This window comes from Pecten maximus, chromosome 13 (genome assembly GCF_902652985.1).
Source record: "Pecten maximus chromosome 13, xPecMax1.1, whole genome shotgun sequence".
NCBI classification, from domain to species: Eukaryota; Metazoa; Mollusca; class Bivalvia; order Pectinida; family Pectinidae; genus Pecten; species Pecten maximus.
Genome location: NC_047027.1, coordinates 15,919,462 through 16,063,640, shown reverse-complemented (window position 1 = coordinate 16,063,640; position 144,179 = coordinate 15,919,462). Strand labels below are relative to the sequence as shown.

At 35.9% G+C, this 144,179-nt stretch overlaps 5 protein-coding genes and 2 long non-coding RNA genes across 8 annotated transcripts in view; 4 read left to right on the top strand and 3 right to left on the bottom strand.

Annotated features, from left to right (window-relative positions):
* The window catches only part of LOC117341119, a 13,290-nt gene extending 10,967 nt beyond the window's left edge, over nucleotides 1-2,323 (top strand). For both annotated transcript variants that reach the window (XR_004535552.1, XR_004535553.1), the window contains exon 2: nucleotides 1-2,323. This exon is cut by the window's left edge and continues 273 nt beyond it. This is a non-coding gene — a long non-coding RNA (uncharacterized LOC117341119).
* Nucleotides 2,324-16,293: 13,970 nt separating this feature from the next.
* On the top strand, nucleotides 16,294-23,288 carry LOC117341118 (collectin-12-like). The gene is made up of 4 exons (XM_033902958.1): nucleotides 16,294-16,456; nucleotides 17,227-17,493; nucleotides 17,723-17,905; nucleotides 22,754-23,288. Exons 1-4 carry the CDS (start codon nucleotides 16,417-16,419, stop codon nucleotides 22,978-22,980), a joined length of 717 nt encoding a protein of 238 aa, XP_033758849.1. The 5' UTR covers nucleotides 16,294-16,416; the 3' UTR covers nucleotides 22,981-23,288.
* Nucleotides 23,289-38,324: 15,036 nt separating this feature from the next.
* LOC117340492 lies at nucleotides 38,325-38,762 on the bottom strand. The gene has a single exon (XM_033902251.1). It carries the CDS (start codon nucleotides 38,760-38,762, stop codon nucleotides 38,325-38,327), a length of 438 nt encoding a protein of 145 aa, XP_033758142.1.
* A 3,679-nt stretch (nucleotides 38,763-42,441) lies between these two features.
* On the bottom strand, nucleotides 42,442-44,906 carry LOC117341117. Its single transcript, XR_004535551.1, has 3 exons — nucleotides 44,826-44,906; nucleotides 43,607-43,656; nucleotides 42,442-42,679 (listed from the first exon to the last, which is right to left on the bottom strand). It is a non-coding gene; the product is annotated as an uncharacterized LOC117341117 (long non-coding RNA).
* A 7,225-nt stretch (nucleotides 44,907-52,131) lies between these two features.
* On the top strand, nucleotides 52,132-89,869 carry LOC117340489 (basement membrane-specific heparan sulfate proteoglycan core protein-like). The gene is made up of 8 exons (XM_033902249.1): nucleotides 52,132-52,322; nucleotides 74,071-74,284; nucleotides 75,671-75,970; nucleotides 76,787-77,092; nucleotides 80,302-80,331; nucleotides 83,661-83,803; nucleotides 88,045-88,483; nucleotides 89,105-89,869. The coding sequence occupies exons 2-8, from the start codon at nucleotides 74,200-74,202 to the stop codon at nucleotides 89,479-89,481; spliced, it is 1,680 nt and encodes a 559-aa protein (XP_033758140.1). The 5' UTR covers nucleotides 52,132-52,322; nucleotides 74,071-74,199; the 3' UTR covers nucleotides 89,482-89,869.
* Nucleotides 70,784-71,254, bottom strand: LOC117340491 (processed variable antigen-like). Its single transcript, XM_033902250.1, has one exon. The coding sequence runs from the start codon at nucleotides 71,252-71,254 to the stop codon at nucleotides 70,784-70,786; it is 471 nt and encodes a 156-aa protein (XP_033758141.1).
* Nucleotides 89,870-95,407: 5,538 nt separating the features above from the next.
* LOC117340488 (hemicentin-1-like) lies at nucleotides 95,408-138,355 on the top strand. The gene is made up of 32 exons (XM_033902248.1): nucleotides 95,408-95,529; nucleotides 95,790-95,863; nucleotides 96,121-96,420; nucleotides 97,070-97,369; nucleotides 97,584-97,880; nucleotides 98,366-98,506; nucleotides 98,908-99,207; nucleotides 99,394-99,693; nucleotides 101,043-101,342; nucleotides 102,149-102,448; nucleotides 102,766-103,065; nucleotides 106,662-106,961; nucleotides 108,143-108,442; nucleotides 109,504-109,806; nucleotides 110,674-110,976; nucleotides 111,478-111,777; nucleotides 112,121-112,420; nucleotides 112,997-113,296; nucleotides 113,619-113,918; nucleotides 114,427-114,726; nucleotides 117,228-117,524; nucleotides 118,596-118,895; nucleotides 119,587-119,886; nucleotides 120,699-120,998; nucleotides 122,577-122,876; nucleotides 127,182-127,481; nucleotides 128,228-128,482; nucleotides 129,139-129,417; nucleotides 130,556-130,684; nucleotides 131,480-131,675; nucleotides 133,521-133,589; nucleotides 134,041-138,355. Exons 1-32 carry the CDS (start codon nucleotides 95,408-95,410, stop codon nucleotides 134,354-134,356), a joined length of 8,481 nt encoding a protein of 2,826 aa, XP_033758139.1. The 3' UTR covers nucleotides 134,357-138,355.
* Nucleotides 138,356-144,179: the final 5,824 nt, after the last annotated feature.

The following is a 144,179-nucleotide window of genomic DNA, read 5'->3' as shown; positions in this document are numbered from 1 at the left end:
CAATCCAGATCGTCCCCGACCACCTAGATACAATGCAAATTCATATCCACAAAACGAAACGTTCTTATGAGAATATACAACATCTCTACAAAACCAAACTTCATTGTTTATGATGTTGCTGTGTATGTGGTAGTATGAGTTAGAACAGAAGAGGAGCGTATATCTGATGATTTACATTTGTGTTCTGTGTGTAACAAAGTGGATGTCGATAACTGATGAAAAAACCACCGTCATTTTGGAATTCTGAATTCTGAGGAACATTTTGATAGATGTCGTGACGTTGCTGTGTGGACGAATACATCGCTCCCTCATTGCTTGGATGTCTGAATAAAAACTTTTTGAGAGAGAGAGAGAGAGAGAGAGAGAGAGAGAGAGAGAGAGAGAGAGAGAGCTATATATTTATATAAGTAATTAGTACAGTTTAGAATTATTTTCGAGTCCGATAACTCAAGTTATTGAACGAGTTCGAACGATTCCATATGCCAATGATTCGTGTGTAAGATTTCATTTATCACATAATTCATACATATAATTAGTAAAATCTTCACACTTATTTCCCCACCTGACGAAAAACATTCACTGCCGGGGCAATCGGTGATGTCTTTTATTGATGACGTCACACTAGTGTTATTACACATCACCTCTGAAATCCAAGGGTTGGCTTCTCGATTGGTTATCTCGCCTTACGTGAACACAGCCACTTGAATTTCATAGATGATTAAACATATGTGCCATGCTTTATCTATGGCATGAGCGTATTACACGGCGGAGGGACCGAACTACAGTAAATCACTTAAATTTTACGAATACTTTATTTCGCGAACTTTCCTCTTCCCACGGGAAATTGACTCTCATCGCCTGTTATCGCGAAAATGAATTGCACGCGAAATGTAAGTGATTAACCGTATATTACAAATCATCATACGTTTATGCCAATCTCGAACATACCAAAGTCAGTTTTCCCTTGTTGACCTGTAAATGAATTTAAGGATATAATTGTTATGTTATTTTTGCGAAAAAATCTTTTATGTAGCGATTGTCATGATGGATGTTTTAAATATTCAAAGTTGGATGAATGTGAATGTGAAATTCAGTATCAGCCACCGACAGGGAGGAATTGATCCTCCTCGTCTTAAAGCATTATTGGTAATACTGGATGGGATTTATGTGTTTTCGCACAGAGGTCTGACCATATATCCGAGACTGATGTAATCTTAAATGGGCCTGTACCCTGGAGTGGACCGTGGAGTGGACCGTGGAGTAGTATATCGTCACCCTCGTGTAAGTGTTGGGCTGACCAGAACCAGGCTTTCCTGTCGATACTGGCCAGTCAAACTCTTACGTGAGAGATGAGTTATTCCTGCCCATGGTACAGACCCGTATTTGACTATACTTCTCACATATTTAAAGTAGGTTACTGCTGTGATTTCATTCCTCGCGCAATCACCAATGCCCTATGAAATGTGTGTTGAAATCGATGACGTTATCAAAATGAGACATTGTAAGGGTACATCAAATGATGACGCTATTGTGAGTAGCGAACCAGCTCTCTTTCCCCACCCTTGTGAGATTGGTTATCTTTTCCATAGCAACCGCGGGATTACCCTGACAAGTATGTGAGAATATTATTTCTCACACGGGGGTAAAGACAGCTGGCAGGCGCTATATGACGCTGCTCACAAAAACGTAACGTCATCATTTTACGTTGAGTAGCCATGTCGTAAATGATGACGTCATTAATTTTGACGCACATTCCAGGAAGTATTGCAGATGGCGCGATGAAAAACTTTCATAAAAGGTTTTATTTGCTTGCAAGTATCCGAGAAAAACAGGGGTCTGTTCCGCGAACAAGGATATCTGAACCCTCGTGTGAGAGTTTGGCTGGCCCGCACAAGGTTTGACTGGCCAAACTCTTACACTCGGGTTGATATATCTCTTTTCACGGAACAGACCCATGTTAGATTCTATTATTCCACTCTTTAACCTGCATCTGCCAAATATTCCATCATGCGAACAATGTTGATGTAATTGCTGATATTTGTGTTGTGCAATTTTCCTGATACCACCAACTATTTAGAATGTATGTTATGTAAATATCATATATGTTGTTCACCTGAGGGCTGATAATGGATATGATAGGATCATATGATCGTATTATCATGATATTTTTATCATTGGTAAGTACTCAATGTCATTTATATTTACATATTTATCTAATATGATAAAATATATACATGTATCGATGCCAAGAATAAGTTTATTGCTGTAACATGTTATAAACGAGTCTTTTAACTAGTCAATAACCAGACAATGAAAGATAATTCAACTATTGCTATAAGCGATATGAATAATTATATAATTGATAACAGATTTATGTTTCATTTAGATTTTCCTGGCATTCCTTATGGTTTTTAGCTCACCTGGACCGAAGGTCCGGTGAGCTTATGTCATGGCGCAGCGTCCGTCGTCCGTCGTCCGTCCGTCCGTCAACATTTGCTTCAAATCGCTACTAGTCAAAAAGTTCTTATTGGATTTTGACCAAATTTGGCCAGAAACATTCTTGGCAGAAGGGGAACAGATTTTGCATAAATGGTGACTCTGACCCCCAAGGGGCCAAAGGGGCGGGGCCCAATAGGGGAAATAGAGGTAATTATTTTAAATCGCTACTAGTCATAAAGTTATGAATGGATTTGAACCCAATTTGGTCAGAAACATCCTTGGGGGAAGGGGAACAGATTTTGCACAAATGGTGGCTCTGACCCCAGAGGGGCCTGAGGGGCAGGGCCCAATAGGGGAAATTGAAGCAATTCCTTTAAATCGCTACTAGTCATAAAGTTATGACCGGATTTGAACCCAATTTGGTCAGAAACATCCTTGAGGGAAGGGGAACAGATTTTGCATAAATGGTGGCTCTGACCCCAGAGGGGCCAAAGGGGCGGGGCCCAATAGGGGAAATAGAGTTATTCCTTTAAATCGCTACTAGTCATAAAGTTATGAATGGATTTGAACCCAATTTGGTCAGAAACATCCTTGAGGGAAGGGGAACAGATTTTGCATAAATGGTGGCTCTGACCCCAAAGGGACCAAAAGGGCGGGGCCCAATAGGGGAAATAGAGTTATTCCTTTAAATCGCTACTAGTCATAACGTTATGAATGGATTTGAACCCAATTTGATCAGAAACATCCTTGAGGGAAGGGGAACAGATTTTGCATAAATGGTGGCTCTGATCCCAAAGGGACCAAAAGGGCGGGGCCCAATAGGAGAAATAGAGTTATTCCTTTAAATCGCTACTAGTCATAACGTTATGAATGGATTTGAACCCAATTTGGTCAGAAACATCCTTGAGGGAAGGGGAACAGATTTTGCATAAATGGTGGCTCTGACCCCAAAGGGACCAAAAGGGCGGGGCCCAATAGGGGAAATAGAGTTATTCCTTTAAATCGCTACTAGTCATAAAGTTATGAATGGATTTGAACCCAATTTGGTCAGAAACATCCTTGAGGGAAGGGGAACAGATTTTGCATAAATGGTGGCTCTGACCCCAAAGGGACCAAAAGGGCGGGGCCCAATAGGGGAAATAGAGTTATTCCTTTAAATCGCTACTAGTCATAAAGTTATGAATGGATTTGAACCCTATTTGGTCAGAAACATCCTTGGGGGAAGGGGAACAGATTTTGCATAAATGGTGACTCTGACCCCGGAGGGGCCAAAGGGGCGGGGCCCAATGGGGAAATGGAGGTAAATCCTTTAAATCGCTACTTGTCATAAAGTTATGAATGGATTTGAACCCAATTTGGTCATAAACATCCTTGGGGGAAGGAGGACAGATTTTGCATAAATGGTGGCTCTGACCCCGGAGGGGCCAAAGGGGCGGGGCCCAATGGGGAAATGGAGGTAATTCCTTTAAATCGCTACTAGTCATAAAGTTATGAATGGATTTGAACCCAATTTGGTCATAAACATCCTTGGGGGAAGGGGAACAGATTTTGCATAAATGGTGACTCTGACCCCCATGGGGCCAAAGGGGCAGGGCCCAATAGGGGAAATAGAGGTAATTCCTTTAAATCGCTACTAGTCATAAAGTTATGAATGCATGTTCTAAAAACAATTCTTGAGGTTTATCATACCTTAGAGAGTCTGGACTTCATTAATCTTTAAAGCAGTTCGGATTCCCACACTATAACCATATATAGCATTGTTAGAGATTTACAAATAAAACAAATTGAATATGAACATTATTTTGACATTTGGTCTAATCCAACCAGGTGAGCGATACAGGCCCCATGGGCCTCTTGTTTTTATTATGGTCCCAAGAATCAATGATGAATCATAGAAAGACGAAATTGTTGAATGATGACGTTTTACATAAATCTGAAGGCATTTTGTTTACTACTAAATTGATATTCAAAGGTGCAATATACATATGACTCTTTGAAACTACCCTGTCAAGACATGTTTTAGTTTAAGTTAAATTTACTGAAATAAATGTTTCAATTTAAGCTATATTTACTGAAATGAATATTTTGATACAAGTAATATTTACTCAAAGGAATGTTTTAAGCTAAGTTAGATTTACTGAAATGAATGTTTTGATTTAAGTTGAATTCACTAAAATGAATGAAACAATGTTGAAAACGAGAAGACAGATATATGTTTAATTTCTTTTACTCCATATACTCTCATTTTACGCCCACTCAAAAAGCTATACCACGTGCTCATTTTTATATGTGATAACAGTTTTGTCTTGTTCAGCTATACTCTTGTTGACTTAGCATACTATGTCGCACAGAATTGTGTTGGGATAAAGCGTCTGTTTGAACAAGACCATGAAACCGGGGTTTTTTTTGTTTTTTTTTTGAATTACCTACATGTTTTACATGTTTGTGATAGAACACACATCTACTTTGCCTAATTAGCCAATAACAAGTACCGGATGATATTTGAATTGAAATAAACGAGTCTGGAACGAACAATCCGAAAAAAGAGGGAGCAACTTATCAAGCATATTTTTCTATGATATTCCTTGATTTGTTTTTAAACCCAAGGTTGGGCAGATTTGAAATGTCTAAATGTTTTAAACAGCACATACATAAAAAAATGCTTACATCATTAATAAATACATTATATACCAAGTCGATATCATTTGTTTACTTTGTGTCCTTTTTCCTATCGATAAAAACCTTCATGTTGATTGTAGGAAGTGATTTTCGTCAGTGTATTCTGTTTAATGGACTCCCAGGGGTAACAGCGGTCATTTCAGACGTAAAGTGACCATTGGTCAGTTGATAAAACATGACAAGAATAACGATGTCCACTGTATATCAATGTGTATAGAAAGTATAGGACCTCATGAATCGTATGGCACTAAGTTTATTTGCAATATCACCGACTGTGACGCAGAAATTGTCCGATGAAATCAGGATGTTGGAGATTAGTGTCACACCATGTATACCTTAGTGCCCGCCCTCATGCCCTCAATATATAGTTATATCAAAGGCATCGTCTGTTCTATAGACTTGGATGTCCTTTGACCTTGCTATCTTTGACGTTGTATAAACTACACAGTGCACATCATCTTTTCGTTATTTCTTTAATCTTTTATCCTTATTTTTATATCAATGGTCTAAATATACAATGAGAATGCTTTTGAAAATGATTTGTTATCGGATTTTGTCTTCGCCACCCACATGTTTACCCCGAAAGAGAATTTAGTAATAGAATCACCAAAGCTCTAATTGACAACAGTTGTCAATGGGCCGTTATGTCCAAAAATAATGTCAAGAAGACCCTTCCATACATCGTTATTTTCTATTTTGGCGTATCGTTCTCCTGTCACGATATCCGATATACCAAAGAACACTTAAGATGTGGGTGCAACATCCCAACACACGTGCCCCCACCTTGCATGTACAGTACCATCCAGACACAGATTCATCATATTGGATCCACGAGGTATGGAATGTATCTTCACTCGAAGCCTTGTCGAAACTGAATAGTAATACCATTGTTATATGTACTCGTTTAGAAACTTACGCTTCTTTGAAAAGGTCCAATGTCAAAACCTATTGTCAATTGATAATGATTGTCACCTCATATTATATTTGATCTCTATGTATTTGGGAGATATTTCTTATTATGAATTAAACAGATCTGTAATGCCTTGAATTATCCGTCCTTCTATGTATACTCCCATGAATATGAAAGTTTTTCATCGCGCCATCTTCAATGCTCCTTGGAATGTGCGTCAAATTTGATGACGTCATAATTTACGACATGGTTACTCAACGTAAAATGATGACGTTACGTTATTGTTAGCAGCGTCATATAGCGTGGTATACTACAAATGTTATCTCCCTTAAATCATCCAACGTCAGTTTTGGGAACTGATCCAACGATGAATCTTTCGTGTCAATTGTTGCATATACTGTACTCTTCTTGGCCAGACCATTTTCCTCGACTGTTTTCTGTACATGGTTGTCATGGGAAACTCTGGTCAGCATTTCTTTTCTAATAATGTCCAAGGAAGAATCCATATTGGCTAATGGCGGTCTGAACTTGTTGCAAATAGCATCTGAGGTTTGGATAAATTCTCCAATATTGGGAATTAAAGTGTTTGAAATCACTTTGTCAAAACGTCTGAATGTTTTTAGTCTCCCATTAACACCATTATCATCCCAGCGAACCTTGTAATAAGTCTGGAAGTATTTCCCTTTCTGGAGATAACAATGCATTTTTACATGTTAACCCATTGATTCCAAGAAATCAACTGAATCACGAAATCCAAGTTCTTTATTGAACACATCATCTAGTTACAGCCATGACCTTATGTCTTCGGAGTTGATGTCAATGATATGCTTTGTAATGCTTGCATAATGCTTTGAGAAATCAGCAAGATAAGGCCTAAGACGCTGAGGATGTAGCCAATCGCCCCAACGAACATCATGGGTTTTACAAGTGTCCTGTTCTTGTGTTAGCTATAAGATCTCTTATTGAAAAGATAATCCGTACTTTTCTAAATATAGATATTACTACCATCAACTACCAGGACTGCTTTTTTTTTTTTTTTTTTTTTTTTAAGGGGCCGCGGTGGCCGAGTGGTTAAGGTGTCCCGACACTTTAACACTAGCCCTCCACCTCTGGGTTGCGAGTTCGAAACCTACGTGGGGCAGTTGCAAGGTACTGACTGTAGGCCGGTGGTTTTTCTCCGGGTACTCCGGTTTCCTCCACCTCCAAAACCTGGAACGTCATTAAATGACCCTGGCTGTTAATAGAGCGTTAAACAAAAACAAATCAATTTTTTTTTCAGATGGTTTTGCAATTGGCGTGATGCGTTTTATTGATCGATATGACTGAGTCCAAGTTTGTCAGGTACAACATACTTCATCACGCTAACACTTACTGTAGGAATAATTCGCTGAACCTTAATTAAAGAACAGCATGGAAAATAGTGTACTTCGTGAAAAGATTTACAGTAACTGGGCAAAGATATCTCAAATAGAAACAAAAATAGCGTTAAATAAATTATATCATTTAACATCACCTTGAGATCAGTTTCAAATTTGGAACCGATTTTGCCATAATGCTGATTCATTTATACAAATTAATTATAGCAGTGCAGCTATTCATTAGTCAGAACTTGTGCCTGTGACATATTTAGGCTAAACGTAGTGGCAAGAATAGAGTTTGGTAATCCTGTTTTTATCTTTGGAAGGAAAACCGCCAGACATGTTCTTGTTGACCATCTTAGAGTGTTTCTGAGGTCGTCCAGACAACATGTAACTTAAGCAAATTAACATTTTGTCAATCCTGATATGTTTGAGTATACTTTGTCGAAGAGCCATGATGTCCAGCTTTTCTTTTATATTATCTCTGATGCTATTTAAGAGGGAAATAACATATGTTCTTGAGAAAGATTCACTCTGTTTTGTAGCATTAAGGATGCCAAGGAATTAGAATATAAACATAGTCCTTCTAAACCTTCTTTACAGAATCGACTTTTAGAGTTTATATAAGGCCCTTTGAGTCTCCCATCAACATCCCAGCGAACCTTTGTAATAAGGCTGTTGTTCGTTTTCTTTTTTTCCTTTTACATATTACATATTACATATTGTTTATGATTGTTAAGTTGTTGAATTAATCTTGAGGAAAAATTAGATTATAGCGTGTGTAGTTAGATAATAGAATGTTTCGTATGATTATAGAATGTTTCGTATGATTATAACATGTGTCGTTAGGCTATACCATGTGTCGTTAGATAATCTCTAAAACACATTTTAAAAGTTAATTGCTATTTATGACACCTCGACACTGAACAGGTCATTAGGGCCAATATATGGTCAGCAAAAAATATTAAACAGAACAACTCCAAACAAACGACATATGTGAAAAATTAATTGGTACACACACGTACATACTTTAACAAAGATAAACATATGGCTGGTCTTATTTTGTGGTAACGATCTAATGCTTGTGTATAAGCAAAAGACAAAAACAGCGTGTCTTGTCGGTATATGGCGATTTTATTCATATGTTGTCAGTAACATTACTAAGGTCATTGAGTGGCCATCCTTCAAGGTCATGCATGTTTTGGCTGCTTTTTGACGTGAATAGTCGCTATACCTATGTATACCTTTCACACTAGGTCGAGTAGAGTGTGCGATCACATATACTAAAAACCTAGGTAACCAACATAAAAATAATAGCTTTCTCTGCTGGTGTTGGAACACCACATATGTGTGTAGGAAACAGGCTTGTATTGCTTTTAGTGGCAGTACACAACAATGCCTCGGGCTCATATTTATCTGAGACAGAGCAAGCAACCATGTGTGTCGGTAATCGGAGATTGATGGAACTTTTTGCTGGTGTCATTTTCACCTCGTCTGTATCAACATATATTAAAGAACGACAACTCTGGGGTAGATTCTTAGATAAGTAGGTGCTACGGCATAAAATGACCTCTCTGTAAGCATGACTGAGTAAATAAAATCAAACTGAAATTGTATTGTCGCAGGTAGAATGAAGGTACATGGTTTGTAAGTTTGTCTTAATGGGTTGAATAGGTTCCTTACATAGTGTAACAAGGTGTATTATTAGTCCCATAACGGTGTTAAACCGGGGGCGGGTACTACAGGTTCCCTCTCTAGTCTGTTTTTTCTGTCTGTCTGCCAGTCTGCTTCCCGCCCGTCCAGTTTTCATCACTTTGCATCCCATAACTCAATCTTGTCTGTACGTACGTCCGGCCGCGCGTCCGCCCACTTTTCAGCACTTTCTCAGTCATGCTTCAAGGTATGTTGGTGAAAGTCGGTATGTCACTTCAGTATGAGTAGCTACAGATCAAGCTCGAGTTTCAGAGGTTTTTGGGTCAAGGTCACTGTTATTTACTACTTATAGCGGGGCCGGTAGGGGACCTTTATTGCTTTAACAATACCTAGCATGCTTGCTTTGCAATGACTCTGTTAGTGATAGAACAATGCATTTCATATAGATAAAGAGTGACCCCGTTCTATCCTTACCTTAATGAAACGGATATAACCTACTGATTTCGAAACGTGACCTTATTTCAAAAATGTTATCAAAATCGCGATTGTCGGAGATAATAAATGGATACATTTAATCGAAATTCTCAGGTGAGAAAAAGATTAGACGAAGATAAGACAGTATATTTGGACTTTGAAGAAAGGATCTCGCTGAGAAGAGAGTTTAATTTGTTTCAACAAAGGAATGCACATCAAGATAAAGGCAAGCGTAAAAAAAAAAGAGGAAAAGAAACCAAATAATAGTAACAATGGTCTGTAGCATACATGAATTTTTTATTTTTTAAAGTCATAGGGTCTACGATATTCATGTTCGAACTACAATGCCAGCTTTCTCTGTTTCAACAAAGAAATGCAGATCAAGATAAAGGCAAGCGTAAAGAAAGAGGAAAAGAAACCAAATAATAGTAACAATGGACTGTAGCATACATGTATTTTTTATTTTTTAAAGTCATAGGGTCTACGATATTCATGTTCGAACTACAATGCCAGCTTTCAGGGGGGATCTCATGTAGAATAATTGAACTGAAAGTACCTTACATTTCTTTCACTCCGATAATCACGTTTAAAGAGCTATGGACGGTTGTTTTCTGTAACCCTATCATTATCATAACTTACTTACCATTTTAAACCTACAAAAATCACATTTCTCGCGTGATAATCCAGGCAAAACAAATTCCCATACCCTTTTCTATAACGCATTTCTTAGCTATATCAATTAAAACGGACGATATTCTGCGGGGGATATATCTTAGATCATATGCCTTTAACATTTTCGGGAGACACTATCTACGTAAGCTTGTTGTGTGTTACTAGTGAAAGAGATGTTGTCGAGTTGCTGGGAAGTATTAATGTCAGTTTAGATAGTGTAAGGGTGTTTCTGACAGCGGAGAGTCTGCACAAAATATGAGAGTAAACTACCATGTAACAGTTGTTAATCACGGGAATTGTTTCGTTAGTGCCGACGGAGTAACCTCCCTTGTTTACGGTAATTTAAATGGACATCATTATTCGAGGATCAGCCACAATCTGAAGGTTTAAGTTTATTTTGGTTTTCAATTTCCCAACAATATATCATTTAAATCCATTGTGATATCTTATCTAAAGACAAAAACAAATATAGTACGTTATACTTTTAACCGTTAGAGTAGATATTTAATACAGACTCCACTATCTAAATACTAATGTAACACCATAATACAATATTATAACAAAATTATACATTTTACTTCCTAATTTGACTTTATATCGTCGTCATCATCATCATAATTTATTTCCTCCAGATAACAAATACTGTAGCAATGCAAAGCGCGTACAAATCGAGCAGACTTCGTCAGGAATTGTCTTTGTGTCGCGTTGTCGGTGAAGGGGATTCCTGTGGTCTCTCCTAATTAGCTGAGAGTGAATGAGATGGTATCCCTGCTCTCAATTCACATAAGGACATTGGTGCCAAATTCGGTCAGAATATCGTTCATTAAGTTTAGTCTGAGAATATTGTTGTTTGTACACACAGAAAAGAGATGAACTGCAGCGATTTTAAAATTCTCTGAGCATGGTGGACAAAATGTGTTGGTGGTGCAAACAGGGAACATAGGTAGTAAGTGGTTTGAATGTTTGAATGTTTTTAGTCCCGAAGGAGTTATCTCCCTTGTTTACAGAAATTTAAGACGATCAGCCGCGATATGAAGGTTTTAGTATATTTTGTTTTCAATTTTCCAACAATATATCATTAAAATCCATTGTGATATCTTATTTACACACTCTTGAAATAATTCAATCTAAAGACGAAAAAAACATAGTATGTTATAATAAACCCATTAGAGCAGATATTTTAAACAGATTCCGCTACCAAGATATGTAACACCATAATACGATATTGTAATAAAATATATACATCTTACTTCCTAATTTGACTTCATATCGTGGAAACAATAATACAAATATAACAGGTTTCGGAAACAAATTTAAATACAATACAATACAAAAAACTGCAATCGCCGTTTCGCAGATTATGAGTTATACATTATATATCAGTACAGCAAATCGTGAAAAGAAATACAAACACTACTTTAATGAGTTAGGTACAGTATAAGTGAAATAAATACTGAAGGAAAATAGTTAAAAACGAATTATTGGAGGCGTCTGGAGAGGAGAGGTTTTAGATATGCTTTGATATATATCAATATTGCTTTTACCTTTGTTGAAAGTAGATAACAAGAACGGAATTATGAGGGATAAGATATGCATGAAAATTATGAATATTAATTAAACTTTTACTGAAGGTAGATAGATAGAAAGGAATTGTGAAATGGTTGGAACTGGAGCGGGGGATAGATTAGATATGTATTGGAAATAATAAATATTAATTCAACTTAAATGAAGGCATATAGACAGCAACGAATTATGAAATGGAGTTAACCGGATCGGAGGGGAGAAGATTGGGAAATATGGATGTTGGTTTCAGTTTGCAAAGAAAACACACGTACAGATAAATAGGATTACGGACGGTGTATATAGCTTTATAATGCAATATATATTAATATCTTAAATGGTGAATAATAAAAAAACATTTGTTTGCAAAAAATTGATATGTTCAGTCATATATAAGCTCATCATTCCCATACGGGAGTAAATCTGTTCCGTTACGCAAACGAAATTTTGAAAAAGGACGAGAATGAAAGATTTTTTTTATTTATTTGGTGGATTCTTTGATCTAATTTGGAAATATCCACATCTTGATGCGATATAAAGTCAGATGAGTATGATACGTGTTAATATTCCTAGAGGTTAGCTCAAAGTTCAATGTTTATTCACTTTAAGCCTTACGGCTCATTAGCATACTAAACGATTACATCATATAATTCACAAATTAACGAAAGATGGACAGCATTAATATAATTACTTTACATATACGGCAATATCGAATGGATAAGTGACTGGAGTATACAATAGTGTAGTCGGGGGATAGACGGCTATAATGTTGGTAAACCTAGAAACTGATATGAGGGAAAACAAACTAAGCTAATTAAGATCTAGAACGTGTCGTACACAATTTCAAGTACTTTCCTAAATTACAAAACTTTCCTGTTACGTACAGACAACAGCTAGACACGTTTATATGAAGATGGACTGTTCAAGTAATACATTTTAATGAACTTCTTTCGATTATCTTTGTAGAATGGACAAATTAAAACAAAATGAAACTCGTCCTCTACTTGGCTTTGGTCACAATAACGACAGATTCTATCCGCCCTTGGAATATTGCGATACCTACCTTCTTCGTCACAGAGCGGATGATATGACAGTCGTAATTTCGAAATAAATTAAAGATATATATTAAATAGAATTTGTTAAATAAAATTGTAACGTATGGCTATCAATAAATCATTTATACAAAAAACATTTTGACGACATTTCAACTAATTCATTTTTAGCTTGAATAGAATTATCTATCAGACGCTGCTTAAAACAATGTAAAAACACCCTTTCATTATAGACATGATGAGTAAACCAAACATCACCGAAACCAGAAGACAGTAATACATTTCTTACTTGACAACGCCAATTACAGTTTCTGGGATTACAATCATACATTTCGTCATAAATCGACTTTATAACACTATTATCAGATTTATTTAATTTCAACCAACATTTAATCGTTTGATATTTTCTGGTTATATGTAGAGGCAGGTGTCCTAATTCAAACCATAAAAGATGGCGTACTCTTCTTAATATACAATATTCTTTTTTTTTAAAATCAACATGTACTTTCGCTACTGATTCCGCAGCATTAAATTCCCATGTTTCGCAACCATAATTAAGAACAGAGGATATATAAACATCAAAAACATTCAGTTTAGATTCTACATTGAGGGACAAACTATTACAATTACGTAATGCATTATACATACATTTTCGACCTTGTTCAGCGATTGTTGATAACGTTCTTTTGTAAATTTCCCATTAAAGTTAAACAGTACACCAAGATAGGTCAATCTATCAAAACATTCTATTTCATCGTCATTATAATTAAAAGTCCCACTAACACGTAATTTTTCGCCATTACGGAATACAATATTTTTTGTTTTCTCAGTATTAACGGTAAGCTGCTATTTGTCAGTATTGTTTTAGAGAGTCTAACATTTTCTACAAATCGGAAGCAGATTCTGTAAAGAGGACAGTGTTATATGCATACATTGGAAGGAACAACGTTATATCTCTTAAGAATAAAGCGTCACAGGAGGTGTTAATAAACTCATTTTCCAAATCATTCACATACACGGAGTAAAGGAAGGGAGATAACCCCTCCCCTTGCATCAAGCCTTGTGAGGTTGTAAAAAAAATGCAGACAGTCCATATTTGCACCTTACACAAGACTTTAACCCGTCATATAAAAATCTCAAAGTTTTTAGTAGTTTTCCTCGAATACCTTTATGAAAAAGCTTAAAAATAGTTTATTTCTATTTACACCATCGAAGGCCTTACGATAATCAACAAAATAACAGTAAGGCTTCCGCTTGTTAAACAGCATTTTATGAATAATACCGTGTAAGGCAAAAATAGCATCATTAGTTCCAAAACCAGGCTTAAACCCGAATTGGAAATCTGAGACAATATTTTAATCTTTAGACCATTCTAAAAGTCTATTATTTAAAACACAAGTAAATGATTACGAAAGGCAACTTACCAATGTGATTCCTCTATAGTTATTTGTATAATTTGCGTCACCTTTTTTAAACAAAGGAAAAATAATACCCTTAGACCAGACTGAAGGGAAGACGCCCGAATCAAAAATAACATAAAAAAGTTTTGAAAAATAGCGGAAATGATTCCTTATGTTTGAGAAAAAAGAAATTAAGAATGTTATCAAGATTAGCGCTTTTTAAAACATTCATTACTTCTGTATTCGTAATAGGGGAATCCAACTCGTCATTTACATTTGAATTTTCTGAAATATCTAGTGAAGTATGAAAATCTGCCTCATCATTACTTACTATACTTACAGCTTTAAAATGTTCGTAAAAGTCACCAATATTCCAATAATTTTTTGACAGTCAGACTTTTTCTGAAAAAAAAAGAAGTTTTGGGTTTCTTCCACGTAATCAACTTAAACGGTCACCTTCTGATCTAAAATACTTACGTTTTACACGTCTTTCATAGTGTATTTATTTCTACGCATGGCTTCGACAAGAGACAGTCTGTTCGCAGGGCTTCTATCGCGGAACTAAAAGAAGATAAACTGCGTAGATATGAGCTGTAGATTTGTCTACAATTATCGTCAAACCAAGGTTTATTGGACATGATGTTTTGTTTGATATACAGTAGAAGCTGGAGACATTAATTATACAACATGAGCTAAATATTTCATTTATGACAGTTTACAAACGGTCAACACCATGATCTACTGAGATTACCGAGGACTGTGTGTCATTAACAATAACATAGTTCAATGTTATCATCTAAATTAATTTTCATTCGAATTTTCTCATCGTCATTCCTCTTATATATTTGTTGTTAAGTTGCAACTCACATTATTTACCTGGTTAGCATATTTTGCTTGTATTTCACTTGGTCGAAATAATACATTTAATTTAAAGTTAATTGGTGCTTGGTCAGACCATTCATTAAAATCACACACTTTAAATCCAGTGTTCAACCGAAAGGAATCATGCTTCATCAGAACATAATCAATTACACTTGACCCCAAATGATTGTAAAAGGTAAATACCTGTATCATCACCTGGTGATCTACCATTACATACCCGAAGGCCAGTACCATCAGCAGACTTACGATTAGACATAACAGTATCATTAGCAAAAACATTTAAAAGCGTATGGAGGACTGGCCTAGGCACAGTGTTCATCTCTATATAATCATATCAATTCTACTATTTAAATCCCCAGCAGCAATAACGGTACCATTAGCAAGGATATCGAAAACATCGTTTTCCTATACAGTATAATATATATTGTTTTTATGAGGTATATGTGTAAAACAAATATAAATATCATCAGCACCAAACTGCCCAATTTCTTATCCAGAGCAGCGTATCTTCTACAAATTTGACGACAGAAACATTAACATTAAACATCAAAACAAGGCCTCCGCCTTTCCCTTCTGACGAGGAGATGACAAAACATCATAATCTTCCTGGAGGAGACAACAGTTCCGGCGGCTACTATGAGTGACCCAGCATTCCGACAAGAATATAATATTGGCACACGAAATAATGATAACAAAACTCGGGTCGGTCAATTTATGCTCTTAATGGAGGAGACAACAGTTCCGGCCGCTATCATGACTGAACTAGCATTCCGACAAGAATATAATATTGGCACACGAAATAATGTTAACAAAACTCGGGCCATTCGATGTATGCTCTAAACCACGGTTAACGTTCCATGAAGTAATTTTGGCAAAATGTCTTTCCCCCTAACACTCCTAGAGGTGTGACAATTTCACCCTGTTGGCTGAGCTTGGTGGAGTTGAAGTGAATCGCTTCTCCTCTTAGTTTTTCCCGGGGTACTCCGGCTTGGGTACTCCGGCTTTCCTCCACTTCTTAGATAAGGTACTTTTAAATGACACTGGCTGTTAATAGGACGTTAAACAAAAAACAAACAAATCCCTCCGTGAACATTCCAATACCAGTTGGTAATTGGATAATGATTAGGTATGATCACACCTTAATATTGACCGGAATAGACAACATCTGTCAATATTTATCCACGTTTCAGTGTTTTCATTTACTTAAAAGAACCCGCTAACAAGTCAAAATAATCCATATTAGCTGAAGCAGGTTTCATTTTCCGTATTATCTCATGAGGAGCGCTAAGTCGTGGTTGATAATCAAACCCCGTCATCATTGATGAAGTGTGTCTAGCATGCCTGCGTCTCTGTCATGTTTCGTTATTTTAGTGACAGGTAAGTACCTTTTTCATGTTAGAATTTAAGACTGTTCCTACTTAAAACGTCCTCCATATGCATTGTTAACGTCAATGTTACTATAAGATATGTTCCCACAGATTTAGTTATCTTGTATCACGGGAATTAATCTAATTATTAACTGAATTAATAAATCTGATATTACGCGGGATATGATAAAATGATAAAAATGGTATTAATAAAAGATGTCGAGAAAATTGTGATACGTCTACGCTATTTAATCTGTAGACAATAGTGTTAGTACGTGACTTTAATGTTATGTTATTTTTGTCAATTTCGTGTTAATACAACAGTACTGTTACGTTAAAGATTGAATCCATTGATTTATAAAAATTATATGGGAAGAAAAATGTTTTGCATGAAATAAAAAAAAACTGAATTTGTGCTACGTAATATCTTTTTTATGTTTCGTCTATGAAACTGTCAACAGATATCTTTAATAGCGAGGATTGTTTTAGATATCCAATATATATTTAGTCGAGGGACAGAACGTTTTGATAAACACCTATACAATTACTGTATTTTAATATTTAGTTTGGTAAATTCCAAAAGAAGTTAGGGACATGTATTCGGCGTAGTCTATCCTGCAGTTCCGTTGAATATTTCACTACAAAGATTTCCTGAGATGCTTCACTTAAAACGAGCCAGTTTCTTTTTAAATGTTGAAATGAAAATGAATGAAACCTATTGGTAAGACTACATTTCTATAAATGCAATAAATATGATTTTGATTTGATCTATAAATACAGCCCAAATGCTGCAAGTGTTCAACGCAGTGGTGAACGCCAATCTCTTACTGGAAAGAAATGACGTCATGGATAATTGGTTTCCTCAGACGTCAGTGACGACTGTGGGCGTGGTGAGGACAGTTTCCGAGTGTGGGCTGCACTGTGCTGAAGCTGGTTGGTGTATGGCCATGATATATGACGTCACCAATAAAATCTGTTATCTCAACGACCAATTCTCTACAAACATCTCAGAATCTTACTGGAGACCAAATACAACTAACTACAAAGGTAAACAATAATAAAAAAAAAAAACACCGATTATGTATACATGTATGTATTAGCATTTTAACACTTATATGACACGATTATAAAAGTTGATTCGTTCTGTTTCGAAATTGTTGCAGAACGAATAAAATTAGATTGGTAACGCCAATAGTCTAGCCTTATTTGCGTCACTAACTGCCAATTCTTCCCTGTTATTTACAATGCTGATTATTGGTCAATTTTATTTCTACAGTAACAAACGCTGTGCCTAGTGGTTTTAACTGTGGCGCGTTCACCGGAAGCTGCGCAACAGTTTTGTCCGTAACTTCCACTTGGAGTGATGCCGTTGACGCATGCGCTGAAAAAAGTTCAAGACTACTGCTGATTGAAAGTGCTACAAAGCAGTTGGAGATAGAGCAATATATGGATGATGAAGGTAAACATGTGTTGATTTAGGTGAAATATCTTTTTGGTTAGAGCTCTTATTCTCGTCGGCCTACCAAACTCTGGAATAGTGATACAAACTTTGTCTTTCTTTGTTAGTATATTTTTCGATTCTGAATGGTCCCTGGCCAAGACATACCTGGGTCTATAAAATGGTAGTTGCTCATATTGCATTGTTTCACGTTCAGCATTTTGGGAGTGGGACGACTGGTTCGCCCCTTGTCAACATAATGTAACAGGTTGGGGTGTCCTGCTGGGTGTCTTCGGTAGTATGGTTCAGTGAGGTAGAACTATACTGTCTGAATCAGACGCAATTACAGGGAGACAAACAAAAACATACCGCATCCTCCAAAAACTCTCAAAAATACGTATGTATGTATGTATGTATGTATGTATGTATGTATGTATGTATGTATTGTATGTATGTATGTATGTATGTATGTATGTATGTATGTATGTATGTATGTATGTACATTTCCTCAATGAAATGTGATGTTTTGGTGATCATGTATGTGTCATACTATTTCATAGCTACTTTATTGGATAATTATAACTATCACATGATCGTTTACAGCCAAGGTACACGACCCTCAAATTAATGCTGGGGTTCGTCCCAACTACTACATGCAGTGGTTTACCGCCTACATGACTCCGCCTGTTGCTAAGGTTCATCTCGCCGACTATATAGACAGTGTTATTTCGGCGTTGGAGTAAATCGTTTTGTGCGTAAATGACTCGCTGTTGTCCGGTCTACCAGCCATATTGTGGGGATTGCACATGTGATTGGCTCACTAGCTCAATTTATACTAAAAGATTGGTTACCTGCTGTCTGTGATGTCACTTTTGGTAGAAGTACCTTTGGAAAATTATTTGCAAAAAAAAAAAAAAAAATTGAATGAATGAATGAATGATTGATAAAATTGGATCGACTGGAACATCCATACTTGATTGTTGGTCATCATTATGCTATTGCCTGTACGGTGGCGCTGTTGCTTGGTTATGATCGGAAATCGATAAAATCAGAGAGACATACTTATGAGAGCTAACATTTAACACCAACATATATCTCTCATAAATTAATTCTCAGCATAACTACCAAAGATTCCATCTACCCATCTGTCTAAAACTTTAGTATAACTAATGATAAATGATCCTGTTGGTAGCCATCTTGGCCTTTTGGGAAGCTTATACTTGTGCTACACTTATTCTTAATGAATTCGGTGTTCTGTTGGCGTTATAGAGCGTCTCTGAAGAGTATCAGCAGTCAGTGCCAAACTCTAGGATCATCATTGGGTAGATCCTACAAGTATGCATATGGTACCGCTCGTAAGGGGGCCGCGGTGGCCGAGTGGTTAAGGTGTCCCGACACCTTATCACTAGCCCTCCACCTCTGGGTTGCGGGTTCGAAACCTACGTGGGGCAGTTGCCAGGTACTGACCGTAGGCCGGTGGTTTTTCTGCGGTTACTCCAGCTTTCCTCCACCTCCTAAATCTGGCACGTCCTTAAATGACCATGGCTGTTAATAGGACGTTTAAACAAAACAAACCAAATAAAACCGCTCGTAAGAAGAAGAAGTATAAAGCTTGTTTGTTTCTTTGTACCTTTTGTTCCATAGGTGAAAATGACAACGTACATATAGATATATATTTACAAAAACAGGATTAAAAATAAGAATTTAAAATAACGCTGCGCGAACACGTCACTCGTATCCACGTGACCCCGTTAGGGTTTTTCCGTGTAACCTTCTCTACAAATATCTACCGAGGTTAGCAATAAGTCTTTATCATTTGTGACAATTTTGTACAAAGGCAGACAACTGTTAGCACCTGTAAATATGACACCAGATCAATGAAGACTAATGAAGCCCTTACCACCAGACAAAGTATGTTGTTTGTGTAGACTAGAGTCTATACATAGCATCAGCCTACAATGATTTGTTCCTCGTTTGTGTCTCAATTTGAGGTCAGTTAATTTTAATGACGTCACTTTAACCACTTAAATTGGCCATGTGGATTTAACATCAAAGAACATTATAAGTATAAAGTCGATTATTTAATACCATAAATACACAATAAATAATTATTACATTTATTACACACAACAATACCACTCACTTTCTTGATTTATCAATTACCGACTAAAACTCTGCAAACAATGCCCCATTAACTGTACGCAAAAACCCATTGTTTGATTTCTTTATTTTGACTTAGGATCCAATTTGAACGCGATTCAAAATATTGATTTACGATCTTGTCGAATAGAGATATTGTCCGAAGTTTGTGGTACGACCATTCCTATTTGTAGGAATGTAAAACAGTGCATCGCAATTGTTAATTTATAAAGCATTTAAATAAAGACGACAGATGGCGATGAACTAAATCTTTATCTATCTCTGGTAATCCTGACAGCAATGGAGTCAAATTGAAAAGGTCTTATTCTGGATCACCTAGACGCTTTACAGATAACCGATATTCCGGGTCACTGCAGCGTTTTCACATACTGTGTTTTATATATGGCACAACCGACAACATACCACTAGATAAGAAAGCTCCTCTGCTTATTTAAAACGGAATATTAGTTATACAATAATCCTACATATATTGATATCTAAAACCTCTCCTTGATATCGATATTTACAATGGTATGGTGGCTGATTTTGGTCATGCCATACTGTAACATTGACGTCCCGCCAAGTGAAGAGTGACAGTGCGTTATGCGTAGTGAAAAGTTCTTCGCAAATTCACAGTGCGACAGATGTTGTTTTTCTCGCACTGTCGAGTTATTTTGTCGTATGACACACTGTCGCACTTCGCATGGCGGAGGCGCCAATGGTACAGTACGACATGACCGTAATCAGCCACCATGCCATGCAGATGTAAATATATTTCTTGATTTTTTTGTCATATTGCGATTTAATAAAGTTGGGTGTTCTCAGTAACCTTGGATATCGATGTCCAGCTAGACAACCGTCTATGACCCTAGCTGTTCCAGTCCTTATATAATTCAGGCTGTTGGTGCCTCTCTTAACATACTTCCACATATGGACCTCGGTGTTGGTGTTACACAAGAAACCTGTCCTCATATAACAAGAATGTTGGTGTCATCCTAGACAACCGCCTCATGTGACCCTCGTTGTTGGTGTCATCCTAGACAACCGCCTCATGTGACCCTCGTTGTTGGTGTCACCCTAGATAACCGCCTCATGTGACCCTGGTTGTTGGTGTCACCCTACACACCCGCCCTCCATGTGACCCTGGTTGTTGGTGTCACCCTAGACAACCGCCCTCCATGTGACCCTGGTTGATGGTGTCACCCTACACACCCGCCCTCCATGTGACCCTGGCTGTTGGTGTCACCCTAGACAACCGCCTCATGTGACCCTGGTTGTTGGTGTCACTCTAGATAACCGCCTCATGTGACCCTGGTTGTTGGTGTCACCCTACACACCCGCCCTCCATGTGACCCTGGTTGTTGGTGTCACCCTAGATAACCGCCTCATGTGACCCTGGTTGTTGGTGTCACTCTAGATAACCGCCTCATGTGACCCTGGTTGTTGGTGTCACTCTAGACAACCGCCCTCGATGTGACCCTGGCTGTTGGTGTCACCCTAGACAACCGCCCTCCATGTGACCCTGGTTGTTGGTGTCACCCTAGATAACCGCCCTCCATGTGACCCTGGCTGTTGGTGTCACCCTAGACACCCGCCCTCCATGTGACCCTGGTTGTTGGTGTCACCCTACACACCCGCCCTCAATGTGACCCTGGTTGTTGGTGTCACCCTACACACCCGCCCACCATGTGACCCTGGCTGTTGGTGTCACCCTACACACCCGCCCACCATGTGACCCTGGCTGTTGGTGTCACCCTACACACCCGCCCACCATGTGACCCTGGCTGTTGGTGTTACCCTACACACCCGCCCACCATGTGACCCTGGCTGTTGGTGTCACCCTAGACAACCGCCCTCCATGTGACCCTGGTTGTTGGTGTCACCCTAGACAACCGTCCTCCATGTGACCCTGGCTGTTGGTGTCACCCTAGACAACCGTCCTCCATGTGTATGGGGCGCCGTTTTACTATTTATTCCCATTTGGTGACATCACCTATTCGAATAGGTGATATCACCAATTCATTTTTCAAATAAGTGATATCACCTATTCGGATAGGTGATATCACTTAATGAAACGAATAGGTGATATCATTTATTCGAATGAGTGATATCACCTATTCGTTTCATTAAGTGATATCACCTATTCGAATAGGTGATATCACTTATAAAATTTTGAAAATTGTATGCTCCCCAATTCCATCATGTGTAACATGTCGCAGTGAATATTAGGGATAACTATAGGCATTCAAAATGTAGATATATGCATATTGAAACGTTTTATTTTTATAAAAAAAAATCCAATATCTACTGTACCATTATACTTATTTGGGAGCAGTCGTTTGTATTGATTCTAAAGTGATATCACCTATTCGAATTGGTGATATCACCTATTCGTTTCATTAAGTGATATCGCCTATTCGTTTCATTAAGTGATATTACCTATTCGAATGGGTGATATCACTTATTCGAATAGGTGATATCACTCATTTGAATAGGTGATATCACCAAATGGGAATAAATAGTAAAACGGCGCCCCATACATGTGACCCCGCTCTCGTATGACCCCGGCTGTTCACCCGCTCTCATTGGATTCTGGCTGTTGGTATCGCCCTTTAACCTCAACCAAACATATAAAGTCTGTTTAGTGCGAATGTTTCACATGTTGATAGCATGCAGTTGTTCCATTTATAATCCAACCATTAAGTTATTTTTAATAAAATATCTTTAAAGGTCTGAGTTATGCCTGGATTGGATTGAGTGACGTAACAACGGAAGGACAATGGTTGGATTCGGACGGGGGAGTGGCGGTATACACTAACTTTAAACCCAGTCAACCGGACAATGCTGGATCCGGACAACACTGCGCATTGTTAAGGAAGGACTTCGGATTTAAGTGGGATGATGTACATTGCAACAATAACCATTACGTCATATGTGAGATGATCATGGCTGTGTAGATTCGTGTCATTGTAAATTACTTTTTTAATGGTAAATAATTTTGTGGCTTTCTAAAATATTTGACCAAAAACTAACTTTTCGTGACAGTGTTTCTGATAATGTGTCTTAATACTTTCATATAAAGACGTGGGAAAGGTACCACTAGGAAATAAGAATTGCATCACCCTGGATACAAAGTGAAACTGTAAGTCTTGGTGTATGTAGAATGATGCTATAGAACGGATCAGTTGAGATTGACCCGTTTACATGTGGTGAAGATTTATAATATCATTAATGTTTCCCCCGATCCAGACAATACATTGATTAACCTTTACATTTCTTTTTTTTTTTTTTTTTTTTTTGTGTGTGTGTGTTTTTTTTTATGGGGGGGGGGGTTCAATCCTAATAATACATTGATTAACCGTTACATTTCTGTTTTTTTTTTTTTTTTTTTACATTTACATTTCTGGTTTTTTTTGTTGTTTTTTTTCTTTACATTTACATTTCTGGTTTTTTTTTTTGGTTTTTTTTCTTTACATTTACATTTCTGGTTTTTTTTTTTTTTTTTCTTTACATTTACATTTCTGTTTTCACCAAATCCAGACACTAGGTTGACTCACTCTTACATTTCTGTTTTTTTTCCAAAATCCAGACATGATATTGACTTACAATGTACCTTTACATTTCATTTTGTTTTCAAATCTAGACAATACATTGGTTTTTATAAAATTTAATTAGATATATACATGTATTTCAATACCACGGGTGACGAACGGAAATCCAAGCGGGTTCTTCCGTAAAACAACAGTCGTCGACAGTAGCAATAAAAAAACATCACTGGTACAGCGGTGGAATGGACTTATTATAGAGGAATGGGTTGCCTATCATAAGTGATATTACATGTATTATCACTTATTTACAATAACATTTTATATTCCTTCTGTGCTTTGTTTGTTCCTTTTTTTCGCTTTTTATAATGTATCTTCAACTGATGATTAACAAAACTCATGATCAAAAAGTTGAAATATTTACTCAAAAGTTAATGATGCCTGGTAGAATATTAAAAAGGGATTCTAGTATGTAAGATTGCCATCTTTGAAATTAATTATGATCTAATATTATAAACTATCCATGAAATCAACCCAAACTCCTGCCAGGTAGGACCTGCTGCTCATTATTAGTACATCATCGCAAGAGGCGACAAAATTTGGGATCTTATCTTTTCTCTTCTTCCAAAATGTATTTTTCCACATTTCTATTGATGTTTAACCAATGAGAATGCTTGTTTCAAAACTTACCCTGGCTGGCACAAAATGGCTGCTCCAATGAAAAATCTGCTATCAGTATGCATAAAACTTCCGGGGCTGTCGACAGGGTGCTCGTATACATCAAGTTAGTGTATGTAATAGAAGTATTCGGTGATCTGATGAAGCGTATCACTTGATTAACCTGTGGACTTCGGAGTCGAAGTGTGGTGACCCCAATACGTCAACTTGTCAGAGTAAACAAAATCGGGAGAAATTTGATGTTTCACGCCCGATTTCATGTACTAATATCCAGAAATTGACAATTTCGTGTACTAAATTCGAGAAATCGACAACATGTTAATGTTAATTCTAAAAATTGGACATTTCTATTCAATTTAAGGCCTGATTCGAGTAAATATAACCCAATACAAACACATCAGATTTCAAGCCTGAGAGAGTTCAGAACCTGTCTCAATATACTTTTACATGTTACAGTATTATGTCATAAAACGAGTTAGGTACCTGTGGCTACAGACGTTAATTGGACATTGTCCTCGTTACAATGACATGTACATTAACGTGTACATCAACGTGTACATCAACGTGTACATCAACGTGTACATTAACGTGTACATTAACTTGTACATTAACGTGTACATTAACTTGTACATTAACGTGTACATTAACTTGTACATTAACGTGTACATCAACGTGTACATTAACGTGTACATTAACGTGTACATTAACGTGTACATTAACGTGTACATTAACTTGTACATTAACGTGTACATTAACGTGTACATCAACGTGTACATTAACGTGTACATCAACGTGTACATCAACGTGTACATCAACGTGTATATTAACTTGTACATTAACGTGTACATTAACGTGTACATTAACTTGTACATTAACGTGTACATTAACTTGTACATTAACGTGTTCATTAACTTGTACATTAACGTGTACATTAACTTGTACATTAACTTGTACATTAACTTGTACATTAACGTGTACATCAACGTGTACATTAACGTGTACATTAACGTGTACATTAACTTGTACATTAACGTGTACATCAACGTGTACATTAACGTGTACATCAACGTGTACATCAACGTGTACATCAACGTGTACATTAACTTGTACATTAACGTGTACATCAACGTGTACATTAACGTGTACATCAACGTGTACATTAACGTGTACATCAACGTGTACATCAACGTGTACATCAACGTGTACATTAACTTGTACATTAACGTGTACATTAACGTGTACATTAACTTGTACATTAACGTGTACATTAACGTGTACATTAACTTGTACATTAACGTGTACATCAACGTGTACATTAACGTGTACATTAACGTGTACATTAACGTGTACATTAACTTGTACATTAACGTGTACATTAACTTGTACATTAACTTGTACATTAACTTGTACATTAACGTGTACATTAACGTGTACATTAACGTGTACATTAACGTGTACATTAACTTGTACATCAACGTGTACATTAACGTGTACATTAACGTGTACATTAACTTGTACATTAACGTGTACATTAACGTGTACATTAACGTGTACATTAACTTGTACATTAACGTGTACATCAACTTGTACATCAACGTGTACATTAACGTGTACATCAACGTGTACATTAACGTGTACATTAACTTGTACATTAACGTGTACATTAACGTGTACATTAACGTGTACATCAACTTGTACATTAACGTGTACATTAACGTGTACATTAACGTGTACATTAACGTGTACATCAACTTGTACATTAACGTGTACATTAACTTGTACATTAACTTGTACGTTAACGTGTACATTAACGTGTACATTAACGTGTACATCAACTTGTACATTAACGTGTACATTAACGTGTACATCAACGTGTACATTAACATGTACATTAACGTGTACATTAACGTGTACATTAACGTGTACATCAACGTGTACATTAACGTGTACATCAACGTGTACATTAACGTGTACATCAACGTGTACATTAACGTGTACATTAACTTGTACATTAACGTGTACATTAACGTGTACATCAACGTGTACATTAACTTGTACATTAACGTGTACATTAACGTGTACATTAACGTGTACATCAACTTGTACATTAACGTGTACATTAACTTGTACATTAACTTGTACATTAACGTGTACATTAACTTGTACATTAACTTGTACATCAACGTGTACATCAACGTGTACATCAACGTGTACATTAACGTGTACATTAACTTGTACATTAACGTGTATATTAACTTGTACATCAACGTGTACATTAACGTGTACATGAACTTGTACATTAACGTGTACATTAACGTGTACATCAACGTGTACATTAACTTGTACATCAACGTGTACATCAACGTGTACATTAACGTGTACATTAACTTGTACATTAACGTGTACATTAACTTGTACATTAACGTGTACATGAACTTGTACATTAACGTGTACATTAACTTGTACATTAACTTGTACATTAACGTGTACATTAACGTGTACATCAACGTGTACATTAACGTGTACATCAACGTGTACATTAACGTGTACATTAACGTGTACATTAACGTGTACATTAACGTGTACATCAACGTGTACATTAACTTGTACATCAACGTGTACATTAACGTGTACATCAACGTGTACATTAACTTGTACATCAACGTGTACATCAACGTGTACATTAACTTGTACATTAACGTGTACATCAACGTGTACATCAACGTGTACATTAACGTGTACATTAACGTGTACATTAACGTGTACATTAACGTGTACATTAACTTGTACATTAACTTGTACATTAACGTGTACATTAACGTGTACATTAACGTGTACGACTTGTACATTAACGTGTACATTAACTTGTACATTAACTTGTACATTAACGTGTACATTAACGTGTACATCAACTTGTACATCAACGTGTACATTAACGTGTACGACTTGTACATTAACGTGTACATTAACGTGTACATTAACGTGTACATTAACTTGTACATTAACGTGTACATCAACGTGTACATTAACGTGTACATTACAACCTGATGTACGTTTTCCTATATTATCTTCTGTTTCTTTCCAAATAAATATTAAGCTACATAAACCACATTTTAAACTAGATATATTTTGAAGGAGTTTACATCACGCACTCATTTATTATTGTTATAGATATTATATAAAGTGTCTGGGTGTCATGGCATGATATCATCTGTAGATCTATAAAAGATAGATATCAATGTACAAACATGTTGTGCTGCTTGTTAGAAACAGAAGTAAAATATGGTAAACATACTTAGTTTTATGTTTAGATTTGTTGTGCTTCAGTGAAGAAAGAACGGAAAGATTTCAGAATCCAAGTGTTGCGAATGAGGCAGAAGATATATTTGGCCTCTTCGGTGTCCCTTAATACAGATACAGAAGACGTATTTGTAGACTTGTCACAGCAGAAGAAAATTATTGACTGTATTACCAGCACGTGGCGTTAATATAACCGATCAGGTTTGTTTAATAACATTGATCACAATGTCAAGACCGACATGCTTTGACGCAGGAACGGTTAGGCAAAACTTCCCGGATATCCGGTCTGAATTGCCGAACTGTTAGTTAACCTCCGGTCTATATGGCAAAACACTTTGATATGTAAACAGGGACAGACCGACCATTGTTGTGTATGGTGACATGAAAGGGGGATTCAATACAGGTATATTTAATTCAGATAAGCTATACTTTATACTTATCAACTGAACTGGTGTTTGTGAAAAGTTAATCAATCGACATTACTTCCACTGTTGCGCATTGGCGACGCATAGAAGGAGTTTACCTTAGCATTGATATCGACCAGGATACCGATAAATGATAGTGAAACTAGCAAGACACAACATAATTATGTGAATAGCAGCAATTATTGTTTATATTATAATAGTTACAGTATACTGTATAATTGTTAAATTTTACGGTACTAATATTTCGCGGTTGTCTCGGATCTATTTCACGGTATCAAATTTCGCGCAACACCTTATTGTAAACATTCTGCATTAACTACATCTATAATTTGTGTACACGTATTATATATATTAGAATCCGCTAGGTACCTTCTACATGTAATGGCCGCTAATATATCGAAATCACCGCTAATTTTACCGACTAGAAAGTTTGCAGGAATATTTATAGAATCTTAATTACAAGTGTAGTTTCAAAGGCGTCTTCAAGACTGAAAGGGCTTCAACGGCGTCTTCAAGATTGAAAGGGCTATGTAATATCATGTTTTTTAATATATCTTTCTCAACGAACATCAATAAGTGAATATTACCGACTAGAAAGTGTACAGGAATATTTATTGGTGGTCATCATACCGTTGTGCGAGGACGTGAATTCTAGAAAACTCTCAAGAATCTAAATTAACCTCAACAGCTTGTTAAAGTCTGAAAGGGCTACGCAATAACTTGTTCTTTAATAGATCATTCACAACGAACATCATTTAGTGAGTAATTATATAAACAAGGAAAAATTCTTCTCAGAAATGAAGCTTTAGATTACAGGAAGACAGGGCACATGTTTTTGTACACGTAGTCATAATCGAAATACTCAACAAAATATCAGAGTATCCTAATCTTTTCTACGCTTTACAGGAGCAGTACCAGGCTTACAACCAGCTGGTTCCGTTCCATGATAACGGAATGATGAATTAATTTGGTTTAGTATTGTTTTAACGTCATATCAAAACAATGATTATTTAAAGACGGCCTCCCCTTTGTGCAAGGTGCATGCGTGAAGTGAATTTTCATGTTTGAGCGACTGCAATATATTCGTGTTAATCTCCTTGTGATAGCGCGGTACTGACGTCGATTTATAGTGCTACCCCACTGAATCATACTCCTTGCCGAAGACACTCAACAAGTCAATCTACATCATACTGACAACAGGCGAACAAGCCGACCCATTCCAAGAAATGCCAAACGTTAGGCAAGAGTAGAAATTATATGTACCATCTTTAGAGGTTTTGGTATGTCTCGTCCAGAGGATAGAACCCAAAGCCTTCCTCACAGCGCCGAACACTCAAATCAAGGCAGGAAGAGAAAAGATAAAACCAAAATTACGTCGGTTTTCACGACCATCCAATGAAGCAGTCAGTGTAATTTTGATGCCCTACATGAAGAGCAACAGAAGGAATTATTTTGGTCACGAGCCTTCTTATCCATGGCGTCATCGGAATGACTAAATGCACCCAATAACTGTTGCTTTGTACGAAGTTTCGTTAAGTCTCCGATCGTCCCGAATTGGGTGTCTCTGTATGCTACGAGATAATGGCATTAATCAATAAGAAGTCTTCGTTATGGTGAGTCCATTAATGTTGGTCCAGGAATAGTAACTTCAAAAGGGAAAAAACAGGAATTTGCACAGAAGTCAATGCTCCCTCGTGGGTCAACCTTGAAATACCCTATTTGTATACCAATAAGTCTGTTTCTTGAATCAGATATTTCTAAAGGCTGGTCATCTGAGGACGGCGTCCTTAGTGTGCGAATGATATGCGTGTATGCGCGCACGCTCGCGCGAGTTCTGGGAGGCTATGGTATATTTCTGTTTGTCTCCCTGTGGTAGTGTGGAACTGATACAGACTCTGTAGTGCTACTTTACCGAAGTATACTGCCGACTTCATCAGGCAGGACACCACACCCGGTCACATTATACAAGCAAATGGCGAACGAATCCTCCTTCTCCACAATATGCAGAGCAATACACATTTAATTTAGCAGTAACTACTGTTTTAGACAATCTGGTATGTAGGGGTAAAATAGAATCGTAAGATCCAAAATTTAATTAGATCAACCGTCTCGACATGTCACACAAAATGGACGTCGTGACGTCATCAATTAGGATATAACGTTACGTAATGCGCATGTCAATGACTGCGTTCATATTAAACAGTTATATGTGACAATCAAATTCAAGCAGGTTTCGCTGTAAATAGTTCCAACACAAGAAATATGTTTGGTATTTATAGATCAAGTGCTAGCATTCTCTTATATTTTTAGATTAATTCAATTACATATTGAAATAAAAACAAAAATCAAAAGAACTATGATTTGTATAACTTTAATGCATTGATCATGGACAATGACACACAGTAGATATATTCATTGTTTACACAACGGTTTTTTTCACATGTTTTCATCACAATTTTAATTTTGATATTTCTCTTAGCTGTATACATATAAAGAGCTAATATTGAATGAAGTGTCCTTCCATAATAGAGCTTGAAAATATAGTAAATTTCTTTTAATTTTCTACCAGTAGGTATCACCAAATTACACACTGATGTACAGCAGATAAAGAAGGAAAAATTGGGGAATTTGAAAGTGTTTAGTTTCGTATACAAGGCACTTTATATGTTTAAAAAATAATTATTTTCCAGGAACAGTGAACAATTAGTGTAATCTCTCTTTTTCATTTCTCTTTTTTTTTCGTCGATAGAATGAAATCGTTAAGAAGAGTAATATTCCTGAACTGAACAGATAAAACAGTTTTGCCTTAAAATTTGAGGAATATCATTAAAATTTGAATCTTCGCAAAAAGTATTTAAAGTGATTGCCAATATTGTACAGATCTGTTGCATTATTTTGAAATGATAACAAAGGTGGAAACAACATAGGAATGATCTCGGGTTTTAAATAAAACAGAATAACAACTTTACATTTTATAAACCATTTAATTGGTAACACGTTTAATGTAATCCTGACCTCAAAGCACCAGTTCGTAGGATATATCTTTATCACGTTAGAAAATACAATATGATTTATGTACCGGTAATTCGTACCACCATAAAAGGTAATATAATTTTCATTTGAAAATAACAGCAAATAGAATGAACACAGTATGAGGACGATTGTCACTGATATAACTAATTAGATTTCCTTTTAAGGTACAGCAGTTTTCAAAGCCACCTGTAAATGGATGACTCCCAGGGTGGAGGAGCCTCTGGGTCAGACCCGATAAAAACTCAATGTCCTCTAGAGAACTTTATATTGACTAAAACTAGTGCACGCTTTAACAATTGATAGAGTGAATTATTCTTTGACTAGGGTTTGATGTCTAATCCATTAAGGATATGAGGACGGTTTCTTAAGCTAAAGAGACAGAAAGTATTATCGTATTATGGTACAGTACATTGTAGTATGAACTCTGTGACATGCCACCCTACAGACTGATGCTGGTATATTTAACTTACTACGAAACAATTATCAATAGAATGATGATGGTACGTTCAAGAGCAAAAATTATATCACGAAAGATTGTCCATAGAATTTCACCGAGCTATTGGGAGAGACATAAGTCCTGTTAGACAAGCAAATCTGTTCTATCGCCTCTTGCAGAAAATATATAATTTATTGATTTTACAACACATTGCGAAACAAGTTATATTAACGTATATTAATCACGCTTGTTGGCCCGGATAGAAGCGCGCGAGGGGTCTTACTGTGGGAGGAAACCGGAGTACCCGGGGAAAACCCACGTGGTCGGGCAGGTGACCCCATACCTTTTCACGTCCGATCGGGAAATCGAACCCCGGCCGTATTGGTGAAAAGCAAGTGTGTTACCACCCGACCACCCATAAAAAGAGTTTAGAATACGTTAAAAAGTCATCACAATATTACAAAATTGAACTGTTAATCAAATATTCAGGTTAACTTTATTTTTTTCTTTATGTTTCAACAAAAAAAATTGTCTGGGAACCTATGGAAGGCAGGGCATTAGATAGATGTACTATTTACCTGATAATGCGAAGTAAGAAGATAACAAAACATTTTGAGATGTTTTTTATCAATTTTTATATCGTTATGTGATGCTTAGGGGTAAAATAGATTCGTTAAATGTGAAATTATTTCATTTAACGTGCATATAGTAACTTTCGGTTTACTTACCAAGGATTGGTCCCGTTTTATTGTTATTAAAGATGTACGTTCAAACTAGTTATTATCTTATATAGTTATACGTTCAAACTAATTAACACCACCCAAATGTAAAGGCCAATGAGGATTTCTTATCGATATAAGATATTTATCAACCACGGATATCTAGCGATTATAGGAAAATGTGGACTACTTATCAAATCAAAAATAAGTATCAACCATGAATAAGCAATAGATGTCAAGCAATTATAGGAAAATGTGGATTACTTATGCGAATCAAAAGATATTTTATCAGCCAGTGAATAGGCAATAGATGTCAAGTAATTATAGGAAAATGTAGTGGATTTTATTCGATTAATAATAATTATCAACCATAGATTATTAATGGATGTCAAGCAATTATAGGATAAATTGGATTTTTTATCAGATTAAAAATAAACATCAACCATGGATTAGCGATGCATGTCAACTATAGGAAAATGTGGATCTCTTATCCGATGAAAAATAATTATATAAATGGACTAGCAATAGATGTCAAGCAATCATAAAGAAATTATCTATAAGATCTATTTTGTAATACATACTTAACACTGATAATGAGAACTTTGTAAAACATGACTCGAATATACATAGAATTTTAGACTTTTTTCATGAATCTACTTGTTTTGTAAATTGTACTTTTAGAATGATCATAGACACTCGTACCACATCCAAATATATATTTATATATACTTGTAAAACATAATAGTAAATTTGGACTTCTTATCCACGAATTTACCTATCATTTTGTGAAATGTACTGCGGTATTTGTAATGAAATAAACAATATATAGCATTCAAATATCGGTAATTTTGGACTTCTTGTCCACAAATTCAGCTGATATTTAATTAAATGTACATGAACACAGATTAATAAAAACAAAACATTCTGAGAGTATTGCTAAAGCAATACTTGTCCCCTACCGGTCCCTGCTAAAAATGGCAATAGTGTCCTTGACCAAATAACTCCTGAAACTTGGACATGATCTGTCGATACTCATACTGAAGATGCATACCAATTTTCACCAGCATACCTTGAAGTATGGCTGAGAGAAGTACAGAAAACTCAGTGGGCGGGTGGACAGATAGACAGACGGACGGGGAGGAAACCTAAAGTCCCCCCGGTTTAACCGGTAGAGGACTAATAATACTTGACGCCAAACATGAATATATACACTTACTGTACATCTCGTCAAAGAACTCGATGTTTCGTGAATAGTAAATCAATAACAATAATGGATATATATAAAACATTATTTAACAATATACATAAACAATACGCAAAAATAGGAAATTTGGACTTCTTATCCACGAATTTACCTGATTTTTTGTAAACTGAATATAAAGCATTGATTAAAAACAAAAACAAAAACAAAAACTGTATAATATATACAGGAAAATTTGGACTTCTCGCCCACGAATTTACCCGAGATTCTATGAAATGTGTTAATCATTAATTTACATTTGCAATGATGCATACTCGAAAACTATGAAGTTTATCATACATATATAGGGAATTTGGACATTTTATTCATGAATTTACATGACACTTTTCAAAGTACATTGTCATGTGACGTTGCATTGTTCAGTCAAAGGAAATAGCCATGAAAAATGAATATTGGCGATTTCATATTGCATTCAATTAACATCAACATGTATAGGCCTTTATAGAAAGCTATAGTATAAGCAGTTAGTTGTATACGGATTTTAGAATATGTAATACATATTTATAAAAGTAAAACATAATCTGAAAGCTACATAATAAACACATAAGGAGTATGATTGTTTCGTCACAACACAAAGAAAATACCTCACATCCATGACTACAGTACCTACAGGTACTTTCAGTATTCTTTCAAGGACAGAAATGCCATTTTAAGAAGATTCACATCCAGCCGAGAATATCTATCAGTATATAGAAATTACTTTTGTCGCAACAATTAAAATGACAAAACAACCGATTCATATTCCAGCATTTCATACAACATTCAAGAAAAGTCTTCAACTAAAATATGAATTTTGGAAATGAAAACTCTTTTTTATTATAACACCAGGGTTAGATCCTATAATTTTAACGGTATCAGTAACACAGATCATTGGTATGTAAAACAACATTTAATACATTTACACAAAAACGCTAATTCTAATTCAAATCAATGAAATAGATATGAGTAAAGAGACAAGACATGGTGTATATCCAGGTGTTCCGGAATAAGAAGCTCGTCTACTTTTTTGGCAACACATTGTAAAATTTTCTCTGATTGAGGATTTGGGTGGTGAGTTCAGCACAAAATTAACGGTTTTGATTTAGACTTACTTTTGCATTACTGGCATTTAAGTTTTATTATCAAACTGGTTATCGTTTAGTTAATAACAAGATAGATCTGTTTTGGTTTTTGAGGTAGGTAATGTATAACAACAATAGTAGATATGTGTATAATGAACATATTTGGAACCATACGTTCAAGAGATAATTTATTCAATTAAACTATTAGTACTACAAAGATAGCTAGTATCAATATTGTCATTTTAACCTCTAGTATGCATGATTACACTAACATTTTTTACGAAGTCAAAAACAGTGAATGTTCTCTGTGTTTTGAGTTAGGACATTAGGACATTAGGACATATAAGTCTTGTATTTAGCTGGAAACCTTACAATCTACATTCGGAAATCCTGAAGTATCCAATACCTGCATTCTTTTAACCAGTATGTTTGTTTAGATAATTTTGGTTTTAAGTTTTAATCTAAAAAAAGGCGCATACTGGAAACTTTTAATCAATACATAATAAGTCGTTGATTATATTAACGCTATTAATTGGCCGTATATATCATAATAACTTAATCACCAGACAGACAGCTGAGCTGCCAGGTTCTGAAATGTTGCAGCCGGACTGCCAATGGTGAAGCCCATCATAGCGGATTTGGGGGCGTGTCCCTACAGCCCCTAAACCCAACTATGAGGGGAAAAATGAATTTTAGATGCAGTTTTCTGCGGTCTAGTTCCTTCTCAGCATAAAAATATTAGATCTTAGACCAAGGAGTTTTATAGAAAAAGAAGTTTTCAAAAATAAAGTTATTGAAGTAAATGAGGAAAACTTTTAAATTTAGCTGGACTTTATACTTTGGCTGAAAATTTTAGCAGGCCACAGGGCTGCTGGTCTGGAAATTCTGGCAGCCCCGAACTGATTCCAAGCAGTCAAGGGCAGCTGGGCGATCCCTGATACGTGTGAGTGATTGTGAGTTTTGAGTTATTTAAACAGTAAACTGGCATAAAACCCATTTGTGGCATGAAAATCTATGAGGAATTTAACAAACACAATAGGTCCATAAAAGTCTCCTTAATGAGCATTGTATAGGCAAAAAAATGTAGGATATGTTTCTGTAATAATGTGTTTGACAAATTGATCCCATGGCAATCATAATATTAATGCATTATCATTTGTTCTGTTGGGCAATTATTGTAATTATATCTTGACAAGAAGTAAGATGACGTTTTAATTACATAAGAGAATAAAATGTAGAATTTGACACGGACAAACATGATAAAGACACAACACTCTTAAAGGGGCATTCCTTCGTTCGGTCATCAGAAACATGCACAATATATATTATAAAATATATGTAATAACGATGATTATGAGTGTCTGTGCCTATATATAATGAAATTAACGCCAAAATGTACAAGAAAAAGGCTTATCGTATACAAATATCATATGTCTTTGCGGTCATAAGTGATACTTCGGGTCGAATCATGAATTTTCAAGACAATGCCCGAAGAACTTTGGTTTATCTTGAGAGTAAAACTGCCTATAAAAATTAATAAATATAAAAATAATAATTTTTACTATTTGAAAAGATACCTATTTTTCCAGTAACTTTAATTTTGACGACGTTAACTTTATTCAAACGATTGAATGCCCCTTTAAAGAAAAAAATAACAAATATATGTAAAGCATCTTATCACTGGGACTGACATAACAAAAAACGTTTTAGCATTAAAGCTTCAGAAGCTATACGATTAATTTCCTACTACATTTATATATCTTATGTATACATTTTGCATATCTACATTTTTACATTACAATCTTAAAATCATTTTAAAAAACAACACATTCAATTACGTTTACACTTCAAAAACTTTAAAACCTTAGGATGATACATATAAGTAATTAAACAAAAATTCAAATGAAATTGCACTGAAAAAGAAATAAACAAAAGTAAAATTATTTGAAACTTTGAACACAAAATTTGAATATTCATTACATTGAAAATGTGAATATTCAGTCCATCAAAATGTTAAAACATTTTTGTATTTTAAAAAGTATTAATAATAATTAAAACTTTTCTTCATTGCTTGAGTGTGAATTGTCGAAGCAGAACACGCCTATTATATCTCACCAAGTGTATACCCAAAGTTCAGTATTTGAACAAAACAAAATAGTGAACAAAAATACAACGTAAGAAAAATATCATGATACAACTACAGTTGCAGTTAATAAATCTGAAAAAGCTTTTGGATTGATAATATCACAAATAAAACCCTTAGTCAGGGGAAAATACGAAAAATAACACTGATCACATCTGGATGTCACTCATGTTGTGGAGTGTGTACGTTGTTTATGTCCTAAACGATAGATTATAGATAAAAAAATATATAAAAATTGATGTGACTTCTACACCTGATGTAAGTTCCAGTTATGACAAGACATTTTTTCTGATATAGCCAGTTAAGATAAGTCAGTTTCAACAGTAGCTCGAAAAAGACATTTCTGAATAAAACGAATCAGAGAAAAGAAAATACCATGTATAGGAATAGAAATAAATATATCAGAAAACAATTATGAAACACATGAAGTATCAAAAGCAAGCAAACTCTGGCATTCGTGACATTTGGTTTCTTGTTGTATGACGGAATGTAGCACTTTAAAATCGATGAATTGACGCTTTGACTGCTAAAATAATCTGCTTCTAAAGCAAATATTTTTTTCAATAAAAGCATTTTACGTACTGCAAGGCAAGGGTTATAGTATTGTTAGTTATCGACAACATGTAAGTCCAAAATTGTACATAGTATGCCTTTATACATCTGTGATATGAACATAATCAAAAATGATATGAACTTCACATGTAAGCGAAAAATAACTTCTCCCACGTACCTGGTAAATGAATTGATTCGGGATTTACAAAGTCAATAACATTATTGTACGTACATATCTTATGCTTTATAAAATACCCTCATGCTTCTTAACAAAATTAATCTTCGTATACACAGTGAACATACAATGTCTAAAAAACATGTTATCTACAATATAATTCAAAGGTTGGGACTGCTGATGACTACATCTCTTTTGTAATTTTACGATACAATTAAAGCTGACAGTAAAAATTAAAAAGCTTTCAATTGAGATTCAATATACATTGTATATATATATATATACACGTGTACAGGTTTAAATATTAAGAAGTCGTTCCTGTCAGCTTAAGTATAACGCCTAGAAAAATGCACACATCGTTGTTGGGACTACATTAATAACAATACGTATTTACCAATAAAACAATATCAATTAGAACTGAACAAGGAAATAGATATATTTAAAATATCATCCATAATAAAACGAGTTTATGGTTTTTCGTTTTCGTCTTCATATGAAGACGCAAAAACAACCATTTTCGTAAAATACATATAAAGCCATTTATAACAGTTTCAACATAATACAAGTGCCGTCGAATTTTCTAATATTTCTAAAGGATAAAATAGTTAAACTGTCACGTAATTCTGTATTTTTGTTTTCTTTACTTTCGATTATAATTATATGGTTCCAGCTTGATCAGCCTTACTATCAACATTGCTGTTCAAATCCATCGTTAATGTAAACCAAAGTATTGTTAACTAAATTCTTGTCACACGATTTGCGTTTTTTCTCACTTCACAGGATGATCCATGGTTGCTAGGGAATAATGTCATCAATTTCAATGCACATTATCATGATGGTGCGATGAAAAAGATTCACAACACGTTATACTGTGTTACGTTTTTTGAATAGAGCATGTTAGAAAAATAATCAAACAAGTCTTTTCGTGTACAGGGATATCTCAACCTGAGTGTAAAACAGCTCAGCCAAACTCTTACACGTTGATGTCAAACTGTATCACGTTAATGCCAAATTCTTTCTTGGTAATGCCAAGCTCTTTCGCAGTAATGCCAACCTCTTTCACGGTAATGCTAAGCTCTTTCACGGTAATGCCAAGCTCTTTCGCGTTAATGCCAACCTCTTTCATGGTAATGCCAACCTCTTTCACGGTAATGCCAACCTCTTTCACGGTAATGCCAAATTCTTTCACGGTAATGCCATCCTCTTTCGCGTGAATTCCAAACTCCTTCACGGTAATGCCATCCTCTTTCGCGTGAATTCCAAGCTCTTTCACGGTAATGCCAAGCTCTTTCGCGTTAATGCCAACCTCTTTCGCGTGAATTCCAACCTCTTTCACGGTAATGCCAAGCTCTTTCGCGTAAATTCCAACCTCTTTCACGGTAATGCCAAGTTTTTTCACGGTAATGCACATGTACAATTATATTGACAGTCAAGCGTTATGCAAATTTAGTTACAAACGTGAAAAGTAAATGTGTAAACTTGCATTCTGTTCACCATATAAAAGCAGTTTTAAAGCATAAAGCGAGACTAATAACACATATATACAAGATAACACATGACTCGTGCTCCATACACAGCAGCGAATTTGGAATCTGGGAATATGTAACCAAAAGTATTCATTTGATACAACGTATTCGTTTGTGGCCCGTGATTTATGCTAGAATAATATTTGACTAATCTTTAAAACAACAGCCAGCAATACGGAAAGTGTACTGCATTGTATACATGGATCAGCATTTAGCAGATTGATTACGTATGTATATATACTAAAGTAATTATAGGTAAATAGTGTCCTTGTAATGGATATACATAATAATAAAGATAAAAGCACAAACCATAAAATCACAAGCGCTTTCACTTGCTGTGAGATTAAGCTCTTCAAGTGAAATGAAAGGTTTTATTTATGACGTCATCAAGTCGTCAATGTGCACTATGGTTTCATCGAAACAACAGATATTGATGACGTTATAAACGACAATGACCAAACGTACACATAAATACAGAATTATATACTAAAGTATATATAAACCAAAGTACACGTACACTAAGGAACAACACAAAAGGTTATTGATTTACAGGATAAAACCGTTAATGATTAACATAATGAAGCAGTGTTTAAATGAAACATATAAAGCAATAACGATATTGATTAATTAGATTATACCTTCATGGAATCACCTTCACTCGTCAATGGGCTTTGACTTGAGCTTATCGGTTTCAGTGTAACATGCCAAACTTCACGTTGTCTCTGATATCTGCAATGTTTTTAATTCACGGTGCGTAGTTATCCATTGAATTACCTACGCTTTCCAATAGGTTTCGATTCGAGCTACCCGACATCAACGCAACATGCCAAATTCCACGTTGTTTCTGATTTCTGCCATGTCTTCAATTTGCTGTGCGCGGTTGACGTGACCAAGTCGTCGAAGAATCCTAGCAAATGCCGAGTACATTCTGGGGTCGCCAAGTTGTTCACAGGTATACTGGAGTTCGTCAAGGTGCGTTTCAAATGTCGCGATAGAGTGGAGCCTTTCACAACTCCTGTACAAATTTATAAGACACCTAAACTGGCTTTCCCTGAGAGACCGGACAATGTCATGAATCTGACCATCCAGAAAGCAACCTGTTTTTGTGGGGCTGGTCGAGGTAACTGTTTCAGCAGGTATTTCTCGAGATTGTGTAACGGTGCCCAATTCAGCATCTCGATACTGGGTCGTGACACTGGAGGCTTCTTTGAGTGTCGTCTCCTCCGATAAGGCAGCATACGGGGAGCCCGCGTTGATAGCGTTAATAGCAAAATACTGGTTGCATCCAGGTACACTTGTTGCAAGGACAATCATATTCCCCGTTTTAAAATTTTCAATTGCGTCTGCAGCAATACAGTAGATACACTTCAAAAGTTCAAAACCTGTCTGATGGCGCTGATGGCAATTACTAACTTGAAAAGCAAGTTGTTCTAGCAAATGCACTTTTTCATTTACTTGATTGTCTGTAAATATTGGAAATTGGAGCTCTTTGATCTCCATGGGAAGCTGATAAGGCTGCACCAATAGCGTCCTCGAGTTTTGTAAATCCGTCAAGCAAAGAGATGTCAATGAAATGCGACAGTTTCAGGTACGCCGAAAGACGACAAAGGTAGCCGACATCCTTTTCGAACTCACATATCTTTGCAAAGAACCCGCTCACATCCGTAGTGTATGGATTATTCCCGTCAGATTTGGAAGTCGCCATCTCATTCAGAATAGTTTCAATACACTCAAAAGCCTCTTTTTGACATTCCAACCGAATGAATTTCTTCGACAACTGAACAGCCATCTCAAGAAAAACTCGCTCTGTGTTATTATTTGTCGCATGCCCTCCAATCAATCGATTACGCAGGCTCAAATCGTCCAAAATCCAAGCGTTTGTGAACTTGTGGTTTAGAGAAAGCTTTAGAAACACTTGAAACGGATTTCTGAGAATTTCTCGGATTTCTGCTTCTAACCTTCTGAAATCATCATTGGACAGCTGGTGAAGTAAGTTCCTGTTTCTCACAATATAATGAGGCAAATGTCTGTCCTGCACAAATTGGCCCAGTATCCTAATCAGAAACAGGAAACAATATCCCGGAGACGCCTTCCACATATGATCTTCAACTCTGTCGCAAACATGAAAGAGGACATGGTCTAGGTTAACCAGTACTTGTAATATCACATCCATGTTTATTTCCTCATTTGGAATGAATAATAATTGATGTTGTAGGACAAGCTGGAAGATGAAGAAGCACCGCTGCTGTTCGTTAGTCAACATCTCGGAGAGCTGCCGTTCGGATTTAGGAAATATCAGCTGCCAGTCAATATTATGCCCGGATGTAGTTTTGCAAGGCACGACAAGACATTCCTGCCGGGAGATATCATTGAGTGCGTTCTGATTCAACCAGTAACTTTCTCTTGTCCTTTCTTTGAATTCCTTTACGATCTCTTGGGGCCATTGCAAACATGCGATGCATGTGCGAATCTCTGACGGATCTTGTGCAGGAATTGATCTTTGGTGAAAGGGTTTTATAAAACAATGATCCCGATCGTCGGTGTCCGTTGGGAAATAAACCCACTGTTCCCACATAGCAGGACAGGTAGGCCTCAGCTGAACGAGACCAGATTCGGCCGAAACTAGTGTGAGAATTGCATCTTGAACCGATGTATCTGCCTTCTTCTTGATTGTATACAAAACAACTCGGATTCCGGATGAAAATGTCCAGAGGCTTCAGACTGTCTTGCCAGCGCGTACAGGCCCGACACTTGTTCGATTTTTCAAGGATATTTATGGAACATGTAAGACCATTTGCGCTTTGTCCACAGAATTCACCTACGTATTTGACCAAAGTCGGCAATCGTTTTTCATAATACTTGATGTTGAATACTTTGACCTCGTGTGGTAATATCAAATGCTTTACGACGTACGATAAAAGAAGTGTCGAGTTCCCAGATGTAATATCATAGTGAAAAATTGGTCTTGGGAAGTTTTCCTGCAACTGTGAAACACGGGGAGCTGTTGGCCTGTAACGATGACCTTCTGTAGTATGTTCTTGAGGATTTCCATACATCATGGATGCTGTATTTTTGAAAACTTTGGAACTATCCTGGCCAAACATTTCAGGACATGGTGACCGAGTATTATGATGAAGGTCCTTGTTTTGATTTGATCCTGAAACCAACTCTAAGAGCGGTTTAGCATTCGACATTGATCCTGTTGATGATTCCGACTTCGAAGACGAAGTGGCAGGATAACCACTAGGTGCAGAAACTGGACAGAAAGGTTTTAGCTTACACAGAGGCCGATTGGACATTGAGTGGTCTGATGGACTGTCACATTTAGCTGACTCTGAGCTCCCTTTGCGCTGTTTTGATGTCAAACTGCTCTCTCCGGGACCGCGCGAACTGCCAATACTTGTGGATAAATATCGTTGTTGCTGCTGCTGTTGCTGCTGTTGTTGCTGTTGTTTTGCTGCGGTATATGTTCCATCAATCTCCTCCGAAAAAGCGAATGAGTGCTCTGTTGAGTTTCCCAAATATTCAAAAGGACCTTGTACATAATCTTCTGTAACAGGAAGTTTAGCAAAGAGATCTGACGAATTTGGCTGAGAAAGGGACATTTCGGCAAGGTCATCTGCCAATAAATGCTCACTGACACTAGTACATTCCGTATCAACCTGACATACCTTGGACGTGCTCTCTCTGGTCCGCCAGGTTAAACCGTGTATCCATGGTGGTACGTCCGCGGCTGAACTATGTGACCGCGAACCCAGGTTTCTGTCTTTGACAACAGGTGTGCAGCCCAGGTGAGCCTCAGCTGTCAACATATTATCACAAGAATTCTGTATTGAGCAACTCTCTATCAAAATAGTTTTACGTAATATAGAGAAAATAAATTACTACCTCAGCATAGCATTTCTTCTTTCAATTACAAAAACTTGATAATATATATTTCAACTGTATTTATTACATTCTACCAAAGAAATGCATGAGATCATCAAATGCATGAGATCATCAGCATGTGACTTTAAGTTAAAAAGACACATTTACACATTCTGTCCGTAGATGAGATAAAAATAAATGTGTATTTCTGAATGTGATTTAGCAAAATAGAAAATTATCAATACTAGCTCATTCAGAGTTGCTATTAGCATTTCCAGATAAATGATAATGTACGTGTTTATCATTTTGTTTTCTGTTCATCAGCATGTGACTATTTTGCAATAACAAACACACATGAAAGTTTGTTTTATTGTAATTCATAATCGAAAAAGTTGATATTTGATATATCAAAACCTCAGCAATTAAAGCACTATTAAGTTGGTTTCTGAATGTAATTCATCAGAGATTCCAAAATCAATTCTACAATTCAAAAGATAAAAAAAGAAAAAAAAAATCCCTGATTATCATAAATCAAACAGATCAGTTTGAAATAGTCTGGGTGTCAATGGACATTGTATGAAAAGATGACAAGCGTTTTAGATATGGTTAATGAATAAATCACTTTATTTTCTTAGTGTTTCGATTTCCGTTATTACAAGTAATGTACGTGTTTTTCGCGTTATTACGTGTTTTTTCGTGTAATTACGTGATTTTTCGCGTTATTACGTGATTTTCGCGTTATTACGTGTTTTGTCGCGTTATTACGTGTTTTGTCGCGTTATTACGTGTTTTTCGCGTTATTACGTGATTTTTCGCGTTATTACTGCTTTTTCTGCATTATATCGGATAGAAGTATACTCACCTGTAGAACCGCCATTATCATCATCTTCATCTTAGGTCATCTTTGGGTCTCTGTGAAAAATATATACGATGACACAGATCGAGTATTCAAATTAAGGTTGTATTAAAATACATTATCTAAAATATTCTAGAGCAGAAATATAAAATTTTATCTTTTGTTTCTGTTTTGATCTTTACGATTTTCTGGCCGAGATAATAGCGCAGGAACTTGGAACAAACTCTATAACTTTATTAATTAAGTATTGTAATGATTTTGTATTATTTGCTACCTACAAATGTACGTGACCTTTCTTTCTGTAGTTATTTAACTATTTCATAATGCATTACTTTACCCCGTCATCTCTGTAATTAATTGATGTGTTGATACTTGATTTGTATTTTGACAACAATGTATATTTTTTGTTCAATTTGGAGGAAATAAAAAAATAATAATACCCACACCATGTGTAGGTATTGTGTGTAATATTTGTATACGCGGAATGGTAACAGGCCCTGTTATTACTGACTCAATGTACATTGACTCCGTGCTTTCTAAAGCCGAATTATACTGTACATATGTGACGTTACCCTGCACTATTGTCAGGCATGAAAATGTACATATACTAAATATATATGTGTGTGTGTATAGATACTATATATAACACAATATACAAAATTGCGTTTCGTATGCTATTTTTAGATACGCATGGCAATGCAGCCTCCCCAACACATAGTTTGTTTTTGTTTTTTGTTTTTTATGTATTTTTTTTTATTGTAATCTCTGGTATAAATCTAAGTCTTATTTTCTCTTCATGAATTCAGTGATATACAAGTCTCTGATGAATTCAAGATTCTCGAGACAGGGCAAATTCAGGCAACGAGTCTGCCTACGTAAACATGCTATTTATATATTTTAATTTATGCAAAAGATTTCGTCATTCAAAACAAACGCTTGGCAGACACATACTGAATCGTAATATTGACATTATCAAATCGCACAGAGTTCATTTTGTCTCAGAAGACGTATCTAACACATGTATGTTTCATACGTTATAAAAGAAAGCCATACTACCCGACATATTGTTTAGATTGTAAAGGCAGGTGGTCGGGGGTACTAAAAATAGTAACAACTCTGTCGAATCATAATGCGTATTAATATTTAACAAGCAAAATATGCTAACAATACAGAATTTTCGTCCTGATCAGCAATGACAGCTTGAACTAAGAAATCAAATCCATACCTTGGTATACGTCACAGTTCTATTAAGTAAATCCTGTTCGATATTTTCACCTCATCAGAGCTGTAAATCCCTCTATCGCTTAGCGACCTTTGGACGCGAAGTGTTTTCTATAGTGGAAATCCCCTTTCTAAAAATATAACCAAAATACAAACATGCTTCGAGTCACGTAGACCACACAGGACATTGTGCTGTCCAGTACGTCACATACAGGGGCATGCGAATCCAGTACGCTGTAAGGAAAATTGGAGATAGGGGATACATGAAATCCAAATGTATAATTATAAATATTTTAGAAGTTTAAGAGAAAAAATTTTGATCACCGAAACTAACTCTTTTTCGTGTATGGAATAGGCCTATTTAGGATCAGTACAGTAGGATAATGAGCATTTATATATACATGTACTATAGATGGTGTGCGGGTGTTTTTGGTTAGTTATTTTTCTTTTTCTTTTTTGTTGGGGGGTTGAACGGTTTGTTTTTATTTTATCTGTTATTTTTATTGATTTTCTTTTTCTTTCTTTTTTCGGCATAGCCGTATAATTTTCTTTTGTTCCCGGATATGACGCGACAGGTGGCGCTACTGGTCAAGATGAAGTATGTGATTGGTCAATGTAGCGGTAAATGCAAAATGCAGACGTGAAGTTAAAGACGAAACAAAAGTGGATGTATCTATTCAAATGACACATTGATAAAATTATATTCCTGATTCATATGCAGTCTTATTATCACCAAAAATTATTCAAACTGATATAATTGTGTTATCCGTGCTGAAACCGCGTATTTATTAATTATTTCGTTAATTTATTTCACCAGAAGTTTTACAGTATAACCACCAGCATTAAAACTATGCCGTTTATCTTTTTTAAAGATATTTCTTGTTTATTAAATTATCATTAGTAAGAAATTAAACTGTTCTTCATTGTTAACTGATAGATTTATTTTTCAAACCTGTCAAAATATTAATGGAAGGGAATGGAGATTCCAATATACCCGTTAATCCGTTCTTCAATAAACCGGTTTACCTGCTATCCGGCCAATAACACACGGGAACGGATCCCGGATCGATATAACCGTAATCCGTTTGTCACGGATTCCTTCTCCGACCGGCCGTTTATTTCCCTCACTAAAATGATATAATATTTTTATTGTTGGCCGGTCGTAAAGGAAAACCCCGACCTGATGGTATTTTCAAGACTTTTTTTTTAACAAGTACAAGACGATCAGTCGATAGAGTTTATGATATGCTCGATATTCAATGAATATATAAAACTTGGTCGCGTGTTGGAGATTTTTGTAAATTGATAATGTACCTATGAATACAGTGCATACTAACATTTAATAAATCATATTTTTACGAGTACACACATAAAGAGATTGGAATAGTCTTTTAGAATCAAGCGGTTATTACATCGGTAATCGTCGACTATGAGCAAGTACAATGTATACAGATTTACTTGTTCTCGTCAGACAACGTTGTTACTTATCCTGGGAATCGGACATATTTATATAAAAGTTGGAATTCTGTTATTTCATCAAAGAATTTTTTTTTTTTTCATAATTTACCGACTTGTTTTCTCTCCTCATTTATAAATTGTCTCCCATTCCACTTGTTCAAGATTTCTGTGTCAGCCCCTTGGATGTGATTCCTCTGTCACACTACAGGGTGTGACAGATACCACGTGCTGACAACACTTCAATGACGTCAGCGACATTACGATGACGTCACTTCAAAATGGTATTGTATTGCAATAGTAAAAACAACTAAATAAATTCCCTTACCCTTAGGACGTCACAGAGAATTCCCCCATCATTCAAAGATTTGTCTCCCTTCTTACATGTTCAAGATTTCTCTGTCACCCCATATAATGTGATATCTTTGTCAACAACCGATAGGGTAGACCAGGTCGCACATTCTTGTAACAAGTTCTAACAACCCAATGACGTCACGGCAACATTTCAATGACATCATGTATGTCAAAATTGTGTTGAATTGCATTATTTTTTCGAAGTCTCGAGTTAGTCAACCGAGAATATATTACCTCTCGGGTTGTAGATTTCTCTAACACACCATCAAGGCCGGTAGGAGAATATCCTATCATTTACAGATTTGTCTTCCATTTACTTGTTAAAGATTTCTCAGTCAACCCCTAGGGTGTCGATTTCTCTGTAAAACAGATCACTGCCAACAATACAACGTCACGCCAACAATCCAATCACGTCATGTCAACGTTATGTTGCATTTCAATATTTTTTAATATTTGAACAACTGAACCCCACGTAGTTAAAATAGTCTGATGGGTGACAATAATCACCAACATCAAAGGTCGCATGAGTATGGGTGTCTGGGGTTGGGGGTGGGGGGCACCAACAGCTAGTGGCGTATGAGGACAGGTGTCTGGGCACAAACAACATATTTACTTAAAATATTTTTGCAATTTGACTTTAACAGTTCAATATGTAGTTTCGGAGAATGTGTGATTTGGTAAAACTCGTTTTGATAATGATTTTAATATAGCCCCCAAACGTCTACAAATGTGCTATACACACGAGGCCCACGTTCACTATAACAAATGTTCAGGTCCATGTGGAATATACCTATTACGCCGACAGGGTTACGTTTCATTCTTATATACGTTTAAACAAGAGAAAAATAATTTAATTGATTAGGCTATCGCGGTTTAAAAGTCAAATGATTATTTTGTCGGTTTCAAACTAAATGTACTGCAAAATGCATCAAAATATGTCTGATCATTTGAATTTCAAGAAATTTTGTTTTCCAATTAAAGTAATTGTAAAACTATCAGTAAAATTGTTGAATATTTTTACCGTCAATTCCACCCCCACTAAACTATACCCCAAGTCCACCATACTTTAAATCCTGACAATCGATCTTATAACTGACCATTGTTGAGAAGGCCGTCACCTTGACACAACCATCAAAACATGGACAACAGATAGAAAAAGGGTTGCCAGCTTTAATTTATTTCCAATATTTTTGCCTGACGCAATTTTACAAGAAAATATTTTTTTATTAATTAAAAGCAAATTACATATGTGAAAACTAATTATATCGAACACAGACAAGAAGATAGAAAGAAATGATTTCATTTTCCAAGATGAATACCGGGTTTCATTTGTGGAATGAAAGCTAACAATGCGTTCGTACTTTCTGCAATCAAAACATTTTTGAACCGGACTGGCCGGTTGTTCAGGGGAAGTTATTCAGTAAAAGTATTCATCGTGCTTTTGGAAATGTCTGTGTATTGACTCAGTAAATAACAGATGACAGCGGTAGGGTCTAACAGCGCTGTACAGCTAATACAAATTTGTTCAGCTATCGGAGTAATCTACACCCACCTATTGTCAAACAAACGAAACCACTACAAGTATATTTTCAACAAATGTTGATAGATACTTGTCTTTTATTGAATTAAAATATCACCCGATTTATCTTGGAGAAATAGAACGAGGACTGATACCAATCGAGTCAGTAACGTGTCATAAATTCAACTTGTAATGCCCCCCTACTATTTTCATTCACATTAATAAAAAAATATTATCTTTTTTTTTTTTTAAATTCGTTTCTATTAAACTGGTCAAATAAGGATTCATAGAAAACTGCAATACTGTCATCAATGCTTGTAATTTTTTCTCTATTTCCTGTATAATTACATGTACCCCGAAATAATGTCATTTCGATATCCGCCCACTATCTCAGAAGCCCGATAGACCGAAGGTCCGAATGTATTTACAATTTCAATATGTTCGATGATATGTTGGATGGTAAGTTTGATTATACAATTTTAATATGTTTGATGATGATCTATAATGTGTATGATAATTTACAGGATATAACTGACAATGATATGTTTAATGATGATACGATGATACCTGGATGATGATATATTAGATGGTGATGGGTTAGATGGTGGTTCATTGGATGATGATTAGTAAGATGATGGTATGTTGGATGGTGACGAGTTAGATGATATGTTGGATGATGATGAAATAGACGATATGTTGGGTGGTGATGAGTTAGATGATGATATGTTAGATGATGATGAGAGAGATGATGGTATGTTAGATTATGAGGAGTTAGATATGTTAGATGGTGATGATATAGATGAGGAGATATGTTAGATGATGATGATGAGTAAGGTGATGATATGTTAGATGATGATGATGATGATGATGATGATGATGACGATATAGATGATGATGAGTTAGATGATGATGAGTTAGATGATGATGATGATGATAATATAGATGATGATATGTTAGATGGTGATGATATAGATGAGGATAATTATGTTAGATGATGATGATGATGATGAGTTAGGTGATGATATGTTAGATGATGATGATGAGGATAATTATGTTAGATGATGATGAGTTAGATGATGATGATGAGTTAGGTGATGACGATGATGAGGATAATTATGTTAGATGATGATGATGATATAGATGATGATATGTTAGATGATGATGAGTTAGGTGATGATATGTTAGATGATGATGATCTCGCTGCTGCTGTGAGTTTCGTGATGATCTGTTAGTGATGCTGTACTAGCTGCTGCGCTGCCTTGGTCTGCTCTGTTGGTGCTGATTAGTTCGATGATGCTGTTAGGTGCGCTATGTTCGACTGCTGATGATATAGATGATGATGAGTTAGGTGATGATATGCAAAGATGATGATTAGTTAATTAGATGATGGTATGTTGGATTAAAATGAGTTAGATGATGATATGTTTGAAGATTGTTGCATGGTGTTAAATAAAAGTTGATAACGTTTTCAGATTGTCGTATTCTGTGTTAATAATTCCAGGTCTCTATAATCATAGATACCAGCAAAAAGCGTAATATGAATCATAAATAGTTAAAAATGTGTAACATTCAACCAACAAACGGCTAGACAAAGGCAAAAAATTGATGGTACATATATATACCTTCATTAAACCTAAAGGGTAAATAATTATTGGTCCACGTACCTCTTTTATCATGAGATTTGCATTCTTAATCTATGAAATATTGATTTATACATCGGACCTTCGGACATATGAGTCTTCGGACTATTTGACTTTCGGAATACTGGGTAGGCGTAATAACAATACTAATTTTCAATTGATTAAACTGACTGTTTGCTTTGAAACAAACATCTGTTGACTCTGTGTTACTGAAATGAATTACCTATCAATTAAAATCACGTGATGTCAAAGCCTTTTGGGCATGCGTGAAGGTAGACAATTTCATTTCTAAACAGTGCCGTGTGCAAAAAAAGGGCAGCCATATTTGAAAGTTTTGGAACTACCGAAGTTTGAACAAGAAAGCAGACGAAAATAGTCTACTAAAAATACCAAATAGCGTTCTGACAATTGGAAACCGGTGGTATACGATATTTTTGAATTGTTTAAAATTGATGTATCGTACAGTATTTTGAACACCATGAGTTAAAATGCAAGCACGTTATCTAAAAGATCAGAAGCGGCTATTCATTTAAGTTGATTATAGCAAACTGTCGAATTCCAAACGAGTTTGTTTTACAAGACTTTTATCCAGCTAATATCCAACATGTCGACACTTTGGAGTTCGTATCCAATAACAAAGTCTTTTTACAATAGGGATGTCGTCTTGTGAGTCAAACTTCACTTTGGTAACGTCATTCCCATGATTGGAGCTGACAGGTTGGAATATATTTCATATTTAAACATTGCATTCCATCTATCTGTTTCCTTTATTTCAATAAAAATCGTTATTCCATACAAAAGAATAAGTATTTCGTGGACATAAAAGTCAAAAGAGTTCGATTTGGTTTATAAGGTGTCGCTCAAACCAATATTGGCCGGGTGTCAATATATTTTAATCTGATCATCATATGATGCAAATGTGACATTTTCATAAGATGCTGAACTTGTAACTATGGAGCAATGTCTGTCACAAGTACACATTATCGGAAAGTAAGAACGTATCAAATTGTGGAAAATCGAGTTAAAAAAAGTATGAATTATGTCTGAACTTCATGCCGAACCAAGGTTTAACAAGACTTTTATCCGCCAATATCCAAGTATCCACACTTTTATCCGCCAATATCCAAATATCCACACTTTTGAGCCTGTCTCCAATGACGATGTCGTTTTACAATAGGTAAGCTTGTCTTGTGACTCAAACTTCACTGTATCTTTCTATAGAACTAGAATCTGGTCTGAGGTTCGCTTGTTGTCAGTTGCGAGTTACAAAATGCGAGTTGCGAGTTGAAAAATTCATTTAGCATTTTGTAACTCTCAACTCGCATTTTGTAACTCGCAACTCGAAGAAAAGAAACCCTCCTTGAGCGGTCTTTGTGCCAGCGTATCTGTATGGTACAATGCTGAAGATAAATGTCCACAGTGATTGCCATCAAACCATTTATAAATTTGTAGAACAGAATAAGGCGATATTCTTCCATTCTTTCTTCTAGTGGTGTTAGGCCTAAATCACTGATCATCTTTGACACGCTTGATGTTGTCTGAAACATATAACATGTTTTCTGATGTTCTCCTGTAGTCATTTTGAATCAATCGTGCCGCTCACCGTGGTGTGCCAGCGTGCACACTGAATTGAAGAAGAAAGATTATTGTGGAAAAGTTGATATATTTTCTCATGTTGATTTTCACTGTTGAAAATTGTGAATGAAATTCGTATCGTCAACACGGCGTCGCACATGCTGTAAAACCCCCGAATCAGGATCTGGTGTATTCCATGCGTCAAAATGAGGAGGGCACTGTCAAACATAATTATGTAATGCACAGATAAAGTTTTATGATATATTAGAGAAGAGACGTACATATCAAATATGTACACGTCTCTGATTAGAGTCAAATAATTAAAGATTTACCTGCAAAATGATTAAAACTGAAAAAAAAACTCGGTTACATCCGGGACGTATACCTTTTCAATATATAACGTGTCACATCAGCACACACTAACACTGGCTTGTCGTCTACGCATCATTTACTCCGAATATTTTCACTAAGAAATATTTTTACATTTGAAGGGATACATTCAGCGCCGAGCTAGCCTACCTGAGCATATGTGTTGTTGGCTCGTTTGTACAATGCATTTAAAACGTTTATGTACATCTACAAACATACTTTCTGGTCAAGCATTTAAATGTCCGTGTCAGCTGGACACTAGTGTCCAGACCGAGGCTTAATTTTTATGTTTGTTTAACCCCAGATAGGTGTTATATAACTCCCCCGTTACCGACAAACGTTTGTGCCAACCCGAGCACCGCGCGCTTAGTAACGGATGGGATCAATCGTGAGAAGCTCTGGTGTGTGCCACAGTGGTCAGAGGTGACAATGGCGCCGAGTCTTGTGTAGAGTTGTCAACGGAGGTTACCAACAACGAGAGTGGACAGTGGTCATCGAAAACCTGGAAGGATATTTTTTATTGTGGGGGTGAATTGATATTTCTCTACAGTGAAATTTCGAGGGGAAATTGTTGAAAGATTTTGTACAGGTAAGTCGAGAATATATATAATGATATTCTGAGCAGTGTCGGATTTCTCTAAACGGCGTTTACTGACAGAAATATGAATGGCAGGTTAATGTACCATCGTGACTTGAAAATCAATTCCGAGTTTTAATCACACTATGATAAAAGATATAGGTAATTTGATGAGAAATTAATTCTAATAATTGTATTTATACCATGTCATCAGTCATAGATTCAAAACATACCTTTACTACTAGACAGTTCTAACAGTATTGATATTGTACGCATACACAATCTATTAATTTAATTAGAGGAAAATGAATACACAAATTAATATTTTTTTCTCTGATAATTTTTAAAAAATTAAATGATAAAAGTTAAAATACGTGGTACAGAGCTTCAATTAACCAATGTAAAACCATACTGCACATGTATAGCAAAAATTACAGAAAATCATAGTCATAATCATATACATATATGTAGATCTTAAAACCAAGGGAGCTAACTTTTGATGTTGGGCCTCCTTAAGTACATGTAACAATATACTGTGTATATGATAGTTTGATTTCAGTGTTTCTGTAGTATTTTCTGTTTTCTGGAATTTTTTTGGGGCTGTTAATGGGCCCCATTCCCAATTGAAATTATTTCATATTCAAGCCAAATTCCCAAATTTTTGGAGTTTACTCCTGAAAAAGTCTTTCCCAATTCACCAAATTTCTTCCCATAATGAGACAAAAAGGCCCCTTCCCAAACCAGTGAGAAAAAGCCCTGGTAATCTTAAAGACCAGTAAAGCGTCCCTAAACTTTAAATTACTTACTTTTAAACAAGGGGAATGTTTTTTTAGGATAAATACTGTAATATTTTACAATAATAATACATGCTAATAAGGGTTTTACAGATCTGACTGTATTTCCATGCTGTGCATTTAAATGAGATCTATAAGCTGAATCTACTTTCTGTTGAAGTTATCTTCTAAATCTCATTTTGTGCAGCTTAGCACGGCATTCCATACAAGAGAGGTTTATTTTCTGTGCATGGCCATGAATACTACAATTACAAGTGTAGACTCTACATGTATATACAACTTATTGGAATGCTGCATGTTGACATCCCAATAGAAATGTATATAATGAAATGATTATGTATAGGAATAAAAATAATCTTAAATCTCTTAATACTTGGAAGTAATCTAGAAATAAAAATAATTCTTAATCCGTTCTTTGTTGGATAAGATTTGATTTCTCTAAAGTCCCGCTAATCTATTTACTACTGTAGTTCTTCTGTCTGTGTGACATTCTGTTATGTTGATGAATGATCTGTTTTTGCAAAAATATTCATAAATTCTAGTCTACCTTACACCATAAACAGCAAAGATTTCCACTTATACTTCTTGGTATGGGAGTGTGTTGCATTTTACCGTTTTATTCCCAAGTTAATCTCCTGTTCTTGTGTAAAAGTTGAGTATTAAAGCTTGTGGATGCCTGATCATCTCTAACATTGATAATTCTGCAACTGCACCATTTGAAGAAGTGGGCTTATTTGTGGACAGACACTTACTTGCAGATAACCGTTTCTGGTGCAATAAATTAAATAAAGAGTTACTACCCTTTATTTACAATCAAGTTTACTGTTCAGTGTGAAATCCAGGGCATATTGAACTGGCACACCATATACCTGTTAGTTGAGTCTTTGAGTGGTACATAGGTGTTACCTTCTAAGATAACATCTTTTGTCTCACTTTATACAGAGTTATAGCCCTTTGTTAACTGTTTGTCAATTTTGGATGAGTCCTTGACTTGTGCTGATTCTGCAAGACTCTCTCAATTTTGAATACCCATGCACTAACTATATATTTCTTAGTATTTGGAGTAAATTATTAAATACTATTCAAAAGATATTCAGGACTAACTGGCCTGAAAAACCTGCAATAATTATAGATCAAAATCTGTAGGTAAAAAGTTGGACAAAATGCTGCCCGGTGTTTACATAAATATTCAATACTCTTCTCAGACTTTTACCAAACATTTTCAGAAGTCTTTATATATTCCTTCAACATTCACATCTAATAAAAGATTCCAATAGATTCTCAATTTCAAATACAAATAAAATCTGTAGGTAACATCTTTGTGTTGATGTTCTTTCATTTGTAAATCAATTTTGAATACTACAGCATTTAATTTCCTCTACAAGTGATATCAATTCCATGTTTAGTTGAACGCACAATACACCTGCTCAGGGAATCGGTTCTGAATTATATTATAGACCTTTATAACGAGTCTGAAATATATACAATTGTCATATTTCCTATGAGAGTCTTGAAAGGCCTGTAACATTGTTATTAAGCAAAGGTAAGCTTTGTCCTTCACTTCAATACAAAAGTACAATCAGTCAGCTTCTATTGAACATTCAAACTTTTAAGTGTATAGGTGAATCTTGTGGATGGAATTGTAGTATCAGCATAATAAAGGTACATGTATACCGTATTTGACCTAATAAGGGCGCCTACCCTAATAAAGGCGCCCCTACCTTTTTTCAAGGAAATAAATCTTTGACTAAGTGTCAAAATGGTGTCAAAATGGTGTTGAAAAGTAATAATTCATGTGAAATATTTTGCTACTTTTTGTGTTCAATTTTCTTCAGCAAATTAAGTAACTGGAACACATGTTTTCGCCACATTTTGTGTATTCCTACAGGCTACAGATGATCACATGTCAGTGCAAAGAGCACCCAAAACTAAACACACATACAAATAATAACTTACCATCTTTATTTGAAGATAAAGTAAAGACTTCATTCTTGTAATGTTGATAAATAACTTTTGTTCAGAACAGAAAGCTAGTAAAAGACATTGTAAATCAATTATTAGGTAAAAGAAAAAGAAGTCTGATATGATGTGGGAAATCACCTGTTTCTATAAATAGAACACAAATGGTAGAACACAGGTTCTCTGGTCTAAAGATCAGCTGGCATAGTTTACAAGTTTACAGGAGTATTCAAGTGATGTTAAAGCTTAATATATGATAATGAACAGATATCTTCATCTGGAATATGTTTATGACTGAATATTTTACCTTTTCCACAACCTTGGGTATTCTGCTATAAGGTATAGTCTGTTTCATAAAACTTCGGAATAATTAATCTGAATAAGGGCGCCCCACTGTCAATTACCCGCGCCCTGCGCCCTTATTAGGTCAAATATGGTATATACCATATTTATCCTCAAATAAGCCCCCTTCCCTGGTGTAAAAGGTCGGTACATATTTATCCTAAAAAAGCCAACTCCCTGGCCATGGTTTAAAAGTTTGGTACTGTATTTATCCTCAATCTAATACCCCGGGGTAAGCCCATTCCCCTAGTGTGAAAGTTTAGTACTGCATTTATCCTCAAATAAGCCCATTCCCCTAGTGTAAAAGTTTAGTACTGCATTTATCCTCAAATAAGCCCATTCCCCTAGTGTAAAAGTTTAGTACTGCATTTATCCTCAAATAAGCCCATTCCCCTATTGTAAAAGTTTAGTACTGCATTTATCCTCAAATAAGCCCATTCCCCTAGTGTGAAAGTTTTGTACCATATTTATCCTCAAATAAGCTCCGTCCCCTAGTATGAAAAGTAAGTATCATATCTATCCTCAAATAAGCCCCCTCCTGTAGTGTTAAAGATTAGTATCATATTTATCTTCAAATAATTGAGCCCCTTATCCTAGTGTAAAAGTTCAGTAAAGGGCCTAGCTTATTTATGAATCATTTCTGTAGAAATGAAAAAGGGGCTGGCCTGATGAGGGCAGGTCTTAGTTGATTTGCAGATAAATGTGATATGTTTACAGAAGTTGTTGTTGTCTAATGGAAACAAAAACAAATGTAGAATTCATTATTGATTTTGTTTGAGTTATCCAATTAATGTTGGTTGCATTGGTTGATAAAAAGAAATAAAAACAAAATTAGATATCAAAGTATATGTATTCCATTATTGTGAATTTCTGTCATGTGTTACATTGATGAGGCAAGGGAAGAGTTAGATTTTTAGAAATTTAGTGGTTAAAATTTAACAGGCTTGTTTAATTTTGTTCATATTATTAAACTTTGGAGCTAGTGATGAAAGTGCAACCAAACAGGGCTCAAAGTGGCACCTATTTTAGTGGCCTTGGCGCCTTAAATTCACAATTGGTGACCAGTAATTGACCTATATGGCACCTGCATGGCAACAAAAAAAATGTGTAAATTTGCAATTTGGTTAATCTTTCCAAAGTTGTAGTCAATGCTAAAATGATGTTCACAATTGGAAAAGTTAGAAAGAGAGATGTTATCAAACAGAATTAAAGGGGCCGCGGTTGCCTTAAGTGGTTAAGGTGTCCCGACACTTTAACGCTAGCCTTCCACCTCTGGGTTACGAGTTCGAAACCTATGTGGGGCAGTTGCAAGGTACTGACCGTAGGCCGGTGGTTTTTCTCCGGTACTCCGGCTTTCCCCCACTTCCAAAACCTGGCACGTCCTTAAATGACCTTAAATGGCTGTTAATAGGACGTTAAACAAAAACAAACCAAATATGTACAGAATTAAAAGATTTTTATAAAAATTAAAAAAAACATGGCCATGCAGGCAACTAACTTCGAATTGGCCCCTAGATATTTTGACTTGATAGCCAAACAGCTAGGCCACCTAGCTGGTAAAAGTATCCTCTTTGAGCCCTGTAAAAAGGTCAATAGAAATGATACTGAAAACCATGTAACTTTTAATATGTGACACTGACCTAGTTATTGGTATTTCTCCCTCTTACATTCAATTACTACAGATTATAGTACTAGAGTAACCTAACAAGCTCATTACAACCAAAACCATTTTGTTGAGAAATGTATTTACTATACTCAGGGGGTATATGCATATAAAAGTACAATAGCATGCATGATTTAAACTTGTACAGTTTCATGAACCAGGAAATCAGGGTGTGATAATGTACAAATGTACATGTGTACCTGTAACTACAGTGAAACCTCACTTAACAACCACCTCAAAATTACGAAGGTTGATGTGGTCCACCTCGGTATTAAGACCACAATCACTCATGCCACCTGGCGGTCTTAATGGAGAGGTTACACTTTATTGAAAAATAGAACTATATATTTGTGTTTCGATTTAAATGCTACAAAATTGAGGTTTAAAATCGAGTTATATGTTGGTGTTTGGATTTAAATGCTACAAAATTGAGGTTTTGTGTCTACTTGTTGACACTGTAGAAATATGAGATTCTTTGCTCCATAAACCAATGTGTGTGGACTAAGGGGTTGTATTGATCAGGGTGGAAAATGGCTGGATGTATTTACTTGTTAATTAGCACAGATGAGTAACGATAGAAACCGGCATTATGGCAGAGCATCATAGTACACAATATACAATAGAATTGATATCAACTGGTCGGAGCAGCACAATCAACAATATACTTATAGAATTAATATCTACTGGTCGGAGCATCACGTACAGTATACAATATACTGTAGATTGATTCTACTGGTAGATCACATTTTACAGTAAACATATACAAAATTAATATCTACTGGTCAGGTGAACAATATCAAAATATTAGCCCCACTCGTAGAATAATATTATGGGAATACGTACAGACATTGTTACATTAGATTATATCTACTGGTCGGAGCATCACGTACAGTACACAATATACAATAGATTAATATCTACTGGTGTACGTAATATTATACTGTAGATTATACATGATAATGAAGATGTTTATACTGGTATTTCTGTAGATGTCAATCTCAGGTGGGAAAATTTAAATATGTTGATGTTGACTGTTGTTTAAACATGAAATTGTGGCATGTTCATGTTGAAGTTGTCTCCTAATTTAAGTGCAGAAATGCAGATGCCAACCTTCTAGTGCTACCTCACTGAAGCATTACTGCCAGCAACACCCAGCAGGACACCTCCACTCGGTCATATTATACTAACAATGGGTAAAACGGTTGTCCCCAGGTACCAAAGTGCTAAGCACTATGAGCAGGAGCAGCAACTACCATTTATAATGTTTGCTGGGTTATATTGTCGCCCCGTGAACAGCCAGGGTGATCATTTTGAGGCAGAATCTCTTTGAAGTAGTTGGTGACTACCTCACTGGACATCATACGGGAGGCCTGTCACATGCCATTGAGAGCAATAAGGGTAAAGTGTCTTGCCCAAGGATACAACCATGATAGCACAGGCCGGTCAGTTTCTCAGTTTCCCAAGAAACACACTGTAGGGAGCGTCAAACCATGCACATCAGATCATCACCTGAGTTTACGTGGCCAGCTCTCTAACCATCTGAGCTATTGCAGCCCAATATTGATATAGACTCTGGTATCCCTAGACCAGGGGACAGAACCCAAAGACTTCTTTGCATGGGCTCAACTATGGATGGGTAAAAGTGAGGCAGAGTCAAGGGAGACGTTATTAAGTTGCTACAATTGTATAAAAAAAGTCCAAATTTAGTTGACTCTTGTGATCATGCAACGGGGGCAGCAGGTAGAATTCCCTCGGGGTGAAGTCCTGGGGTAAGTTTCTCTGGTGATATATAAAGTAAATTGTACTGATGTTTACTTTTTAGGTAATATGCAAATTGCTATTCATATCAAATTGAGTCCTGATGACGGCCGCCTAGCGGTCGAAACATGTAGACAATTCCTGAACCATAATAAAAGAACACAACTGCTATGGATGTTGAGGATCCTTTATTTCTACATATTATATCAAATTGTTAAATAAACCAGCTATTTGTGTGTTAGCTTGTACCCAAGAAGTTTTCAGTAGGATAAAAATTAATATATATCTGGTTACATTAAGTCGGTCACATCATATCTAATGGGTATACAACCTTAGAGCACTGTCATTTCTATAGGGATTAAGTTACAGTCTGACTCACAAGCTGATTCAATATATTTGAATATTGTAATATTTTTCAGATGATCCGAGTTATTTTTAAAGTAATAAACCATTTGTGTATTTGTATTTAGGTACACGCTCAAGGATGATAATCCCAGAAATTGTCCAAACTTCCCGGATATTTTATAAATTACTTCCTGTTGAACTTCATTTGTATCAGTTTATTAGAATTTAGAAATCTAATTGATCTCCATTAATTTTCTTCATGATTGAGTTTATGAAATACACGTAGACGTTTCCTTATTGATTACATTTTTCAGTATCAAAGATCAAAGAATTTGCTTTACCTTAATACTTACCACAAGTGAAAGATAATATTAAATCAACAGACTGAGTGGGAATAATGAAAAAAAGTTATGGACACATTCGGCTTGGATCATGATCAGAATATTTAAGATATCATGAAAATCTTCCACTCAGCCGAACATTTATGTACTCCTGTCACGATGTCGATTTGTGTCTTTGATGACCTAAAGTAAATCACGACAGCGTTTGTGTGTATTTGAACAGTGTATCTAACTTTAACTAGATCTCTATAGGTAAAACCTGCCCACCCCAGATATATATTGTCAGAGAGATAGAATGTTGTTGCATGACGCTGTGGAGAATCAATACGCAACGTCAATTGTCGTATTGTGACGTCACATTTTTCGCGCCATTCTCGGAATTTCTTTCATAGAAGAATGAAAAGAATTTTTCGCCAATCACATTTGAGTATTTACCATGAAAACAAAGAAAAATTAATTATTAGAAGAATGAAAGTGTATCAGCTAATGCACAAACACATTACATAGTATTCAAGTTGTCAGGGGATATAGTATATAGATCATTGTATGAAGTTGTCAGGGGATATAGATCCTGTTTTCCTGTATCCATGACATCAATAAGCTTGCTGTCATTTGATTATACCACAGCTAATGTCTTTTTTTCCTACAAATACTTTTCTGATTCAGACACCTGTGATTATACGGAATAAAAAAAAATGAGGAAATGCATATTTACATGTTCACAACTGAAGTATCATTCTTTAATTTAAAACTTCTTTAGTTTGAAGATAAAATTTTATTTAAATCCCAACATGGAAACTGAGATAAAACTTCAATGTGCAGCTATGGGATTAAAGATATATTAGAAATAAATTATGCAAATTATCTCAGCTGGAGAGGTTTAAAGGAAACAAATATTTACATTTAAAAGTGACTATGGTAAAAATTGTGATCTGTTTACATTGATATTTAAAATCAACCATAGCTACAAGATTAGTTTTGAAAGATTTTAAACACAGGATATGTTGATAGTATACATGTTTAGAATCCTTACATTATGGAAGTCTTATTTAGTATGCACTTTTGATTCTACATTTTACGCAATTTGACACTAAAAGGATACCAGAGAATTGGAAACTGACAATTGGAAAAGTCGGGTGGAATTACCTTGGTCAGGAAAAGTCCATTTTAAAACTTCATAGCTGAAGAATCCTGAGAGGGCAGAGAGGCCTAGCGACAAAGTCTTGTTTTTTTGTTATTTTTTATACATTCACCTTCACAAGGACATATTTCTTTTTCTTATTTTATATATACTAAGAGAACAAGACAGAGATATTTTCGAAGTGAAATTAGTTTTTTAATTACACAGGTTTGATAACATAAATTGTTGAACGTTACTTACAGTATAATCGACTTAATGATGTCTGGTTAATTTTTTTTTATGGGGTAGATTAGTGTCACTTTCATTATTTGACCTTATCAATTAATACGCTGTGCACTTAAACAGATTGCAAACTCTTTTTTGGATCTGGAGACTTTTCGAGACACTCTTAAAATGTGAGATAGTTCCTCACCACAGAGACTTGCAGTAAATTGTCCTGAAAGGAAAGATTTTCTGAAACAGATGTACATAAACTGTTCTTAAAATTTCTATAAATAGTCAAATGTACTATTAGAATATTGTTCATTCATGTGTTTTAGAAAAACATAATAAGCAGAGTTTGTTTGGTACACCACGGAATATTGAAAACTTACAATAATCTTTGTTAATACCTTGGAGTTTTTCTTTGCTCAGTTATAGAGGACTTTTGAAACATGTGTTACAGTAAACAAGATTAAATATTTCTTCACATTTGCAGAAAAATTGGGTGCCTTTTTGAATTTCTTTTTTCACATTAATGTTGCTTGTATGTTGGAAGTTAAGCCTGTCAATAAAACAATGCGACTGTTTATAGATATTTTTTAAGAAAGGCCCATACTTATTTGACCTTAACCTTTCTGATCTGGTTTATGTGGTTTTCTGTATTATTAAGGAATTTCATTTTCATTTATTGCACTATCACTATTGACATATTAAATTTTGTATTTACTATCAATGTTCTGCATTTATAATCATTACTCAAAATTCTAATGCACAAATGTTTTTCCTTTCCCTAAATTGAGATAAATGTTTTGAAGCTAAAATAATAAGATACAATTACCTCAATAAGGTTTTAATTTTCTACAAGTCTATAAATAAATTTAAATACCAATGTGTATTGGGCAAATGTTGTGGCTAAGAAACTGGAATTGATTTCAAAAGAACATTTGAAAGCCTAAGGGTCAATGTTAAGTGCTATTGTGAATAAGATTGATCGGGAACGGACTCTATAGTGTGTATTTACAGTAATGCTTTAATTTACTGTCCACCAAACTTTGCCATAGATTAAGGTTTTTTGTTTGTTGTAACACAAGACCAGCTCTAGATCTGACCGCTGGCTCCGAGTCTGTTTGCTGTGTATGGGGCAGTGGATTTTTCTTTGGAACAAATTATGTATATATATGTACGTGTATATATATGGTAGAGGTATTTTGGAAACGTAAATAAAAACTTAAAAACCTTATTCATCGACCAATGACATATTTCCCTATATGTCCTTATAAATGATATACATGTATAAACATATATAACATGACACTAAAAAACTATGAGTTGCAAGTAAGCTATGTAAGCAATAACGGTAAATTAACTTTTTTGTGTTTTTATGATTTTTTGGAATTTTTTTTTTTTTTTTTTTATCATCTTTTATTCCTTTTTTTTTTTAAATTGGATTTTTTTTCTTTTTTTTTGTTGAATTTCTTGCTGTTCTTTAACTCTGCAATTAATTCATGAGAAAATATACAGGTAATTCCGATTGGGGTTTTAGAAAAGTAAGTTTAATAACAGGTAGACAGTTAATGTGTTACATCAGTCATTTTATTGAGGACTATTGATGAGTCGGATAATAAGCAGGTATCAGATACACATTCTATACTACATGTACATACCAGGTATATGTTACCAAGAGTCCTCATTCCAGGACTCAATTCCCCTTAATTGTTTGGTTGCTATGGTAACATGCTACTGATTGCTGCAGCTAAGGCAGTTAATTGCTTGGATGTGGTTACCTTGGTCACGAATGAAAATATAGAGAATTGTGGGTTTGTTATAGTATTTCATGGTGAGCTGAATAATATACCTATATATATAGATCTGGTATGAAAAAAAAGATTACAGGTAATGTTTCTGCCAGTTCTTTTATTTGTACATTTCCTATCGCTTCTTTCCAATAATTCTAATTTGTTTAAAGTAAAATTTAGGTTTGTACTATGATACATACATGTATTTTAAAAACAAAATATTTTGATAGATTTTTTTGCTACAATTATTAACGATTTTGTATTATTTTTTTTTTCAATTAAGAAGCCATGGTGGATTATAAAATATAAAACAATTAAAAGGACATTTATGGTATACATTGTAGGCCTAATTCCGTTTTCTTACATTTTTGTTAACCGGCGAAACTTTTAACAATAAAACCAGGTAAGCCTTATTCAAATTTAGAAAGTGAACTTGGTTGACACCAACATACATAATTAAGTAATTATGGTGAAGGTTTTGAGTTAATTATTTTGTCAAAAGACTTCCGAAGTTAATCATATTTTTGAAAAGCTTTTTGAAACAAGTAAAAGCTTATATTGTTAAAGAAATACACTTTAAATGTTTGGACTTTTTTTAATGAATAATCGCTACATAATAAAATAATTCAGTTAAAAAGTGTCATAAATGAGTACTTATATGATGGTTTGTAATTTTCCACATAACATGATGTTTTTCACCACTCGATCATCAGGCCCTGTAATGGAGTGGAAGAGCGTTTAACTTTAAACCACATTTGTACTAAAAGGTCATTATAGGATAGGACTTAATTGAAGCAGATAACCAGCCGAGAGGTTAGGGTTAGGCCACAGTTAGAAAACATTTATAAGGAATATTTAGATGGACATCAAAAATATGATGCAAGTTCCCCCTCCAGCACTGACAGAATACTGGCTATAGTTGATGAGATGAAACTTTGATAACTCACTCACTAGTTGAGTGAGAGGAACTTTGATTGCTATTGTGAGTGAGACAAAACCTTGACTACCAGTACTGTCTGTAAGATAAAACCTTTTTGTCTGTGACAAAAAACCTTGATTGCTATCGTCAATGAGATGAAACCTTGATTGTTATCGTCAATAAGATGAAACCTTGATTGCTATCATCGATTAGATGAAACCTTGATTGTTATTGTCATGGAAACAAAACCTTGACTACTGAAGTCGATGAGACGAAACCTTGACAACTATATTGTTTGTAAGATGAAGCCTCGACTACCGAGGGTTAATGATATGAAACCTAGCAAATATTAGGAGAAGTTGTGTAGGTGGTAAGCCAGTAACTACTAATTACTGGTAGTACCTGGCTGACTTATCAGGTTGGGTAGGTAGGTTATGTATCATAATTACAAAAGAAGTTTTATCAAACAAGCTGTACATATGGTGATCATATAGATGAAATCTGAGATGAGCTTGTTTTCTTGACAGGCTGTTCAACATGACTGAGTGAAATCTGATCTGAATGTATTAAAAAGGCTTCTTTTAACAGTTGTAATCAAACAAGTAAAAAGAAATCGAGCCCAAGCACAGTGAGTATCGAATATGATACGTTTGGTTTGGTTTATTTTGTTTAACGTCCTATTAACAGCCAGGGTCATTTAAGGACGTGCCAGGTTTTGGAGGTGGGGAAAAGCTGGAGTACCCAGAGAAAATCCACGGTCAGTACCTGGCAACTGCCCCACGTAGGTTTCGAACTCGCAACCCAGAGGTGGAGGGCTAGGGATTAAGTGTTGGGACAACCTTACCACTCGCTCACCGCGGCCCCCAAGAGTATGGTACCCTCTTGGTAAACACCTTATACAACTAGGCTAAAGGGAAACGATCTCCATATGCTGGAACTGGTTCAGAATTCGAAACTCAGCAGAGTCACCAGAGTCTGGCTAAATAGGGGATCGATACTCAATGTCATTTTCATTGCACCTTGTTACTAGCAGATGTAGAGACAGTATTGAATCCATCAAACATAACCCAGGCTTCTTAATAGCTCCATATGCATTGAAATACTCTTAGTCTCTATTAAACCACAACCACTTTTCCTTAATATCAAAGCTCCACGGAAACGCTCTTAAAGTCTCTAACCACAACCCGTTACTTATCTTAAAGCTCTGTGGAAACACTCCAAGTCCCTTACCATAACCCAGCTAGGTCTTATAAAATCCTGACAGAAACACTCCAAGTCCCTTACCATAACCCAGCTAGGTCTTATAAAATCCTGACAGAAACACTCCAAGTCCCTTACCATAACCCAGCTAGGTCTTATAAAATCCTGACAGAAACACTCCAAGTCCCTTACCATAACCCTTGAGCTAGGTCTTATAAAATCCTGACAGAAACACTCTAAGTCCCTTACCATAACCCAGCTAGGTCTTATAAAATCCTGACAGAAACACTCCAAGTCCCTTACCATAACCCAGCTAGGTCTTATAAAATCCTGACAGAAACACTCCAAGTCCCTTACCATAACCCAGCTAGGTCTTATAAAGTCCTGACAGAAACACTCAAAGTCCCTTACCATAACCCTGGAGCTAGGTCTTATAAAATCCTGACAGAAACACTCAAGTCCCTTACCATAACCCAGCTAGGTCTTATAAAATCCTGACAGAAACACTCCAAGTCCCTAACCACAGCCTCAGATGTTATCTTAAAGCTCCATGGAAACCCTCTTTGTCTCTAAACAACCCAGGTTCCTCCTAGTTCCTAGCCATATAACCATTGTCTTATAAAAATCTCACAGAAACACTCTAAGTCTCTGACCATGTTATGTCTCTAAGCAACCCAATTCCTTAATTTTTTTATTGATCATTGCAGTTTATTAGAATACTGACCTTACATAACTGTTTCATTTTCTTAAATGTTTGTATGTGCATGATGGTTTGTAATTTACTTGTGTCTTGATAAAGGGTTGGATTGCTTCGAAAATTTACTAGACTATACTAACATTATGACTACATGACCAATTACCAGTAATTTCGAGTTATATGCATCGAGCAGACGTCTGTTTGTTAGGATCCAGTTTATATATTGGAATTTGGACCCATATGTCATTATTAGTTACCAGACCCTAAAAGTTGTTTAGGTATTACATGAGTAAGTTTCTTTGGATATTGTAACATATTGTAACATATTGCCCCAGGCAATACAAAATCCTTCTGTCACAACTTGATGCCAAAAGGGGTGTATTTGATAAAACCATTCTCAGAAACAGTTGTCATGTTCCCATTTGGATATATTTTGTATTTTTCTTGAAAAAGGAGTCTTTATCACATCTCTGGGACAATTTTTGTAATAGAATTATCAGATTATTATGACACAACTGTGAAGTAGGTAACCTTGTTAATCTGTGGTGTTGAATGAATATGATAGCACCAAAAAATGTGGTTGTTTGCCTACACTATATGGGGACAGTTTGGCGAAGTAATAGAACGAATATGGTAATCAATGTTTGCTTGGGTTTTTTAAGTACAAAAAGGTAAGATATTTTGAGAACCACTACTTATTTATCCCTATAGCTGATGTTTAGTATATACCTGTAGTATTGTCTCCTTAAGGTATAGTTTGTAGGTGCTCCCATAGAGCTAATCAAAGTCTGTGGTGTTGACCACCAAGCTAGATAATCAATAATCTATTAGCCGAGTTGCTCTTAAGTAAGGCTTACAATTACATCTACAGAGTACAATATGTTAATTTAGGATTTTTTCTATTATTTTTTTGTCAGTGAATGGATGTGGTCCCTATTACTGTGATATCCCTAGCATAAATCAAGTCAATATTGCATGTCGTGAAACATATGAAGGTCCATTTTTTTTATTACCAAGTGGAGTATGTATACAATCTGCAGATATTTCCATTTGCACTGCATTGTCACTTTGTAACCTTGTCAAACGAAATAGAAAGTTGTCAGATTGTGAATTCACACATAATTCTTAATAATTTCTTGAATAACATACATAATTTAAATTAATTTTTAGAAAGACTGATTCAACATCGGGTTTAATATGACATCTGTTAATTGTGACAATTCATACAATACCTGTCACAATTATTTATAGATCAAGGTCAAACTACTTTGTATTCATACAATAACTCCATTATCAGGTGTGTAACATATTTACAGCCTCATCATATTGACATCCCTGAGAATTAGCACCATTCCTATAATAAACCACCAGCCTGCTGGAGTTCCGCATCAGACTGTCCCTATAGACATCAGATTTATAGAAAATCAAATTCGGAATCTGCTGTATCAAGCTGAGTCAGCTTGGTGATATTGTTATATTGGGAATTGTTTAGAATGAATCATATGTACAGACTTTCGATTACAATTTATTTTTGCCAATAATTGTTTGCTTTATTGTAAAATTGAGGTTTACAGCATTCTCCTTAAGTACTAGCGAGCTCTGAAAAGCAGGGTGTAAAAAATGTAGACAGCTGTATTGGGATGAAAAATCTTTCCTACAACTATTCAGAAATTCTCATTCTAACAGTTAAACAATTGGTTTAAAAATTGATCTATATAACTGCAAATATGGCCTCATGGCTATCAATATATATAATGGTATATTTATGATCAACAACCATTGAAATTGAATCATTCATTCTGAAACGATCAGGCAAGCAACTTTTTCACATTGTCACATCTCTTTTCATATATTTATTTAATGGGGCATCGAATATTGAGATATATTTCCTGGTCCTAGTTTCATCACTTGTTGACATTGTACCACCACAATATAGGTAGATATTAGAGTGATGTAAAATTTAAACCTGCTACTTATAAATGTACTGTAAGAGTAAATATTATTTTAGGTATAAAAATGTGACAATTAAGACTGGGTATTATGTAATATTCTTCATATAAAGATATGATATTTTATATATACAGATATATATAGATATAATATTTTCTACTTTACAGATATATATACCGTAGATATATTTTATACTTTACAGATCTATATATAGATATAATATTTTATACTTTACAGATATATATAGATATAATATTTTATACTTTACAGATCTATATATAGATATAATATTTTATACTTTACAGATATATATAGATATAATATTTTATACTTTACAGATCTATATAGATATAATATTTTATACTTTACAGATCTATATATAGATATAATATTTTATAATTTACAGATATATATAGATATAATATTTTATACTTTACAGATCTATATATAGATATAATATTTTATACTTTACAGATATATATAGATATAATATTTTATACTTTACAGATCTATATAGATATAATATTTTATACTTTACAGATCTATTTATAGATATAATATTTTATACTATACAGATATATAAAGATATACTATTTTATACTTTACAGATCTATATATATAGATATAATATTTTATACTTTACAGATATATATATATAGATATAATATTTTATATACAGATATATATAGATATACTATTTTATACTTTACAGATCTATATATAGGTATATTTCATACTATACAGATCTAAGTATATTTCATACTATACAGATATACATGTATAAAGATAGAAGAATTTTTTGTATTTTACAAATATTACACATAAAGATATTTTATCAACATGACATGGTTATGATTTTTTATGTTTTGTGTTAAGAAGAAATTAATATCACTTTGTGCATATTTAAAAAGAATTTAAAATTTAACATGTACACAAGCTTAAATTCTTGGTCAGTCCAGAGCAAGCCTTGATCCTATAAGACAACAATAGCCCATTTATAGGTTATAACCAGCGCCATTCACCATTGTACTGAAGGGTGAAAGCTTTAAGACTTGGATGTGCTGAAACTTGTTACAGAGCAAACCACAGGTAGAATGTGTATCGGAAACAACTGTTAGATGTTTCCAGGTGATTCAGGTAGCTACACAGGTACGCTGTTTTAAATTATAATAGTTTTGTTAATGATAATTATAAATGCACTACTTACGATTCGGAGTAAAAAACATGGATTAATTTTATCCGGAAACAAATAGCTGTATTTGTGAATATCAGGCGTGTGCGTTTATCAGACTGGAAGGACGTATATACATACATTGGATTTAGCTATACATAGTAGGTACATCATTATTAGTATAAAAAGTTAGCTGTTGTGACAAATATGGGAATGTAGAATTACATATACAGGTACGTAAAGGTGGCAAATGTCTGGTTAGTATTTCAAAGCTCTGTGTTTTGGACCATTGTGTAATATTTTATTAATTTTGTGGAAAACATCACTTAGATGTGAAAAAACACTACATTTTGTACTAGTATGTATTACAGTAGTGGTGGGCTGATGATCGAATGTAATCGAAAATAATTAAAAATTAGAAGAAAAAGATAAAACTGATCATCAATGGCTGAATTTTGAGAAGGCAATTAATTGGAAATATTTAGAAGTGTTCATAAATCTTCGCATATTTTTGTAATGTTAATGAACAAAGAAGTTGATCTTATATTATATCGATATATTAATTGGTGGTTTACATGTGATTAACGAGGTTTTGATATATATATTATAATAACTGTTAAAGGGTTTGTATGTATTCAGTATTACAGATATTGATAACAAAGGCTAAGATGTGTAATAAATGTACTATAGAAGTACACTTTAGTGTGATGAAATTTGAGTTTAGAGGATTCATGATTAATTCAAGATTTATGTAAATTAAATGAACCACTACTTAGGAAATAATAAGGTTTTCTCCTACATTTAACTGTAGTTTTGCTATGTATATAGAAAAGATCTTGATAGCTCTAGAATTTGACCTGTTTCATTACAGTTTGAAGAACCTGATGACCTTTATACTCCTACCAGTTTAGTTACCCCCCTTGTTGCTAATTGAAAACAAAAAACAGGTTTAAATTAACAAACTTTTAAATCTATATATAACTGAAGATTCCACAGATTTGCACAAACCTTATTCATTCTATGTGTAATTACATGTTTGTTAAAAAGGCCAGAAAAGTCAATGTTAGACATTTTTCAAAGATACTAGTACATAAATACTTACATAAGTATTTCACACAGGCTTTAAAATTGAAGTTAAATATTGTGTAGTGTTTTCTTAACAACATTTTATGCATCTGAAAATAAAATTGTGTTGTGACAGAGCTAAATATAAGGACTGAAAAGAGAAAAAGCGTTCTTTACATTCCGGTGTCGTAACCTTTTGGAAAATGATTAGTATGCATTTATGCGTAAGGGAAGAAAGTGGTATGTACATGTATGACAAGTGAAAAATAATCAGTTAAAAAAAATGGGGTGTAAATAACATTTTTATGGACTGATTATTTTTAATGCACACATTATTTCCCTCTCAGAATAGAAAATTTTGACAAAATAGAATTTCTAAAGGTATTAACATGATTATTCTGTGTAAAGGTGATCACCTGTGTTATGTTGAAGATCATTAATCTACTAATTCAGGGACAGATAGATTACTGTAATTCCTCTATATTGTAGTAAGGATAATGTCCATGACAGGCTATATGCTTAATGACACCCATTCATGAGTAAAAAGCATGTAAACAAATCGTTGTAGATTTAATAAAACATGAAATAGGTACGGCATGTATTTTATAGTGTATTTACATTATGGGGTTTTTGATTCCTACAATTAAGTCATTTCAATCATGGGAAAATTTTTTACAGACTTAGAAATTAAAAATCAGTAGACGGCTCAGTAGACGGCGTACCTCCCTCTTTCTCCTCGTCTCTCCCCCTTTATCCTGTCTGCCCCCTCTCTCAGTTTCACCTTGGCTCTCCCTCATCTCTTTCTCTCTCCTCCCCTCTCCTCTCTCTTCCATCTCTCCCCCTCTCTTCTTTCTGTCTTCTCTCTCCCTATATCCTCTTTCCTCCTCCCTATCCACTCCCTCCCTCTCTTTCTATTATATCTTCTCTGCTCCTGTCTTACTATCTCATCTTGACCTCCTCCTCTCCTCTCCCACTTTCTCTCCCCCCTCCCCCTCCCAATTTTTCCTCTCTCTTGCCTCACACTTTTCCCCTTTCTCTCCCATCTCTTAACTCTCTTTCCTCTCTGACCTATCTCCCTGTCCCTCTCCCAATATCCTCTCTACATCTCCCATATCCTATCCCTCCACTACCCTATCCCTGTCCTTGCTCTCTGCTATATCTTCTCTGCTCCTCTCTCATCTCTCCATCCTCCCTCATCTCTCCACTCTCCCTCATCTCTTCACCCTTCCTCATCTCTCCACCCTCTCTCATCTCTACACCCTCCCTCATCTCTCCACCCTCTCTCATCTCTCCATCCTCCCTCATCTCTCCACTCTCCCTCATCTCTTCACCCTTCCTCATCTCTCCACCCTCTCTCATCTCTACACCCTCCCTCATCTCTTCACCCTTCCTCATCTCTCCACCCTCTCTCATCTCTCCACCCTCCCTCATCTCTCCACCCTCTCTCATCTCTCCACCCTCTCTCATCTCTCCACTCTCCCTCATCTCTCCACCCTCTCTCATCTCTACACCCTCCCTCATCTCTCCACCCTCTCTCATCTCTCCATCCTCTCTCATCTCAGTCTTGTCCTCTCTGCCCCCTGTCTCAGTTGGGGCACACATTTCTAAAAGCCTACCTGTATGACACACAAACCTTTTATCTTCATTCAATATAAACTTGACTCGGAGAACTTGAAATGGTGAATGTTACACCATTAATAAGTCTGATTTTAGGGTCATGTTACCTAAGTGTCTGCAGAGTACATTAATATTGTTATCAAGCTCCCAAAATCTAAGTTAGTGATCTTCTGACAGTTGATTTGGTGGAGAAGAAACAATTGTGGTATCAATGAAGAAAAGTCTCATGTGTATGTCTCAGATACATTGTTCAGTCAAACCACGATATCTTAAATTCAGCAAGAAATAATTCGAGATTTCAGTATTTTCTCAGGTAACCTGGTATATTTTATGTAGCATTTTTGCTGTCGGAACTGAATTTTTACCTCGTGTTAACCAGGATCTTTGAGTTATCACAAAGTTTGACTGAATATGTAAAAATTGTTTTGGTAAATATTTGAGGCATTAAAGCTGCATGAATCATTTACCCTAGCTCGTACATATAGCCATATATACCACACACAATATTTGTATCAACGTATAGTCTTCATCGAGCACTCATTTGCATGTACACTATTCCTTCTATCGTTAATAGGGCATATTTAATGTATACGACGATCAAAACGGATATTGATCACACTATTTCAAATTTGTGATAACCGAATTCCTGATGTGAAATGATTGGAAATGTATTTAAGCTGTCGTGAATATCAATTTTATCAAGAGAATTTGAAATCACCAGGCATCACTAACCCTTTATCCGTTGTAATTGTATTACCATAAAAAATGACCACCCTTTCCATATGTTACATGTTGACATTTTGATCAAATACATTACGTTGACATTTATTGAACATTTATACAGATCTTTTAAAGATTTTAAAATTGCGACATTTCCCCCTTTAATCTAATGGTAGGATTTTGCTTACATGTATTTTGAAAGCGAGTGATTGCATTAGTTTGATAAATGGCTATGTAATTAAAGAGATTTCAGACTTGTCTATCTACATTTTAAAAGCAGACCGTCTCAGTACTAATACCATACTTCCAAAGAGTAAATATTTTTGACTATGTTGTTTAATATTTACCGTACACTTGTTAAAATATGGGTTTTAAGAATTAAGGTGGTTTTCCTTCTAGACCTTGGTCCAATATCTGTCTGCACGATGTGTTCATGAAATAGGACACTGTTGTATTTATCGAGTACCCCACATATTAACAGGTTCTATAACCCCTCAACGTACACAAACATATTCTATTTCATTCCGATCACCAGGTAACACAGTCTCACCGCACCCACCGTTTTTAAACCAGAGTGCCTCCGAGGATTGTTGAGTCAGTTCCACTGTTAATAAAACCCTTTCACTGTATGTATGTGTGTACATACCTACAAACATAACTACCACGCAAAGGTAGGGATTAACTGAGGTGTACCATACAGTGTTAGGTATGAATTTAAACTTTAATTTCATCAAAAATGATTGAGAATATGAGGTATGCAATTAAACTTTAATTTCATCAAAAATGATTGAGAATATGAGGTATGAATTTAAACTTTAATTTCGTCAAAAATGATTGAGAATGTGAGGTATGAAATTAAACTTTAATTTCATCAAAAATTATTGAGGTTTAGTCAGTAGTCTTTATTTGAAATTTGATTTAAGTATGGTGACTATTAGATTTATTTCAAATATTTCAGGATTTATTTCAAATATTTCAAGATTTATTTCAAATATTCCAAGATTATTTTCAAATATTTCAATTTGTAAATACTATGTACATGTGTATATCAACATGAACATTATCTATCTATGAAATATAATTCTCATTTCAGTACTAATTTAATTTCATAGCAATATTGATGTGAAAATTATATGTCCAGTTTTTAGCAAAAAAACACTCTCAAGTTGAATAAATCCATTAAAAATACCTGAAATTGTCACTCATAATTGTAATTAAGGAGCTATTTATGATTGTTTAATACCAGCCAACATATCATAATGTACTGATAACAATTACCTACAGATTTTCAACAAAGAACAATTTATTTTTTCGCATGATATTTAGGGTAAAAGAAAGTTTTATATGTATTTCATTACACATTATGTAGTTATATAAATTAAAACAGCGATAGTTTTGTGAGAAAAAATCATGGATCCTCCGATGCATTTAATACCATAACTTAAGTAGTCAAGTACAATACCTAAATCAGCAAAAAACATTGGAAAATATACATGGAATACAAGGTTGATGGACAAAATTTAACTTAGAGGCTATCAGTTTAATATTGGTGGAAATATTTGTGTGTTTGCTGGGTTTGCTGCCCCATGAACAGTCAGGGTCATTTTGAGGTGGAGTCTCCTTGTAGTAGCTGGTGACTACCTCACTGAATAACATACAGGAGGCTTGTCACATCAAGAGTAATTAGGATAAAGTGTCTTGCCTGAGGACACAACCATGACATTAAACAGGCTGACCCGTTTCTGAGCTTCCTGAGAAATACAAACTATCATGTCCTGGGTAGGGAGCGCCGAATCACGCACCTCAGATCTTCACTTGAGATTATTTCGCCAGCACTCTTACTGACTGAACCATTTGTTTTTTTTTTTGTTTTTTTTTTAATTGTATTTCTTATATTTCTAGTATAAATTCAGAGCTAAAAACAAGTTGCCTTTGAAAATAGGTAGTGGTCTAATATGCAAACCTTGGTATTGAAATGTATATTTGAATGTGAAACTTTGTAGAAATATTCACATTTTAATCTGGTAATCAAGAAATAAAAAGAATTGAAAAATTAATAAAAATTATTTTGTATTTTCCAGGTTGTAAACATTTCGAACAAGGATCCTTCCATCAAGCCAATGAAAGAAGCTATGAATTCTTTCTAGCAGAGAATTATATTTTTCGTTTGGATTAATTTACTGAGTGCAGTGTATTAATATTTTCGTAAGATGGATCGGACTACAACAGTTACTAGTGTAATGAGGATTCCTATAACAATTTTATTGATTCTGGTACCTGGGATTTTATCACAAAGTAAGTATAAAAACATTCTTCTGAACTAGAATTTTTTTCTGATTGCCTTATATCTTAGAGATACACTTCACAGTTCAAAACATCTGTTCTACTCATATTGCTAATTTACTTTAATCATTAAAATAATAGACTGGTAGATTTTCTGATTTTTTTTTTTTTTTTACTAGCATTCCTTTTCTAATGTTTGTATAAATAATTCTTGTAATGAAAATATGTGCTTAAACTGACATTTAGGCCTGATTTTTATTGTGGTTCTGGTGAACTATTTAACAAATGTAATTTATTTTCTAAATTTCGTTTCAATATCTTAAATATTGTAATGTACATGTTGAATTTTAATATATAAGATATTATCTGTGCATTTCATTTGTTGTATTTACCAGAGTCATAATATTACAGGAGACACTTACGAATTATCTCCCTTTATTTCCAAAGACAAAAAGCAAGGGAGATAATTCGATAGTCTCCCTTTGTTGTCAGGCCTTAGATATTTCATTGTAGCATGCACTTTCATTTCATCTGAGATTCTTAGTGATTGGATACTCCAGTGTTTGGGGACATGTGTTTATACACATCCTAAATTATTTTCCTCAAAATTCATAGTGAGAAAAAAAATCAGTTCAATTACAGAAATTTGAACAGTAATGAGATGAAATAAAGAAAATGTCTTAAGATTTTTTTTAGTTAAAATATTTGAATTTTCAGAATTACAGAATTTTCCAAATCATAATGCCACAAAAAATTCAAATTTTGTTTTTATTAAAAAAATAAAAGCTAATTTCGTCCTGGCTATATAAGTACATTATGTATGATACTTACTACTTAATTTTGTAATGTATCTTTAATTTGAAATGAAAGATATATTGACTTGTTTTAAGGAGTATGATTGGCATGCATGTAGATACTATTTGGGTTTCCATTTCACTTCACAATATTTAAACAAGACATATCTGCCATGTTCTTTGTGTGTTTATTGTAATTTGTAGATGACTTACAAACTTTGACATTGTTTTTACCATCTTCCATTAAAATCTTTCCCATTTACAAAATATGCATTCTTTTCTTTCATCAGCCATTAATCCATCCATTCATATCAAGATTTTTTTCAGGGTTTCATCCAGTTCATGATTTTTGTATTATTGATATCAAAGAATGGATCAGGGACAATCTTGAGGAATATTTTTTTTTATTTCCTTTTTTTTTGTGATTTAGAAAACCAATGAATTTTCTTCAAAAGCTAAAATATCTGAAAGTAATAAGAAAAAATTAAAAGAAATATGAAATAAAATTCAAAAAATGTTACGAATTCATCAGAATGTCCTGATTATTCTTTCTTATCAAAGAGAATAATTTAAATGTTGTCTGTCAATGTTGATAACGTTTTAGCTGCGCCCAGTACTCCTACAATTTCTAGTCCGACTGTCAATACGATTAAAGAGGGCCCCGTGAACTTCACCTGTGAAACTGTTGGTGGAAGCCCTACCCCAACAGTCGAGTGGTACAAGAACAATGTACTTGTGGACCAAACTTCCTTTACGGATTCCTCGTCCGGTGTCTCTGTCCATAAAAATGTTTACAGCACAAATATTCAATTCAGTGACAAAAATACTGCGTTCAGATGTGAAGTGGAGAATTCAGCCACTACGACACCATTGACTGTATCGAAGACGTTCACCGACATCTATGGTAAGTCACATGACCTGAGATTTTCAGGTTAATCGAAATTAATGAAACCAACACTCTGAACTCTTTAGAATGGAAAGGTGACATGCATCACTTGACCTCAGATGAGATGAGGAAGCAATTAAGGAAACTATTTTAAGAACAAGTTTACTTTTCTGTAGGCAGTGGTATAATATGGTTACTAAGGTAGCATATTTCCCCTCAAATATATAATAAAATTATGATGTTTAAAATTCTTATAAATTCAAATCAATAATAATGATATATATAATTCAATAACGGTGTATTTTTTCTTTATAGCTATTTGGGGGTAAATGTACATTTTCAGGCAGATAAAATGTTACAATTTTAATTCTTACATATAAATTCATACATCTATCATGTCTGAGGTTTTATGAGAAGCACAATGAGCAGTTCTTATTGTGAGAACAAATTACAAATGAAAGCTTGACATGGAGACTTTTCCAAAAATCATAAGAACATTGACTCTGATTTTGTTTGAAGATTAACATGAAATGCTGTCATTCATTACAAATGATGTCGCCATCAGTGAAAACAGTAATAGTTTGAACATAAAGCTATGCAGTCATAACGGTAACTTTAAGATAATTTTTCCAGTGCCAATTATGCTTCTTATCAATTTTTTTATTGCCTGAATATATAATGCTGGTGTGTATGCATTCTGTCTTTAACTCAGGATGAGATGGACTGTGTTGTTTCTTAATTACTTGGATGAATGTAACTTTAAATTCTTTTTCTTGTTATTTTTCTTGAGCATCAACCAAATTATTACCGTACATACTGTTTTCCTTTTTTCAGTCCCTCCTTCCGATACCGTGCTTCAGGGAAGCTCCTCTGGAACAGCGAATGTCAGTCAGTCATGGACTTGTTTTACAAATCGGTCGTATCCAGTTCCCTCCTTCTCGTGGAAGTTAGATTCCAACTCTATTTTATCTGGTATATCCACGGCCATATCTCAGAACACTGATACAACTTATTTTACAATGAGTATACTGACATACACACCAGTATCGGCAGACAACGGCAAAGTCCTCATGTGTGAGATTGAACATTCGCAAACACTTTCCTCTTCTATTCAGGAAACATTAACGCTTCAAATCGCGGGTAAGAAAAATCACTTCTTTAAATCAATCAAGCCAATTATCAAATTCATTGAGAATATATAGATTTTAAATAAATTTGACACCCAGGTTTTTTTTCAATTTAAAACTAAAGAAAATTCCTTAAAGTCATAGAATTTACAATATTCACATGAAAAATATATAGACGAGAAATATATACGACCTCAAAAAAAACCTTTCATTGTTATCCCTCTGATAATTCTAATGGAAAAGATCATGATAATTGCTTTCCATCTACTCAATATCATAGTTACCAACCAATTCTTAAAATACAAAATAGAGGAGAAAAAATCTTATAATACAAAACTGAACTTGTATTAAAGATGAAAGAAAATTTCATATTTTTTTTTCCCTTTTTTCATTATATACTTGCATAAATTAAGACAATGTTTTTGGGTAAGGAATGACGGTGAAACTTTGGCCTGATAAAAGGGGAAAACCACACATGTTGGGAATGTACGTAAAATAGATTGCATGCACAGAGATTATAAATGATATAGATTTATTCTACCGTATTTGACATGATAAGTCACCTGCCCCTATATGCCACCACCTTCTGGAAAAGATGCATTCAGATTGGCTGTGCTAATATGATTCTGTATTGTAATGAGAGATTCTAAGAAAAAAAAACATTTATTTCCACTCTGATTTCACAAGAAAACGTGGTTTTATTAAGTGCATCCCATTTTTGTAAATGGCAGTGTGCTTATTTTGTCTAATACCGTAAGAATGGAAAATAATAGAAGAGAACAACCATTTTGGGTCCAATTTATAATTGTATGTGGTGTTATCAATCAAATTTAATCTGTTGATGTCAAATTTTAGTAATATCAAACTTTGATTGCAAAAGTGAAAAATAAATAAGCTGTGTGGAGTCAACATTTATTTTATCGGGTTAATTAAAAATAGAATTTTATTTCATGTTTTCAAGATACAAACTATACATGATTTTTCCCAAGGAACAGATAGGCCTGTTAATTTCATAGTTTGATAATTTTTCATATTATGATATTCACATTTGCGGGATTTCAGAATTTAGATGTTAAGATTGTGTTCACACTTTGAATAAATTTGGATGGGTTGGTGGTGGAGTTTGTTTTCTCTTTGTAATATCAACTTACTTACTGTGACTGTTCTTTATATCAATATATATTAATTTGACTGGTTTTTATATAATTACTTATATGGTTTGCTACTGACCTACTGCAGAACCATAGAGAAGTCGGTAAAATTCATAGGGGATGAGGGCCACTACAGAACCATAGAGACCAGTAAAATTCATAGGGGACGAGGGCCACTACAGAGCCATAGAGGGTCAGTAAAATTCATGGGGGACGAGGGCCACTACAGAACCATAGAGACCAGTAAAATTTATAGGGGACGAGGGCCACTACAGATCCGTAGAGGGACGGTAAAATTTATAGGGGACGAGGGCCACTACAGAGCAATAGAGGCCAGTAAAATTTATAGGGGACGAGGGCCACTGCAGAGCCATAGAGGGCTGGTAAAATTCAAAGGGGATGAGGGCCACTACAGAACCATAGAGACCAGTAAAGTTCATAGGGGATGAGGGCCACCACAGAACCATAGAGGGCCGGTAAAATTCATAGGGAATGAGGGCCACTACAGAGCCATAGAGGGACGGTAAAATTCATAGGGGACGAGGGCCACTACAGGACCATAGAGGGACGGTAAAATTCATAGGGGACGAGGGCCACCACAGAGCCATAGAGGCCAGTAAAATTCATAGGGAATGAGGGCCACTACAGAGCCATAGAGGGCCGGTAAAATTTGTAGGGGACGAGGGCCACTACAGATCCGTAGAGGCCAGTAAAATTCATAGGGGACGAGGGCCACTACAGATCCGTAGAGGCCAGTAAAGTTCATAGGGGATGAGGGCCACTACAGAACCATAGAGACCAGTAAAATTCATAGGGGATGAGGGCCACTACAGAACCATAGAGGGCCGGTAAAATTCATAGGGAATGAGGGCCACTACAGAGCCATAGAGGCCAGTAAAATTCATAGGGGACGAGGGCCACTACAGAACCATAGAGGGACGGTAAAATTCATAGGGGATGAGGGCCACTACAGAGCCATAGAGGGCCGGTAAAATTCATAGGGAATGAGGGCCACTACAGAGCCATAGAGGCCAGTAAAATTCATAGGGAATGAGGGCCACTACAGAGCCATAGAGGGCCGGTAAAGTTCATAGGGAACGAGGGCCACTACAGAACCATAGAGGCCAGTAAAATTCATAGGGAATGAGGGCCACTACAGAGCCATAGAGGCCAGTAAAATTCATAGGGAATGAGGGCCACTACAGAGCCATAGAGGGCCGGTAAAATTCATAGGGGACGAGGGCCACTACAGGACCATAGAGGGCCGGTAAAATTCATAGGGGTGCATGAAGCCATATAAGTCAGTATATGTAGCAAACCATCTAACAACTTTATTTGACCAAGGACCTTTTTATATACCTGGGGCATATTTTTGCCCTTTCCATCTGTCTTCCTACCGTTCAGTTAGAATACCGAAAGGGCTTCATCTCAATCTCTTTATCTTGGTTCGTTTTTGACTAAAAAGATTTGCAGATTAATTGTTACAGTTTATCGTCTTCCCTACATGAATCTCCTTCTTTTTTACATCAATGTCTAACCGGTTAAAATGCCAAAATCGTGTTATATTTGCAAATTGAGTCGCTGAGACGCTTTCAAATAGTATCTGACACCCATGTCAAGTAGGAGGTCAAATATTTTCAACAACATAGGGGAGGCAACTCTTATAAATGTTTCTAAATGTTTGCATGAAAAAATAGATAGGAAAGTGTTCGTTCATGATACTTGGGAATGCATATTTTAGACTTGATTTGTTCGAAATGACATATGTACAAATGTACAAGGGCTGCCATATTGCTCCCTAAGTAATTCTACTGCCCCTTCATAGTTTATAGGTGTGGGCGGGGGGGGGGGGGGGGGGGGGGGGGGTAATCAGGTGACCTGATTTAACCAGTTCTGTTCGAGGTGCAATACATTTTTTATTGATTTGACCTGGTCTTTATATAAATATTTATTACTTTGAAATATATTTTCAATTTCTTCACTCCTTTGTCAACTGAAAATTTGAATGAGTCAGTCTAGAAAATTTTTGTGCAATGCTGTCAATAATTTACGTTAATGATTTTTCCTACAGGTAGTGGTATGTATTGGCACCAGTATATTAGTATAGAATGCTTAGAATAGAGTTAAACAAGCCTTGACACCATAATTATCATACAAAATAAAGCATGTGCTTTACACGTTTGGCATTTACAGGTGTGTTGTTGGATGCATGTTAAAATTGAAAAATATTAGAAGTTTTTGCTTTGTACACATGTATATTGTAAATCCCCAATATGAATGGGAACACCAACAGTCAGGGTCATATTAGGATGGGTGTCTATGGGAGAACAACAGCCAGGGTCATATGAGGATGGGTGTCTATGGGGATACCAACAGTTAGGGTCATATGAGGATGGGAGTCTATGGGGAGAACAACAGTTAGGATCATATGAGGATGGGTGTCTATGGGGAGAACAACAGTCAGGGTCATATGAGGATGGGTGTCTATGGGAGAACAACAGCCAGGGTCATATGAGGATGGGTGTCTATGGGGAGAACAACAGTCAGGGTCATATGAGGATGGGTGTCTATGGGAGAACAACAGTCAGGGTCATATGAGGATGGGTGTCTATGGGAGAACAACAGTCAGGGTCATATGAGGATGGGGGTCTATGGGGACACCAACAGTTGGGTCATATGAGGATGGGTGTCTATGGGGAGAACAACAGCCAGGGTCATATGAGGATGGGGGTCTATGGGGAGAACAACAGCCAGGGTCATATGAGGATGGGGGTCTATGGGGAGAACAACAGTTAGGGTCATATGAGGATGGGGGTCTATGGGGATACCAACAGTTAGGGTCATATGAGGATGGGGTCTATGGGGAGAACAACAGTTAGGGTCATATGAGGATGGGTGTCTATGGGGAGAACAACAGTCAGGGTCATATGAGGATGGGTGTCTATGGGAGAACAACAGCCAGGGTCATATGAGGATGGGTGTCTATGGGGAGAACAACAGTCAGGGTCATATGAGGATGGGTGTCTATGGGAGAACAACAGTCAGGGTCATATGAGGATGGGTGTCTATGGGAGAACAACAGTCAGGGTCATATGAGGATGGGGGTCTATGGGGACACCAACAGTTGGGTCATATGAGGATGGGTGTCTATGGGGAGAACAACAGCCAGGGTCATATGAGGATGGGGGTCTATGGGGAGAACAACAGCCAGGGTCATATGAGGATGGGGGTCTATGGGGAGAACAACAGTTAGGGTCATATGAGGATGGGGGTCTATGGGGATACCAACAGTTAGGGTCATATGAGGATGGGGTCTATGGGGATACCAACAGTTAGGGTCATATGAGGATGGGTGTCTATGGGGAGAACAACAGTTAGGGTCATATGAGGATGGGGGTCTATGGGGAGAACAACAGTCATGGTCATATGAGGATGGGGGTCTATGGGGAGAACAACAGTCATGATCATATGAGGATGGGTGTCTATGGGAGAACAACAGTTAGGGTCATATGAGGATGGGTGTCTATGGGGAGAACAACAGTCATGGTCATATGAGGATGGGGGTCTATGGGGAGAACAACAGTCATGGTCATATGAGGATGGGTGTCTATGGGGATTAAAAATGTATATCAACAGATTAAATAAGTAAATGATTCATTAAAACTAAAAACAAATGCAAGTGTTTTCTTAACTTCATATAAAAGTTATCAATGATGTTAAATTAGATAGCTAGGATTTACTTAATCAAAAAGGGAGATAACTATACATTGAATAGTTGAGTGTTCAATTTAAGAATAACTTTTAATACCCGTTATAGTGAGGGTACTGGCCAGGGTAGAGCTAGGATTTATAGGTGTTTGTGGGAGAGTTTTACTGCCTTAGAATCATTTACATTTATATATTTATCCCATATTTACTGTGCTTTTAGTCATTCCACAAAAAATATCTAATTATTATACAGTTATCAGCTGATGGAAAATGTTACTAATGGAAATTTTCTATTTCAGATTTGTGCACAGTAGAATACAACGAAAATCTGTTAAAATTGTTTTAATCATTTGCATATTTCATACCATTACATTACATTTTATCATGTGAAAATAAGCCAAAAATTCCAAAAAGATACAAGTATATTGTAAAATAAAATTTCTTTTTTGTAAAAAGGAAGTTTGAATAAAAATATCTTCAGCACTGTTATTTGTGCACCTACTAATTGATGTTTAATTCCTGCATGAATATAGAAAAGATGCTTTTATAATAGTTTGTTGTCTGGATTTTATAATATTGGGGAAAAAACTTTTTTAAGTTAAATTTTTGGCTTGTTTAAAATTTAACTTAGACAAACTATCGTTGTATCTTTGTCAAATGTATTACCACATATTTAGTAACCTATAGTAACTATATATTTGACCTTGTCATTCATGCGCCTGACATTTGACCTTTGTCATTTGTTTGTTCCATCAGATGCTAACTCTTCAGGTACATTTTCTGTCATTCACTTTTGTCTGTCCGTCTGCTGTCCATCCCCCTTCTACCTGGAATACCTTTTGTGTGCTTTATTTTATTAATTATTTATTTACACATTTCTTTTTCGCTGTTTTTTATTCATTCTGGTTTTATGATCAAATTTGTGGGCATGTTTGAACTCTGACCTGAACAAATAATCGTTTGTTGTGTTGCAATAATAACTGGCATAACACAAAATTATGGTGATTTGTTGATTTTAATTGTTAATTAATTCCTACTGCCTTTATCATATTTCTTATATTTTCATTTTGTTTACCTTTGATGATGATTTTGATGATGAATTAATGATTGTTTATATCATGATTTATTGTCTGCTTAATATCATGATTGCTTTATATCATATTTGCTTTATATCAATGTTTGTGATAGCTTAACTTGTTTACAGAAAGCTTCAATTTGATATATATATGTTTTCAACATCTTTTAATCTTATAAGTAAACCTAATAATTATGTAAACAGTATATATATGTAAATGTTTTTGTCATAATTATATCAATAATATTTCTTTAAAAATCATCACTGATTTCTAACCATATCACTGTTAATTCTGATACATCATGAACACATTTACTGAAAACTTTTAGGAAGATTTAATTCACACTATATTGATATAACATTTAAGTGATTTGATAATTGACATACGATATGTGATTGATTTTACAATTCAAATATATTTTATTTTACATTCCGACACCTTTTTTATCAATTACTGATTTCATTTTCATGATATCAAAGAATTAGTTGATAGCTGATTTTCATTACTAAAGTTTAATTTGATATTTCATTAATTTTGTGTATTTGCATGATTTTATTAGGTTTATTTTCTAGTAATACAATGATAAAGTCCCTATAACAAGTCCTAATCAATTTATGATACACATATTACGTTGCCTTGGTTACAGTTTCTGTACCCACAATGACAATTCAACAGTCATCCTACAGTGCCACTTCCGGCTCTCAGGTCACCCTTCAATGCACCGCAAGTGGTGCCACTTCCTTCACGTGGCTATTTAATGGGATGACCGTAGCAAACGATGCTTCATTGGTCAGTTTTGGGAGCCTTCCCAACCCCTCTCTGACAATTCTGAGCATGAGCAGTGGCGATGTGGGCAGTTACATCTGTCGCGGTACAAACAGTGGGGGTACCACGGACAGTCCAGCGATTTCTTTGTCTCTAGATAGTATGTATGGTATAGTAGTAGGGTAGATAAGCGATGTATACCTGCCTGTATAGATTATAGACCAGACGGCTGATATATTAACGTAAGTAGTTAGATATAGATATACCCTAATGTAACAATACACCACCACTGACCACAACATATTACGTACATATACTGATGCTGCTAAAAATTTAAGTGCCTCAATCTAATTAAAATTTGAAAATTAAATTTAACCCTGAATTAAGCCTAGCAGATGAACATCAACATATGAATATTGGTTCTTTGAGAATCCCTCCATCTAATGATTTTTAATTCTGTTCTAGCCTGCATGACTCTCACGCTGTTCATGTTAATCAAATCAAATCTTAATTAGATTGCAAGTGTCCAAGCCAGAATGATAGTTGAATATAATAGATAATTGATCACAGCAACACAGCCATCTCGAATCGGTTAACAAATTGCTGCTTTATAATATTATACAGTTAACACACTGATCAAGACAAACCGTTATTGAGATGTTGATTACCTCACCATAGCATTAAATTTAATCTTTAACTTGGAGTCTTTTCCCGTGATGCTTTATAAAAGTTTCACAGTTTTGCTATTATCAGCTTGTCTAATTCTGAAAATGGTCAGTGTGTTAATTATTTCAAAAAATTTCAAGAGGCAAATATTTTGGAGAAAAAAAATATTAAAAATAACAACATTGTTATTCATTTGGAAAATAACAATAAAAAGAAGAAGACCAAACCAAATGGAAAAATAGACTTTTTTTTTACTAGAGAGGTTTAATTAAGAGGGTTATAGACCATACACTGTAAGTGGGCTAAGTGCCATTTTATTTTACCCAATTTGGCATGTGTCAAACTGACTGCTTTGCATATACAGTTAAAACCTCTGTATAAATAATGCCATGATGCAGCCTTAATATGCAGTATACAGTTATAAACCCTGATTTGGGCACCTGATAATGAGCCTGACTGCTTTACATATACAGTTAATACCTTTATATAATGCCCGCTGTATAACCCCCAATTTGGCACCTGAGCCTCCGACCTTACTGCTTTCACAGCTATCATATTTCTATATAATGTCCAGCCCCAGCCTTTACATGCAGTAAAACCTTGCTATAACACCCCACCTTTATATACAGTATACTACTGACCTGTATTACACAGTAGTACCAGTGACCTTAATATACATTAAAACCCTTGATTACCTGCGATTCACCTTGACACTGCTGAATGCCAGCGAATTAGGAATTATATACATTGTATAACGTACCAATGTATTATGACTGTATATTATAACTTGCATGGAGATAAGTACAATTTTTCAACAGCAAAAATTGTGATTTCGTCATTAAATTAAATTTTCAAACTATACCTCTCTTTGATGATACTGAATATGCAGGTTTATGAGTATTTAAAACTTTGAAAATTCCAGTTGATTATCAATGCTAAGAAATATCTTATATAGCCATATTATATTCTTATAAAAGCATAATAAATACAGTTATGATGCGATAGTAATATGCCCCTCGCCTCACATAAGTGAGCTGTATTTGAAAACAACACCAGGTTAGCTGTGTTGGCCCATTATTTACTGTGATATCTTTTTATACCCCGTATGTCACTTAGTTGGGGGTACCTGGGGTATATTGTTCTTCCCTGATTCCATGTGTCTGTTCGTCCATCTGTCTAAATCGCCACATCAGGTTTACTTTTGACAGAAAAACTGCTTCATTGCTAATTCCTAGCATTTATGTAACTATGAGGGTTCATATGAGGTTCAAGGAGATGTAAGTGTGCAGAATATTATTAAATACTTCATTTCCTATTGAAATACGTACAATATTGAAAATTTATTGAAATATTGATTGAGCTATAACATCTAGTAGGGTTGCCACCTCTCTTATCCTCGATGGAGGACTTATGATATTCAATGCTTTCTCCCAGAAAGATCTCTATTTCGTTATCAAAAATAGGTCCAATACGGTATCCAGAGTTTCCTCTGGTGCCTCGTAGGAGTGATTACCTTCAGCATCAATGACACGTCCTGTTGAATGATGCAATTTAATTTAGTTTTTGGACTCTGCTCAATCTTAACTCTTAACACTTAAAGGGTGGTCGGGTGGCACATTGGTAACACACTTGCCTTGCACCTAGGTGCCCGAGGTTAGATTCCCAGATCATATATGAAAGGTATGGGTTGACACCTGCCCGACCAAGTGAGTTTAAATCCCCAGGTACTGTACTCTGGTAAGACCCCTTCAATCCAGGCCAACAAGCATGATTAATATGAGTTGATATATATTGTTTTGCAAATTGTTGTTAAATAAATAAAGTCTACATAACTCCTACTTTGTACTTAAAGGTGCTAGATATCTGACATTTCTTTTGTTCTCTTCCATAGCAGGTGCCCCAATCATTTCAACCACACAGACGTCGTACAGTGTATCGACGGGTAACACGGTGACATTGTCGTGTTCCTACAGCAGTACCTCCACCGTATCGTCTGTCTACTGGGAGGTCACCAAGAGTGGTGTCACCACCACCGTCAGTACCTCATCCACACGATTCTCTGGCTCAACTGTGTCTTCACCGTCCCTTCAAATCAGCAATGCCCAGATTTCTGACTCTGGATCATACAGATGCTTTGCTGTCAATAGCGTAGCCCCTGGGGGAGGCACTTTTATCACGCTCTCTGTGTCGGGAGGAAGTAAGTCCGTTTTACCTATTCATAGTTTTTTTTTAAGCAACCACACACAAGTAAGTACATTGTATAAACCAGTAGTCTGGCTTTCGACCTGGCATAATTTTTGTAGACTGCAATAATTGTATTCCCTGGCTTCATAATAATGGTCCTACTTTGCAAAACTTATATATTTAGATACATTTAGATACGTAATTTTATTTATGCTCTTGAAAAATTTTCTGCAGCATAACTTTGCCCACATGCAAGGATTATGAAACATCAGCTTCACTATAAGGCAGTGTGTATAATCTTGCTTCGAACACGTGTGTGCTTTATATACTGGACTCTGTTGGGGTTCTGCAAAAGTTAATCTTAAGCTTTGCTCAATATGATTTGCTTGCATGCTTTTACAGTATATGTGTGTGTAACTGATTTTAAAGGAGCTTGTATGTGTTTTGCATTTTTATCCAGCACAATAGTTGTTTAAGGTTGTTATTCAGTATACTGTATAATGCTTTATATATGAACTTACTTATATACTGTACTTATTAGATTTGGAAGCACAAATATATACCTGCTTTATAAGTGAATATAGTTCATCCGTGGCTCACATATGAATATATGCCACTATTACTGAACATTTATTCAAAAGAATATTGTCAAATTACTGTTAATACCATATTCTTTAATTAGCTCAGAGAGCTAGTCTGCTGTTATGATGTCAAGTAAAGAGGACGATCAATGATTGAAATTACATTTCCATTCCTGGAATTTGGTTCCTGTCAAAAATATTTTGTATTTGAGAATATTCTTCTGAAATTCTGAATTTTTGTGATTCAAGCTTTTGATGATTTTATTAACACTGTATTGGATTAATTTACGTCATTGTTGGAAGGAAGACGCATAGTTTTGCTTATCTGCTTGCTTTCTTTTTTTCCCTTTTCTACATCACACTAACAAATACACAATGGACAGTATTTGACCCAAACCTAACCATTACTGAATGATCAGTGCACTCCAAGTGATATGTATAATCAGTTTATTTTCATTATGTGTCATACACTGTTTTAAATAAACATATGTGTTAAATGATATTATAAAATAGATATCTGAAATTTCTAAAGGATTGAACTAGATTTAAAGACTTTAAATTCATTGGAAACATTTTAAATGTACTCTTCACTGGTCAGGTATCTCAAACAAGGGAGGTAATTCCATTGTCAGTTTTACCATAAGGGAGGTAATGCTTATGCAAAATGTGATACTTTATAAAGGAGGTAAGTCATGTGCAAGCATTAAGTTAGGTAACTGTTGTGTCAATTGAACCTTAAGGGGGATAACTCTTGAACCAGAATTGATACATTATGTGTGATAATTCTTGTGCCAGTGGCACCTTAATGAAGATCTACCCTTGATCAAATTATAGCCTAAGGGAGGTAACTCTTACAGAAGTATAATAGATTATTTGAGGTCAGATACTGTTCATCTGATAATTGATATTGAGCACCAAACCTGTTCACCTTCTTCTGTCTTCTTCCTCTCCCTGTGTGTGTCACTACCTGTAGCACCTACTGTGTCTATCAGCCAATCAGCTTACAACGTTAGTTCAGGAACTTCGGTCACTCTAGTAGTCAATGTGACTGCTAGCCCGGCCATAACATCAATTACCTGGCAACGGATGTTTACAAACAGCACCCGACAAAACATCACTGTGGATGGCATTAACTACGGAGGAAGTCTGGTCAGTTCTCCGTCTCTCGTCATCTACAACGTCGACAGTAACGATGCGGGCAGTTACATCTGTCGAAGTACGAACAGTCTGGGGACCAGTGAAAGCAGCATCATCGACCTCACAGTCAGGGGAAGTAAGTATTGTTTATTACATATGTTGGTATAAACATGGATATTCCTTAAACCTTTATTGGAAAAAATTCTACTTGACAAAAGGAAACATGAGTAATTGCCTGCCCTTTTATCAAATCACATTAGGGATTATTCCTTTAATCATTCAATTGTAATACCAGGTATATGTATTTTTTGCAAAAAATATGAAATAATACCTTTTTCATTAATTTCATTTAAACACAACCAAGTTTGAAATCCCTTTGCTTGTGTCTATCATTACGCTGTAACTTATTTGGTGACTTTTTATTTTTCAATTGCAAATTATCAAAAATTAATGAAAATTTTATTTGAATGTTTTCAATAAATTAAACAATTAAGTTTTGTTTCAAGATCTTTGTTTTACGTTTAAGTATAATGTAAAATCCCAGCACCATTTAAACTTCACATTCTATAATGTGGACTCTCTTTCATTAGAATCTAAAAATTGTGTGACACTTGTTTAAGTAGAATCTAAATGAATTGTATCACTTGTATTACATCTGTTTTCTGGTTGTCCTCTTATCAATACTACCTGGTATTTGTTTTTAATGTCGTCAAATATCCCTTTAAGGTAAAAATATTGGCCACTTCTTTTGTTCCAGGTATCCCATCTGTGGCGATTAACAGTTCGGCCTACGACATCATCCAGGGTGGTAGAGCAATACTCCAGGCCTCGGTGTCCGCCAGCGCTGGTTGGGAGATCACGACCGTCTATTGGAAACGTACAATGGCAAACGGTGCTGTAATCACTCTGGACGTCGATGGTGACAAATACGAGGGGGGCAGTATAAGCTCGCCATCATTGGTTGTCAACAATGTCGACAGCGGAGATGAGGGAAACTATGTCTGTTATGCTGTCAACAGCATCGGAATCAGCGAAAGTGGCACCATCACTCTGTCTGTTATTGGTAGCAAGTATCCCTCTTATGTATCAGACAATAAATATGTATATACCAGCAGTTGCCTCTTGCTCAGCTGACACACTGCTTCCACACTCATGATGGCCATATTGTTTTGGTATCCCCTCCATGGTATACACTACTTTCACACTCATGACGGCCTTGTTGTTTTGCTATCCTCTCCATGGTATTCAGTCGTACCCTTTGCCTTTTAATGAGTTTCTTGTTAAAATATGAGGAAGATTTCAACATGGACATTTTTTGAGGGGTTCCCCTCACAAAAGCTTTGTTCATAAGCTGACCACCTGTTGTATAAACATCAATTAATTAAAGCTTTTGCATTTTCCTGCTCTATCCATACTTAAATACGATCAAAGTTCACTTGTTGGCCCCATCTTTTATTACAGTACAAATTTGGTTCAATTTCATTGTCTTACAATTTTCTCATGCAATCCCTACTTTAATTAGGTCAACTCCTTCATTAATTGGGTCAACCCCTACATTATTTGGGTCAACCCCTATTTTAATTGGGTCAACCCTACTTTAATTGGGTCAATCCCATACTTTAATTGGGTCAACCCTAATTTAATTGGGTCAACCCCTACTTTAATTGGGTCAACCCTACTTTGAAGTAAAGTTCATGAGTTGCACCCTGGGGTTATTACAGGATAATTATGACAGGATAGTCTACAGTTATGTCTCTTGTTTAAAGGGGGATTTTGGTTCTCGTAGTCGTTGTCATTCTACCACAGGGCATGCTACTTTTGAACCTTCATAGATACCCTGATAAAACTTGAAACATTTTGTTTTTCTCTCTTTCCCTTTCACATACTTTGTTGACTTTTTTCATTCTAGTGGAAAAGGTGTGGCAGCTGTGCACAAAGGCATGGGGGGGGGGGAAGAGTTGTGATAGGGAGTTAGTTGGGGGTGGGGGATGTTGTGGTAGGGGATTAGTTGGGGTGGGGGATGTTGTGGTAGGGGATTAGTTGGGGTGGGGATGTTGTAGTAGGGGATTAGTTGGGGTGGGGGTTGTTGTGGTAGGGAATTAGTTGGGGGTGGGGATGTTGTGGTAGGGGATTTAGTTGGTGGTGGGGGATGTTGTGGTAGGGGATTTAGTTGGGGTGGGGGATGTTGTGGTAGGGGATTAGTTGGGGGTGGGGATTTGTGGTAGGGAATTAGTTGGGGGTAGGAGATGTTGTGGTAGGGGATTAGTTGGGGTGGGGGATGTTGTGGTAGGGGATTAGTTGGGGATGGGGATTTGTGGTAGGGAATTAGTTGAGGGTAGGAGATGTTGTGGTAGGGGATTAGTTGGGGTGGGGGATGTTGTGGTAGGGGATTTAGTTGGTGGTGGGGGATGTTGTGGTAGGGGATTTAGTTGGGGTGGGGGATGTTGTGGTAGGGAATTAGTTGGGGTGGGGGATTTGTGGTAGTTGTAAGTTGTTGGTGGTATTATATTTTTTTTGTTTGTTCGGCCCTTCCTTTGGGGTTTTTTTGTTTTGTTTTTCGGTTTTTTTTTTTCGGTGCTTTTTTTTTTTTGTTTGCTTTTTTTCTCTTGCTTCGGTTTTTTTTGTGTCCTTGTTTTTTCTTCGTTCTTTTTTTTGGTTTGGTTTTTTTTTGGTCCTTTTTTTTTTGGGGGGTGTTTTTTCCCTTCGGGGGGGGGTTTGTTTGTGGTCCTTTTTCTTGGGGGGCTTTGTTTTGGGTTGTTTTTTGTTTTTTTCTTTTTGGGTCGGTTTTTTTTGGTTTTTTGGGTTTTTTGTTTTGGGGCTTCGTTGGGTTGGGGCTTTGTGTCGGGCCTTCGTTGGGGTGGGGTTTTGTGTTGGGGTTCTTGGGGGGGGTGTTTTGGGCTTTTTTGGGGTGGGCTTGTTGTGGTTGTTTTGTGGGTGGGGGGATGTTGTGGTAGGGAACTAGTTGGGGGTAGGAGATGTTGTGGTAGGGGATTAGGTGGGGGTGGGGGATGTTGTGGTAGGGGATTAGTTGGGGTTGGGGATTTGTGGTAGGGAATTAGTTGGGGGTAGGAGATGTTGTGGTAGGGGATTAGTTGGGGGTGGGGGATGTTGTGGTAGGGGATTAGTTGGGGTGGGGGATGTTGTGGTAGGGGATTTAGTTGGTGGTGCGGGATGTTGTGGTAGGGAATTAGTTGGGTGTGGGGATGTTGTGATAGGGAGTTAGTTGGGGTGGGGGATGTTGTGGTAGGGAATTAGTTGGGGGTGCGGGATGTTGTGGTAGGGGATTTAGTTGGGGGTGGGGGTTGATGGATGTGGTAGGGATATTAAGAGAAAGGGTCAGGGTTTTAGTGGACAGGGAGGGGAACCTTGGGGATTGGTAGAATGTTGGGATACTTGTTCTCCTTGAAAGTGATTTTACAGAAATTTGTTAATTTTACACTAGGATAAAAATAATAGGCTATTGCAGATATATGATGAATTTTGGAATAATGGTAAGTATGCAAATTACTAGGTAGGATTTTTTTTAATCTGAATTTATATGACTTAATTTCAGAAATTTTTCTGCATTTTTATCCAAAACCATTCTTTGAGTAGAATGATCCTAAAAAGGTTGCTATACATTATTCTTTTTATTCATTTTAAGACATGGTAGGCATTATCATACAACTTCTAAAAAAGTTTTTTTTATTCTTTTGTTATGGCTCTCTTTTATTCAAGTTAATGATTTTTTTTGAAATTCAAAGTTTTTAACACAGGCTATTTATATCGTTATCAGATTATTGGTTAAAACAATTTATAAAAAAAATAGATGTAGAAAATTTTACATCAATATTGAAATATATGATAACTTGGCTAATTATTGTCTGTCTGTGATATCCTGACCTTCACCTTCCCTTTGACCTCTATTGAACTTTGTTAACTTTGTTGACCTCTGAATGTCCTTGACCCTATGTTTGTATTTGACTCTAACCCTCCCAAAGCACAACTCTTTTTCTTTTTCTCTTTTTCTTTTCCCAAATACATATAATTCATATATATTTCAGTGGCTGCCCTGATCAGGTTCAGAGGATCAATTAAATGACTAACTTAAGATTTTTAATTATTTCAGATATAGACACTAGAATTGTTTCAGTAGAGATACCTGCACTGATGTCAGGTTAATTATTTTTTTCAGTGATAAGAAAATTGGTAAACTTTATAAAACTTTAAAATTTCAGGCGTTCCAACTGTGACAGCGACAACTACGTCATATTCCTCATTTGTGGGGTCCACTATCGAGTTGTCGTGTTCTGTATCTGGAAGTCCAACTGTGACTTCTGTATTTTGGCAAAAACTAAACAGCAACAATGTTTACTCAACTTTATCAATTGACGGAACAAATTATGGTGGATCGACGATAAGTTCTCCAAACCTGTTAATCTACAATGCTGATTCTGGTGACTCTGGGGCATACCTGTGTAAGGCCGCCAACAGCCTGGGCACCAGTCAGAGTTCTGTAATATCAGTATCAGTGTCTGGAAGTAAGTAGAGAGGAATCCACTTCATTTGTAATTACATATTGGTTATTTTGTATAAAATTCTCACGTCCTGATTTTCTACCATCTTTCTTTATTAACTCTTGGCATAGACTTTTACACTGAACTCCATTATTTGTACGTAAAAATATGAACCACAAATATATTATGCTAATACAACATTTTCCTGATTTATGGAGGCACAATGGTCTAATGGTAGGACGCAGGGCTACATGACCCAAGGGTCACTAGTTTGAGTCCCGGGACACTGTGGTCTAGTGGTAGGACACAGGGCTACAGGACTGAAGGGTCACTAGTTCGAGTCCCGGGACACTGTGGTCTGGTGGTAGGACACAGGGCTACATGACCCAAGGGTCACTAGTTCGAGTTCCGGGACACTGTGGTCTAGTGGTAGGACACAGGGCTACAGGACTCAAGGGTCACTAGTTTGAGTCCCTGGACACTGTGGTCTAGTGGTAGGACACAGGGCTACAGGACTAAAGGGTCACTAGTTTGAGTCCCGGACACTGTGGTCTAGTGGTAGGACACAGGGCTACATGACTGAAGGGTCACTAGTTCGAGTCCAGGACACTGTGGTCTAGTGGTAGGACACAGGGCTACATGACTGAAGGGTCACTAGTTCGAGTCCAGGACACTGTGGTCTAGTGGTAGGACACAGGGCTACAGGACTCAAGGGTCACTAGTTCGAGTCTGGGACACTGTGGTCTAGTGGTATGACACAGGGCTACAGGACTCCAGGGTCACTAGTTCGAGTCCCGGGACACTGTGGTCTAGTGGTAGGACACAGGGTTACAGGACTCAAGGGTCACTAGTTTGAGTCCAGGGACACTGTGGTCTAATGGTAGGACACAGGGCTACATGACCCAAGGGTCACTAGTTCGAGTCCCGGGACACTGTGGTCTAGTGGTAGGACACAGGGCTACAGGACTGAAGGGTTGCTAGTGCAGGATTGTGTTGTATCCTTGAACAAGATACTTTGTTCTGTTGTGTTCCGCTCGGCTCAGCTGTAAATGAGTACGTGGTTGGCCGGTGTGTGTTAACACCGAAATGTCAGCTACGGCTGTATGTTCCCATGGAGTTGTAAAAGGCATTTACTAGTTGTTAAAGTCCCAACAATGTTAATCATTATTTTTCAAACATGCTAACAAAAGAGTAATTATGAACCATTTAAAATATAGAGTAGATTGCATGTTAAATATCATTATAGAATACCTTATATACAGTACTGAAGCCAAATACCCATTTTAAGGGTCAACAAATTAGATTAACATTATCTCATAAGTCTCCAATTTTATGTTGCTGAAAACATAAATTAATTGCATCCCCAATTTTATTTTTTTCAGATGTGCCATCTGTAAGCATAAGCCAGTCAAGTTATACTGCCTCTGTTGGCGACACCATCACTCTCATCTGCTCAGTGTCCTGCATCTCCCGTGGCAACAAGCGTTTTTTGGCAACGTACTATAAATGGAGTCACAAATACCATCACTATTGACAACTCAAAGTATGGAGGATCATCGACTTCATCACCATCTCTTGTGGTGTATAGTGCTTCGACTTCAGACAATGGCTTCTACAAGTGTTTCGCCACCAACAGTGTGGGAACAGGTCAAAGTTCACAGACCACTCTCACAGTGTCAGGAAGTAAGTATAAAACAAACAAAAGAATTGTTTGATGTATGCTTTTTTTTTTCCGTTTACATAGAAAGACAGAAATACAAAAAGACTTGACAGTGATTTATCTTGAAATCAATATGACCCTAAGATATCTTTAACTTGATTGTCATTGACATTATAGATATTTTAACAGTGTGACCTTAAAAGGTCATTATTATATAATTTGCACATTTCTGAATAATGAAAGTATACTGAAATGATAATTTGACCTTTACTGCTAATTAGCCCATTTTTGTCCATGGCAATTCTGTGAAAATGCTATCATTTCCCATATAACCTTGAATTGTTATTTTGTTAGAAATATTTTTTCAAGAGTCAACATGTATTTTTTTTCATGTTTCCCCCTCTTTTATTGAGATAAAACGATGATATTGCCTATATGTTTGTATTCTTTACCTGTTGGTGTTTTTGACAGTTGATGTCTACAGAAAATGGCTCAGCATCTGCTTAACATGCTGCATGATAAAACTATATATATTATATATATAATGTTAAAAACTTTATTTTCAGATGTACCCTCTGTTTCGGTATCGCAGTCGTCATACAGTGTCAGCTCGGGGACCACTGTTACACTGGGTTGTTCCATATCGGCAAACCCATCACACACCTCTGTGTACTGGCAGAGAAATATTGGTTCAGGCACACAGTCAGTCACCATTGACAATGTTAACTTCTCCGGGGCGACAGTTAGCTCCCCTTCTTTGACCGTAATCTCTGCAAGCAGCACAGATTCTGGTTCATACAGATGTTTTGCCATAAACTCCATCGGGACTGGGCAGAGTGGCATCACAACTCTAAGTGTCAGTGGAAGTAAGTACAGCTGAAATTGATACCGTACTTATCCTTAAATGAGCCCCATTCCCTCGTGTAAAAAGTGGGTATCAAAGACTAGGATCAGGGCTTATTGTGAACCACTTCTAGCTTACTATTACAGAATTGATGATTCTACAAAGATAAAGGAGCCTTATTTGTGGGCAGGGACATATTTGTAGATAGGGGCTTATTTGTTGACAGAAGCTTATTTGTTGACAGAAGCTTATTTGTGAGCAGGGACATATTTGTAGATAGGGGCTTATTTGTTGACAGAAGCTTATTTGTGGGCAGGGACATATTTGTAGATAGGGGCTTATTTGTTGACAGAAGCTTATTTGTTGACAGAAGCTTATTTGTTGACAGAAGCGTATTTGTTGACAGAAGCGTATTTGTTGACAGAAGCTTATTTGTTGACAGAAGCGTATTTGTGGGCAAGGTTATTTGTGGACAGGGGCTTATTTATGGGCAGGCCTTTTTTGCAGCTAAATATGGTATGCGAGTTTCATAATGGTAAAAATGTGTATATTTTCATTCATAGGGTTCATGCTGGCTTGAAAATACCTTGAATATTTTTTCGCTTGTATATACAATGTATAGTGTTAAATAAGGCCTACATCACTCAGAATATGGAACATGCTTCTATGAAGAAGTTCTTACAATATATGTATACTATAAAATTACAGATACATGTATTAATTGGAATGTATTAAAAACAATTAACTTTCATGTGAATGTTTTATTTTTTCAGCAATTCCTTCTGTAAGTATATCACAGTCTTCGTACAGCATTTCAACGGGCACATCTGTCACCCTGTCGTGTTCCGTATCTGCCAATCCGTCCTACACTTCCGTATTCTGGCAGAGAAATGTTGGTTCAGGGACACAGACAGTCTCCATTGACAATGTTAACTTTTCCGGCGCAACAGTTAGCATCCCTTCCCTGACCGTTATCTCGGCTGATACTAACGATGCTGGCACCTACACTTGTTATGCCACAAATTCTGTCGGAACGGGACAGAGCGGTACAATCTCTCTCGCCGTCACAGGAAGTAAGTATATACTTATGATTGAAATACAGTGTAAATATCCATTAAAAACCCCATAACTGGAAAAAAAACCTCAAATGACTATCCACTGAAATTTCATTATCCTGCAATAAGCCCACCCTAACTTAACTTTGAGTCCGTTAAGTTTATTTTGTTGGCCCTGGACTTATTACAGAGTGAATATGGTTTTGTACAGGTAACTTGTATCACCTGTCAGTAGGCTAATTTCTTCCTTCATGTTGGTAACTTTTATTAAAAAGCTGTGATTTGTTATGATTTTTTTCCTGACTCAACAGAAATATTTTATCATAACCACTTTGGACTAGAGCCTCCAGTTTACCTTTTCTTTTTTTTCTCGTTTTTTTTTTTTTATTTTTCAACATTTTATGTGTTTCAGCCTTAGATATTAAGTTAATACATGAGTTTATAATAAAATATTTAAAAAAGAAAAAGAAAAAAATAATTTTTAGTTTCAAATAAGAAAAAAAAAATTGAAAGACTTCCTTAGCCTTTTGATCTCCGGTTTCAGTTCTGACCAAATAATGCAATATCTTTTACAATGCATCTTGCATTTGAAGAGCTAGTTTGGAAGAGAGCATTTATATATAATAATAATAATAAATGAATATTGACCCTCTGATTTTGTTTACAGATGTACCGTCAGTGAGTATTTCACAGTCCTTCTACAGTGTAAACACAGGAACATCCATCACACTGTCTTGTTCTGTATCCTCGAACCCGTCCTACTCCTCTGTGTACTGGCAGAGAAATGTTGGTTCAGGAACACAGACAGTCTCCATCGACAATGTAAACTTCTCGGGAGCAACAGTTGGCTCTCCTTCCCTGACGGTGATCTCGGCTGACTCCAGCGATTCTGGGACATACAGATGTTTTGCTGCAAATGCCATTGGGACTGGTCAGAGCAGCGTCACCACTCTGTCAGTCTCGGGAAGTAAGTCCATACACCTTATGTCTGGTAGACATTTGCATGCAAAAGAATGATTGAAATAATTTTTTTTTTAACCTAAATTAAGAATTGTATAAATATCATTTAAATTATTCAGCTATTTGTAGGCTTATATATTGACCTACTGTCTTTTAAATGATAAAAATCCTGTATCAGTTGTAAGGTGTGTAGCCTGTAACTGGTTCTCTGCTTGTTACAGGTGTGCCAAGCGTGTCTGTGACACAATCTGCGTACAGTATAACCACTGGGTCGTCCATCACCCTGGGCTGTTCCGTGTCTGGAAACCCTTCAGTAACCTCGGTCTACTGGCAGAGAAACACTGGGTCAGGAGCACAGTCCATTACAATCGACAATGTAAAATTCTCTGGTTCCTCAGTTAACTCCCCTTCCCTAACGATGAACTCTGCCAACAGTGCCGATGCTGGCTCCTACACATGTTTCGCCTCTAACTCAGTCGGGACAGGACAAAGCACCACCTCGCTCAGTGTCTCAGGAAGTAAGTATACACAGGATCTTGAAGGAGTTTTCAGTAAATGTGAGATTTTATGAAGCAATATTACGAAGTTTTTAATTTTGTGAGCCTAACTGGCAAGTCCTGACATAAAGTTGACAAGCAAACTTGAAAGGCTAAAACTGGAGAGTTTATTTACCCTAAAGGTTGAGATCCCTTGTCTCACTCCCAGCTTATCTATACTGACAACCTGTGTATAAAAGACAGCTTCTACAATAACACCATTAGACATCTACAATAGAAAGTCAATATTTCAAAAAAACAAATCTTAATTGTTGTTTCAGTAAAAATGTTCATATATCTTTCACAGATGTCCCAACCGTGTCCATCTCCCAATCCTCCTACAGCGTTACCACGGGAACGACGGTCACCCTGTCGTGTTCCGTATCTGCCAACCCGTCCCACACGACTGTGTACTGGCAGAGAAATATTGGTTCAGGAACACAGTCTGTCACTATAGACAATGTAAACTTTCTCCGGGGCGACAGTTAACTCCCCTTCCCTGACGGTGATCTCCGCTGACGGTGGTGATTCTGGAACATACAGATGCTTTGCCACGAACTCTGTTGGGACTGGACAGAGTGGTTCTACAACACTCACAGTCTCAGGAAGTAAGTATATTATTCTCTATTTCAACCCAATGCAATGGCTCATCCTCAGAAACATCATTAAGGATGTCATAGATTTTTGATGACTCTAAAACTGATTGACATCTAGTTCTATATTACAACCCAGTTGAATCCATTGGTCCATCCTTGATTGGTAATATCATTAAGGATTTCATAGGTTTTGATGAAAGTTTATGCACAAGAACGTGGATGTGGCGTAGTGGTATAAACTGCTGGTATTTCTGGCTAGGGGATTAAGTGCTGTATAGATCATGATATTTAAGCATTGATCATATGTATAGATTAAAAGTTGACTGTGTCAATAATCCAAGATATTCTCTTGAAATAAAATTTAGGATCTTTCATAAAAATTGGACAATATTTCTTAATGTTAACTTTTCTAGGTCTTCCGACTGTGACAGTCACTCAAAACAGCTACTCTGTGACCACCGGTCAGTCGGTCACTCTTGTTTGTCAGGTTTCTGGGACACCGTCAGCCACCTCTGTTGCTTGGCAACGTACTCAGAACGGAGTGACCACAACACTGACCGTTACTGGTACAAAATACTCGGGGTCTACAACTTCTGTTCCATCGCTGACCATCAACAATGCTGGTAGTAGTGACAGCGGGAATTACGTTTGTACAGCGACTAACTCCGTCGGTACAGGGACCAGTAACACCATTGTAATGTCTGTTTCTGGCAGTAAGTAATCAAAACTACAAGAGATAAACTGATTTTGTGGAAGGAAATGTAATTCTAACTGATTTGTGGAAGAAAATTGTAATTCTAACTAATTTGTAGAAGAAATCTAAATTTCCTTTCCTAAATGAATATTGCCAAAAATTATTTTCTCTTAATATTAAAGATATATTGCACTCTATATTACAGATGTTCCAAGTGTGGCTGTATCTCAGTCCTCCTACAGCGTTACCACAGGAACGTCTCTCACATTGGCTTGTTCTGTATCTGCCAACCCATCACACACTTCTGTATTCTGGCAGAGAAATATTGGTTCAGGAACACAGTCAGTCACCATTGACAATGTAAACTTCTCCGGGGCGACAGTTAGCTCCCCTTCTTTGACCGTGATCTCTGCTAGCACCGGTGACTCTGGCACGTACACATGTTACGCCACGAACTCCATCGGAACTGGACAGAGCAGTTCCACAACACTCACAGTCTCAGGAAGTAAGTTTGGAGTGACAAAGAATATGGTTAGGTTATGTTTAACTATTGAAAAAAAAAATATTATACCATTTTACCAGGGAAGTCCACTGTCTTGTTTCCATCATTTTTTTCTGGTCCATATGTAAGTCCATCACATAAACAGTTCTTATAACCAGTTTTTCTCTTAAATTTAAATACATGCCTGATATTCTTAAAATGATCTTGTTTGAATAAAACTTTTTTTTTTGAAAATGTCACCAAGAAGAGAGAGTAAAGGTTATCTTACTATAGCTCAATGTGACAGGAATCCCTCCTTACCTATTGGTTAGATATCTGCTAAGAGAGCAAGAGGCTGGGCCCAATGCAAACAGATTTAGTTTTTAGTTACTCCTCCCTGTTACAGATATACACAGCATTGCATGAGTGATGTCCCAACAAAATGTGAAACCTTAAAGGTTGTGTTTGAGGACTTTTTCTAAGGAGTTTATAGGGCTAATGATGGACCCCATTCCCAATTGAAACTACTTCACATTAAACAAAATTCACAAAAAATACACTTTACCATTGGAGATTTCCTGTTAATACAGATATAACCTATATCTGAGTAATTATCTGTATCATTGTTATTCCAGGTATACCGACGGTGACAGTATATATAACCTATATCTGAGTAATTATCTGTATAATCGTATTCCAGGTATACCGACGGTGACAGTATAACTTATATCTGAGTAATTACCGGTATCATTGTTATTCCAGGTATACCGACAGTGACAGGTAACTTATATCTGAGTAATTACCTGTATCATCGTATTCCAGGTATACCGACGGTGACAGTATAACTTATATCTGAGTAATTATCTGTATCATCGTATTCCAGGTATACCGACAGTGACAGTGTAACTTATATCTGAGTAATTACCTGTATCATTGTTATTCCAGGTATACCGACAGTGACAGGTAACTTATATCTGAGTAATTACCTGTATCATCGTATTCCAGGTATACCGACGGTGACAGTATAACTTATATCTGAGTAATTACCTGTATCATTGTTATTCCAGGTATACCGACAGTGACAGGTAACTTATATCTGAGTAATTACCTGTATCATCGTATTCCAGGTATACCGACAGTGACAGTGTAACTTATATCTGAGTAATTACCTGTATCATTGTTATTCCAGGTATACCGACGGTGACAGTATAACTTATATCTGAGTAATTACCTGTATCATTGTATTCCAGGTATACCGACGGTGACAGTATAACTTATATCTGAGTAATTACCTGTATCATCGTATTCCAGGTATACCGACAGTGACAGTATAACTTATATCTGAGTAATTACCTGTGTCATTGTTATTCCAGGTATACCGACAGTGACAGTGTCTCCAACATCCTACACGGTAACTACAGGAAACAATGCTGTACTGCAGTGTTCCGTATCAGCAAATCCAGCCGTTACTAACGTTTTCTGGCAGAAGCTCATCAATAATGTCTATACAACCTTGACCATGGGTACCGGTGCGTACAGTGGCTCCACCACATCTTCTCCAACTCTGACTGTCCTTAACGCTAACAGTGATGATTCTGGATCTTACATCTGTAAGGCGTCCAACAGTGTCGGGACTGGACAGAGCAATGTGGTCACTCTTACAGTATCAGGCAGTAAGTATAGGCTAATCATGGGAAGGGGTGGTAACTCTGTCAGGACTGGACAGAGCAATGTGGTCACTCTTACAGTATCAGGCAGTAAGTATAGGCTAATCATGGGAAGGGGAGGTAACTTTAGTAACATTGAGGAAGGGGAGGTAACTGTGTCAGGACTGGACAGAGCAATGTGGTCACTCTTACAGTATCAGGCAGTAAGTATAGACTAATCATGGGAAGGGGAGGTAACTTTAGTAACATTGAGGAAGGGGAGGTAACTGTGTCAGGACTGGACAGAGCAATGTTAAGTATAGGCTATACATGGGAAGGGGAGGTAACTCTGTAGGAAGAGGTAACTTTGGTAACATTGTGGAAGGGGAGGTAACTCTGTCACGACTGGACAGAGCAATGTGGTCACTCTTACAGTATCAGGAAGTACAAAGTAAGGTAACGTGAGGGAGTATAAATAATTGGATAACCTCTTGTGTAAGTTGTTTGCTAATTACCATAAGTGTGGTTATGGGAACCTTAAAATGGGGATGGTCTCTTACATAGGTTGCTAATTACCATAAAGATGGTAGTTTAGCTGGATTATCTTTTTTAGTTGATTTGTATATCAAAAAATCTTCAACTCTCAACACTCACCATGGTTACAGGTAATAGGGAGGTAATCCTAGTTAAAGGGAGGTTATCCAAGTTAAAGGGAGGTTATCCAAGTTAAAGTGAGGTTATCCAAGTTAAAGGGAGATAATCTTGATTTTCTATAATAATTTTTTTACATCACTCTGTGTACAAAACAAGACATGTTTTTTTTGTTTCTATAGGTGTGCCTTCCCTGACTGTTACCCAAAGTTCCTACTCCATCACCACCGGGAACTCGGTCACTCTCCAGTGCTCCGTGTCGGCAAATCCTTCCATCACCTCTGTCTACTGGCAGCGTATACAAAATGGTGTCACGGCTGGGATCACTGTTGATAGCATTAATTTTAGTGGGGCTACTACAGCGAACCCCTCTCTAACAGTGATCAATGCTAATTCGGCAGATTCCGGAACATATACCTGCTTTGCAGTCAATAGTGTTGGCACAGGTCAAAGTTCACAAATCTCACTGACTGTCACAGGAAGTAAGTAGAGTTATCACCCCTTATGCAGATCCAAATCAGACCGTCATCAATTGATAATGAAATGATATCTCTTTATTAATGAATATATAGCTATCAATAGCAAGAACAGCAAATAAATAATTTCTATGATGTAATTTTTAACATGTAATAAAGAGGATGATAAAATTGAGTCTATTTCAGATTAAAAAAAGAAATGTTGAAAAAGACTTTGTTGAAATGAAAAATTTATACAGTCTGTAAGATAAGATATGAAATATATCTCCAGTTAGTTACTTTGTGGGAAATATTGTGATATAAAATATGACTAATATTTCCAGATCTGCCTGTGGTCACTATTGGTCAAACATCTTACTCCGTCAACACCAACTCTCAGGTAACACTGCAGTGTTCTGTGTCTGCCAATCCTGCGATAACATCGATCTCATGGCAGAAAACCTCGGGCGGAAGTACCAGTACGATCGCCATTGACGGAACAAAATACTCTGGGGGCTCTACTACAAGTCCAACTCTTGTCATCAACAACGCTGGTAGCACAGACACAGGAACATATGTCTGTCAGGCTACAAATAGCATTGGCACTGGGACCGGCACCAGCATCAATTTATCTGTAACAGGAAGTAAGTTATCTCCCCTTTATCATGTGTGGAATACTCTATCATAGGTGTTTTAAGCCTCATTGCTGTATTTTCATTTGAGAGTTATTGGTACACTTTATACAGGTTATCAGATTATCACAAACAATTAAGTATTATTTTAATAAGATTGTGTGTGAATTTTTTGTGTTTAAATACCTTTTGATTGTGATGTTAAAATCCCATCATAATAACCTAATTACATGGACCATGTCTGATCTATGAAGTGCCCTGAAACACTTTCTGTCATATTTTTCATCATCTTCATGATACAATAATAAAACATGTTACATATCTGATAAAAAGATATAAGCATCCTTATAAACCTCTGTCATTTTTACAACAGTCTTTCAACACATTTTTTCTGAAGTTGCAAGAAATTATATTTATGGGTACTTTTGATGTCAAATTTGAAATTCTGCAATAATTTGATTTTCCGCAAATTGTTAAGTACGTCGACAGGGCACTGAGTAGATCCAATACAGTGTTTAACACCTTAATACACAAACTCTGATCAGTGTTATCTGTTGAGTGATAACAGTTTTATATTACTTATCTCAAACAACTTCAATATCTTGAACTCTGATAACTCGAATACTCGGGATATAAGTTTTTCATGACCCCCACTAATTTCGAGATAACGAGGTTTGACTCTGTATAACATGTACAGCTGGTTTGAAATTACTTCACTAACATTTTGACATTGATACCAAAAATAAAATAATTATAAGATAAGCAAATCAAACAGCCAAAAATATAGCTAGTGGGATGGGTATATATGTTGCCTCAAAGTTGAACAGAATAAATTGGGATATATTTGCAGTTAGTTTTTGAAAACATTTGTGAATAAGTATTCATCTTCATTCATTTTTGGAGTTCTTCATCCTATATTGAGTTATACTTCTCTTTAAAAAGGTTTTAAAAAGACAGTGGAAAATATTGACCATAAAAAATATCGATTCTTTTAAATAAAAATTTAATTTCCTTTAAATATTTTCTAAAGAGAGGGTCACTGTCATTTGGGTATAGAATAAACATTGAGACCAACTATTAAATTACAAATTCAGAGTGTTGATACTTACATGTTTATCATAATTGATATTCGTCTTGTCAACACAGGATTTCCGTAACTCATCCTTGAAGTGTTCGTTCAGCTGAACACATTTCAGCTTTTTACCCTACATTAGGATTGAATACTTTGTTTCCGGAATTATCGGGAGTGTCTTTGACATTCCAACTGACGTGAGATCTATCAGTAAGATATAAGCGGCCATTTTCCTGTCCAAGCTCCTGAGTTATGCGTCCCAATTTCGGTTTTTGGTGCCTAATGATTTTCCTTGTGAGTATTCATGGTTTTTGGGATCTTATTTTTTATATATACTTTTCAAAATTTCTCTAAAATTAATCGTTGTGGCCAAAAACTCTCTTGGTTCTCTGTTACTTCCCTTTAATTGATAACATTATGCTTACTGTATCTCCACCTTTTCTTCAATCATGTTTTCACTCTTAATTGAGTGTCACTATCAACTGATTATACTTACAATAGAGCTTTAAAATCGGAAATAATTTTGAAAACAAATTCAAGAGCAAAAATATATAAAAGTGGAAATCAATTTAACGGAAATCTGAAACAATTTTTTTTTTTTTTTTTCAAATTTTTCAAATTTTTTAGATTAACTTGATAAAAAGTATTAAAAGTGAAATTAATTATAACCAATAGCCATCTTAAAGTATTTAGAGAATTTTTTTGATGATTGAACTTGAGAAACTCTGATGTCTCTAAAACTAAGTTTCTACCATCTTATGTTACTGGGAATTAGGATGTAGTGTTTCATATTCTCTTTGTGTTTGTAGTCAGCATACTGGCCAACAATCTCTTATTGGGAGAGTCGACACACAAGTGTTTTTACCCAAACATAAATTATCTATAAAGTCTCTTAATTGTTCATAAATTTAAAATCTACTTATATCTTACGAATGAATAGATTAAACTATGCAGTTCTTAGATAATTCAATGAAAGGACACATTTGCATCCCTGAAAATTTTTAAAGTTGGCTAGTATGGTATGACCAATTGCTTCCTGTACATTCACCCAATGAATTTCTGTTTCTTTCCTTCCTTATTTACTTTTTCCTTTTTATTAAAATTGGTCTTCATTTAACTAAAACATTTGCAGCATACACACCTTAATACATTGATCATAATTGTTCATCAGGGTTGCATAGTACAATATGATTCTTTTATGTAAAGTAAACATTTGTAATAACATATTGATTGGATTTACTACACTGTTTTAGCAGTTTGTTAAATAACACCTATACATCCATAGGAAATATGTGCCTTCAAACAAAATTTCCTTTGTGGGATCTCTGACTAAAAGTAGCAATATAATTGGTGATTTATTACTGAGTTCATTAGTTTTGAAATACCCAACCCCAATTTCACTTTCATCTATGCCAAATTTCCCTGTGGAAAATTTGCTAACAATATACCCCTTTTCTGACCTGCATTTTTTCTCTGAAAGCTCCTCGTATTGAATAATCTTTATTAAGCAATAACTTCTTTTTTGATAGTTTTAGTTCTCTTAATAACAATATTCCTCTTATAAGCAATTCCTTCTCTTTATGATAATAAACCCTCTTAGTAGGAATTTTTCCTCTTAATAGCAATAATCCTCTTATTAGCAATTCTTCCTCTTTATAACAACAATCCTCTTAAAAGTAATTCCTTCTCTTCATAATAATAAACCCTCTTAATAGAAGGAATTCTTTCTCTTATTAGCAATTCTTCCTCTTTATAACAATAATTTCTCTTTGTCCCAGAAACAAATTTTAGAATACTACCAAGGAAATCATTCTTCACTTGTAAACTTTGTCCTGCATCTTCAATGGCTTTTTGCTTAGTCTGAAAAAAAAAGCTGCAAACTTTTCATCAACTGTTTGTTTTGGTCATATTGAGTAGATTTCAGTTACATTGTCATGTTTTTTTTTAATCCGAGGAGCAATAATTTCATTCTACGTGGGGATTAGAACTGTTGCTAATAATAAATAATCTTTATTTAACAGTATATTATCATATTTTTAATGAACACTCATTGTGTGATTTAATAAATTTACATGATGATTCTACGATATAACAGATGAAAGAAATCTTTATGGAAGTTCAATATTTGTTACATTTTGGTTGATTGAAGCATTCAAGATGATCAAGATCATTACAGTCTCTGTATTTATTTTAGTAAATGATAAAATTTTGCTGATTTTGCGAGACTATAGCAAGTTTGATACTTAATTCAAACCATTGGAAATTAAATATTCTTTTACTTTGAATTTTCAATCAGAAGTTTAATTATTAAGTGAAAAGAAATAAAAACAGAAATACTTAATAGATATAATTTTTCAATAATACCAATATTGTTTTTTCTAACTTAAAAAAATATACATAATCATGCACATAATTTATTTGAATGATTACTAAAATTTAATTTGATTGAAAACTTGATTTTAAATAGAATTTGAATACTTATTTGTTTCATTAACATTGATAAATCTGAGATGCAGCTTTGTTTTCGCCTCTCTAGATATCCCCGCGGCAACCATTAGTGAGACTGACTACACCGTGATTACTGGCTTGACCAAGACAATCCCATGCTCCGTCTCCGGAACTCCTGCAGTGACCTCTGTCAGCTGGAAGTTCACACACAATGGAGTGACCACGACCTTGAGTATCGACGGAGTTAATTATGGTGGTTCTATAGTCAGTAATCCCTCCCTCGTCGTTTATAACGCTGATAACAATGACCAGGGTTACTATACCTGTACTGCAACCAACTCTGTAGGTACAGGGACTAGTGCTGCCACCTATCTCTACGTCACAGGAAGTAAGTACTCATGGGTAAATTTGGGCTTAAGGATTAAATCCTTCTGAGTTTTGACATTTATTTTAAAATTTATTTTCAAATATTAAAGAAAGATCAAAATATAATTTTGCTTTTAAAAATACACAAATAGTGATCAGTCTTCAAATAAGAGGTTTTGACTGATGTGGTCATTCTTAATGGTCAACTGTAGCATATCTAGACAGGTTTTTGGGTATAAGTTTATGTAAGAATCCCTTGACAATGTCAGTCTGGGAACTTTCTTCAAGTCCAATGAATTTACCCCGCCATGTAAGGGGGGGATACTGTGTTACCCATGTTCATCCTTTCCCGTTGTGTCTCCATGCAATGTAACTAGCTAATCTCAGAAACTGCATGCTGATGCAATCCTCACCAAACTGTTCTTCGGGGTGTCAAGTGCCATTTATGTCTTACAGATATTTTCATGTCTTTATGTTCTTTATTGAAACAACATCCCCTGGTATCTGATACTGTAATAAAAATGAAATAGTGTATGAAAAAAGAAAACGCTTTAAATATATTTGCATGTTGAATTTCTTTAATCGTTTGTAGTTTTGAACTTTTATACTCCACAGCCTAGAACAATAGGTTGCATATAAAGGGAAGATTTGCATGCTTTTATGCAATTTCATTTTTAATACATCAAATAAAATTTAGATTTCTCAGGTAAAATCCAAGATCGAGGATGAAATATTCAAACATGTTCAGTGAGAGTCCCCATTATGCATGATCTAGTCTTGCTAATACTCCGTCATTCAAAGAACAAATCTAATTTTTAAAAAATGCATTTGAAAAAAATAAAAAAACTGGAGATTGTTCATTAAGTAGAAATGTAGATGACAATATTATTGTTATTTAAAAATTTCATAAAAAAATATTTGGACATTTAAAAACTTTTTTGAAGTTGCCTTGAATTTGGTTTGATCAAATCTGTTTACACATACACTCATCAAAAAATGGTTGAAATTAAATTCAATTGAATAATTCATCCACATTGTTCAAAAAAAAAAAAAAAGAAGAAGACAATTATTGATTTTTGCATGTTCTACTGTATATCACAGCTAGTATGGAAATGATTAAAGCATCGCTTCTTAAAAATTATGATAGCAATGTAGTATAGATATACAAATTTTGCATGTGCTTGTACATTTTCTTTCCAACAGCCATTCCTGTAGTGACCATTAGTCAGTCCAGTTACAGTGTCCTGACCGCTAACACAGTCACCATTGACTGTACGGTCAGTGCCACTCCAGTCGCCTCCTCTGTCGCTTGGCAACGCATCATCAATGGGGTCACGACCTCTGTGTTTATTGACTCCACCAAGTTTGGGGGCGCTACTGTCAGTAGCCCGTCTCTGACCATATATAACTCTCAGAGTAGTGACGAAGGAGATTATATATGTCTGGCCACAAACGCAGCAGGAACTGGTCAGAGCTCCTCAGCTGCCCTCCAAGTCACAGGAAGTGAGTTTTGTGAATTTGTGGATTTTTGTCATCTGAATTGTATTATCTTTGTTCTCTTGTCATTCTCTTTCACCTATTAATTTTGCCGTCTCATTACTTTTCTCTGTCTTTCTTATTTGTACCTGTTTGTCCATTTCTTCATTTTTCCTCTTTCATTTGTTAATTCTTACTCTTTTTGTGTCTTTCTGTCTTTATCTTTCGTCCTCTTCCACAAACACTTTACTGTCTTTGCCATCTTATTGTGTGCTGTGTTTATCACTTCCTTCAAGGTCAAAGGTCACAACCGTCTGTGGGAAGGTTATGGTGTTTGTGTGTATTTTACAAACGATATCTGATAGGTCTGCTGATATGCATGAAGTTTATATTAAATCAGAAGCCTTCATATCACTTTAGAAAACAGTCAGAAGATGAACCTATATCTGTATTCAGAAGTAAAATATGACCATACAGCTTCTAGCTGGGTTTCTCTACGTTGAATAGAAATGTTGACTAGTTTTGATACTCTAGTCAACCTTTGGATTAAAGCCGAGGAAACCAGCTAGACATTGTAATGGTCATCTTTTACTTCTGATTACTCAACTTTACAGCCGTACTCTTGTATTCCTTGTGGAATCCATCTACTGGGCAACAAACCAAAACTGACTTTACCAACCTTGGATCTCCCACTCCATCTATATCTACATGTATATTGATTTCTATACAGGTGTTGCATGAATTGCATGTATGGGCTGTAATGATGAGCCCTTTATTTGAATGTAGACTTTTGATATCATCTTGAATGCCTTTAAATTTCCTCCAATATTACCTTATGCCAAGCTGTCTTAGTATAGCATAGCTGCATTAAGTTTTACTAAAATTTTATAAGATTGAGAAAAAAAATCCTTATCTCCGTACAATTTATTGAAGGAAAACCGTGAAACTCCGACTCTTTGATGTTAAATACTAATCGTCAGTGAAATGTTAAATGTTTGGGAGATGATAATGATTATAATATTTAAGGTCTCCAAACCATTAAGATTATTCAGTTTTCCTGCAATCATTATCAATGGTCCAAATTTCAGATCTCCCAACTGTTACGATTGGTCAGTCTACATACACCGTCACTACTGGTCAGTCAATAACCTTGACCTGTACGGTGTCCGCCTCACCAGCAGTCAACAGCCTTTCATGGAAGAAGATTCGAGGGGGCGTCACCACGACGATAACCACGTCAGGAAGCAACAAGTATTCTGGAGCTACAGTGAACAACCCCTCCCTAACGATCGCTAACACAGACGACACTGACGAGGGGTATTATTATTGTGGGGCTACCAACGCTGTCGGGACAAGCGAGAGCTCACAGAGTTACTTGTCAGTCACAGGAAGTAAGTTATAGAATTATTACTGCCTGACTAGTATTATTGACCCCTCAAAGACCTTGTAGGGGAGTAGTTGCTATATTTGTATTTGCGTCTATATAAATTTATAGATAAACTTTTCGCCTACATATACTTCATGAGCCCCTCACTATGTATATATCTGCTTTACATTCACATCATAAGGTTTTGAGCTTCCCATTATCAGATCGTAAGGACTGTTCGAAACACTCCTTGTCTGTGGTCTGTCCATCCATGAACAATCCTTGTCATCACTTTCTTGAAAAGTACTGGAGGGATGTTTCTCAACTATCATATGTAGGGTTCCCTTCATCCCTGTTTATGGTATTTCAATTTTGAGTTTCTTTGGAAAAACAAAATGGCCAACAGGTGCATTTTTTGACAGTTGAAGATTTTTCTCACAATGTCTTGAGAGGTATGGAATTATAAAAGTAGAGAAAAGATCTGTCATAAATCAAGATTATTCAATGGTAGACACCCAAGATCTTGTTACATTAGATTATAAATTGAGATGGTCATTAGTTAAAGTTAAAGAGTTGAATTTCACATTGACCACTTTTGAAGTGAATATGTGAATGCATGTGTGCAAGATAATTTCGTGAGCCCAGGACCTCGACAGATTTAGTTTAAATTTCTCTTAAAGAAGCATCATCAAATACAGTTTACATTTTAAACCTGATTAGAAATTGATGGCCATTGTTTTAGGATGAAGGGTGAAAGGTCACACTTGACATGGTCACACTTGACACAGTCACACTTGACAACTTTTATATTTTTCATTATTTTCAACCGTTATGTAAAGATTTAGAAAAAATGCAAACAAGAATGAAAATTTAACATCTCACTGTATTGTAGGTGTACCAAGTGTTGTGATTGGTCAAACAACATACTCCTTCACCACTGGTCAGTCGGCCATACTTGTCTGCACGGTGACCGCTGTGCCTGCAGCCACCTCAATCACCTGGCAAAAATCTGACACCAACGGCAACACCAACACCATCAATGTCAATGGAGTCAAGTACACCGGAGGGACAACAGGAACACCTTCTCTGACAATCGTCTCCGCGGTAACCACTGACTCGGGAACCTACCGCTGTAGTGCCACGAATAGTGTGGGGACAGGACAGAGTGAACAGACCTATCTCTACATCACAGGAGGTAAGCTATTCCCGACTTTCTATGGTAAAATAAAAGGTCTATTAATGGTCCATGGAAATCCATGGAAATTCAATTTTTCCAAAGTGGTATTCCATGGACTTTAAAATGGCTTAATAACATAGAGTTTTCTCCTTTGGCCTGCCATAGAGTAAAATATCATTATAAAAGTTATTTCAGAAACTGTTTTTAAACATTTAGTTGATCAACATTAAGCCCCTGACAATGTACATGGCAGTTTAGTAAAAAGATAACAATTTCTAGCTGTCCTCCATTAAGCCTATATGGGTAAGTTTCCTCTCAAAACCTGAAATTAAAGTGATTTTTTATAAGTGCCATTGATGATACAAGGATAAACCATTTGAGGAACATTGTAACCCTGAAGTTTCCCATTGAAATCACTGGATGAAAAGTGGTTCCCTGGGTTTTCTCTTACAAACTTACTATGAAATGTTTAAATGTAAATTATGCAATGCCTAATAAAGATTTGGTATTTTTCCTCAGATCTACCAACTGTGACGGTCAGCCAGAGTACTTACTCCTCCATCACTGGTCAGTCGGTCACCCTAAACTGCCAGGTGTCCGGAACACCAGCGGTTACCACGGTAGCATGGAAACGGACTATAAACGGAGTTACTTCCACCTTGACCATCGATGGATCAAACTACAATGGTGGTACAACAGGAAGCCCATCCCTGATCATCAGCAGTGTTGACAGTGGTGATACAGCCTCATATTTCTGTACCGCAACAAACGCAGTGGGGACCACGACTAGCAATGCGATCTTCTTAACTGTTACTGGCAGTAAGTCTGTTATTTCTCTTATGTCGGGGGGTGTATAAGTTTCCTCTGGGGATTCCTCTCAGGACTGTCAATGATAGTGACTTCATTCCTTCCAACTTAACACAATGATCAAGCACTATAATATTTAAGGCAATTTTGAGTTTCAGGGAGTTAAGGGCAAGGTCACTTAATGACTCTTTTTAAGCTGGAGCTGGTATAGGACATGTATTGCTTTAACAGTACTCAGTATGTTTGTTCTAAATGAATCTTTGTGCGAATTCAAAGACATTTTTAGGGATTTCAAAACTTTTTTTTAGCTTTAACAGATAAAATGACCAAAACCTTAACTGTTTCTTTTCCATAGATACCCCAGTCGTATCAGCCAATCAGGATTCATACTCGGCCATCACTGGCAACGCAGTCACACTTCACTGCACCGTGAATGCAGTACCAGCAGCCTCCACGGTTCGGTGGGAGCGAACCATCAATGGTGTTACATCCACTATCAACATTAATGGAGTTAGTTACGGGGGGTCCAGTGTGAGCTCACCATCTCTGGAGATCTACAGCGCAGCGACATCAGACACCGGCGTGTATATCTGTAAAGCGACAAACGCCGTAGGAACGGGTCAGAGTGTTTCTATCACGCTCAGTGTTACAGGAGGTAAGACCATCAACATCACAGTATTTTGGGAATGTTACATACTATTTGTATACTGTTATTAGCCTGATATTTTCAAGATGGTTAATATTCTGTTATCTTTACTTTCTGATAATGTTTCTGTTTAGAGAAGTTCTAGTTTTCCTTATTTCCAGAGGTAAATATATTCATGAAAAAAAAGAAGTAAATATATTCATGTAAAAAAAGAAGTAAATATATTCATGAAAAAAAAGAAGTAAATATATATATATTCATGAAAAAAAAGAAGTAAATATATTCATGAAAAAAAGAAGTAAATTTAATCATGAAAAAAAAGAAGTAAATATATTCATGAAAAAAAAGAAGTAAATATATTCATGAAAAAAAAGAAGTAAATATAATCATGAACAAAAAGAAGTAAATGTAATCATGAAAAATCTGCAAATCAATATCATTTATAAAATATTCTGACTGATAGTTAATTTTGAAACCAATAACAGGCACTGAAGAAATCTAAAAAATCTGTTTTGATCTTCAGAATTGTTAGGAATTACAGTATGTATCTAAAAATAATTTTTTTCTGAAATTTTTGTTTGACAGATATTCCAAGTGTGACAATAGCCCAGAGTTCGTACAGTGTAACCACTGGTACCACAGCTACATTGGCCTGTACTATAACCGGAATACCTGCTTCAACTTCTGTTACCTGGCAGAAGACACGAAACAGTGTGACGAGTACGGTTACTATAGATGGGGCTAAATACAATGGAGGCAGCATCACGACGCCGTCTCTTATTATCAGCAATGCTGACAGTAATGATGAGGGCAGCTATGTCTGTCAAGCTACCAACAGTGTTGGAACAGGATCAAGCTCCTCCACAACCCTGACTGTTACAGGCTGTAAGTACTAAGGTCAAGGTCACAGCCTGTAGATATTCATATCAAAAGTTGGACTGATTTTGTTTTCATAAATTAACGTTTATTTTTCAGTATTTTGCTTTGCTTTGATACTTGTATGCATTTTTAAAAAATAACGTTTTTAAAAAGTTTAAAAATTAAATGAAATTAAGATTATTTTCTTAAATTGAATCAACATAAAATTTTTAGGAATATGAATACTAGAACTGTTGCAAATTTTGAAAAGAATATCAAAGCAAGTTTGCTTTTAAAATTGAAAACAATTCAAGTTTTTCTCAATGAATTGAAATAATTTTGTCCACAGCTGTTCCGACTGTGTCTGTTGGACAAAGTCAGTACACTGTGACCAGGGGAAGTACTGTCACGCTCCAGTGCACAGTGTCCGCAACTCCAACAGCCACATCTGTTACCTGGAAACGTATCTCTAATGCTGCAACAACTGTGATCAGTGTTGATGGTACCAAGTACAGTGGATCTTCTGTGAGCACTCCATCCTTGACTATAAATAGCGCTGGAACTGTGGACGCTGCTGCCTATATCTGTACCGCTACCAATATTGTTGGTGTAGGGGAGAGCACTCAGACAGTACTTACTGTCTCTGGGGGTAAGTACATTATTCTTATGGCAAAAATAAATTTAAAAAAAAAAAGGAAAATTGTGAAATTTAAAATTTATGAAACATCATCAAATCAGTGGCTATTCTTTGTCACAAAAATTACAAAAAAATTAATTTGACAATTTAGGTTTATAAAACAACACCTGACAACAATTTTACCTTGGGCTATCAGGATAGATACAGCATATATCTACCAATAAATCAATAAATATATTCATTACTGCATTTACTCAATTATTAGTCTGTAGAATTTACGTATAAATGTCAGCAGATGCTGTACATGTTATTGTCAGCCCTTCCCTAAACTAATAGCGAAACCTACATGGGGCAGTTAACTGCCAGGTACTGGCTGTAGGCTGGTGGTTTTTCTCCGGGTACCCCGGCTTTCCTCCACCTCCAAACCTGGCACATCCTTAAATGACCCTGGCTGTTAATAGGACGTTAAACAAAATAAACCAAACCAACCTTAACTAATACAGTTGTGTTTGTTTGACAGATGTTCCGACTGTGACGGTTGGAGCCACCAGTTACTCTGTGGTAACAGGATCATCGATAACTCTGGACTGTACCGTCACAGCCACCCCCGCAGCTAGTGCCCTCTACTGGCAGAGAATCATCGGCGGCACCACGACAACAATGAACATTGACGAGGTTAATTACTTCGGTGGTTCAATCACGACACCAGCACTAACCATCCAGGTGTCGTCGTCCAGTGACCAAGGCTACTACATTTGTTCGGCCAGTAACAGCGTGGGCACTGGTCAGAGCGGCCAGACCTATCTGACCGTTACAGGAGGTATGTACTGGACTACCTTTAACGTAAAGTGTTTTTCTGACCCAGGTTCTACTTATCCTCTCCGTCATAGACTTAAATGTAAAAACTCCATGGCAACATGTGTATGGTTATCTAATGTCTTAAGCATGCTAAATATCTAGATTTATTTGTAGATACTTTTATTTGAAATATGTTTATGTATTATTATCTTATACCTTGGGAAATATGGTAATATATTTATATTTATTACATTTTTAGCAGTGAAATATCGAAAAGATTAGGTATTCATTCTATAAAAATGATATTTTTTCACTAGTGAAAAATATCACTTTTTCTGATTTGACCAATCAGAACACTGCTTACAAACGACAATGTTGAAAATCAAGATTTGTATATAGCTCCCCGTCATGTTATATGACGTCATAATGCAAGATAGAATACATAACGTCACGATTTGGCGTAAATTTGTGAGCCGTTGACAGGGACCGCAATGACTCTAGGAGATTTTGAGCTGCCTCGGTATATTTTGCTATAAAATGTAATAAACAGCATATCTAACAGTATTTTCTATTCATTTTACTTAAATCTTGTTATCTTCTGCTATTATTTTGATATTTTTCACTTGTGCGTATCAGAATATAAGCCGTTTTCGTGAAATATATTTAGTATTACTTAAGACATTGTTACATATCCGCTTAATAGTTTTCAATTTTTGTAGACTATATATGTTAAACGTTGTCAGTAGATCTGAATTTCTACAGAATATTGACTTATATATTGTGATATGTTTACTAACACACTAGACTATAATGTTTTCTCTAACCAAAATAAGCCCCTGCTCACAAATAAGCCCCTTTCTTCACTTTTGCCGAATCATCTTTTTTTTTAAATAGTAAGCCACAAATTGGCTCACAAATAAGCCCTTTCCAAACATCAGTACCAAACTTTTGCACTTGGGAAGAATAAATATGGTACTCTATATATATATGATATGGTAACTGTTATACTAGGGATCAAGGGGACTTTTTGGAGGATAATTACAGTAATTTTTTACAATAGGGAAGGAGGCTTATTTAATACTGTTAGATTTTATACTGGGTAAGAGGGCTTATTTGAGGATAAATACAGTTAACTTTTACATTAGGGGAGGTGGCTTATTTGAGGATAAATACAGTTAACTTTTACATTAGGGGAGGTGGCTTATTTAATACTGTTAGATTTTATGCTGGGTAAGAGGGCTTACTTGAGGATAAATACAGTTAACTTTTACATTAGGGGAGGTGGCTTATTTGAGGATAAATACAGTAAACTTTTACATAAGGGGAGGTGACTTATTTGAGGATAAATACAGTTAACTTTTACATTAGGGGAGAGGGCTTATTGAGGATAAATACAGTTAACTTTTACATTAGGGGAGGTGGCTTATTTGAGGATAAAAACAGTTAACTTTTACATTAGGGGAGGTGGCTTATTTAATACTGTTAGCTTTTATACTGGGTTAGAGGGCTTATTTGAGGATAAATACAGTTAACTTTTACATTAGGGGAGGTGGCTTATTTGAGGATAAATACAGTTAACTTTTACACTACTGCAACAAGACTTTATTTTCCTATTTCATTAATATTGCATGCATATCTAATATTATGTATTCATTCCACTGCTTTATTCCTTATGATGATCTCTTTAATTATTCAATTATTGATTAATTCAGTATCAACTTTCCTTTTTACTTCAATGTTTATTTGTTAGGTCACCTGAGAGGAAACCTCAAGGGATCTATTGTAATTGTCTTTTGTCCTCCGTCGTGCATCATAAATTATTTTTTGCTTCTTCTCAATAACCAAGAGGCCTTGAGACAAGATATTGAGCCAGTAGCATGCTGGAGTGAAGGCCTACCAAAATTAATATGTTCATAGGAATTACCTTGACTTATTTCTCAAGGTCATTCTGGGGTTAAATGTCTTAAGATCTATAAACAACTTCTTCTCAATAACCAAAAGGCCCAGGGTCTTGATATTGGGCCAGTAGCATGCTGGGATAAAAGGCTACAAAATTGTTCTAATCAATGATCTTGACCTACTTTCAAGGTCACATGGGTCAAACATTAACAAAGAGGCCCATTGTCATGATATTGGGCTAGCTAGTAGCATACTTGGATGACAGCCTACCAAGTTTGTTCAAATAAATGGCTTGACCTACTTTCAAGATCACAGGGGTCAAATATCTTAAAATCTTTAAATGATTTCATCTCAGTAGCAAGAGGCCCAAGGTCATGATATTGGGCCAGTAGCATGCAAGGATGTTTGTTCAAATGATTGACCTTGACCTGCTTTCAAGGTCACAATGTTGAGTCATATTTTAAGTTTGTTTAAAAGCAAAGCATCTTTTATCAATGTATCAGAACTTGATCAGGTGACTGTTAAGGCCCCTGGGCCTCTTGTTTATTTATTACTACTCCTTTGTACTAATATATCAAAAATCATACTAACTTAACTGTAGAAAAGGCTTTTCATTGTCATCAGGTATTCCAAGTGTCAACATAACAATGGCTTCCTACAAAGTCATTGTAACAAACTCTATCACAATTCCCTGTACCATCTCGGCAAATCCGAGTCTGACGTCAGTAAAATGGCAGCGAATATATAACAGAGTTACCACGACGATAATACCTGATGGTGTCCATTATACTGGTGGCAGCTTGTCTAACCCTTCATTAACCATTATTAACACTCAATCTACTGACCAAGCGGCATACAAATGTCGTGCCACTAATGCCGCCGGCACTGGGGAGGACCAGACCTATGTCACGGTCACAGGAAGTAAGTGTTGTACCACAGGAAGTTCAATTTGGCATTCTGGGTAATTTTTGTGGTAGTGTTATTTTCATCTTTTTTACGGTAGACTCAATAACAAATTTTACAGTTAAGACTCAATAACAAATTTTACAGTTAGTCAAAGTTTGGGAGGAAAAAGAAGTTTCTGAAAATTTCATGAATCTGACATTATCATAAAACTGAAATGTATTGACATATTTTGGCATAACTTAAGAATTTTCAAGTTAATGATCATATGATAACTCAAACCTGTTTACGTGTACAACTTGATGGGAGATATCTATACCTTTCACTATTTCTATTTAGTATTTTCTCTACTAACTATACTAATTCATTAACTCATAAAAATGTCATAATATTTCAATGTAATTATTAGTTGAAAAATGGTATCATTGTTGTATGTAGTACAAATATACTTATCAACAACTAGCAATAGTTTATATGCATGATAATAAATATATATTTGTTACTATAGAAATGCATATTCATTGAAATATATTTATATATGTTTTTTGTAGCTTTTAAACTTATATTTATAGCATGCATTTTACATTTTTTTGTCTTTTTCAGTTCCATTTCAGGAAATTATTTTATCAAAATTTGCTGAAAAAATAAAGAAATACAACATCTGTCTTATATTTTTTTCTTTTTGTATGAGGAATATTAGTCATATTTTCATAATGAAGATATTATGTGGGGGAAAACAAAGTCATGATATTCTTGTTTGTGAATAAAACTGATTTAACACAAGGTTATTTGCCAGGATTTAAATGAATGCATTTTTTGTTGGTGATTATATATATACTCTACCCATACAGTTACATTGGAATTTCATACATTTACATGGATTTTGTTTTGATGAACACACATTTGTTTACAAAACAATTTTTAAAGGCCTTTTAAAGTGGCACAGTTTATAAGATCTCCTCCGGTGCAATATTTGATTGACTAGTCTAGCAGAGGTATCAACTGTCTTTGTAGATATTTGATTGACTAGCCTGGGAGTGGTATCGACTGTGTTTCTATATTTATAGTTTCCTTTTTCCCATTGACTAGGTATTCCTGCAGTGTCTATACCTCAGACTTCATACAGTGTTGTCACTGGTAGCAGTATTACCATCCCCTGTACAGTGTCATCATCACCGTCGGCAACAAGCATCATATGGCAACGCATTGTTAACGGTGCAACGACCACATTGACCATTGATGGGACTAAACTGTCCGGAGGGTCACTCAGTGTGCCATCCTTGACCATTAGTAACTCAGCAAACAGTGACCAGGCTTATTATGTCTGTAAAGCAACAAACTCTGTTGGGACTGGACAGAGCTTACAGAGCTACCTCACCGTGACAGGCAGTAAGTATAAGGTTATATAGGGAGAGGGGAGACAACTCTGTAGGAAAGGGAGAGGGGAGACAACTCTGTAGGAAAGGGAGAGGGGAGACAACTCTGGTGGAATGGGATAGGGGAGACAACTCTGTAGGGAAGGGAGAGGGGAGGTTACTCTGTAGGGATGGGAGGGGGAGGTAACTCTGTAGGAAAGGGATTGGAGAGGTTATACTATAGAGACCGGAGAGGGGAGACAACTCTGTAGGAATGGGATTGGGGAGATTATACTATAGAGACCGGAGAGGGGAGACAACTCTGTAGGAATGGGATTGGGGAGGTTATATTATAGAGACCAGAGAGGGGAGACAACTCTGTAGGAATGGGATTGGGGAGGTTATACTATAGAGACCGGAGAGGGGAGACAACTCTGTAGGAATGAGATTGAGGAGGTTATACTATAGAGACCAGAGAGGGCAGGAAATGCTATAGGAATGGGAGAGGGGTGGTTATTCTATAAGGGATAAGGTGACGTTATGCTATAGAGACCGTAGAGGGCAGGTAACTGTAGGAATGGATGAAGGCAGGTTACTCTGCTGGGGTAGTAGAGGGAAGATTAATCCGTAGCGACTAGATGTATACCACATAAGTATAAAAATGTATACAAATGTACTCTAGTTTGATTGGCAGATAACTTAACTTCATCATTACTGTTCACCAGGTGTACCAGTAGTGACCATTAGTCAGTCACAATACAGTGTAGTCCAGGGTGCCACAAAGATCATCGACTGCTCCATATCCTCTTCTCCGACGGCCACCTCCATCTCCTGGGAACGAATCAATGGAGGAGTGACCACCACACTGACCATTGATGGTACCAAGTTTTCTGGTGGTCAGTTGGGTACGCCAGCCTTGACCATCATCAGTGCGGCCAACAGTGACCAAGGGTACTATGTGTGTACAGCCATGAACAGTGTCGGTATTGGTAGGAGCTCCCAGGCCTACCTCACTGTCTCCGGCAGTAAGTCTTATCTTTACTTGTCAGTAATAAAAACCTGTCTAATAATACAGATGTATCACATGATGACGTCTCTAAAGACCACATTCCTAATTGGTTAATCATGAGGTATTGTAGATCTATGAAGATGAGATGGAACTGTGGGTCATTATTGAACTAGACAGTTCACTGCATATATTTATATTTCCATCATATGTGGCTGTTTTATATAGAAAGGGAAAGCTCAGTTGGAGCACCGGCCACATATCCTCAGGTGAAGATCTGAGGTGTGAGGTTCGACGCTCCCTACCCTGAGGTCGGTTTGTGTTTCATTGGAAGCTGAAAATCTGGCCAGTCTTGGTTGTGTCCTTGTGCAAGACAGTTTACCCTAATTGTTCTGGGTGGCATGTGACAGGCATCCTGTATGTTGTTCAATTAGGTAGTCATCAACTACTACAAGGTGACCCTGCCTCAAAATGACCCTGACTGTTCACTGGGCTAGAAACCAATCAAACAAACAAACATTAAGTATATATGGAATCTAATAGGATTATAACAGGTAAATAAGGTATTCACTTCTGTTGTACGTTGAAACAGCCATTTTTACAATTAACTGTCATCCTATTTCATTGGCTTCAGATTAACGGGCAATGGTAAATGGCATTTATAGGTCTTTAAAACACAATGCCTTACGTAAGTTGGTAATGTGCTTCTTAATATCCCATTTCTTTCCTGTTCGTTTATATTATGGCGTATTTTGTATTAAACGTCAATATTACAGTAGAAGGAACACAATAATCTGACATCCTTTAATACTATCCACTTAATTGTTACAGGTGCACCTACTGTGAATGTAGGATCTTCAACGTACACTGTCATCATTGGAAACACAATCACGCTTACGTGCTCCTATACATCTAGTCCGACAGCAACTGCTCTGAGATGGCAGAAAATTGTTAACGGTGTCGCCTCAACAATCACGATTGATGGAACTAAATATGGAGGTGGTACTCTCAGCTCCTCAAACCTGACCATTGCTACTGCGGCCTCGAGTGACCAGGCGTATTACAAGTGTGTTGTGACGAACAGCGTCGGCGAGGGTAGCAGCAGTCAGACCTATCTCTACGTCACAGGAAGTTAGTATTGTGTACTCCCTCCACAGGAAGTTAGTATTGTGTACTCCCTCCACAGGAAGTTAGTATTGTGTACTCTCTCCATAGGAAGTTAGTATTGTGTACTCCCTCCACAGGAAGTTAGTATTGTGTACTCAGTCTCCACAGGAAGTTAGTATTGTGTACTCCCTCCACAGGAAGTTAGTATTGTGTACTCCCTCCACAGGAAGTTAGTATTGTGTACTCCCTCCACAGGAAGTTAGTATTGTGTACTCCCTCCACAGGAAGTTAGTATTGTGTACTCCCTCCACAGGAAGTTAGTATTGTGTACTCCCTCCACAGGAAGTTAGTATTGTGTACTCCCTCCACAGGAAGTTAGTATTGTGTACTCCCTCCACAGGAAGTTAGTATTGTGTACTCCCTCCACAGGAAGTTAGTATTGTGTACTCCCTCCACAGGAAGTTAGTATTGTGTACTCCCTCCACAGGAAGTTAGTATTGTGTACTCTCTCCATCTGTGTGGACCCCAGACCGATACTGTATTACCAGCCCACTCATGTCTATAAAGAGTTTCAATGTAATTTATCAAACCAATTTATTATTTTGATATGTCAGGAGCCCTTAGGTAAATGACAAATTGAAACGTTTGATAGTTCCATATTGCACTGCCAAGATCAAGTGTGAGGTTAACACACACATATTATACAAAGAAAACAAGATCCAACGTCCAGTATAGGTAGTTCTGTACGTATAGTCATCTCCATAGGATGAATTCCAAATAGAGTACACGAGGCCAGTACATAAAACTTATAAACAATAATCACAGAATCCATCGTTCGGTAGATCTTCTACAGGTTGAGGACGACATACCAAGTATGCCGAAACATACAAACAATTAAACCTGTTGAAGATGTCCCTATGGATGTTGTCTGGTCTTCTGTGCTTATTGTTCATACATGTGAGAAATACAAAATGTAAATAACTCTCAAGGTCATTTCACTTTAAGACAGACTTTGATTTCAACTGAAACAATAAGAGCGTTAAGTTTTCCCCTAACAAAACAATTGTTTGATACCATCAGGACATGATTCATTGAAGTCATGATAACATTACAATTTTGTCTTAGTATATGATATTTATGACATGGCTGTATAACATTATAAAACATGCAATATTTGTATAAATTCTATTTCCTCCTCCTGCAGTATGTCCACCCTCAGATCTTGGATCAAAGTAAAATTGTTACCATATCCAACCTAATATACACATCTGTTCCTATAATTAAACACAACCCCACCTTTTTTCAGGAAAAGATGATAGGTGTGCTAATTGAAAGATATAAAAAAGTTCCCTACGTGACTGATTTGCAAATATAATCTTCAGTCTTTTAACCGAAGACTTTATTTTATTTTTGCTACATAGAGGTACATGTATATAAATAGAAATTTATCTTTTCATGATTTTATGAAGCACACCCTTTTTTGTGGCTTTGTAAGCATATTATTAGGTTGAATATAGGTAGTACCTGTATATACATTTGTAAATTGTTTGAATATTAAGTAATGATTTGATTTTCATTCCTAGTGTTAATTTTTTTTTCCAGATATTCCATCAGTGACAGTAAGTCAGACCTCCTACAGTATCGGCTTTGGAAGTTCTGTAACTCTGAACTGTGCTGTCGGATCTACCCCGGCAGCTAACACCGTCTACTGGGAGCACACGGACTCCAATGGTGTCACTTCAACCATGACAATCGGCTCGGGTTATCAAGGAAGCACAGTAAGCTCTCCATCGTTGGTTATTTCCTCGGCAGTGCTCGCCGACCAGGGCTCGTACTACTGTAAGGCAACCAATAATGTCGGGACGGGAACCAGCAGTCAGGTTTATCTCTACGTGACTGGAGGTAAGTACGGTCAACACAATAACATCAAATACATAGTTTGTAAAGTGTAGTCATTATCAGATGTTTTGTAAGAGATTTTGTGTGGAAAGGTTGATTTTCATATACTATGTAAAAGGAAAAAAATAGGAATCAGGGAAGATTTGGGTAGAATATATATCTTTTTTATTACTACTTGTACGAATGAAGAAAAATCTGTACCACATGCTTTCAGTACCTTTCTTTGATTTTTTTTGTTTTATGTTTTGTATTGCGTGTTGTTTATTTTTGAGAAATTGCATTGACATTTTTCCATGCATCCAACTGTCCCTTTCTGTTTTGCTTCTATAATTCCCAAAATGACTTGAGTTCCAATAGGCCAATGACTTGAGCTCCAGTAGGCCAATTAAAATGACTTGAGCTCCAGTAGGCCAATGACTTGAGCTCCAGTAGGCCAATGACTTGAGCTCCAGGGGGCCTATGACCTGAGTTCCAGTAGGCCAATGACCTGAGCTCCAGTAGGCCAATGACCTGAGCTCCAGTAGGCCAATGACCTGAGCTCCAGTAGGCCAATGACCTGAGCTCCAGTATGGTTATTTAGTATTACCTGAGCTCCAGTAGGCCTATGACTTGAGCTCCAGTAGGCCAATGACCTGAGCTCCAGTAGGCCAATCACTCTCAATCTTCATACACCCTTTTCCCCGCCAAATCAGCTTGCATGAGGTCGCTTTTGAGGTCAAAAGATTAAAAGTCAAATTATTATCTTAAATATGCTTGAGCTCCACAGACTGCTAACTGTTTGTCTCCATACACATTACTTTCTTACTGAAAATGTAATTCTTGCTTACAGGATTGCTTTTAGTTCAAAAGGTCAAAGGTCGAAATCATTCACTATACATAGAAATTTAGTTCTATGCAATAATGGGTACCAAATCGTCATTACCTGCTTCCTTATATAGTATTGAAATTGATTTACTTGGATATACGTTTTCTGACCTTCAGGTCAAAAGACAAGGTCACAAATTATTACTGTAAATTGTAATCATCGTTGGCTGACAACAGTCCTTTAAATTTGTATTGAAATATATATACTGTGGACAAAACTGGTAGACATTCTACGAAATAAGTTATGAGAACCTGCCTTCTGCCTGTTCAGTATTGTGATTGGTTCTCCAGCTCTGAGATTATCCTAATGCATCAATCACCTACATACCTTTGGGTATCCAAGGGAAAGACAAAGGACTTTAGTTTATCTTCCACACTATAGCTACAATTGAATTGGCTTAATCTACCTGCTCTGGCGATGTTCTGATGCAATGTGCAGATACCACAAAAATTATCTGAACCATCCATCCGATTCAACATTCATCAGAATAAAATTATTTCAAGTGTTTTGACTTTTCGTTTATGTTTGTTTGTGAAGTCGGTTTCGTATCATTTGATGTTTTTATTTTCTCACAGGCCCTACAAGTAAATTATGGTTTCATTTATTTTTTTTTTACAATAAAGATAGTTTTGTAGTGAAATTAAAATTGAACTATGTATATTTCTATTCATACAAATTCAGTAGAGTGAGGATTGTGGCATGTTTATTTTTATGAAATAAAATCAAGTTCCATTTATATATATATATTTATGCATTCATTTAAAGTAATATTCATGCATGAAAACTTTATTTTTTTATATTTTTGTAATTTTGTTTTACTTTATCTTTATTATTACAAACATATTGTCATGATTTGTTTAATGACCCATCTTTATACAGTCAGATAAAATTCAAAACCTGTCTTTTAGTCCTATCCCAAAGTAAATACCCTCAATATTCTGACACAGAAATAGGTCAGATTAGGCAGGATATTTGAATTATTAGACTTCAGATTAGGCAGAATATTTAATTTTCAGATTAGGCAGAATATTTTAATTTTCAGACTTCAGATTAAGCAGAATATTATAATTATTCAGACTTCAGATTAGGCAGAATATTGAATTTATAAAAATGTGAAATTAAAAGTGAAGTAATTGATGCCAGAATTCATATTAGACAGGATGTCAGATATCCTAGGTGTCCATTTAGACAAGATGTCGGAATTTCTGGGGTGGTTCTGAATGATTCTTACTTCATTCACAAGAAGTAGGAATACTTATCAGTTTCATAAGAAATGATATAGCACCCGAATGTTAAATTATGTAGATGTCAGATTAGAAAGAATGTCAGAATATTTGGGGTTTCAGAATTAGCAGGTTGTGGGATATATTCAGGTCTCATTGCAATTCAAGGTTTTCATTCATTTGAATTAAGGCTACATTATTTTGAATGAATTGGAATGTCAGAGTATTTAGGGATCAGATTATACAGATCTTCAATAGAGTCACATTATATTGATTGTATATGTTTTTTTAAATAACTTTTAGTAAAAATAAGTTAATTATACATTTATTTATTCATTTTTATTTCAATACAGCATGCCTGCATGACTACTGGTAAATTTCTGGATGAATATGAATTACTATGTGTTTCATTATGTTTAAAAAAAAAATTATCTGTTCTTATTTGTCACATTTTAATGATGCTTAATAGAATTTTATTTTTTTTTTTCTGGATATCCTTTTTTTTCATAATGCATATGAGCTGAATGTATCAACATCCAAGCATCAAAATTCAAATATATATTCTTGAATGTAATTAAAAACTTGAAAATGTAAAAAATATATAATATCATTTTTTAATAAAAAGTTTTATCTCTGAAATTATTATAATGTATTTAAAAAATTAATTTTTATTTTACAGCTTATTTTGCCTTTTATATTTTGCTCTTAAACACTATCCTTGGGCTCATATTTTGAGTGATTTGAATGATAGGTATTGTTAACACTGTTTACAGTGTAAATTTTTTTCTGGTTACTGGGCCTTATTTTTTCAATGTTCCTAATTAAGATTTCTTCCCCTTAAATTCTGTAATGCTTTCCCCTGAAAAAACTCAAGTAAAGTAATTTTTTCAAGTTAAGGAAGCATGAAACCAGGGCCTGGTATCCCTGGGTTGTATGAAATATGACAAAATTCTCTCGCTCAGACATATTATTTCTTTTATAACGGCAGCCCAAGGATAGCTGAGGTGTTACGGGTTAATTAACCTAGATTTGCTTATAGCTTATTGTTTGACTGCTATACCAATTACTCTGAGCCGCTTTATTTATTTACAGCATAAGCACAAGCACTGATTCTTCAACAAAAATCATTTAGAGATTCATATTTCTCAGAAACAATATTTTGTCAATTTTTCAACCAACAACCTTTTATCTAAGAAATGTTTTCAATTAATTTTTTTTTTCAAACACAATCTATTAAAAAATACAATTTTTACATTTTTTAAACAAAAAGTGGATACATATAAATCGTAATTGTTATATCTGTGTAAAATATATATTTCAAAAGGAAGCAATTATGATATTGTTCTGAGAAAAATGATATTCTAAGAATTTTTTTTGAGGAATTCAGTTCCTGCATGGCTGCTTTGCATAGGAGGCCAAAGGTCACTTATGGCTTTAATGCTTAAGCTTGAACATTAATTTAATGTTTCTAGATAATTTTGTTTTTTGCCTATACATTTATTAACTTAAGATAATCACTGTGTTTGATGTCAGACACCACAACGTTACAATTTACACCACTAGCTTATATTATGTTACTTATATATTATTATTCATTATTGATGATATATTGATGTAATTTTGTCAGTAATAACGTTCACAGAAACCGTATAATCTACCAGAACATTGTAATGCAAACATTTAATTTGCTGCAAATAATTATTTTTACATTCATTCTGTAATTTTTTTTTTTCTCTCTCTTTTTCGTGAATGTGGATTTCTTTTCACATTCTGAAAATTTCAATTTTTTGTAACTTTTATTGATAATTATATTCATGTCAATTCGGTAGATTTAAAAACTTTGATAACTCATTAATATATCTTTATGATACATTTATCAGGCATAAATTAGTTCTTCTAGACTTTATAAGTTTAAGAACACAGCAAGATCAATGGAAATTTTATCTTATACAGTGTATTTATATTAATATTACACAATCAATGTTAAGAAAAATATAATTATATTGGTAATGTCTATTTATGAGATTAATAAAAAAACAATTTTTGATAATTCAGATCTCAATTAATAGTAGGAAACATACATTTTACATGTTTGAGTTTAATATCATAACAGATAAATGATTTCACAGCTTATCTTTTGTGAAGTATGATTAAGTTTAATAATAATTTATAATAGAATCGCTGCCTTATTTAATATATTCTTCATTTTCTTTCCCCCAGATGTACCCAGTGTGACTATAGGGTCAGCTTCATACAGTGTGGCTCGTGGTGGTTCGACCACCCTGGGTTGTACCATTAGTGCATCTCCATCTGTGACCTCTGTCTATTGGTCCAAGGTCACCAATGGGGCCAGTAGCACCATCTCCACAACTGGTAACACACGGTTTAGTGGAGGGACAGTTTCCAGTCCATCTTTAGTCATCAGTAGCTTGGCAACAGATGACACGGGAACCTACCGTTGTAACGCCGTCAACAGTATCGGAACTGGTCAGAGTAGTCTCACCAGCCTCACTGTCACATGTAAGATTCTCGCCAAAACTAGGTCAAACAAAATAACTAGGTCAAACCAAATAACTAGGTCAAACTAAATAACTAGGTCAAACGAATTAACTAGGTCAAACTGAATATATATCACATGTAAGATTTTCACCAAACGAATTAACTAGGTCAAATTAAATATATATCACATGTAAGATTTTCACCAAACTAAATAACTAGGTCAAACGAATTAACTAGGTCAAACTAAATAACTAGGTCAAACTAAATATATATCACAACTAAACAAATATTACAGACTAAACTGAATCTATCACGCCTATCCAAATCTAACAAGCCAAACCAAGTCTTACTAGCCAAACCAAGTCTTACTAGCCAAACCAAACATTATACTGGATTACCAAATATATTACACCAAATATATTACAAGCCAAACCAAATATTACAGGCCAAACCAAATACACTAACTATTATATCTGGCCAAACAAAATATATCATCCACAAACCCAATAAGTTGCAATTTATCGCCTACAAACCCAATATATATCTGAAGATATTGCCTTCAAATCAAATATATCAGAAATAAATCAAATTTATCTGGCCAAACAATCCTGTTATGACAGCTCTACCAAATAGTTTAATGATAAATGCAGGCCCATATATGACCTTTAGTAGCTATAGTCCCTTCAGAGTTCAGAGAAGTTTAGGAAATATTCTTAAATAATGTTTATCACTGGAACACTGTATTATTAATTTGACAATACCTACAGATGCTCCCGAGAACACAGTTGTCTCCCCTGCCTCAATGACGAGGAATGAAGGGCAATCCATCTCGGCTACATGCACATCAGATGGAACACCAAACCCCACATTCAGCTGGGTCAAGGTCAGCACAAACCAAGCCTTTGGCAGTACTGCAACCCTGTCTATCTCCAACATCGACAGAGGCCATGATGGTGTCTACAGATGTACAGCTTCTAATAGCCGGGGCTCGCAAACAGGAACATTGACCGTCACTGTCCTATGTAAGTATCTAATGGACAAACACAATGTAACTTAATGCTAAGGTATTTTGACAATTTTAATTCAGGAGTAAACCTAGCCCTGGTATAAGCCCATCCATATATATATCAGCCAACTATCACTGCGCCATTGAAACGTTCTTTTTTAAGAACGCTGATGTGGCGCAGTGGTATAAGCTGCGGGTATTTCTGGTTAGGTGATTGGGTGCCGTAGATCGTGAGTTTGAGGCCCGGTCAGGGCACGAGTCACAAAGTTGTCTTCCTTCGTCAGTTGTGTTACTATGTTATTTATCAAATATTTAACACAATGTATCATATGCACTTTGTGTTGGTGATCCGAAGATATAGATTTGAATTTTCTGTCGTAGTTGTACTCGATGAATATCAGTTCTGTAAACTTCTATAAACCTGCCTCTCTTAGCAGGTATATTTATATAATATTTTGAAATACATGTACTTCATGTCGTAAAATATCAATATTCTTCAATGAGGGTTAAAACTAATCACAATTAATAAATGTTTTGGACTGTGTTGGACTGGACACTGGACAAGTTTGTAGAATGGGTCAGTTTATCAATGTTGAAGCCTGAAGTAAAAAATGTTCAAGGGAAGTAACTCCAATTGGCCAATGTCTCTTTATCTCTTGTTTTGCTGAACAGATCTTCCTGTGAGTACAGTTACCAGTGCTCAGTCATCGGTTGTGCTGAGTTCCGGTCAGTCTCAGACCCTGCAGTGTAATACTGTGTCCAATCCGTCTGTGACGGCGTATTCCTGGACAAAGGATGGTGTGTCCCTCACCAGTGCTACCAGTCAGAGCTACACCGTGACGATCAGCGCCTCCGACGACTATGGAACATACGCGTGTTATGCTACCAACTCTATCGGACAGTCTGCCGCCATTCCATTCACAGTCTCATCTGGAAGTTCAGCAACTGGAAGTGAGAATCAAATTTGGTTTAACATCAGAATATATACTGGAAACATTGCTATTTTCAAGAAAGATTTTTTTTTTTTTTCGTTTTTATAGGATAGAGTAAAATAAAGGGATTTCTTGTCGGTAAAATTGTTGAGAAAAACCAAGTATGTTTTGTTTCAAACTTTGGAGAAAAAAAAAATGAACCCTGTTGAAAATGAAATCTATTTGACATTATCAATTGTTTATGCAAGTACATGTATGTTTTTGTTTTAAACTTTGAAGATAATCTAAAAGAAATTGAATCCTTATTCAGGTGAAAAAAGCAAACTATTTAACATTATGAATTGTGTAAGTGCAAGCGTGTTTTTTTAAACTTTGGAGAAAATCTAAAAAAAAACAAAAAAAAAACAACTTGAACCCCTATTTAAAACGGAAACTATATGAAATTATGAGTTGTATAAGCAGTAAATGGATCTAATATAGGTTTCTGATATTTGGACTTGAATGATATGAATATGTTTAGCTTAATTTCATAAAATCATATTGGAAAGTGATGAAGAGTTTAAGATTCTGTTTGTCATACACTCAACCTGTTTGTGTGGATAAGTTGACTACTAGATGACACTCATCATTAATCTCTAATAAAGTGCTGTGATATATTACAAATAATTACTCAACACAAATAATAGATCTATGTCCACCTGTTTCCTGATGTACAATGTAACTTCCCATACCAGTAGTAAACACTTTTTTTTTATTTAACTTTCCTCAGATTCAATCTGGTATAAATTAATATACCTACCCAAAATCCATAGCTGAGCTACATATTTCATGAGAATGATTTAAAAACAAATACAAAAAAAAGAAAGAAAATTACCTGTAGATAAATAAGGTCAAACATTCCTGACACAGGAAAGTGTGGTATCATTCTGAGGTTGATCCATTAGGTAGAAATCAGAACTTAAAAGTTGTTGAGGTTCCTAAACCTTTTGTGTTTAAAAAAGATACATGAGTTATTTCAATAATTAAAAAAAAAAAAATCAAACATTTTAAAAATTAAATAGAATCATTGAAGTAATATCCAATATGTAACTGTTCCAGTTTTTATCATAATTAATCGCCATGACAACACTAATTGACTATAACATTAACCTTTACAGCTACACCTGCCACGGGGGCGTCTACTGCGGACACTGGACTAACGTCTGGAACAATCGCCGCCATTATCCTCGCTATTCTCTTTATCATCCTTGTCATTCTTCTCGTCGTCTGCTGTTGCTGTATGAAAGGTTGGAAAAGTCTCCAATTATTGTCCATAAAGTCGAAATGTTATTTCTCTTTAGGATGTAGATATAACACATACACTAAAGGAGTTTATCCCCATTACATACAACGTACCTGGTAAAATAATTTCTGTACCTTAAATTACATGAGTTATTCCCCTTGTTACATGCCTAAAGGAGTGGGAACAATGGAGAAATTATCCTTCTATGATATATAACAGATTGTCGTTAGATGCCCAATAAAGTAGATTAAACATGTTTGTATTTCATTTTCATGAAAAATGAACAGAATTTTGTACAAAATAAAAACAAAGCCAATTCAAACTTTAATGTGTCCGGTATTAAGATATTGATATTATAATCTAAATGAGACAATTCTAATTGTCTGAAAGAAAGTAGCTGTATCATATATGTTTTTTCTTTTTTTTTAAAGTTCAATTATTTGATACTATATGAAAGGCTTACTTGGCATATAGAATTAATTATATTTAATGATTACTGGTAAATAGCCACGATTGTATGATTCTCTTCATCACACCACTTGTATTTCTGAGAATATAAGTGAATACTTTCAAACTTCTATATAAGACTCTGACAGTTGTTTCATTCTGCACAGACGATTCTGTGATGTCATATATTTATTTTGATGTTGTGGGCTATATATGATGACACATTAGTGTGTAATGTTACATGTCTTATGATATTATGACATTAGAAGCCATATTACGGAAGCTTACTAAGAACAAACTAGTTATGTGATATATATGATAATAATTTTTACACATTTCCTCAAAACTTCAGGTGTGTGTGGTCAGAAGCAGCAAAAGAAGAAGATTCAGCCGACCGAGATCAAGGAGGAACCAAAGGAGATTATCCGAACCATTGAGATTCCACGTTATGTAGAGAAACCAGTCGTCTATAGGGAACCAGTGTACAGGGAAAGCTATCGGGAATCCTATAGGGAGCCCTCAGCTGTGTCTCGTCAAGACGTGGTCATGTAAGTCATCTGTAGGCAATGATATTTCTAATAGAAATATACGTAGGGAAAGCTATCGGGAATCCTATAGGGAGTCCTCAGCTGTGTCTCGACAGGACGTGGTCATGTAAGTCATCTGTAGGCAATGATATTTCTAATAGAAATATATGTAGGGAAAGCTATAGAGAATCCTAGAGGGAGTAATTAGCTGTGTCTCGTCAGGATGTGGTCATGTAAGTCATCTGTAGGCAATGATATTCTAATAGAAATATATGTAGGGAAAGCTATAGAGAATCCTAGAGGGAGTAATTAGCTGTGTCTCGTCAGGATGTGGTCATGTAAGTCATCTGTAGGCAATGATATTCTAATAGAAATATACGTAGGGAAAGCTATAGAGAGTCCTAGAGGGAGTAATTAGCTGTGTCTCATCAGGACGTGGTCATGTAAGTCACCTGTAGGCAATGATATTCTAATAGAAATATATGTAGGGAAAGCTATAGAGAATCCTAGAGGGAGTAATTAGCTGTGTCTCCCCAGGACGTCGTCATGTAAGTCATCTGTAGGCAATGATATTCTAATAGAAATATATGTAGGGAAAGCTATAGAGAGTCCTAGAGGGAGTAATTAGCTGTGTCTCATCAGGATGTGGTCATGTAAGTCACCTGTAGGCAATGATATTCTAATAGAAATATATGTAGGGAAAGCTATAGAGAATCCTAGAGGGAGTAATTAGCTGTGTCTCGTCAGGATGTGGTCATGTAAGTCATCTCTAAGGCAATGATATTATAATAGAAATATATGCGTAGGGAAAGCTATAGAGAATCCTAGAGGGAGTAATTAGCTGTGTCTCGTCAGGATGTGGTCATGTAAGTCATCTCTAAGGCAATGATATTCTAATAGAAATATATGTAGGGAAAGCTATAGAGAGTCCTAGAGGGAGTAATTAGCTGTGTCTCGTCAGGATGTGGTCATGTAAGTCATCTCTAAGGCAATGATATTCTAATAGAAATATATGTAGGGAAAGCTATAGAGAATCCTAGAGGGAGTAATTAGCTGTGTCTCGTCAGGATGTGGTCATGTAAGTCATCTCTAAGGCAATGATATTCTAATAGAAATATATGTAGGGAAAGCTATAGAGAATCCTAGAGGGAGTAACTAGCTGTGTCTCGTCAGGATGTGGTCATGTAAGTCATCTGTAGGCAATGATATTCTAATAGAAATATACGTAGGTAAAGCTATAGAGAATCCTAGAGGGAGTAATTAGCTGTGTCTCGTCAGGACGTGGTCATGTAAGTCATCTGTAGGCTGTAATAGATGTACATATACATGGGGGAATGGGCTTATTCAAGGATGAATATGGTACTAAACTCTTACATTATTGGAGGGGGCTTATTTGAGGATAAATATGATACTAAACTGTCACACTAGGGAATGGGTTATCTGATGATAAATACGGTACTAAACTTTTTTACACTAAGGGAAAGGGTTTAGTTGAGGATAATATTGGTACTTAACATTTTCACTAGGGGAAGGGACTTGTTTGAGGATAAATATGGAATTAAACTTTAATATTAGGGGAGGGGGTTATTTGAGGACAGATATGGTATTAAACTTTTACACTAGGGAAGGGAATTGTTTAAGGATAAATACGACACAAAACTTAAACATTATGGGAGGGGGTTGTTTGATGATAAAAACAGTACTGAAATTTTACACTATGGGAAGGGGCTTATTCGAGGATAAACATGGTATACTGCATATCAGAATATCTCTCCTTTAAGGTATTTATCATTCAACATTTTCATAAATATTCATGGAAAAAATCATTGAATTTTAAATTTTAAATTTGTGTTTCTTTCTTTACAGTGCTGAGGAGAATTTCGACATTCTGAAGTATCAGACCATTCCCCCGTCTGGAACCTCACTAGATGGAGAGTATGTGTTATACATAATGTGATATAATAACAAAAAAGAAAATTGGTTGTGATTTTTCTAAGGTGTAAATTAAAATTGAAAAACAAAATCATCTGTAATTTTCTTAATTCAAAATTCAAATACAGCAATATTGAAATGTATAATATGTAATCTTTGATGCATTGAAAAAAAAATTAAATTAAATTAAAAAACAGCAATATTGAAATGTATGATAAATATGTAATTTTACATGCATTTAAAAAAAAAAAATTAAATTAGGATGATTCTTAAAAATGTAATAGAAGAAGACATTTATTGTCCACAGGGACATTGTTGTGTAGAGTGCAGTTAGTTATTACATGTTTTGATTTTTGGGATAAAATTTGAATGTTAATGATATTTTCTGTAACATGACCAGGTAAATAAAACTAATTACTCCTCACTAACATTATTCACCAATTTATTTGTACAGTTCGGTGGAGCACTACCACCGCCGTAGTCATCGCACGCCCCAAACTCATCTCCCAGCACTTGAGTATACTGTCGAAGCCACAACAACTGCCGACGACGAGGAACGTCGCCGCCGCAGGAGGACAAAGAAAAGGAGGAGGAGGCAACGTGAAGAGGGTGAGGGAGAAGAAAGGGAACATCGGAGTACATCTCGCCGACGACACAGGAGGAAACGCCGCGAGGAGGCCGAGGGAGAACCCATCATTACTAACGGGGATATGTACTACCGAAATTACTCCAACAACGCTGATAACAGCGAACAATATTACTACAACTAAAGACATCGGGACAATTATTGGGGAAGAAACAACTACGAGCTCTGTCACCTGAGTTACTACAACTAAAGATATCAGGACAACTATTTGGGAAGGATACAACTATGAGCTCTCACCAGAGTTACAACTAAAGTTGTCCGGACAACTAAGGGAAAAATACATCTACAAGCTCTACAATAAGAGAAAACAAATTAACTAAATATACAACAATGAAATGTGACACTAGAAAAAACATGGAGTTGTTTAATCAAAATCACTATAAGTACCATATTTTTCCTGTTATAAGCCCAGGGGGCCAACACAGAAACTAAGTAGAATTATTGCGAGACAATGGAACATGCATTCGATAGCATTTTTACTAACCTACAATAGACATTTCATAGAATAGACAACCCCAACCAAGATGGCAAGGGGACCGGTACCATCAGCCACCATCAAAGGAAGACTCCATATTGGTTGTCGTTGGTCCTATGAGTGACATCACTACGCCACCTGGTGTCTACCACTCAGTAACTCAGACTGACGCCACCTGGTGTCTACCACTCAGTAACTCAGACTGATGATACACATTGAAAGCTGTTGATAAGTTAGAAAAGTTACGAGTAGTAGAGTCACTGTATTCCTTATGATGGGTGGGCTTATTAACCAGGCATGGGCTTATTACCAGGCATGGGCTTATTACCAGACATGTGCTTATTACCAGGCATGGGCTTATTACCAGGCATGGGCTTATTGACGGATAAATATGGTTCAACTAGGATCATGTCGGTACACCAACTACAGCTACACTATTGACACCTGTGAGTATTGTATCATTGTTTCACTAGGGGTATCAAAGCTTTAGCTATAGTGCCAACACTAACAAACAGTATCACATGTGGTGATAAGGTTATAACATACTACAACATGTATACAATTACATATTTTCATATAAAATCATTTTTGTTGGGATTTTTTGATTTTTTTTTTTTTTGTAGGTACTCTTTTTCGAAGAAATTCAAATTTATACAAATTACACAAATGTTAAGGTAAACATTCACTTCTGGGCAGGGACATATGAAGTATTTTATTTTATGTTCCTGCTTCTAGGTCATAGAATTAAGAATATCAACAACAAATTATCAAATGTTGGAAGATGGATACCAAAGCCAAATTGGAAAATATTTATTTATCATTTATATGGTTGTATAAGATAATAATTTGAGATTGTTTTTTAAGATCTACATATTTTTCTGTTTTAAACATTTACATGATATTTTTTATTACATTGTATTTTGTAAAAGACTTTCGTGACTGATGCAACAGGAAATAATTATACAACTAAGAGCATAATATTCATGAATATATTTCTTGATAGATATCTTGCTGTTTTGAATATTTATATACAATTTATTTTGTATTTTTAAACAAAATTGACTGATGCAATTAAAAATACTCTTTCAACTAAAGGCATAATATTCGGTATGTAAACTGCCAGTGTGAATCTATTATGTTTTGATTGGTCGATTTCAGTCATGTGTTCCTCAGACTGAACCTGTTACAATGTACATGGGGGTTTTATTAACAACTTATTGTGAAAGAAAAAAAAATGTTTTATGACATATGTACATATATTTATTTGTCTTTGTGTAGATGATGTGTTAGGAAATTTCTAGTCTTATATACATACTCCCTCATTAGTTGCTTTCTGCAATCGAGATTAGTTTACTTTGCTCAGTATATATCAAACTTTTTTTATACAAATCATTTACTTTTAAATCCTTTTCAGTTTTATGTGAACCTAATTGTCTTCAAATGTTGACTGAATTCCTTAAAATTATTTTATCCGTAGGGTTTTATCAAGTGACAGATGAACCGTTTTTTGCTAGTCTGTCAGACTGATATTGGCTGATAGCACGAAAGTTAAGGAACGAGACAGGGCATTTTAATGATTTTTGAAAGGTTTGATTTCTTTTTTTTAATGTTTTTGAAGTCAAAACCCCATTTACACTTTTAAACCTGAGAGTTCAGATAAGTTTACTCATCACTGGTACACAACGAACCTGTTAAAGTAACTGAGATATCTTAATTATTGATATTCAATTACAGGAATCTTTTTAAGATCTGATATGTCAGAGTTACTTCCCTTTGTTTCACTCTGTGCGATAAGTACAGGTAATACAATAATATGGAGTAGGAATTTTCAAAATCAACTAGTTGTGGATGTTTTATATGGATGTGTGATTATATTTCATATTTATGTTGTGTATATATGGTCATGTGATAAATATTTTGACCAATCAACTTGTTCCGTCCATCCTTATTATAATTTTCATTTAGTTAAAAAAAATCTTACATTTATATGTAGTTCTTGGTGATAGTATGTAAAAAGAATCAAATGAATTTTAACATTTAGCAATTTGTCTTACTGGGCTGAACTACTCCCGAACCCTGGCAGTCTGGGGAATAAATCATTACATATTGTTAAAGAAAAAAACACATTCCTGAAAAATTTATTGAAATGTACCTCTAAAACCAAGAAATATTTTTAAAGATTTTTTTTAAGATTTCAAAAATGTGCCTCGACTGTAATTTGCATGTTTGTAAATGGATATGTTTTAATGCATGATTATTTTCCGTCCCAACATAATTATTTTTATCAAAACCTTTTTGAATTAATTTTATTGTTTAACTCTGATTTAGACTGTTGTAGTTGTAACATACATCATTGTGTTGTAGAAAACATTTATTTTTGTTCTTGATGTCAATTTATAATTATACGTTGTAGTCCCAAGCAAAATGTGATAATTTAATATATATAAAAGTACTTATATAATTCATATACCACATACAATTTAATAAATTCATGATCTTATTACCGGGCACAGGCTTATCACTGGACAGATACATCATGTGATCTACTCTAAAATACTTGAGGAAATTAACAGAAAATAGTTGATTTGGTTTAATATCTTCAAAAGTAGTGTTTGAAAATTTTAATTCTTGAATATAGCATGGAATCATTGTGTTATTTCATTGTCTTTTAAAACAAATTAACGCTATTAGAATATGTAGATGATTTATAGAATGGTAAACACAAAGGTCACTTTGATTTGTCATAAGTTGGACTTATTTTGCATTAATTTAAAAAAAAGTTCATAAAAACCTGTTCTGTGATTGATGACAATATTTCAGTAAATTATAAGTGCTAGATATACTGGTATTTATAAACTGCATTTAGCTTTAAACACTTTCATATTTGAATGTAAACTTTTATCTACTTAGAACTAGAATACGCTTGTTAGCCCAGATTGAAGTGCATCTATTTATCCTACAATTAGCACAGGGGCCCATACATAGAATCTAACCAAAAGAAGGAGAAAGTGCATATAGCAGAATAATTAAAGCTGTATTGATTGTATCTGAAGTGAAATTCATAATGAGAGGGATTATTTCCAGACATGGGCTTATTGCAGGGTAATGTGATATTGTAAATGACAGAAATATGATAGTTACCAAAGTAATGTTACTGTTAAACTAATTTTATTATAGACCTGTTTAAGTTATTAAGTGTTGTGCTGAATTATAGATTCTGTCTGTTGTGTAGGGATCAACAATATTATTTCATCTGATGCATGAAAAGAATAATTAAATGTGTATATATATAACTATAGTGTCAGATAGATGTGTAGTTATGAATCATGAATGCTCAAATATAACAAAACCTGTCTTGTCTGACACCTGAGTATTATGGCATGCTGTATTATCTGACAACCAGATTTGGTATAGTATTGTGCTTTAAAAGAAGCCATAGGAAATAAAATCTGTTTTCTGTGTAGATAAATAATGGTTTCTGTGGAGAATTTTGTGTTATAGCCTGCTCAGGTAGGGTTTTTTATGATGTCATGTTCATATATAGCGATAAAAACTTCATTTTGCATTGAATGTATTTTATAACCAGTCATTACAGTATTAGATAATACATTTGTTATTAAAATTAGCAACTTAATCAATTCAAAGTGAGACTTGTGTTTTCTTATTTTTTAATGTCCATGTACCTCTTTAAGGGGACGCAGTTTCCAAGCATTTTACGCAAAATATTTGTTCAGGCTAAACCCTATGAAAATTTTAGTTGCTAATTCACCACAATCTCATAGATATGCTAATTCACTAAAATCAGGGATATATATGCTAATTCACCACAATCTTTATATGTGATCTCATTATTCATCACATTATGAAAAAATAAGCTAATTCACCACAATCTGAGAGATATGCTAATTCACCACAATCTCTGAGAGATATGCTAATTCACCACAATCTCTGAGAGATATGCTAATTCACCACAATCTCTGAGAGATATGCTAATTCACCACAATCTCTGAGAGATATGCTAATTCACCACAATCTGAGAGATATGCTAATTCACCACAATCTCTGAGAGATATGCTAATTCACCACAATCTCTGAGAGATATGCTAATTCACCACAATCTGAGAGATATGCTAATTCACCACAATCTCTGAGAGATATGCTAATTCACCACAATCTGAGAGATATGCTAATTCACCACAATTTCTGAGAGATATGCTAATTCACCACAATCTCTGAGAGATATGCTAATTCACCACAATCTGAGAGATATGCTAATTCACCACAATCTCTGAGAGATATGCTAATTCACCACAATCTCTGAGAGATATGCTAATTCACCACAATTTCTGAGAGATATGCTAATTCACCACAAATCTGAGAGATATGCTAATTCACCACAATCTGAGAGATATGCTAATTCACCACAAATCGGAGAGATATGCTAATTCAACTGCACACTCGGCTTAGAAGCTGTTTCAGAAATTAGGACTGACGGACGCAAAAAAGAAAGATAGCTATCAAGACCATAGCAGGGAAGGCAGAGAGGGCATCAAGTTAGTTATGGTGTAGACGAGCCGAACTGGTGACGAAATAACAGGGAGCAGTAATTGATCACCACTGCTGACCACCAATGGGAGGACGTCGTGGAAATAGGGATGAAACAGCCGATGATAGTTGGTATCCACCTGATGACGCTGTCAACAGTAGACTCCAGAGCTCCCTGTCGTTATTGCCTAACCGAAGTACCGCTTAGGTTCATCCAGAGATATAGGTCTCTGGGTTCATCAACAGCAGAGAAATACACCACAATCTCAGAGCTCTGCTTATTCACCACATTTTAATTCTGAGAGATATCCTGTTTCATTACATTATGAAAAATAAGCGAATTCACCACAATCTGAGAGATATCCTGATTCATCACATTATGAGAAATAAGCTAATTGAGAGTAATTCACCACAATCTGAGAAACATATGCCAATTCACCACACATCTGAGAGATATGCTAATTTACCATAAATCTGGGAGATATGCTTATTTACCATAAATCCGAGAGATATGCTAATTTACCATAAATCTGGGAGATATGCTAATTTACCATAAATCTGGGAGAACAGCCTACAATACGTACGTACCGGTACGTATATTCTAGTCACCCATATCACCAGTAAGGGACTTACAGAACGATCGAGGGAGTATGACCAAGTGCTGTCATGAGAGTTCTCTTTAGGGGGCCGAGTGATGTTCAGGCACGTGGGGTAGTTGCCAGGTACTGACCGTAGGTCGGTGGTTTTTCTCTGGGTACTCCGACTTTCCTCCACCTCCAACACCAGGCACGTCCTTCGCTGGCTGTTAATAGGACGTTAAACAGAATAAACCAAAGTCTCCTTTTTCACTCAAACCAGGTTTTGACGTTTAATGGTTTTCAAAGAATTATTGTTACACGGAACAGTTTACCACTATCTGTTGAGGCAGGGACGTATAATATATATGTCCCTGGTTGAGGAGGCGGACAGCATTTGGAAAATCGTGCTAAGCCCCTGTGGGACAGCCCACTACATTTTGGGATAGCTCTGGAAGAACGTTGCAAAATAATTGTTTAAACTACCAATGATAATAATTATAGTACTAATACTGTCAATTCCTTAAGCTGTAAACCGCACCGAAGTATTATGTGTATATTAAATCTATTCGTTATTTATTATATGAATGTAAAGGCTTTCAGTCTACATCCATTACTTTGCTATCACGTCTGTTTTATTACCAGTACCAGACATGTGTCCGTCAAGGTATGTATAACGTCTGGTGTTGGGGTCAGAGGAAACTTGGACTACAGTTAACTTGAGGTTGTCACAAATATGACTTTTCATATGTTTAAATATCAACGTAATACCGCTGTTAATTAGTCAGTTATTTACTCTATCCTTGAGCTGAGGCTAGGTCCTGGGCCGTCTAGATCTGTTTTTACTCTCTCCTTGAGCTGAGGTAAGGTTCTGGGCCGTCTAGATAAGTTTTTACTCTATCCTTGTCTGAGGCTAGGTCGTGGGCCGTCTAGATCTGTTTTTACTCTACCCTTGAGCCGAGGCTAGGTCGTGGGCCGTCTAGATAAGTTTTTACTCTACCCTTGAGCCGAGGCTAGGTCCTGGGCCGTCTAGATAAGTTTTTACTCTACCCTTGAGCCGAGGCTAGGTCCTGGGCCGTCTAGATCTGTTTTTACTCTATCCTTGTCTGAGGCTAGGTCCTGGGCCGTCTAGATATGTTTTTACTCTATCCTTGAGCTAGGTCGTGGGCCGTCTAGATCTGTTTTTACTCTATCCTTGAGCCGAGGCTAGGTCCTGGGCCGTCTAGATCTGTTTTTACTCTATCCTTGAGCCGAGGCTAGGTCGTGGGCCGTCTAGATCTGTTTTTACTCTATCCTTGAGCTGTGGCTAGGTCCTGGGCCGTCTAGATCTGTTTCTACTCTATCCTTGAGCCGAGGCTAGGTCCTGGGCCGTCTAGATCTGTTTTTACTCTATCCTTGAGCCGAGGCTAGGTCGTGGGCCGTCTAGATCTGTTTTTACTCTATCCTTGAGCTGTGGCTAGGTCGTGGGCCGTCTAGATCTGTTTTTACTCTATCCTTGTCTGAGGCTAGGTCGTGGGCCGTCTAGATCTGTTTTTACTCTATCCTTGAGCCGAGGCTAGGTCGTGGGCCGTCTAGATCTGTTTTTACTCTATCCTTGAGCTGTGGCTAGGTCCTGGGCCGTCTAGATCTGTTTCTACTCTATCCTTGAGCCGAGGCTAGGTCCTGGGCCGTCTAGATCTGTTTTTACTCTATCCTTGAGCCGAGGCTAGGTCGTGGGCCGTCTAGATCTGTTTTTACTCTATCCTTGAGCTGTGGCTAGGTCCTGGGCCGTCTAGATCTGTTTCTACTCTATCCTTGAGCCGAGGCTAGGTCGTGGGCCGTCTAGATCTGTTTTTACTCTATCCTTGAGCCGAGGCTAGGTCGTGGGCCGTCTAGATAAGTTTTTACTCTATCCTTGTCTGAGGCTAGGTCGTGGGCCGTCTAGATATGTTTTTACTCTATCCTTGAGCTGAGGCTAGGTCGTGGGCCGTCTAGATCTGTTTTTACTCTATCCTTGTCTGAGGTTAGGTTCTGGGCCGTCTAGATGAGTTTTTACTCTATCCTTGTCTGAGGCTAGGTCGTGGGCCGTCTAGATCTGTTTTTACTCTATCCTTGAGCTGTGGCTAGGTCCTGGGCCGTCTAGATCTGTTTCTACTCTATCCTTGAGCCGAGGCTAGGTCCTGGGCCGTCTAGATCTGTTTTTACTCTATCCTTGAGTCGAGGCTAGGTCGTGGGCCGTCTAGATCTGTTTTTACTCTATCCTTGAGCTGTGGCTAGGTCCTGGGCCGTCTAGATCTGTTTCTACTCTATCCTTGAGCCGAGGCTAGGTCGTGGGCCGTCTAGATCTGTTTTTACTCTATCCTTGAGCCGAGGCTAGGTCGTGGGCCGTCTAGATAAGTTTTTACTCTATCCTTGTCTGAGGCTAGGTCGTGGGCCGTCTAGATATGTTTTTACTCTATCCTTGAGCTGAGGCTAGGTCGTGGGCCGTCTAGATCTGTTTTTACTCTATCCTTGTCTGAGGTTAGGTTCTGGGCCGTCTAGATGAGTTTTTACTCTATCCTTGTCAGAGGCTAGGTCGTGGGCCGTCTAGATCTGTTTTTACTCTATCCTTGAGCTGTGGCTAGGTCCTGGGCCGTCTAGATCTGTTTCTACTCTATCCTTGAGCCGAGGCTAGGTCGTGGGCCGTCTAGATCTGTTTTTACTCTATCCTTGAGCCGAGGCTAGGTCGTGGGCCGTCTAGATCTGTTTCTACTCTATCCTTGAGCCGAGGCTAGGTCGTGGGCCGTCTAGATAAGTTTTTACTCTGTCCTTGAGCCGAGGCTAGGTCGTGGGCCGTCTAGATCTGTTTCTACTCTATCCTTGAGCTGAGGCTAGGCCCTAGGCCGTCTAGATCTGTTTCTACTCTATCCTTGAGCTGTGGCTAGGCCGTGGGCCGTCTAGATCTGTTTTTACTCTATCCTTGAGCTGAGGCTAGGTCGTGGGCCGTCTAGATAAGTTTTTACTCTACCCTTGAGCCGAGGCTAGGTTCTGGGCCGTCTAGATAAGTTTTTACTCTATCCTTGTCTGAGGCTAGGTCGTGGGCCGTCTAGATCTGTTTTTACTCTACCCTTGAGCCGAGGCTAGGTCCTGGGCCGTCTAGATCTGTTTTTACTCTATCCTTGAGCCGAGGCTAGGTCGTGGGCCGTCTAGATCTGTTTTTACTCTATCCTTGTCTGAGGCTAGGTCGTGGGCCGTCTAGATCTGTTTTTACTCTATCCTTGAGCTGAGGCTAGGTCGTGGGCCGTCTAGATCTGTTTTTACTCTATCCTTGTCTGAGGCTAGGTCGTGGGCCGTCTAGATCTGTTTTTACTCTATCCTTGAGCTGAGGCTATACTCTATCCTTGAGCTGAGGCTATACTCTATCCTTGAGCTGAGGCTAGGTCGTGGGCCGTCTAGATCTGTTTTTACTCTATCCTTGAGCTGAGGCTAGGTCGTGGGCCGTCTAGATCTGTTTTTACTCTATCCTCGAGCTGTGAACCATAATGTGCGATTCGTTCAACTTGACAGACTATTTCGTGTAGAGAGTATGAATATTCTGTCAGAATACTATGAATTATTAAATGTCCCAAGTTTTACGCGGTGTAAAATGTAGGAGAGTCCATGCATGGCTGTCTACTGTAATGAGACATGGTTCAGATGGAACCGGGGTAACACGACAACAATCCCACATAGACTATACTGTATTTTACAATTACATATCCATATTTTCTCACGTACATACTTTAAGCCATACCATTTTACAAGGATTATGCTGAGTTTTGTACATTTAAAATGCTATCTTTTAGTGATATCACTCATAGTCGTTAAAGTAATATCACTTTGATGTCAAGCAATGTCACCTATTCAAATGTTGACTAAAGGATCAACATGAGTATATTTTTGTTATACAAAAAAAACGGATCATACTATTAATAAACTGCGAAGCAGAGTTCACTCGGGTTTGTTTGTGTTTTAACTCTATAACATAAATCATAAAACATAATATGTTATAAACGGCGACGTTTCTCTTACAAATCATTACACTGTCCCATCTGCCAATCAAAAGCGACGTTATAAACGGCGACGTCATTTTTTACGTTATGGACTGATAACATAAATTTCTAAGCCAATAAAAATGCTTGTTACAAATAAGATTGAACTTTTAAATGATATCACTTTGCCATTAAGAATAGATAAATATCAAGATTCTCTCTTTTGTGACACAGTGTTTGCCATTTTTTTTAGAAACTAAACACATCTTTCAAAGATAACATTAATTCATTTACATAATCTGAAATCAAACCAATCAGTACTTTTCGTAGAAAAGGGAGTTTCACATGTTTAAAGTGTTGTAC

What these genes read in the sequence shown, in the direction of transcription:
- LOC117341118 (XM_033902958.1), top strand. Translation starts at nt 16,417, where the DNA reads ATGCCTGCGTCTCTGTCATGTTTCGTTATTTTAGTGACAG. An exon ending in TTTCGTTATTTTAGTGACAG is followed by an intron (nt 16,457 to 17,226) that starts GTAAGTACCTTT and finishes CTATAAATACAG; the next exon opens with CCCAAATGCTGCAAGTGTTC. An exon ending in AAATACAACTAACTACAAAG is followed by an intron (nt 17,494 to 17,722) that starts GTAAACAATAAT and finishes TTATTTCTACAG; the next exon opens with TAACAAACGCTGTGCCTAGT.
- LOC117340492 (XM_033902251.1), bottom strand. Translation starts at nt 38,762, where the DNA reads ATGTGCATTACCGTGAAAAAACTTGGCATTACCGTGAAAGAGGTTGGA.
- LOC117340491 (XM_033902250.1), bottom strand. Translation starts at nt 71,254, where the DNA reads ATGTGTGCCCCAACTGAGACAGGGGGCAGAGAGGACAAGACTGAGATG.
- LOC117340489 (XM_033902249.1), top strand. Translation starts at nt 74,200, where the DNA reads ATGGATCGGACTACAACAGTTACTAGTGTAATGAGGATTCCTATAACA. An exon ending in GACGTTCACCGACATCTATG is followed by an intron (nt 75,971 to 76,786) that starts GTAAGTCACATG and finishes TCCTTTTTTCAG; the next exon opens with TCCCTCCTTCCGATACCGTG. An exon ending in TAGCAAACGATGCTTCATTG is followed by an intron (nt 83,804 to 88,044) that starts GTCAGTTTTGGG and finishes ATCAAATTATAG; the next exon opens with CCTAAGGGAGGTAACTCTTA.
- LOC117340488 (XM_033902248.1), top strand. Translation starts at nt 95,408, where the DNA reads ATGAGCCCCATTCCCTCGTGTAAAAAGTGGGTATCAAAGACTAGGATC. An exon ending in CTCACTGACTGTCACAGGAA is followed by an intron (nt 102,449 to 102,765) that starts GTAAGTAGAGTT and finishes TAATATTTCCAG; the next exon opens with ATCTGCCTGTGGTCACTATT. An exon ending in CACCAGCCTCACTGTCACAT is followed by an intron (nt 127,482 to 128,227) that starts GTAAGATTCTCG and finishes CAATACCTACAG; the next exon opens with ATGCTCCCGAGAACACAGTT.